This window comes from Lathyrus oleraceus, chromosome 7, assembly GCF_024323335.1.
Source record: "Lathyrus oleraceus cultivar Zhongwan6 chromosome 7, CAAS_Psat_ZW6_1.0, whole genome shotgun sequence".
Classification (NCBI taxonomy): domain Eukaryota; kingdom Viridiplantae; phylum Streptophyta; class Magnoliopsida; order Fabales; family Fabaceae; genus Lathyrus; species Lathyrus oleraceus.
The window spans coordinates 127,718,790-127,862,968 of record NC_066585.1 but is presented as its reverse complement, the minus strand read 5'-3'; the positions used below and the strand labels follow the sequence as shown (position 1 = coordinate 127,862,968).

The window sequence follows — 144,179 nt, the reverse complement described above, 5'->3', positions numbered from 1 at the left end:
GTTCAGTACCAGATTCCTACTGAACCAATTCATAATGGATCTTTCGTATTGTGCTTTTGCATGATTTGCAACCTTTAGATTAAATGATCCGGTAAGGGTCACCTAATTTAATTATCTTAGGTTACTTTGGGGATCATTCACTTATATTCATCGGCTCTCCACGTAGTTTGCTATTAAGATGGTGCTGACTTCTGTATAAACTACTTGGGGTTGCCATAGAACTAAAAGTTCGAGGAATCGGTATGATAGGTACTTATCCTGATCTAACATATTGAGGTTCTCAGAGCGTTGTTATGGTAATGATTTTGTTTTGATTTCACTCAAATTTTATAAAGTAGGCGACCTTTATACTTATTGGGTGTGTTAAAATTTTTGTTATGGCTCAAGAAAGTTGAGGGAAATAGATAATAGAAACTTTTTCACATTCAGGACTTAACTTAAAAAAAAAATTTTGTTTTTATAAGGAAATAACAATGAAAAGGGAGAGTACAAACTTGAAACAAAGATGGGAATGGAAAGAATAATTTCCCCCCATACTTGAACTAAACATAGTCCTCGATGTTTGAAGGGAAAGAAATACAAAATGGACAGGAAAAAGAAAAAATACAACTAAGGCTGCCTTCCACCTCTGGTTCTTGGTCCTGGTGATCTTTGACGTATGTCTAAGCTGTCGAATCTGCTAAACAACTCAGTAAACCGCTGGTCGGTTATGGCATTCCGAGCATCCTGTTGCTGTTGCATTTGACGCATCATCTGCATCATCTCTGTATTCTGTGCCTGCATTCCATCGATAGCATCCATAATGTCATCGTTGGTCGCAGGCCTTCGTCGTCGACGACGTTGGGAGGATGGGCCGGCTGCATTACTGGAAGGGTTGAGCGGGACTGACGGTTGTGTTGGCGGATGATCGCCTTGTTCCATTTCTTCAAACTCATCTGTTTGTTGGTTTGTTTGTGAAGGCTCGGTGGTTTCAGGAGCGCTAAGATCGTAGAGGTGGCGGTTCGGGTTTGTGACATCGGTTAGGGTGGTATTGGGTAGCACAACACTTGGGACTGCTTGGTTGTTCACCATCAGATAATAGCCTCCGCCTACTCTGTTTTTAATCAGGCGGCTGGAGCGACAATAGCCGATATCCATAGACAGGGGTGGAAGGGATTCTAAAGTTTGGAGTTTATCCCCTAGGTTCAGGCCAAGTGCTATGGAGGTTATTAATCCGCCAATTATGAATGGTTGCCGGCCTCTAGCACATAAGGTGCGGATATGATGAAGGAGAAAAGAGGCGGCGTTTACCGTAGTATCCGATTCGAAAACGCACTGGAGGAAAAAGAGTTCTTTTGAGTTGACCTTACTGTTGTTTGGTCTTCCAAAGAGTGTGTTTTGCAGGATACGGAGAAAATAACGGATGGTGGGGTTATGGATGTGGGAGAGAAGGAGTTCTTCCCAGTTGTTGGTATTTATACCGGAAATTTTCTTAAAAAGGTCGAAAACTAGAACTGTGTTCCAGTTTGAGGTTGGGGGAATTCTGGCATGGAGCAGACCTTCTGTGGGAAATTGTAGCATGGCACTCAATTGGCGTTGGGTTAGAGAGTACTCGGTGTTAAACATACGGAAGGTTGCTGTACCGGTTAGGAATTCACCTTCACCGGCGGGAGTGGTGTAGTCGTAAGAGCTTAGGAATTCTAAGGTTAGGGAAGGATAGGTGGGTTGGTTATGGGTGCAAAGGAAGGTTAAATCGGCTCTACGGAGCATCCACTCGATACCGTGGAGTAAGCCCAATTGTTGTAAACAAGTTAAATCGGGGTACCTGGTGGGAGCGACGCCTCGCTGTTGGAAGCGCTCGAATTGCTCTTGCTGATAGTTGTCATCTCCGGATCGGAAGATGATATTTCCGAAGTTTTGACTTCCCGCCATTGTGATGGATTTTTGAATGAGTGATTTGGAAAGGAAAAGAAGTGTATATTTGATATGAGAGAGTTGTTTGTGGTGAAAGAAGGAAGTTTGGAGGGTATTTATAGGTAAAATGTGGGAGGTGAAAAGAAAGAGTGGTTGAAAAGTAATTAATTGTGGTAAATGAAAAATGAATGGGGAATGTAAAAAGGTGGGGGGTGTAACGTTCGTCTCCAACGGCTCCCTAACGTTCACATATCTGAGAGGCGTTACGCTCGTCACAAGGCTGTGACGCTCGTAACAGGCACTAAGTGTGCCGCCCGTCACGGGTGGTGTGACGCTCGTCACACTTCCTTTTGGAAAGGCTTAGTAGCGCTTCACAGAATCACTTGGTAGCGTAATTAAATATTTTATTCTGCTTATGAACGTTTTAGTCTGTAGCTTAATTTAGTATGCATGCTTACTTGCTTTGTATAATAATAATAATTGCTTTGTATAATAATAATAAGTAATAACAGTAGAGCATAATAGGCATTGCAAAATAAATTAACTAAACAGCTTCAATAAAAAGGATCATAATGTATTACAGGAAGGGAAAATAATAAAATGAAATAGAAATAAACATGAATTCAAATAACATTAATGAAAAAATCTAGCCTAAAACTAAATAACTTAGAATGAAGAAATAACTAAATTCCATCTATCTTCGGATCTCTGGCCGGAGGAGTAAAAGAGTTAACATGATGCCGTAACATACGTAACTGACTTGCCGTGCTGCTCATGTGTTCTAGGACTGCAAGTCTCAAGCTGTGGAAATCTTCCCTGAGGGCGTTTTGTTCTGACATCAAGGCTTCAATGACGGTTTTAATATCTGTTCCTGGCATATGATGTCGGAGATCAGGCATGGCTGATTCTTCGGTCAGGACAGGCTGAGGAGGAGGATCAATATCATGGTAGCCGGATGGAGTCTGAGGGTCAGATTCAGCAAGAGAGGTATGGTCAATATAGTGCTCATAGTCATCACAAATCTCATAATCCTGGATGGATTCAGTGGATCCAGCAGGAGTTGGGGTTTCATTCAGGTTATAGAGCCAGTTCCTTTGGTTATGAACACTAGTCCTAGGATCGGGCAGGGTGAATAGGCAGAGAACCTGGTTATCAATAACAAGCTCAAACTCATCAGACCCTATGTTTGCTATAAACATAGTGTTGAAGAGGAAAGGTATACTCATAGTGGTAATGCCACAAAAAGGGTTCAGGTCAAGCATAGGCTGACGTAGTCCAATAGCATTACCTATCATAGTTATCAGGCCGCCTATTCTAATGGGTGCTCTCTCATCCTGGATAAGGTGGTCCAAATTAGCTAACATAAAAGTAGCACCGTTTACTGGACGGTTCTGGGAAGCACAAAATATGATGAAGAGTTCATCACGTGAAACTGAAGTACTATTTGGCTTCTTCCCAAATAAAGTGTGGGTCAGGATCTTATGGAAATAGCGAAAAGCCGGGTTATGTATGTTTCCAGAGAGAAACTCATGTTCTTCGGGCTCATCATTTCCAGTCAGCTTACCCCAAAAGTGTTCAAGCTCTCTATATTCAAGAAGTTCTTCCTGGCTTATAGTGAATGTATCAAAGGAGGTAGGAAAACCCAAAAGGTTGGTGAAGTCTCTAGTATTAAATTGGTACTCCATATTGAACATTCTGAACTGGATAAAACCTCTGGTAATTCCTTTTCCATGGCTAGGTAGATAGATTAATGAACTAAGGAATTCTAGTGTGAGCCTCCGGTAGGTGGTGAAAGGTCTCAGGATAGGGGAGGTCTCCCATCCTATCTGATTCAGCAAAAACAGGACACTCTGTCTCAGTCCAAGGGCAGTCATAGCCCAATCATCAGCATATAAACTAGGTAGCATCTCCCTAGTGGCTAGTTCTTCAAACCTTCGTTTCTGAGCCATTCCTCTGAACTTGATACCCATACGGTCAGAATGTCCCATCTGGTTAGTGTTAACTAGAGAAAAGAAAACATGAGTTTAAGTCAGGATTTGGCCAAATGCCGAAAGAAGAATAGAATTATTATTATAATATATAGATATATTTTTATTTTTTTTTGAATAAATCAATAATGAATACTAAATAGAAATTAAAAGAATAATTAAGAGAAAAAATAGAGAAATGATAATAATAATAAAATAATAAAATAACAGATTAATTTGTGGGTTGTCTCCCACTAAGCGCTTTGTTTAAATGTCGCAAGCTCGACAAAGAAACTGTTAAATATAGTCTATGAGTCCTGGGGGCGTTTCGTCTAAGTGTAGAATTTGCGAATCCTCGTTGGTTTCCGCATAGTGATAATGTTTCAGACGTTGCCCGTTTACGGTGAACGGTTCTGTAGATTGTCCTTTAATTTCTACCGCTCCACTGGGAAAGATTTTAGTGATATGGAAAGGTCCTGACCATCTGGATCGTAGTTTTCCCGGGAATAATTTTAGTCTGGAGTTAAATAAGAGTACTGCGTCGCCTTGCTTGAAGATTTTCCTTGATATACGCTTATCATGCCATTGTTTTGTTCTTTCTTTATAGATTTTGGCATTTTCATAGGCGTCTCTTCTGAGTTCCTCTAGTTCGTTTATGTCAAGGATTCTCTTTTCACCGGCGGTTTTATAATTCAAATTTAAATTTCTAATAGCCCAATAGGCTTTGTGTTCTAATTCTACCGGGAGGTGACAGGATTTTCCATAAATAAGCTTAAATGGGGTCGTCCCTATGGGAGTTTTATAAGCAGTTCGGTATGCCCATAAAGCTTCTGGTAATTTCAATGACCAATCTTTCCTTGAAGTGGCGACCGTTTTTTCTAATATTTGCTTGATTTCTCTGTTAGATACTTCCACTTGTCCACTGGTTTGAGGGTGGTAAGGTGTTGCTATCCTATGTCTCACTCCATATTTAAGTAGTAGTTTTTCGAGTACCTTGGATATAAAGTGCGATCCACCATCACTGACTACTATCCTTGGGATGCCAAATCTCGGAAATATTATATTTTTAAAGAGTCTAGTTACTACTCGGGTGTCATTAGTTGGAGAAGCTATAGCTTCGATCCACTTTGATACGTAGTCAACCGCCACGAGTATGTACTTGTTACCGAAGGAGGATGGAAACGGTCCCATGAAGTCTATTCCCCACACGTCAAAAATCTCTACTTCCAAAATACCTTTTTGTGGCATCTCGTCACGTCTAGATATGTTTCCCGTGCGTTGACATCTGTCACACTCCTTAATAGCCGCATGTACGTCCTTCCATATAGTTGGCCAATAAAAGCCAGCTTGTAGGATTTTAGAACAGGTCTTGGATGTACTTGTGTGTCCACCATAAGGCGCGGAGTGACAGTGTTGGATTATATTTTCTACCTCTTCTTCGGGTACACATCGACGGAAAATACCATCGGGACCTCTTTTGAAAAGTAAGGGATCATCCCAGTAATAGTGTTTTATGTCATGGAAGAATCTTTTCTTCTGCTGGTAAGATAAAGTAGGTGGAACTATTCCGGCAGCTAAATAATTGACTAGATCAGCGTACCATGGTATGGCAGATATAGCTAAGGTGGTTTCTACTTGCATGTCGGAGTTGTTCTCTTCCAAAGTAGCTATGAGTTTGTCATACGAGAAATCATCATTAATGGATGTTCTTTCTGGTTCAAGGTTCTCAAGTCTAGAGAGGTGGTCTGCTACTACGTTCTCAGTTCCTTTCTTGTCCTTGATTTCTAAGTCGAATTCTTGTAGTAACAAGATCCATCTTAGGAGTCTAGGTTTAGCATCCTTTTTTGTTAGAAGGTACCTGATAGCAGCGTGATCAGTGTAAACTATTATTTTGGCTCCTACCAAGTAAGAACGAAATTTATCTAGCGCAAATACTACTGCTAGGAGTTCTTTCTCGGTTGTGGCATAATTCATCTGTGCTTCATCCAGGGTTCTGCTAGCGTAATATATAACATGAAGCTTTTTATCCTTTCTTTGTCCTAAAACAGCACCTACAGCATAATCACTGGCATCGCACATTATTTCGAATGGTTCATTCCAGTCCGGTGTCTGCATAATGGGTGCGGAGATCAATGCTTGTTTAAGAGTTTGAAATGCTTTTAAACAGTTATCGTCGAATATGAATTCAGCATCTTTCATTAATAGCCCGGTTAAAGGTTTAGTTATCTTAGAGAAGTCTTTGATGAATCGTCGGTAGAAACCGGCGTGTCCTAAAAAGCTTCGTACTTCTCTCACGGTTCTTGGGGGTTGAAGATTTTCGATTACCTCTATTTTGGCTTTGTCTACTTCAATTCCTCTGTTCGAGATGATGTGTCCTAAAACAATTCCTTCTTGTACCATAAAGTGGCACTTTTCCCAATTAAGTACTAAGTTTACTTTTACACATCGTTCAAGAACTCTTTCCAGGTTTTCAAGGCATTCTTCGAAACTTTGTCCGTATACAGAAAAGTCATCCATGAATACTTCCATGATGTTTTCGAGAAAGTCGGCGAAAATTGCCATCATGCATCTTTGAAAAGTTGCAGGGGCATTACACAGACCAAACGGCATTCGTCTATAAGCGAAGGTACCAAAAGGGCATGTGAATGTTGTCTTTTCTTGGTCATCAGGGTGAATTGGTATTTGAAAGAAGCCTGAATAACCGTCCAAATAACAGAAATGTGAATGTTTAGCTAGTCGTTCTAACATTTGGTCAATGAATGGTAAAGGGAAATGATCTTTTCGGGTTGCTTTGTTTAGTTTCCTATAATCAATGCACATTCTCCATCCCGATTCGATTCGTTTAGTTATAGTTTCTCCTTTTTCGTTTTCAATAACGGTTATGCCTCCTTTCTTTGGTACAACGTGTACGGGACTGACCCATTTGCTATCAGATATAGGATATATAATACCTGCTTCTAATAACTTGGTTATTTCTTTCTTTACTACCTCACTTAGGATCGGATTTAGTCTTCTCTGGTGTTCCCTAGAGGTTTTACCGTCTTCTTCTAACATGATGCGATGCATACAAATAGAAGGGCTTATTCCTTTAAGATCGGTTATGTGGTATCCTAGTGCGGTTGGATATTTTCTTAAGATATGTAGGAGTTTTTCTGTTTCGAGTCTTCCTAGATCTGCATTGACTATCACAGGTCGTTCAAGTTCTAAGTCTAGGAATTCATATCTCCGATTTTTGGGAAGTGTTTTCAAATCAGGGGTTGGTTTGTTAAGACACTGCGTAGGATCTGGTGTTATTGCTAAGCATTGTTTAGATTTGTCTTCTAAAAGATAGTCTGATGATTTGTCTTCTCCTGACTCTGCTTCTTTTATGCATTCATCGATGATATCCATGAAGTAACATGTATCTTCTATTGCAGGTGCTTTCAAGAATTTGGAAAGAATGAATTCAATTTTCTCTTCACCTACTTCGAAGGTGAGTCTTCCTCGTTTTACGTCTATGATTGCACCGGCAGTTGCTAAGAATGGTCTTCCTAGTATAATAGGTGTAGTATCATCTTCTCTAATATCCATAATTGTGAAGTCAGTGGGAATGTAAAACTGACCTATGCGTACGGGAACGTTCTCAAGGATTCCTACAGGATATTTGATGGAACGATCTGCTAGTTGTACAGACATCTTGGTCGGTCTTAATTCTCCCATTTCCAGTCTCTTACATATGGATAAAGGCATAACGCTAATTCCGGCTCCTAAATCGCATAAGGCTTTGTCGATGACAAATTTTCCTATGTGACAGGGTATAGAGAAGCTACCTGGATCCTTGAGTTTAGGGGGCATGTTTTGGATTATAGCGCTACATTCGGCAGGGAGTGTAACGGTTTCACTATCCTCAAGTTTCCTTTTATTAGAAAGAATTTCTTTTAAGAATTTAGCATATGAGGGCATCTGCGTAATAGCTTCGGTAAATGGAATTGTAACGTTTAATTGCTTAAGGAGATCAACAAATTTTCTAAATTGACCTACATCTTTGGTTTTAACAAGCCTTTGAGGGTAAGGTATAGGTGGTTTGTAAGGTGGTGGAGGTACATAAGGTTCCTTCTTTTCTAGGGTATCCTTATTACTCTCTTCCTTTTCCTTAGGTTCACTTTCCTCAGTAGATTTCTTAGGGCTTTGGTTTTCTATCCTTGGATCAGACGGTCCTTCCACTTCCGTTCCACTTCTTAATATAATTGCATGAGCTTGGCTTCTCGGATTAGGTTGGGGCTGTCCAGGGAATGTACCAGTTGGTGCAGCAGTAGGTGCTTGTTGTTGAGCTACTTGAGATATTTGGGTTTCTAACATTTTGTTATGGGTAGCCAAGGCATCTACTTTGCTTGCTAGTTGTTTAAGTTGTTCGCCAGTGTGTATGTTCTGGTTTAAGAAATCTTTATTGGTTTGTTGTTGGGAAGCTATAAAGTTTTCCATCATGATTTCCAAGTTGGATTTTCTAGGGGTATTATTGTTAGGATTTGGTTTCTGGTACCCCGGAGGTATAGATGGGGTTTGATTCGGAGACTGTCCAGGTGCGTATAAAGCATTATTACTCTTATATGAAAAGTTTGGATGATTCTTCCAATTTGGGTTATAGGTATTCGAATAGGGGCTTCCTTGAGCATAGTTTACTTGCTCTGTTTGGATTCCAGTCAAGAGTTGACATTCCGCAGGAGTGTGGCCTTGGATTCCACAGACCTCGCAATTCTGAGCTATAGCAACCACGGCGGTTGGTGGTGATACATTTAAACTTTCAATCTTCTGGACCAAAGCATCCACTTTTGCATTGACGTGATCAAGGTTACTTATCTCGTACATGCCAGTTTTCGGTTGAGGTTTTTCCACTGTTGTTCGTTCGGTTCCCCACTGATAGTGGTTTTGGGCCATGCTCTCGATAAGCTGGTAAGCATCAGCATAAGGTTTGTTCATTAATGCACCACCTGCAGCGGCGTCTATTGTTAACCTTGTATTGTATAAGAGACCATTATAAAATGTGTGAATTACTAACCAGTCTTCCAAACCATGGTGTGGGCAAAGTCTCATCATGTCTTTGTATCTTTCCCATGCTTCGAAAAGAGACTCGTTGTCTTTCTGTTTAAATCCGTTTATCTGGGCTCTTAACATAGCTGTTTTGCTTGGCGGAAAATATCGGGCAAGGAAAACTTTCTTCAACTCGTTCCATGTGGTGACCGAGTTGGAAGGTAGAGATTGAAGCCATCTTCTAGCGCTATCTCTTAATGAGAAAGGAAAAAGACGAAGTCGAATTGCCTCTGAAGTGACACCATTAGCTTTAACAGTATCAGCATATTGAACAAATACGGATAAATGAAGGTTTGGATCTTCGGTAAGATTTCCAGAGAATTGGTTCTGTTGCACAGCCTGCAGCAGTGAAGGTTTAAGTTCAAAGTTGTTTGCTTCGATTGCGGGCGGAGCAATACTTGAATGCGGTTCATCTTGCGATGGAGCGGCGTAATCTCTAAGAGCACGAGCTGGTTCTGCCATCTCGGTTAAAGAAGGAAAAATGTTTTTGATATCAGGAAGGTTTATAGGAGGGAGATTGTTTTCAGCACGATATTCCCGAATTCGTCGTAAGACTCGGAGATATAGTTCGATATCGTTGATTCGTAAATAGAGCGGTTCGCCTTGAGAGCGAGTGCGTGGCATACAAATCAACGAAAGAAAGAATAGAAGGAAAAAGAAACCTTAGTCTCTACAGCGTAACGGAAGAGTTACGATATCGATTGAATAAAAGTCCCCGGCAACGGCGCCAAAAACTTGATCGCTCGACTGTGCGAGTCGAGAATGGGATACAAACTGCAAGTGCACAGTTCTATCGCGTAGTTTTAAAAGATATCGATCCCACAGGGACTTATGAATCGATGTACCGTTATCTAAGGTTACTACGTAAATCTAAGGTGAAAATGTTTGATTGTTTGGGGAAAAGGGAGCTAAGAGCTAAACTAATATCTAGATTAAATATTAATAAAACGGATATCGGTATGTGGTTCGTCAAAACTAGGGAATCAATTCCTTGTCGGTCTCTCGGTTTTAAAATAAATCGTTTCGACTAACTTTATTGGTTAAAGGTTTTATCTCAAACTCTCGCTCTGTTGAAGAAACCATGATCTTATGTTAATGTTGCTGTCACTTATAATTAAGTCAAAAATCATATTTTGAAAACAATAAAGTTGCAGAAACTCTTTTTAAGAAAATACTGACCGTTTTAAACACCCTTATCTCAAACTTTCGCTCTGTTGACTTAGGTTATACAATTAAATCTAAATGCTTAACTCTCGTCCTCACATTCAATCTTTAAAAATACTTTTTGGAAAAAGGTCAGAATTTAATTAATTCTAAAACTTGCTCTCGCCCTGAGATAGATTTAATGACTAACTTACACTGTCCAGTTAAAACCTCAAACTCTCGCTCTGTTGGTTTCAACTTCTTTATGTCTTTTACCTTTGTAAAAAATCTTATTATTAAACCTGTAAGTTAAGACCGTAAAAAGATTGATTCTAATTTTAAGTTTGAATAGACCGACTTAGTTTTGATCCCTCTTTCTGCTTACTTTACATACCGATACCTAGGCAAATTAGCCAGACATGCTTACTAAATAATAATTAATATCATGCATACACAGACTCATTTCAGGCAGGCAATGCAAATAAACAATAGAATAAAGCATAAAAATTAAATAACAATTAAAGAACCTGAATGCGTAATACAATGGTCTTGAACACTCCACCACAAGCCGGTAGGATTTGTTCTTCGATTCTTCAATTAAACAGTAAATTAAATCAAGGAAATAAAAAAACTCGAATATAACGTAAGGTTAAATCCGGTATAAAGTTGCCCAGTAGTTTCCGGTGTAGAAACTACTACGCGAAAAATATCTAAAAGCTAAGAACGGGGGAAAATAAATTGCAAGGGAAAAAAGAAAACAAAGCTTGCAAAATAAAATAAATAAAATGGACGATGCTGGAAAGGAAGAAAAATAAGCAAAGGCGTGAAAAAATAAATTTGGCAGAGCTTCCGCAAAACTGAGCGTGCAAAAACTGTGTAACTTTTGGTTTGTGAGACGGCTATTTATAATGGCCTTGGTAGCAGCATTCCGTTTCTCTCCTTCTTCAGCGTGGCTATATCCACGGCGTGCATATAGGAGACCAATTCCTTAACGTTATTCTTCAAGTCCTTCTGAGGGCGATACTTGCGCTACAAAGGTAGTGGGGTTGCGTGACGCTCGTCACGCTATGTGTGACGTCCGTCACAAGGCTCCTTCGCGTGACGCTCGTCACGCGTCCTGTGACGTCCGTCACAGGCACAGCATTGGTGACTTGTGCGCTTTGGGCTGGGCTTTGGCCTTTGGTTCCTTTTCTCTCCTTTTTGTTGCTTTTTACACCTCCTTTTCTTCCCTTTTTCACTTTTGCTTCAAAATGGGTACCTGATATAAATAGAAGAGAAATACTGCATAATATCTGATAAAATGGGATAAATTAGTGTAAATGATAAAATAATTTAATTGAATTAAGTCTTAAAAAGCGATATAATTTCGTGTTATCATTTAATAACAAAGTTTTTGTACGAGAGTAAAAGACATAAAGAAGTTAAATTCAATAGAACGAGATAAGTACCCCAAATTCGATATCTTTTAAAACTACGCGATAGAACTGTGCACTTGCAGTTTGTACCCCAAATTCGACTCATAAAGTCGCGATCAAGTTTTTGGCGCCGTTGCCGGGGACTTTTTATTTAGTCGATATCGTAACTCTTCTGTTACGCTGTAGAGACTAAGGCTTATTTTTATTTTTTTTATTTCTTTCGTTGATTTGTATGCCACACACTCGCTCACAAGGCGAGCCGTTCTATTTACGAATCAACGACATCGAACTATATCTCCGAGTCTTACGACGAATTCAGGAATATCGTGCTGCAAACAATCTCCCTCCTATTGAAATTCCTGATCTCAAAAATCTTCTTCCTTCACCGATACCCGAGATGGCAGAACTAGCTCGTGCTCTTCGAGATTACGCCGCTCCATCGCAAGATGAGCCGCATTCGAGTATTGCTCCGCCCGCCATCGAAGCAAACAACTTCGAACTTAAACCTTCAATGTTGGAAGCAGTGCAACAGAACCAATTCTCTGGAAATCCTACCGAGGATCCAAACCTTCATTTATCCGTATTTGTCCAATACGCTGATACTGTTAAAGCTAATGGTGTCACTTCAGAGGCAATTCGACTTCGTCTCTTTCCTTTCTCGTTAAGAGATAGTGCTAGAAGATGGCTTCAGTCTCTTCCTTCCAACTCAGTCACCACATGGAACGAGTTGAAGAAAGTCTTCCTTGCCCGATATTTTCCGCCGAGCAAAACAGCTATGTTGAGAGCCCAGATAAATGGATTTAAACAGAAAGATAATGAGTCTCTTTTCGAAGCATGGGAAAGATACAAAGACATGATGAGACTTTGTCCACACCATGGTTTAGAGGACTGGTTAGTGATTCATACCTTCTATAATGGTCTCTTGTACAACACGAGGTTAACAATAGACGCCGCCGCAGGTGGTGCACTTATGAACAAACCTTACGTTGATGCTTATCAACTTATCGAGAGCATGGCCCAAAACCACTACCAGTGGGGAAGCGAAAGAACAATGGTAGAAAAACCTCAAACGAAAAGTGGCATGTACGAGATAAGTAACCTTGATCATGTTAATGCAAAAGTGGATGCTCTGGTCCAGAAAATTGAAAGTTTAAATGTACCACCTCCAGCCACCGTGGTTGCCATAACTCAGAATTGCGAGGTCTGTGGAATCCAAGGTCACACTCCTGGAGATTGTCAACTCCTAACAGGAATCCAAGCAGAGCAAGTAAATTATGCTCAAGGAAATCCTTACTCGCACACCTATAACTCCAACTGGAAGAATCATCCTAATTTTTCATATAAGAGTAATAATGCTTTATACGCACCAGGACAAGCTCCAAATCAAGCCCCAGCTATACCTCCTGGATACCAAAAGCCGATCCCATCTACACCTAACAATAATGTTCCTAGGAAATCCAACATGGAAATCATGATGGAGAACTTCATAGCTTCTCAACAGCAAACCAATAAAGATTTCTTAAACCAGAATGTACACACTGGCGAACAAATTAAACAACTAGCAAGTAAAGTAGATGCCCTGGCTACCCATAACAAAATGCTGGAAACACAAATATCACAAGTAGCTCAACAACAAGCGCCTACTGCTGCCCCAACTGGTACATTTCTTGGACAGCCCCAACCTAACCCGAGAAGCCACGCTCATGCAATCATACTAAGAAGTGGAACGGAAGTGGAAGGACCGTCTGATCCAAGAACTGAGAACCAAAACTCTAAAAAGTCAACTGAGGAAGAAAATAAACCTAAGGAAAAGGAAGAGCGTAATAAGGAAACCGTAGAAAAGAAAGAACCTTATGTACCTCCACCACCTTATAAACCACCTATCCCTTACCCTCAAAGGCTTATTAAAACCAAAGATGCGGGCCAATTTAAAAAATTTGTTGACCTACTGAAACAATTAAACGTCACAATTCCTTTTACAGAAGTTATTACGTAGATGCCCTCATATGCTAAGTTCTTAAAAGAAATTCTTTCTAATAAAAGGAAACTTGAAGATAGCGAAACTGTTACACTCACTGCTGAATGTAGCGCTATAATCCAGAATATGCCTCCTAAACTTAAAGATCCTGGTAGTTTCTCTATACCCTGTCACATAGGAAAATTTGTCATAGATAAAGCCTTATGCGATTTAGGAGCCGGTATTAGTGTTATGCCTTTATCCATATGCAAGAAACTTGAAATGGGAGAATTAAGACCAACTAAAATGTCTGTGCAACTAGCGGATCGTTCTGTTAAATATCCTGTAGGAATTCTTGAAAACGTTCCCGTGCGCATAGGTCAATTCTACATTCCAACCGATTTTATAATTATGGACATTAGAGAAGATGAAGTTACACCCATTATACTGGGAAGACCGTTCTTAGCAACTTCCGGTGCAATCATAGACGTAAAACGAGGACGACTCACTTTCGAAGTGGGAGAAGAGAAAATTGAGTTCATTCTTTCCCAATTTTTGAAAGCACCTGCAATAGAAGACACATGTTACTTCATGGATATCATTGATGAATGCATAAAAGAAACAGAGTTAGAAAATCACAAATCATCTGACTATCTTGTAGAAGACAAACTTAACCAATGTTTAGCAATAACACCGGATCCTACGCAATGCCTTAAGAAACCAACCCTAGACCTGAAAACACTTCCCAAAAATTTGAGATATGAATTCCTAGACTTAGAACTTGAACGACCAGTGATAGTTAATCCAGACCTAGGAAAACTCGAAACAGAAAAACTCCTGCATATCTTAAGAAAATATCCAACCGCACTAGGATACAACATCACCGACCTTAAAGGAATAAGTCCTTCTATTTGTATGCACCGCATCATGCTAGAAGAAGACTGTAAAACTTCTAGGGAACACCAGAGGAGACTAAACCCGATCCTGAGTGAGGTAGTGAAGAAGGAAATAACCAAGTTATTAGAGGCAGGTATCATATATCCTATATCTGATAGCAAATGGGTTAGTCCTGTACACGTAGTACCAAAGAAAGGAGGTATAACAGTTATTGAAAATGAAAAAGGAGAAACTATAACTAAACGAATCGAATCGGGATGGAGAATGTGCATTGACTATAGGAAATTAAACAAAGCAACCCGAAAAGATCATTTCCCTTTACCATTCATTGACCAGATGTTAGAACGGTTAGCAAAACATTCTCATTTCTGCTATCTAGACGGTTATTCAGGCTTCTTTCAAATACCAATTCATCCTGACGACCAAGAAAAGACAACATTCACGTGTCCTTTTGGTACCTTCGCTTATCGACGAATGCCGTTTGGCTTGTGCAATGCTCCTGCAACCTTCCAAAGGTGCATGATGGCGATATTTGCCGATTTTCTCGAAAACAACATGGAGGTATTTATGGACGATTTCTCTGTATGCGGACAAAGCTTTGAAGAATGTCTTGAAAACCTAGAAAGAGTTCTGGAACGATGTGTAAAAGTAAACCTAGTACTTAATTGGGAAAAATGTCACTTCATGGTACAAGAAGGAATTGTTTTAGGACACATCATCTCAAATAGAGGAATTGAAGTAGACAAGGCCAAAATAGAGGTAATCGAAAACCTTCAACCTCCGAAAACTGTGAGAGAAGTACGAAGCTTCTTAGGACACGCCGGTTTTTACCGACGATTCATTAAAGACTTCTCTAAAATAACTAAACCTTTAACCGGACTATTGATGAAAGATGCTGAATTCATATTCGACAATAAATGTTTAGAAGCATTTCAAACGCTTAAACAAGCATTGATCTCCGCGCCCATAATGCAGACACCAGATTGGAATGAACCATTCGAAATAATGTGTGATGCCAGTGATTACGCTGTGGGTGCTGTTTTAGGACAACGAAAGGATAAAAAGCTTCACGTCATATACTACGCAAGTAGAACTCTAGATGAAGCACAAATGAATTACGCCACAACCGAGAAAGAACTTTTAGCAGTAGTATTTGCGCTAGATAAATTTCGTTCTTACTTGGTCGGAGCCAAAATAGTCATTTACACTGACCACGCTGCTATCAAGTGCCTCTTAACAAAAAAGGATGCTAAACCTAGACTCCTAGGGTGGATCCTGCTGCTACAAGAGTTCGATTTGGAAATCAAAGACAAGAAAGGAACTGAAAACGTAGTAGCAGATCACCTCTCTAGACTCGAAAACCTGGAACCGGAAAGAACATCGATCAATGATGATTTCTCGTACGATAAACTTATAGCTACTCTGGAGGAAAATAAAGCTGATAAACAGGTAGAAACCACCTTAGCTATATCTGTTACACCATGGTACGCTGATCTCGTCAATTATTTAGCTGCCGGAATAGTTCCACCTACTTTATCCTATCAGCAAAAGAAACGATTCTTCTATGACATAAAACAATATTACTGGGATGACCCTTTACTTTTCAAAAGAGGCCCCGACGGTATTTTTCGTCGGTGTATACCCGAAGAAGAGGTAGAAAATATAATCCAACATTGTCACTCCGCTCCTTATGGTGGACATGCAAGTACATCCAAAACATGCTCCAAAATCCTACAAGTCGGTCTTTATTGGCCGAATATATGGAAGGATGTGCATGCGGCTATCAAGAAATGTGATAGATGTCAATGCACAGGAAACATATCTAGACATGACGAGTTGCCACAAAAAGGCATTTTGGAAGTAGAGATTTTCGACGTGTGGGGAATAGACTTCATGGGACCTTTCCCACCTTCTTTCGGTAACAAGTACATACTCGTAGCGGTTGACTACGTATCAAAATGGATTGAAGCTATAGCCTCTCCAACAAACGACACGCGAGTAGTAACTAGACTCTTTAAGAATATAATATTTCCAAGATTTGGGGTCCCGAGAATAGTAGTCAGTGATGGTGGATCGCATTTCATATCTAAGATACTCGAAAAACTACTGTTTAAGTATGGTGTGAGACATAGAGTAGCGACACCTTACCACCCTCAAACCAGTGGGCAAGTGGAAGTGTCTAACAGAGAAATCAAACAAATATTGGAAAAAACAGTCGCCACCTCAAGGAAAGACTGGTCATTGAAATTACCAGAAGCTTTATGGGCATATCGAACCGCTTACAAAACTCCCATAGGGACAACCCCATTTAAGCTTATTTATGGAAAATCTTGCCACCTCCCGGTAGAATTAGAACATAAAGCCTATTGGGCTATTAAAAATCTAAATTTAAACTATAAGGCCGCTGGTGAAAAGCGAATCCTTGATATAAACGAACTAGAGGAACTTCGACAAGACGCTTACGAAAATGCCAGAATCTACAAAGAAAGAACAAAACAATGGCATGACAAGCGCATATCAAGGAAAATCTTCAAACAAGGCGATACAGTCCTGTTATTTAACTCTAGGCTAAAGTTATTCCCGGGAAAACTACGATCTAGATGGTCAGGTCCTTTCCAAATCACCAATGTTCTTCCCAGTGGAGCGGTAGAAATTAAAGGCAAATCTATGGAACCATTTATCGTAAACGGGCAACGTCTAAAACATTATCACTATGCAGAAAACAATGAAGATTCACAAGTCTTGCACTTAGACGTAATGCCTCCAAACTTTATAGATTATATTTGATAGTTTTTATGTCGAGCTTGCGACATTAAACAAAGCGCTTAGTGGGAGACAACACACAAATATTTATATTTTCATTTCTTACTTAATTATTATTTTAAAATTTTATTTAGTATTCATTCTTAATCTATTTTAATTTTTCTTCTTCTATTCTTTCGGCATTTGGCCAAATCCTGACTAAAACTCTTGTTTTTCCTTTCTCTAGCTAACACTAACCTGATGGGACAAATTGATCGTATGGGTATCAAATTCAGAGGGAAAGCTCAGAAACAAAAGTTTGAGGAACTAGCAGAAAGAGAGATGCTACCTAGTTTGTATGCTGATGACTGGGCAATGACTGCCCTTGGACTAAGAGAGACTGTCCTGTATTTGCTGAGTCAGATAGGGTGGGAAACCTCTCCTATCCGTAGACAATTCGTCACCTACCGGAGACTGACACTAGAATTCCTTAGTTCCCTGATCTATCTACCCAGCCATGGAAAAGGAATAAGCAGAGGTTTCATCCAGTTCAGAATGTTCAACATGGAGTATCAATTTAACATTCGAGACTTTACCAACCTTTTAGGTTTCCCTACCTCCCTTGATACATTCACAGTGAGCCAAGAAGACCTTTTTGAATATAGAGAACTTGCACATTTTTGGGGAAGCTTGACCGAAAATGACGATCCCGAGGAACATGAGTTTCTTTCTGGAAACATACATAACCCGTCCTTTCGTTATTTCCATAAGATCCTGGCCCACACCCTTTTCGGGAAGAAGTCAAATAGTACCTCAGTTTCACGTGATGAACTCTTCATCATATTTTGTGCTTCCCAGAACCGTCCAGTAAACGGTGCCACTTTTATGTTGGCAAATTTTGACCACCTTATTCAAGATGAACGAGCACCAATTCAAATAGGCGGTTTAATAACCATGATCGGTAATGCTATCGGATTACGTCAGCCTATGCTTGACTTAAGCCCTTTCTGTGGCATTGCGGCTATGAGTATACCCTTCCTCTTCAACACTATGTTTATAGCAAACCTAGGGTCTGAAGAGTTTGAGATTATAATTAACAACCAAGTTCTGTGCCTATTCACCTTGCCTAGTCCGAGGACTAGTGTTCATAACCGCAGTAACTGGCTCTACAACCTGAACGGAACACCTTCTCCTGCTAGATCTACTGAATCCATCCAGGACTACGAGATTTGTGACGACCAGATTCCTTATGCTGAATCTGACCCTTAGACACCATCTGGTTATTATGATATTGACCCTCCTCCTCAATCTGTCCCGACCGAAGAGTCGGCAATACCTGATCCTAGACATCATATGCCCGAAGATAATTATAACACCATCATCCAAGCCTTGATGTCAGAACAAGACGCCCTCAGAGAAGAGCTAGCTAGCATGGGACAAGAATTTCTGGGATATATGAACAGTATGACAAATCAGTTCCACGAGTTGCTAAACCGTGTTAACTCCTTTGCTCCTCCGGCCAGAGATCCCGCAAGTGGCTAGAAGTTGTTTTTCTTAGTTACTTAGTTTTAGTTTAGGCTATTCATTAGTTTTTTTTACATTATTTTTAATATTAGTATTTGTTTATCTTTCGCATTTTTGTTTTTGTTTTCCAATGTTACATTATGATTATTTTATGAAGCTATTGATCTATTTTACTTTATTATGACTTATGCAATATCTATCAATAATGCTCTCTATTGTTGCTACCTACATGACTTATTAAAAATATATTTATGCAATATTATGGTAGTAGAATAGCATGCAAGGCAATTTAAAAATATCACAATAGCAAAATAAAATAAAACATAGGCATAACAAAATAACAACAATAAAATATAATGGTAAAAACAAAGTACGTTGCCAGAATGACTGTGTGACGAACGTCACACAATCCATGACGGACGTCACACCAAGTGCTTGTGACGCCCGTAACGCCCCTGTCACGAGCGTGACACCGTCTGGCTATGTGAACGTTACCAACCGTTGGAGACACGACCGTTACACCACTTCACCTTTTTACCTTCCCCATTTATTCACATTTACCCATATTTATTTACTTTTCAACCACTCCCTTTCCAACTTCCAAATTTTTCCTATAAAAACCCACCATACCTTTCTTCATACACCACAAATAATTCTATAAACTACATTTCTTCTTATTACCTTTACTTCTTTCAAACCACTTATCGATATGGCGGGCAACCAAGCTTTCGGCAATATCATCTTCCGATCCGAAGATGATAATTATCAAAGGGAGCAATTCGAGCGTTTCCAACAGCGAGGCGTCCAATCCACCAGGTACCCTGATTTAACTTGTTTACAACAATTAGGATTACTTCAAGGAATAGAATGGATGCTCCGCCTTGCTGGTTTAACCTTTCTGTGCACTCACAATCAACCTACCTATCCATCCCTAACCTTAGAATTTTTAAGTTCCTATTCGTACAACACTCCCACCGGTGAAGACGAGTACTTAACCGGTACCGCAACCTTCCGTTTGTTCAACACCGAGTACTCCCTCTCCCAAAGCCAATTGAGTACCATGCTACAGTTCCCCGTAGAAGGTCAAGTCCACCCTAGGATACCTCCGAACTCCCCGTGGCACATACTCGCCTTCGACCTCTTTAGGAAAATATCTGGTGTAGACACCAACAACTGGGATGTGCTCCTTGCTTCCCATATACATAACCCAACCATCCGGTACTTTATCCGCATCCTGCAAAACACAGTTTTTGGAAGACCGAACAACAGCAAAGTAAACGCCAAGGAATTATTCTTCCTCCAATGCGTCTTTGAAAGCGATACTCAGGTAAACGCTGCCTCCTTCCTATTTCATCACATCCGCACCCTATATGCTAGAGGCCGTCAACCTTTTGTAATAGGCGGATTAATAACCACAATAGCACTTGGCTTAAACCTAGGGGACCGACTCCAAAATTTAGAATCTTTACCTCCCCTATCTATGGATATAAGTTACTGTCGGTCCAGCCGTCTAATCAAAAACAGAGTAGGCGGAGGGTATTACCTTATGGTAAACAACCAGGAAGTCCCAAGTGTTGTTCTACCCAACATTGCCCTAACAGATGTCACCAATCCCAACCGCCACATATATGATTTGAATGCTCCCGAAGCCACCGAGCCTACACAAGCAAACCCGCCTTCAGACGAGTTCGCCGATATGGAGCAAGGTGATCAAGTTCCTGCACAACAATCAGTCCCGCTCAACCCTTCCGATAATGCAGCTGGTCCATCCTCACGACGTTGCGACGAAGAAGGCCAGCAACCAACGACGACATCATGGATGCTATCGATGGTATGCAAGCGCAGAATCTCGAAGTGATGCAGATGATGCGCCAGATGCAACAACAACAGGAAGCGAGGAATGCAATCACCGATCAGCGGTTCGCTCAGTTGCTCAGCAGGTTTGATGATTTGGAAGTACGTCAAAGATCACCAGGTCCAAGAACAAGAGGCGGAAAGCAGCATTGACTTTAGTTTCCTTTTCTCTTTTTTTTTTTTGTATTTCTTTTGTTTTCTCCGAAACATTGGGGACAATGTTTCATTTAAGTGTGGGGGGGAAAACCTTGTTCTTTAAACTTTCCCTTTTCAAGTACGTTATCTTTCCTTTCAATGTTATTTCCCTTTCTATTGTTTATTTAAAAAAAATGACTTATTATAATTATTCTAAATTAAGTCCCTAGTGTGAGAAATTTCTATTATCTATTCCCTCAAATTTTCATGAGCCATAACAAAAATTCAACACACTCAGTAAGTATAAAGGTTGCCTATTTCATCAAACTTGAGAAAAATTAAGACAAAAAAATTTATTACCGCCCCAACACTCTAAACAAACCTCAACATGTTAGATCAGAAAGGTACCTGTTATACAAGTCCCTGGACTTTTAACTTTATAGTAACCCCGAGTAGTTTATACAAGAAGTCAACACCATCTTAATAGCAAACTACGTGGAGGGCCGATGAATATAAGTGAATGATTCCCAAAATAAAAATATATATATCAGGAAATGCACTAACTAAGTTAGGTGATCCTTACCAGATCATTTAATCTAAAGGTTGCAGATCATACAAAAACATAATCCGAAAGATCCATGATGAGTTGGTTCAGCAGGTATCTGGTGCTGAACTTGGTAGGGCGGACTACGGTCCGATCCCCCGCAATTTGCAATGGACCAAATAACGAAGTTATCCGACTAATGTACCAGAGCTTCAAGCTAAAAAGGGGATCAGAATCACTAACCGGACACTCCACTATGTGCGCGAAACGATAAAGGGCTTAATGTGATTTTGCTAGAATAATAACGGGTGAAATAAGAGTGAAAGAAATAGGCTAGCTATAAGGGCATGACTCGAACTGGTTTGCATAAGGTGAGGTTACCTGAGGTTGTAACGGTAGTTGTTGATGTCAAGATTAAACTCAAGTTACTCCTAAACAAAATCTACTTGCAGCCTAGTACGAATTGATGTGTGTTTTGAAATTTCATCTGGCTAATTTTTAAACGATTTCTATACTCTATTTTGCTTGAGGACAAGCAAAGGTTTAAGTATGGGGGAGTTTGATAACATGAAATAATATCACATTCTAGGACTCGATTTAATTAAATTATATTATTATTCACTTCAATTTATTTCATTTTATTCGATACTACTTGGTATTTTGCTTTCTATTTATCTCAGGTAGTTTATTTGAAGCACAAGTGAAAAAGGAAGAAAAGGAGGTGCAAAAAGAAATGAAAAGAAGCAAAAGCCACCAAGCCAAGGCCCAGCCCAAAAGCACAGGCGCTGCACCTGTGACGAGCGCCACACAAGGTGTTACGAGCGTCACGCCCTGCTCACTTGTGTTACGAGCGTAACACATCGTGTGACGGACGTCACACCATTCTCCTATATTTTTGGCTTCAGAAGCGCAACAGAGGCACGTTGAAGCCTATTGTTACGCTTGACCATTGGAACGTGAGGATTTTTACACGGAAAGCCTTTGGAAACCGTTACAAAAAGTGAGCAATATAAATAGTGGCTTTTGGCAAACCCTGCAGGCTCTCTCCGCCGTCTCTCTGCTTCGTTCAATTTTTCTCTTCCAGCTGTGCAAACATTCCATTACCTTTTTACGGTTTTTGCTTTATTTGCAATTTTTTATTTTCTTTTCCAGCAATTCCTTTAAGCACTTAATTAATTTTTTACACAATAGTTTCTACACCGGAAACTATTGTGTACCTTTTACTAGATCTAACCTTACGTTAGATCCTAGATTTTTATTCCTTCGCTTTTTATTTTCCTGTCCGATTGAAGAATTCAAGAACAAATCCAACCGGTCTGTGGTGGAGTGTTCGAAGATTGCTATAAATTATTCAGGTTCTTTAATTATTGTTTGAATTTATATATGCCCGGCTATATTGTTTATTTATATTATTTGCCTGAGATGAATTTATTAAAGCATAATGATTGTTTAGATCTATTTAGCATGTCTGGCTAATTTACTTAGGTATCGGTATGTAAAGTAAGCGGAATAAAGGAATCGAAACTAAGTTGGTTTAATTTCATTTAAAAATAAATCACTCTTTTTATGGTCCCAATTTACAGGTTTAATAACAAAGTTTTTGTACGAGAGTAAAAGACATAAAGAAGTTAAATTCAATAGAACGAGAGTTTGAGTTTTTAACTGGACATAGTAAATTGAGCATTAATTCTAAATCAGGGCGAAAGCAATTTTTAGAGTTAATTAAATTCTAATCTTTTTTCAAAAAGTATTTTTTAAAGTTAAATGTGAGGACGAGAGTTAAGCATTTGAATTTAATTATATAATCTAAGTCAACAGAGTGAGAGTTTGAGACGAGGGTATTTAAACGATTAGTGTTTTCTTAAAAAGAGTTTCTATAGATTCTGTTGTTTTCAAAAGGTGATTTTGGACTTAACCAATAAGTGACAGCTGCGTTAATATAAAGTCATAGTCTATTCAACAGAGCGAGAGTTTGAGAAAAGACTTTTAATCAATAGTATTTACTGAAAAGATTTATTTTAAAAAACCAAGAAACCAACGAAGATTTGATTCCCTAATTACGACGAACTACATACCGATATCCGCTTTATTGATATTTAATCTAGATCTTATTTTAGTTTTAACTTTTCCCCCGAACAATCAAAGTATCATCCGCCTTAGCTTTACGAATTAACCTTAGATAACGGTATATCGATTGATAAGTCCTTGTGGGATCGATATCTTTTAAAACTACGCGATAGAACTGTGCACTTGCAGTTTGTACCCCAAATTCGACTCATAAAGTCGCGATCAAAGGCTCAAATTTTGTTTTAACCCACCCCTTCTTCATGATGATCTCCAATCCTACGTTCAGCTAATATAAGACACACATTTTTCAAAAAGGCTTGACAGTGTAAGGAGAAAGATGAAGATTCAAGGCTTTCTTGAAATGGCAGTCACCTTATTTTGTTTTTTGGATGTCGGTGCCCCTTTGATTCTTGATATGGTGGTCACTGAATCTTGTTTTGTTTCGTATAGGGTTTTCGTGACCTCTTTTAATTTTTGTTTTGATCCCTAACTTTTGCCTGGACCGCTTTTGGAAGCTTTTGGTCCACCAGGATTACCCTAATTTTTGCCTAAGTCGCCTTTGGGGGTATCGACTTAGCGGGCTTTTTCTTTGGTGATTTTTTTAGAGGATGTGACTGCCAAGTCATCGGTCCTTGAAGAACGGCCGACATCAATCTTGGGATTTTTCAAGGTTCCTTTGACACTTCAGGAAGTGTGCGAAGAATGGCATGTAGTTGATCCATAGACGGGATATTTCATCTTGTAATTCGAATGTATAGTTAGATTAACTGAACACTACCCTACCCCGGGTTAAACATAAGGGTTTGTAAATCCGAAAGAACTCCTACTTCTAGGCTCAAAGTGGTTGACTAGGGATTAACTCCTTATCTCTCCAGTGTTTGGGGATTTACAACAATGCCTGTACATCATCAGTAGGATTTTATCTGAAAGCATACAGTCAGCAATTATGGGTCTTTTGTTTTCGTCATCCTCCTTTCAGTCTTTTCTAAAAACAATTTGATAAGTGAATGGGAGTAATATCTTTTATATCGATGGAAAAGATGAGTGAATACGAAAGGATTCGTTCAAAACATGCATAATCATTTCATTAATATTACCATTAAAGGAAACCAACAATACTTGAAAGCAGATAAGTACTTAAGATGAAAAGAAAAATACAAATGAAATGCTAGAAATAGCCAAATGATTTCTATTGCAGAGGAAGCTCTCTCGTGTCTGGTTCACTGCTGGGTTAGCCTTCTTCAGATTAGTGGTAGTTCTGCTTGTCGAGGCTGGTATGATAATCATTTTCAGACCTACTCTTGGACATATCTTCCGCTGTTTGGACTGATGGACCTGCATAGCTAGGTGAAGAAGTATTGTTGACTTGCAAGCTTCGAGGCGCAAAGGAGAACATCTTGGAATCAAGCAGGGTTTGTACCTTACTTTTGAACACTTTGCAGTCTTCGATTGAATGCCCTTGTGCCCCAGCATGGAAGTCACATCTAGCATTGGTGTAAAAGCCTGGTGGATATGGAGGACTTACTGGTTTTAGCTCCTTTGGCACTATCAGTCCTCTCTCAATTAAATACGAAAGTATTTGACTGTATGGCATTGAAAGCGGATCAATGTGTCTCTCTAGATTTTTTGGCCTTGGTTGAGCATGTTGACGCTGTCGATTTGGAAAATCCTGCCATTTGTATGGCTGCTGAGGTGGAATCCGTTGTTGATATTGGGGAGATCCTTGAGTTGTAGGATACTGACCATAAGGAGAAGATGGTCCCTGATATGGACCTTGTGGGATTTCCCAGACTGTATTAACTTCAGCCTCTTCTTCCTCCCTCTTTTCTAAATCTATCATAGCTTCAACAAGTTGGTCTATCTGGTTTTTCATCGAGTCTCCTCTTAGTGTGATATGACTTTTCTCCAATGGATCCATGGTCTTCCAAGAGCTACTTCAAGTCTGATATGAATGTTGGAAAATCAACTGCAGGTTATGGACGAAGGATGGATGAGTTTTTTGTATACATTTTGTGTGGAAAATGATCTGAAATGCATGACGATTGCAAGTGCAATGATATGTGTATGAGTGTAATGACATGTTCAGGATCACAAGTTCAAAGTGTTTTCAGATAGATTAGAATAACGGGTAAATGACAGGTATCTCTGATTAATGGAACCCCATAGGTAGGCTCTACAGTTGGTAGGTTCCCAAAGTCATGGATATTTCTTGAGGACGTCACTGCCGTGATGAAGACTCATCGGAAAATAATATCCTTAAGAAGATCCCGTATAGGTGAGGTTTTTGTATTATCCTAACAAGGAAGGATCCATGGGGATTCTACTACAGGACTCTCGAGTCCAGGGTTCTAACAAGGTTCTCAGAGTCATAGGTCGAGGTTGGAAATATTAATGTAAGATAGTAATACGTCCAAGGGATCTCATCTGATTGGGGCTTTCGTATTAACCCAACAAGTCTGAAACTTCGTAGGTTAATACTACATAGCTGCCAGATATAGTGGGTTAAAAGGTCCCTAGAGTCATTAATCCAACTTGAAAATACAATCGTCGTGACGAAGACTCATCGGACAATAATATCTCAAGAGAATCTCCTCTAGGAGGGGTCTTTGTATCATCCCAACAAGGAGGACTCCTTATGGGCGTCCACTACGCAACCACCATCTTAAACTTATGGTTTTTCTCAGACTCGAGTAGAGAGCCTATCTCACAAAGCACCACTAACTAGAGAGCCCCAAATAAGACATAGTCAATAAATCACAATACAATAATTATGACAAAATAATAATAACAGAATAAAAATAACAAATAAACAAGTTTAACACTCAATACATGAATTGAACTAAGTTAGGCTTCACTCTCTCTTGCTTGGAGCTAGTCCCCAGCAGAGTCGCCATCTGTCGCATCTCGGAAAATACGATTCCTCGCGATGGTCGCGGAAAAAATTATATTCGAACAGAGTCGCCACCAAACTTTATTTATCCCAATGAAGGAATAGGAAAATATCGATAAAACCTTTTGAATAATAGAATAATGGTCGTCGCAACCATATTCAGGTTCGGGAGTTAATTATGCAAGGGGAAGGTATTAGCACCCCTCACGTCCGTTGTACTCAACGGGAACCTTTTAGTTCAATTTTGTGATTTGAATGTTAACTTATGTTGTTTGTTTTCTTCGAGTGATAAAGAATGTTAATAGATATGGATGGGAACCTTAGAAAGGGGAAAAGGGAGGTTTTTTATTAGTGTGCTCGCGAAGACATAACAATCTCTTGCCTACATATCCTTATGGTGTGATAAGGAAATCAGAACATTCGTAGTTCGGGGAACTACGATTGGTTGGTGTCTTTTAGTGAACATATGTTTAGGTCGTGTTCTAAAGGCTAAACGTCGGCTTGTCTACTCTTGGCGGAGGCTTAAGCACTACTTTGTTATGCGCGTTAGAAGGGATTTAAACAATGTTCTTTCTAAAAAGAGTCTTAATCACACGAGGGTGACAAGTTGGATTAATATGTTGGATGTTTTGTTTGATTGGTTTCGGTCGCGCGGGGGCGAGGAGAATATATTTGATGTGTTGAGATATTTTTGTTGGATGATTATTACTCGGATAGTCGAGTAAGACAACTCGTATCCTAATAATCGAGGAGGGGAATAGAAGACTCTAGACCGCTTTCTGTTTCATCCTTAATTATAAAAGGGTTTTGATAATAATTAAGGTGTTTTGATTGGATGACGATTACTCGAATAGTCGAGTAAGACAACTCGTATCCTAATAATCGGGAAAGGGAATAGAATACTCTAGACCGCTTTCTGTTTCTCTGAGTATTTACGAAAATAAGGTTGTATATGGTTGATGTATTTTAGAATGGACGACAAGTACTTGAATGGCTTAGTAAGACAACTCATATCCAAGCATCTGAGGAGAGGAATCGAAAACTCAAGACCATCTCCCTTTTCATATAGTTTACTGTGAAAATGATTTGATTAAGTCACAAGTTTGTGGGAAAATGACAATTGTTTGACTAACCGAGTAAGAGAACTCATATTCAATCAATTGAGGAGGGAAGTTGAAGGCTCAAAATCATCTCCCTTTTCATTTCGTTAGTATGAAAATAATTTGATTTAATCTTGGTTTAAGGTTTGTAAAGAAATGACGATTGTCTAACTGACCGAGTAAGAAAACTCATATTCAAACAATCGAGGAGAGGAGTTAAAGACTTAAAACCATCCCTCTTTTCATTTAGTTATCATGAGAATAAATTGATTTAATTGTGTTTAGATGGATAGATGTTACGACTATTTGACTAACCGAGTAAGAGAACCCGTATTCAAATAATCGAGGAGAGGAGTTGAAAACTCAAAACCATCCCCCTTTTCATTTCATTATTATGAAAATAATTTGATTAGGTTAAGTTTGGGGTGAGTTAGAAATGACGACTATTTGACTAACCGAGTAAGAGAACTCGTATTCAAATAATCAAGGAGAGGAATTGAAAATTCAAAGTCATCTCCCTTTTCATTTCCAAATGAAATAGTGTTTGATTGTGATTGGGTATTTCAATTGAGTTTGAAAGAAAATACTCGACATTGGATCGAGGTTTTAAATTTGTGTTCGTGAATAAATTAAATTATAGTTAGTGTATCAATCATCTACTCGATTAATTAATAGTCGAATAGGTCTCATTGTAAGAAAGCCCAAGAGTAAGCTACGCGAGGTTGATGGCGATGCTAAAAGCAATCGACTTACAAAGGTATGGAAAAAGAGGCTCGATTGAATCGAGAATTGTATGATTTTTAATGGTTTAATCATGGTTTTGTATTGATGATGAAATGGAACGGAATCAGGCTTTATATTATACAAAGATGGTAGAACATGAATGGTGAAATTGAAATAAATTGGTCGACTTCTAATTAACAAAATTAATTGATTAAAATTCAATTAAGTCGTCCAATTAAGGTAATTAAAATCAATTATCAAAATTATTCAATTAAGAATTAATATAATCGAACAATTAAGTTAATTAAAATTAGTTAACAAAATCATCTTAATTTAATCAAAACTTTAATTAATTAATTGAAAAAAAAAGAAATAAATGACAATATTAAATGTAAAATAATTGAATCAGAGTGGGTTGACCACTATGTGCTCACAAACTAGTTTGTGCGAGATGACAACATAGGTAATGTCAAACACAAAATCATGACTAGGTGAAAACATTCAATTGATATACTGAAAATTTGGTGACATAACGACATATAAAGGTCGAATCCACGGATTTAATCTGACTTTATACGATGAAATAATCAAAACAGCAACCCAAGCATATTAACACAAACATTATGAATTTTACAATGCTCAAAACATAAAATGAAAATCAGCACGGACATTGTAACTGAACCGAAATATACATTAAATCCAAAAAACAAAAATTACAACTCTACTTAATCAACATATGAAATTTATTTGGGGAAGAACAAAATTTAAAATATTTATCATCTAAGCACAATTAATACTTACCTCAACAAACTACTTCTAAATAATGGTTAAAGCATTGTACTGGTTCTAAATAATAGTTAACATATTCTACTTAGTTAAATCATATTAATAAAAAGATGAGTAACAACTAAAGTAAGTTAGAAAGAATAGAAAAGAAGAAGAAAAAAAATATAAAAGAAAGAAGAAACAGAGTATGGATTCACATATGTTTTAAAATAAAATATTGACATGCATTTCTAGCCATTACTACTCGCACTTGTAAAACAAATGTAACCGGCAACGTTTTCTACGGTAACCAAGAAAAACTCTTTAAAATCCAATTCTTTATTTCAACCTCCTTACTAACTGTAACTTATAAAATAATACATAATACTATAACTTATAAAGTAGTATACTCTGCATTTCAAGCCACAACATAGCACGCACACAAGCTCTAAACGCAACCAAACACACGAAAGTCATTCTGCAATGCGAAATGCAAATGCGAACAAAGCCAAGCTCGATACGGAAAAACCTGCAAAAACTATAACATAACAACGACAACTTCACAACAGAAGAAAGGAGAAAGGGAATCGAACGGGAAGAAAGTAACAGGTCAAAAACAGAAAAAAAGAAACGGAAGCAGAATAAAATCAAAGAGAAAAATAGTTACCGTGAGACCGAAAACATGGCGACGATATTGTCGAAGGTCATGATGTCGGATTTGAAATTGATAATGCCGGAAATGGGGGATAGGTGATGGCGGTGTGAAGGTTGTGTCGAAATGGTTTCAACGGTGTTGATTTGGTTGTGCCGGAGGGTAGGAGATGCACGGCGGAGGTTGACCGGTGAAGATGGCTTCGCGGTGGTGGTGAGTTTGCGCTGTTGTGGTTCGACGGAGGTGTGGTGGGTTGTATCGTGTGACGTCGGTGAAGGTAGTGACGTGTTTGGTTGGCAAAGGGCGGAGACGGCGTGGAGATGTGGTTTGTGTAAGCGTTCTCCGGCGGAAGGCGGATGCGGTGGAAACGGGAGTAGTGGGAGGGGTGACGTGTTTGGGTGGCTATGGCGGTTCCATCGAGGATGAGAGGAAGAAGATGGGTGGACGGCGGTGTGAAGAGGAAGAGGGAATAGTTTCTTTCTCCTTTTTTATTTTTCGTTTTTCTTCTTCCTTTTGGACCAGTGATGTATGTGAGTTAAAGCAAAGAGACGTTCGTGGTCTCCTGGCACTTTTGTCCTTTTTTTTTATATCCGTTGGAGGTAGGGTCCTTGAGTGCTAGCTGGCCTTTTGTCCTTGGAAGACACATTTTTTTTAGCTAATTTATTTAATTTCTAACTTTTGATTGGATGAAATAGGAAAAACATGGATTGCTTAACATGGACCATTGATTAATTCGAATTGATGGTCCATATCGAATCAAAGAAGCACACACTATTTAAATAAATTAAAATGCCTATAATGTTGTCTTTAGATGACTTAATCAATTTCAATCAATTGAATCAAATAACATTCACAACGTTGAAAATAATCATGACAAAATTAAAATGATAACATGGGAAATTCTATTTATTTAATTTGACTATTTTGATGAAAGAACAAAATTAAAACGACTAAAAATGAATAAAAGTCGGGCGAAAATTCGCTCGAAAAACTAAATTGGATACATTAAAATGATAAGTGCGAAATATACTTATTGAAAAAATACAGCTTACTTTTAATTTTGAAATGAATTTTCACCGATTAACAGGCTCAGACGGATTAAAATGCAGTTGAAGAAGTCGTCGAAAAATATAACGAGCATATCTGATTAAACTACGTGAACCGTAGATTAATAATACTGACGTCTGCAAGTTTAATTTCGAAACTTTTTATCCACTGATTTTGCGCGAACTTGAGGAATGATTTAACCAAATTGACTGTATTTTCAAGAATTTATTCCGATTGATATTTTAGATTTTAATAATTAAATGCATGTCATGCTATACATATGATGCAAACTGGAATTAAAAATCGAATTTATAAAAGAAATTAAAATGTCCGGACAAAATTGGGGTATGACACGAACCTGCTACATTTTCCCCATGGGGATGATGTAGCAAGTGAGGTCCCAGATACTGAGGGTTGGCAACGTGCCTTCCAACCATTTTGGAGGGCAAACAATAACCCATAGTTTTGAGGGAAACATAGCCACTTTAATTCAAAACCCGGCTATTCGATATTTCCGCCAAATATTGGCGTGCACCATTTTTGGCCGAGCAAATTCTAACAAGGTGAACGAAAAAGAACTCTTTTATTTGTTCGCCACCTTTTTGCCACAAAGGGTGAATACCGTCCCGTTTATGCCATCTCACATGCAGGCCATTGTCAATGCGAAGCGAGGCTCGATTATTTTTTGAGGTTTAATAACCTCTATAGCCAGAGTCCTAGGACTCGAAGAAAAATTCTCCAGGCTAACCCCGCTCCCGCATCATGCCATTGACATTGACATGGCCAGGAGCATGAAACTAGTAAAACGAAGGAGTGACGATAAATTTAATTTAATAATTGCTAATAATGTGTTACAAGAATTTATCCTCCCAAATCCAAATCGCACAGATGTGCGCAACCCGTATAATTATTGTTATACTAATAACCTGGTGCCTAACCAAGTCCCCGCGCACATTCCTGAGAATGTAGCTGTTGGCGGAGACACCGATGAGTATCACATTCCGGAGAAAATTGCTCCCGCTACTGACCCGCACATCACACACACGTCATTTGAAAATGTTGCAGGTACATCTTCCAGTCAACGACCAAGAAGAAATGTGGCACCAGCCACTCTTAATGAGATCTATGCTGAACTGCTATGGTGTAGAGAATTAGGCGCTCAGCGAGACCTACAGATCCAAACCATGGGAGCTCAGCAAACTGAAATGATGCAAATCCTTCGCTTAATGCAGCATGATCAACACGACTATGCTTTCAGGACCGAACAAAACATGTCTGGCTTGATCGATGAAATGGCAACACTGACAATGCGTGTGGAAGACCTCCAGAACTATACGCCACCTCACCAGCCAGGAAACGGTGGACATCCACGTACACGTGGCATAAGGCGTTAGTAGCTAAATAACCATGTTCTACCTTTCTTTCCTATCTTATGTGGTTGCATTGGGGACAATGCAAGATTTAAGTATGGGGGAGGAAGCTTTACCGCTTTTTATTTACCGATTTCTAGTTAGATTTAAAATATTGTTATTTCCGTTTGTTATTTTATAATTTTTTGGTTATTTTAATTTTTGTTAAAGTGTTAGTCAAGTTAAATATCAATGTGTTGTCGAGTCTTTATGTGTGGTTTCCGTTATTTACTGATTCTCCTATTTACTTAAGCCATACAAAATTTTTACAAAAATCTAGACTTAGAGATACAGTGCATCTTTTGAAAATTCTAACCTATAAATAAAACTGAGGTTGAATTGTGGAGATTTGGAAAAACTTTATAAGATCGGTATCGTTTTAACACCTTAAATCTCCCAAGTATAAGATCGATTTGAGTACTTGTCATGCCATAGCCTAAAATTATATCCTTTAATATTTCCTTCAGTAGTTTATCTAGCAGTCAGCACCATCCTAAGCACACACTATGCAAGAATTCGATGCAAATAAGTGTATGATTTCAGGCTTAAAATAAGAAAAGATTACTAAATGTATGAAAAATGTTGTTCCCTCTAAGTTAGGTGATTCTCACCCGGTCATTTAGCCCAACGGTATAACCATCTTTAACTGTTATTTGAGCCAAAGTGCAAAAAAGAAAGAAAGAAATAATGATGAGATCATAGTCACTAACAGACTATCTTGCTATGAATGTGAAAAGATAACAGGCTTAATGTGATTGTGCAAGAATGAAAAAGGATAAAAAGAAGGTTTAGTAAGGTAGGCTTATGCATGACAACATGATTCAGATTGGTTTGTATAGGGGGAAGACTTATGGTTGCAACATTGCGACTATGTGTTCTAACGATACCCTTAGTGTGGAAGTAAGTACCTGTTAATACAATTTGGAACCAAAGTAAAGTTTATAGACTATAATGAGTATCCGAATGCAACTGTGTTTTCTATGAGTCTTGATAATATATGCTGCAAATATTTTACAAAACTTTTTATGTATGCGGCATTTGCTTGAGGACAAGCAAAGGTTTAAGTATGAGGGAGTTTGATAACGCAAAAAAGTATCGTATTTTTGGCTCCATATGCATTGCTTTTTACTCGATTAACATTTATTATTACACAGTATTTTATGTTTATTACAGGTATTTACCGATTAAAAGGTTTACCACAAGAAAAATGGAAAATAGCAAAAAGGAAAGCAAAATGCAAGAAAAGAGAAGAAAATGAGGTTTCCAAAGGCATAATGGGACACCAAAGCAAATGGGCTTGTGGCGCCCATTATACAAAGAGTGTGGCGCCCGCCACATAGGCCCAAGAGGGAGGTGGCGCCCACCACCAACCCTTGAGAAGTGGAAAACGGTTGCTACAAGAGTGGCGCTCGCCACTCATCATGAAGTTAGGGTTATGGCAACCGCTACAACCTAGTCTTCCTATTGTTCCTCCACTTTTTTAGCCACGATTTCCACTACTTTTGCTACAAACGAGGAATATGGAAAGGATATAAAAAAAAGCTCTCTCAGACTCGCACAAAAGCTCTCTCTTCTTCCAGTTTTCAAGTCTACGCTTAATATTGTTCAACACTGTTTTTCTTTTAGTTTTTTTAGGCAGTTTTTTTACCTTGTAAAAGTGATAGTTTCTCCACATCGGGGACTATTAGAGTTTATTATTTTTACGCATTTGAGATTCAATTGTAAGGGCTATTTATTGCCAAAGCCTGCCAGAATTATTTAATCGGAGATTCAAGATTCAATTCCAGTTCTTAAATTGCAATCCAAGTTTATTATTGATTACTGTTTTATTTATTTATGCCTTACTGTATGTTTAATTCCCCAATTGACATGTCTGTTACCGGATCTATGTCCGGCTAAACCCTTAGGTATCGGTATGTAAAGACCGTCGAAACGACGGGATTCAATAAATAATTGGTGTTAGTTTTTATAAAACTTATTTTTCCGGTTTTAGTTTCTTATTTTAATCAAACTGCTTTTCGTACGAGAGTACAAAACAAACTAAGGTTACGGTCAACAAGAACGAGAGTTTGAGATTTTAACCAGATAGTTGAAACTAGACATTAATCCTAAACACCGCGAGAGCGCTTTAGGATTAATTAGACTTTATCTATATTCAAAAAAATAATTTTAAATTCAAAATGAGACCGCGAGAGTCAAGCATTCTGGTTTAGGAGTATGGTCAGAGTCAATAAAAACGAGAGTGTGAGACTAAGTTCTTTCTATAAATAAATCGAGAGTCAATAAATTTAATTTTATATATTCCATTAAATCGATTTGATTAATATTTGGATCAAGTTAGCTATTACATATTAATGAACTAAACTACAATATGATTTCTCTATTTAGTCTTTAACATATATATTATTGAGATCCATGAAATGCCAAGTCGTTGTTGATTTCATAGTAGATCACCCAATGGCGGAAGTAGCGTAAAATTATGTCCAACAATCAGCATGGAATACTAGACAGAGGATTTCAACTTTTTCTTTAATTCTTGAAAGTGTAGCTTGGTGCACTCTAGTTTTCTATCAATATGATGGTCAATAGCCTTCAACTTCTCCACTTTGGCTTCCAACACTTTATCATCCTTGGCTCGTTCCATGCCAATATTGGCAGCCTCGACAAGCCTTTGATCGACATAGTCCAGGTAAAAAGCCTTCAATTCCTCCCATACAAGCAATGTTTAACTGCTACAAATGTGACCTAAACGTCGATCACTAAAATAAAAAACACAAACATGGTTTTCTACAAGAACTACGTAGCTTTGAATTTCTTATCACACCTGAGGATACATAAAAGCAAGACCCACAACCTTAATAAAAAACTTACTTTCAGTCTTTTTTCTTTTCTATTTCAAACATTTAATAACCAGAAGAAAACAAATAAATGAAAGCTAACTCTCTATTTGCAAAACTAACTAAATGATTCCAATTGAGTACAACGAATATGAAGAGTGTTAATATCTTCTCCTCGCATAATTGACTTCCGAACCCGAATTAGGTTGATACAACCATTTTCTTTTTTTCTTTTTAGGGTTTTATCGATATTTTACCTTTTCTTTTGGAATAAATAAACAACGGATATATATGACTTTGTTAAAAATCTAATATCGAAAGAATTATTATAATAAATCTCTTATAATACATTCTTGTTTCTTCGCAACTTCCTTACATAACTGACTTTCTTTCAGTCTCTCTCATTATGGTTAGTAGACTACTTAAGATTGGCCAGAGATATGGGCTTTCTGTTGTCATATTATGTGAACTTGGCGGAATAAGATGCTTCATGATCCAAATTTTGTGTTGCCTGCTAATCTGATTCATGAAGTGAGTAAGGATGTTTCTTTGTACTGATCCTGCAAAAGATTTGCCTAAAATATTCAACCCTTTAATAGGTCTCTGGCCTTAATTCATTGGTGTCCGCCTTCTTTGGGGTGGGTTTGTCTCAACTCCGACGGGGCAGATTGCAATGGGTTTATTGCCTCGTGTTGGGGCATTTTTCGTGGCAGCGAAGGAGATTGGCTTGGTGGTTTTCATAAACATATAGGTATTTGCAACAGTATTTCGGCTGAATTTTGGTGTGTTCTCACTTGTTTGGGTCTTGCTCGAAAGAGAGGCTTCAAGAAATTTTTGGTCCAAATTGATAATATTTCTGTTATTTATGCGCTGCAAAGAATGTTGTTGTCTCGACAACAAGGTGTGACTTTGGCTAGACATATTTTTTAGAACCTGCATCATTTTGAAGTGCAATTCAATCGTATTTTAAGAGAACCAAACCAATATGCTGACTATTTAGCTAAACAGATAGGTTTGAGGCGTCGTTTTAATTTAGATTGGATCGGGTTATGTGTTAAGCTTGTTGGCTAATTTTTTTTGTTCAGGCCTTTAGCCCTCCCATTCTAAAAAATTATTGAAAAACTTTTTTTTATAATTATAAGCGAGACACTATAGTGTAAACAAGATGATTTAAATTATAATTAAAATAAAATTTTAATTTATTAAATTTCATTAAATTGGTTTGATTAATATTTGGATGAAGTTAGTTATTATTCATGCATAATTTTCGTCACAAATATTAACGATGTTAGTTTTTATTTTAGAAAAAATCAAATCAAATCGTGTTAGTTATTATTGACGACATAATCTAGCACCAAGGATGTTTGTTAAAACAAATAGATTGCCTTTATCAAGTTTTTTCGGATATTACTATTTGACATTATCTTATTAGTTTTAAACCTACTTAAACTCTTTCAACTTTTTGCCTATAAAAGCATTGTATTCCAATCATATTATACTTTTTTTTAATTCTACCTCATACTTGCTCTAAAACTTTGATCAATCATTCATGGATTCCTCCTTCAACTTAAGAGAGTCTCATGTTCTTGAACCAATCGAATCAAACACTCTTTCATTGAATGATTCCTTCACCGTCAATGTTCATTACACTCACTTAACTATTTCTTCTACACCCAATGACCCAAAAAACCTTATCTTTAAATTAATAACACCCATCTTCAACAACTTTGAGATTCCTCTTCATATCTTATGCCACAATAATGATATCAACAACCAATGTTTGTACGAAATCTTTAAAGCCATACCTAACCACGAAACAGACTCAATTATACATGATTTGAGAGATGGTGCTAGAAGAATGGTTCTATGTGGAAAATTGGAGGTGATGAGTGTGTTGCTTCGAAGGGTTACTTCGCACATTGGAGAAGAAGATCAATTTGATCAAAATCATCCTTATAATAATGATCAACAAATTGTGGGCTTATCATCAAACTTGGAAGTTGATATTACTTCAGACTCTAAGGATCAATGTTCAATTTGTTTTGAGGAGTTTTGCAATGGATCACAAACAGAACTCTTTTATACAAAATGCTCACATATTTTCCATAAGGAATGTATCGCTAAATGGATATTACAATGTGTCTATCATGAACGCGAATATACTTGTCCATTGTGTAGATGTGAGATAGTATGAAGTGAGAAAGTAAAAACAAGCATGTATTAATTCTTTTAATTCTTTTACATAATAATAGTTGTTTAATGGTTTTCGCTTAATTAGCATTGTCATTTCTTTATTTTATTTTATAAGATTCGTGATATTGAATTATGAGCTGTTTTTTTTCTTATGTACAATATTGAACTAAGTTTACTTGGTTTTTCAAGTAGCTAAAATTTTCCACTCAATACAATAATAACATTGAAATTTTAGTCCAAATATCATTAAGTGATTTTAAATTCAGATGATATAATGAATTATTTATTGTTTAATTATATGCTCAATAATAATGTAAAATTAACCGATTAATATAACAAATATTAATTCAATTCGATGTTGGTTGGATTTGAGGTTTTTTTACCGAGATAACCTACTTTTTCGAAAAAATTCCCAAAATATCCCACTTTTTAGGAAAATTCCCAAAATACCCCACTTTTAGGAGGAGGCGCCAATTGGATTGGCGACCCCTCTTAAAAATTGCAAGGATGCGCCAATTGGATTGGCTAGGGCACCTGCCCTAGCCAATCCAATTGGCGCCTATGTGTAATTTTTAAGAGGAGACGCCAATCCAATTGGCGACTCCCTTAAAAAAGCCTCAAATGAAAACACTTCTAACATGAAAGTTGTAGATATTTTCAAGACAATGAATTTGGATATAAATTTTGCATCACTTGGATTTTTTATGAGAAAGTTATGGGCAGTTGAAGTTGGACTTCTGAGTTTTTCAACTGTAATCTGACCTATAATGTCTTGCATTATTTCATGTGTTTCTTTTAGAGTTATGAAATTTTGTCCAACATAACAACTTAAGTAGACATCTTAAATTTTCCAATGCACTTGGTCCCACCTCAAAATAATTAAAAATGAGTGAGTTAGGTCCCTGCGAAGTTGACCCAAAATTAGGGTTTCTGTCAAAATGACCTATAATGTTTTGAAATGAATGATGAGCTTCCAAGTTTCAAATGGATTTTTGATGAACATGAAAGTTGTTCATATGACGACTGTTGTTAAAACTTGAATGGAGGCGCCAATTGGATTGGCTAGGGCAGGTGCCTTAGCCAATCCAATTGGCGCCTTTGTGTAGGTTTTAAAAGGAGGCGCCAACTCAATTGGCGAGTCCCTCATAAAATGCCTTTTTTGTCTTATAAATAGATGCGTTGTGTGACCTATTGTTCCACAACTCATATAATCATTTGGCTATCATGTTTGGTGTTCGTCGCCGATACGGTAAGGTGATTTATGCGAGAGACAAACCTCAATTGCTGATGCTGTTTTGGAACATCACCACGTATGAAACTCGTTGTAACAAGAACTTAATGATATATAATGATTGATTGTTACAGAAATACAATGTTACAAAAAGCTTAAGATCTAGATAAAATGTTACAAAAAGCTTAAGATCTAGATAAAATGTTACAAAAATCTTAAGATCTAGATGATGCTCCTTGATTGGGACAGTTGTTTTTGTTGTATCCTGGTTGACGATAGATACTACATAATCTTATCATTTTATCTGTGGAATCCATCTCTGTTCTGATACGTGTGCTGTTTGGCCTTCCTTTCTTCTTTCTACACATCTCTTTATTGTGCCAAACAATATCTCCTTCATATGGAGGCCAGTAATCCTCCATTGTTAGTACTGAAAAGCTTTGACTATATACATTCATGATGGTGCTGGCCTTGTACACATCAGATAAATGGGTGTAAGCGTCTTGACGAGTATAAGCGCATGCTGCAATGACATGGGAGCAAGGTATGCGGAAGGCCTGAAATTTTCCACAATCGCACCAACTTCTGTGTAGTCTAACAGCGTAGGCTAAATTTGGTCTCCCCTCGTTGTTGCCCATTGTTTCCTGGACGCTGAAATTTTGTCTATGACGGTCAAACACTGTTATAGCGTGTGTCGTAGCTTTGATGCTCTCCTCTTTCATGACCTTCATGCAACACTCACTGAATACTTGTCCGGACATTAACACTGCACTCCATCTTTAACCTCTGGTTGCGAACATAGAAGCCAACCTATAATAGGTTGATCTTACCAAGGCGGTTATCGGCAGATTTCGAATCCCTTTGAAAACCCCGTTCATGCATTCCACAATGTTTGTTGTTATGTGGCCCCATCGACAACCACCGTCAAATGCTCTTGTCCACTGCTCTACTGGGATGTTATTTATCTATCTCCCCGCGTCTTCATTAGACAGTCGAATCTCATCACGATAATATTGAAATGACGGTTGAGTTAAAGCATACCCAGCATTCACCACCTTCTTGCGAAGATTCTTATCTTTTATAGCACGCATGAAGTTTTGTGCAATGTGTCTGATACAGTAGACATGTGTAGAAGGAGGATCATGCCATCCGTTGTCATGGTTGTTGTAGGCACTTTCAATGGCAGCATGTCTATCTGAAATCAAACATAGATTGGCTTGTGGAGCGACATGCATTCTGAGATGTCGAAGAAAGAAACCTCATCCATCCAGCCGTTTCACCTTTAACAAGAGCAAAGGCAATGGGAAATACATTGTTGTTACCGTCTTGTGCAACTGCCATGAGAAAAGTACCCTTGTATTTTCCGTATAACCAGGTGCCTTCAATTTGCAGGAGAGGTTTGTAGAAAGCGAAACCTTTGATGCACGGGTCAAATGCCCAAAAGAGACGGTGAAATATTCTATTACCTGTAGCACATGTTCCGTCTGGTATCATTGCTGGATCTGTCTCCAGAATTGCCACAGTTCCTGGGACATAAGTTTTTAGTGCCCATAAAAACCGTGGTAATTCCTTGAATGAATCCTCCCAGTTGCCGAAAACCTGTTCAACAGCCTTTGTCCTTGCAATCCATGCTTTCTTGTAAGATGGAGTATAATTATATGTTGTTCGGATATGGGATATAATTATACTCACCTTCACTGATGGGTCTTTATTTACCAATGGCAGAATGTCTTGACATATCAAAGTTGTGCTCAGTTTACGGTGATCTTGTTCAACGTTAGTTGCAACGCAACTGTGTGGTGGGTCTATTGAAGCGATCTCCCAAGAGTCATTTTTCTTCTTGTAAGATGCAGCCAAACGAAACTTACAAAGCATGTTATGACATTCGATAACATACCTTCTAGAATCAGTGCGTTTCACTGTAAAGTCAGCAAAGTTGTTCATGTGGAATTTTTTGATTGCCAAGACACATTCTTCTTTGGTACGAAACATGTCTCCCACCTTTAATTCGCCTACTGGTCTCGGATACGGATTATAGAAGACACTGTCGGACGTTTCATCGTCGTGAAGATCCATATTTGTCATATGTTAAGGAGGATTGTAGGCATGACTAGGAGGTATTGGTGGTGGTTGAGCCTCATCTTCATCGTCGTTGTTGAGGATGTGATCAACCTGTATCTCAATCTCCTCTTCTTCATCATCAACAATGTCGACTTCTACTTCTGCTTCTGGGTTGAGTTCATCTGACCATTGTGCATCATCTGCAACATCTTCACCAGCTGCATCCTGATCGGTTAGTTGAGACTGTTGAGACGGTATACATGGTTGTAGAGTAATGTACAACTCGATACAACCCATGCCTGAATGTTCATGACTAAGAAACATGTTTTCAACATCTTCATCGTCTCGTATCTTAAGGGGGAAAAACTTGCATTGACCATTCTAAAAAAATATAGGATTTTGATATGTCATCTTTGACACAATACCTGATCCTATAAAGGATTGTATTCTTTTTTTCAAATGCAAAAAGGTTGCATTTCTCTTCAACGTGACTCTAATGGTATCAGTGTTTCTAAAACAAAAACCATGAAGCTCGGACTCAAAAGTTTCACCGTTGCAGTGAACGTTGACACTGTATAATGATGAAGATGACATTTTGGAGATGAAAACTATTTTGCAAGTGCAGATGAATGTGAGTGAAGTGTCTTGGATGTTGATAGTAAGACACTTAAATAGATGGTATCAGTGTCTCACATGCTATCTAGTTCTGAGATGATGTGTCGGACATTGAAGCTACTCTGAGATAATGTGTCAAGCATGCAAGTCAGTTCTGAGATGAGGTGTCTGTCATGCAATGCAGTATGAGATGATGTGTCAAGCATGCTAGCTAGTCATGAGTTGATGTGTCTGTCATGCAAGACTGTGTGAGTTGATGTGTCAAGCATGCTAGCTAGTCAAGACAGAAGTGACTCTTCAGCATGCAGGATACTAGAGAGCCACGTGTTTGAGATGATGTGTCAATCCTGCAAGACAGTGTGAGTTGATGTGTCAACCAGGCAAGCTATCAAGAAGCGACTCTTCAGTATGCAGGAGACAAGATAGCCATGTGTCGGACATGTAAGACAGTTCTGAGATGATGTGTCAGTCAGGCAAGACAGTGTGAGTTGATGTGTCAGACAGGCAACCTATCAAGAAGTGAGTCTTCAGCATGCAGGATACTAGAGAGCCACGTGTCTGAGATGAAGTGTCAATCCTGCAAGACAGTGTGAGTTGATGTGTCAACCAGGCAAGCTATCAAGAAGTTAGTCATCAGCATGCAGGAGACAAGACAACCACGTGTCGGACACCTAAGATGGTCAGACATGATGTGTCATCCATGCAAGCTATCAAGAAGCTAGTCATCAGCACGCAGGAGACAAGACAACCACGTGTCGGACACCTAAGATGGTCAGAGATGATGTGTCAATCATGCAAGCCATCCATAAGTGAGTTGTTCAGCATGCAGGAGACAACAAAGCCACGTGTCAGACATGCAGATGGTGGCGCCAATTGGTTTGGCGCCTACACTTAAGGCTTGTACATGGTCGCCAATTTGAATGGCGCCCCCATGGAGTCAATCCTCGAAACCAAGCATTCAGAACTAGCCTTTCATAATTCTAAAATAAACACATATGATAATACAAAACATTATAGGTCAGATAACAATTGAAATGTCAAAGAGTCCAAGTTCAGGTGCCCATACCTTTCTCATAAAAAATGCAAATGATGCAAAAACAATTATCCAAATTCATTATCTTGAAAAGAACTAAAACTTTTATGTTGAAGGTTTTGTCATTTGAGGCTTTTATCATTCAAACAGAAGGGCTTGAATTGGGTCCCTTTTGGCAAAATTCACATACACATGTTTTGACAGAAACCCTAATTTTGGGTCAAGTTTGCAAGGACCTAACTCACTCATTTTTAATTATTTTGAGGTGGGACCAAGTGAATTGCAAAATTTAAGATGTCTACTTCAAATGTTATGTTGGACAAAAATTCATATTCCTAAAAGAAACACATGAAATAATGCAAGACATTATAGGTCAGATAACAGTTGAAAAACTCAGAAGTCCAACTTCAACTGCCCATAACTTTCTCATAAAAAATCCAAATGATGAAACATTTATATCCAAATTCATTGTATTGAAAAGATCTACAACTTTCATGTTGGAGGTTTTTTCATTTGATGCTTTTTTAAGGGAGTAGCCAATTGGATTGGCGCCTCCTCTTAAAAATTACACATAGGCGCCAATTGGATTGGCTAGGGCAGGTGCCCTAGCCAATCCAATTGGTGCCTCCTTGCAATTTTTAAGAGGGGTCGCCAATCCAATTGGCGCCTCCTCCTAAAAGTGGGGTATTTTGGGAATTTTCCTGAAAAGTGGGGTATTTTGGGAATTTTTTCGAAAAAGTGGGTTATCTCGGTAAAAAAACCTGGATTTGAGATTTAAAAAAAAAAGAACATTTGGAATTAGTTATGTTTCACTATATTAGTTTGGTTTGAATTTTGTTTCACCTTTCTTAAATAAAATTCATTCGTTTAATAGCCTAATATCATGTTAGTTTTATTTTTAACAATGTATTTAGTTGATCTAGATTATCAACTCAAATTTAAAAATAAATTATTAAGTTTTAAATAAAAAAGCTAATACTCCTGTGTTATCTTCCTTTTTACAATAGATTATTTCGGAGATGTATCTTCGTATTCACACCAGACAGAATCAGAAGATGCATCTCCGTGACCAGACCAGAAAGTAAATTTCAAGTTTGTTTTAGTGATGCTCAGATGAAATTGATGATATAGTAAATGTATACTATGATGAATTAGACCATACAATCGCTATACAGAAAATAACACATATATAAAGTAATAAGTCCATAGTACATAATAAGGTCGAAATAAGTCAATAACATACAGCAGAAAATAAATTCGTAGTACAAATACTATAAACTACTACGTATGACAGACTTAGACTCAGGACCCCCCGTTCCTATCCTGCCTCATGTATTGCAGTCCCTCTCGTGCCTCCGTCATCATGGCATCCACAACGTCCTTGGCCTTAGAGTCATTCGAAAAGATTCCTTTGTCAATACCCGCCTACCTAATCTCCATGATACAACGACATCTAGGAAACACATCAATAACATAATCTGCCCTAGTCTGCTCCTCCTCTAGTATCTCCTGATGAGCTGGCCTCATTGGATCTCCTAGTGCATCATGTATCATATAATAATATGACACCCTAAATAATCACTGAACGTAATTGTCTACGTAGCTCTAGTCACTCTCAACTATGGAACTATGTGTCTTCTCCGATACCATATGATTAAGACAGTCATCAAATATAACATTCCTAACTCTACGTGTCATAGCAGGGGAAACAAATACAGAAGGGTCTCTGGGAATATACTGCATGTAACTGAACTTCTGCATGACACACTCAGGAAGATGAGGACACTTCAGACGTGAACCGCAAGCCAACCATCTCGAGTATAGGACTATATCGTCAAATGGACGCGTGTCACAATGATCGACATATGTATGGAAGCGTAAATCCTCTGATACCAAGCAGTCAAGATACACTTTGAATGGATTTGTCACGTGGTTCCCTCTGAGTGGGGTGAATATAGAAGCACATGACATATCCTTAGTATATGTTGGTACCCATGACCAACCGTAGATGCATGGGAAGTGTAGGAGGATCCAAGCCTGTAAAATGTTGGAACACATGAATCACTAGTAACGGCGTTGCAAAAGTGTTATGAAAATGACAAACAAACATTAAAAGACCAATAAATATTACCTTCAATCGTGTGATGATATGTGTCACATGTTTCGTCTTCCACATACAACCTTTAGATAACTTGGAGTACAAGTAGATCAAACAAGAGATCCCCAAATTATACTCATGGATATGCTCAAAGTCATCGAAGTATCACAGGTAAATGACATCCATATAAGTTGCACTTCTGGCCACAAAAATGAAAGTTCCAATCAACTACATCAAGAATGTTCTTATAGTGTATGTTATATGCTACGCAACCTGCTTATTATCATACCCTCAAATCTACCCTACCTCCACATCACCTTCCATAACCCTAATTCATGAGCATACATCCCTTATATGTCATCTCATATGCATATACACCTATAATGATCTACAAACTCAAGGCATGGAAGTTTATCTATAAAAGCTTCAAGACCCTTTGATATTATTGAGGTGTGTCCGAGCCACCTTAAACCTAATATTCATCCTCAATTTCCTTGAACATTGGAGGAGCATTCAAGACAACTCCCTCACTTCCAAAACCCAAATTGGATGGTGAGCCCTCATTGAAGATATGTGAAGATTCATCTGGTCACCCAAGGACCTCAACCCTAGTTATTGATCCTTAATAGCTTGTACAAGTCATGATTCACTTTGTGCATTGACCATACCATTGAGTACCCCTAATATCCAACAGTGTTCATGCCATAACCCTTTGAATCAACTTAATGCACCTCTTGCACCTCAAAACCCTAATTTGTCTAGCTATGGATCTCGATGAAACTCGTGGACCAAGACACCTTAGTTTGTGCATCCCTTGAGTTTTATGCCTTGCCTCATTTGATCATCCCATCATTCAACACTTTATTAACCTTCCCTTCAAGTCATTTTTAACCATATCTCATCAAGCAAACATTCATTTCATCAATGGTACAAGTCTTTGGTTTCATCATGATCTTTTCACTTTTAATGCCTTGATTTCACCAAGGACTTGACATAAAATCACCCCCACAAAGCTCCAAGCCTCATTTTCCTACAATACATGATCATATGAACTTCGAACCTCCATCATCGTTCCTTAAAAATCAAGAAAATCACTAAATGGCATTTCTAGGTCATATTGGTTGGTCACATTTTGGCAAGACTGGCCTACTATTTGGTCCAAAGCCCATAACTTTTCCATCTTTCAATTTTTTCAAGATCTTCTCTGAGAAAACTGTCCTAATTGAATCCCTCTTCAACTTTGTTTCAAGGTCCAAGATCTAACTCATTGAGAAAGGACCTCAATTTTAGGATTGTCCAAGTTGGTCAAGATGCCTAGCCAGACCTAGAATCATGCCCAAGACCCCCACTTTACCACATTGCCATTTCCAAACCATAACTCCTTTTGACCTGATTCTTCCTGCATTTGATCAAGGACATGACAAAGATTATTTGGCATAAGTTTCATGCAAAATGCACGATCCAATTTCATTTGGCCCAAGTTCAAAGTTGTTGACTTGCCATGTTGCACAAACCAGACCACACATGACTAGATTTTGCATTTTGATGCACCAAGCCCCTAATCCACATTGTTCTTATTCCTTTTGAGCCCTAAAACATTACATAACATTATGTGACATGTTTAGAAGTCAACTTGGTTGCAACAAGATCTCATGTGATCAAACTCAAAGCCATGTGCAAAAGTCATAATTTTCCCCAAAATGGATAAAAGACAAAGCCATAGTAGTTCAGATCAAAGCCCTTTGTTGCACCTATCTGATGCTAAGGAGCAAAACCAATTGGGTTGGAGTGCAAACAAAGTCAGAAACATCCAACTCTTGTCCCAAAAGTTCCACCTTCAAGCATGCTTCGAGCTTCACCACTTTTCTGAACAAAACCCCCTCTTTCTCTCACCAAACACTTCCATCACCTTCCCTATAAATAGGGGAAGGTATTCCATCAGTTTCTAATTCTTTTTAATCCAAATACACTCTGCCTCGAAACCAAGTTTTCACCTTCAAAACAAAGTTGCACTTTTTGAGTTCTGAACCATTTAAATCCAAACCAAGCACCCAAAATCCTTCCCTTAACATCACTGAAGCTTTCTGAAACACTAACACACCTAGAAAACACCTCCCTTGAGTTGTCAATAGTCATTTAGTCCCTCTTCGGAACTGATTTCAACTAGGTATTTCCACTCATCTTCTTCACTCATTCAAGTTACCCTCTTACTCGAAATCACTCAATGATGCTTAACCCCATGGTCTGAACCTTAATTGCTTCAAATCTACCATTTAATTTAATTTGTAGGCTAAACTATTTTTTGTGTTCTTGAGAAATTTTCCACACACAGAGCTAATCAGTGGCTCATGAGTGTGGAGATGATAATGATAAAGTGTGGGGAGGTTTAATCCATGTTTGATTCCCTCCAAAAATACGAGTTTTAGAAGTTAATTTTTAGTGTTCTGAGGTTGAAGACGATGAAACGTTCGTTGCCTCGTGCGTTTTTTTTTTAATTTGAATGTGATTCGTGTCATGTTCTAGTTGGCTCATTTGCGCGCATGTCCCATTTAGTGTTAAGCCTTAATATTTTATTATTTGGATGCACTGACAAACACCAAAGGATGCTTGGCCTAATGGATAAGGGTTGACCCCATGACCCCAAAGCTCAGGGGTTCAACCCCTAGCAGCCCCACCTCATTTTATTTTCCTTTTTCTCATTTTTCATTTTATTATGTTTTTAACCATTTTCTTTCATTTTGGTTTTAATTTTTTCACCACCCATTTTAATTCTGATAAAAATATTTTCAATATACAATTGACTTATTTTCCTCCCTTTTATTTTATTCCACCTTTGGTTTATTTTATTTGGACTTATTTTGTTGACTTTTCATGTCTTGAATGATGATGGCTAGCGAAATCTATTAGGTCATGACCATGATTGTTTAGGGTTGATAAAACCTTTAATGCTTCAAATCTATCAATGAATGATTAATGGATCAATCATGATACTTTGAGGCATTAATAGTTTGCCTCTATTTCAACCAAACTTGAGTCATTTGATATATAGATGAGGCCATGTTTGTGTATACTAACTTGCTAATCCATGTCTTTGTCTTTATTCCATTTATTACTAACCCTCTTATACTTATGTTTCATTGTTTAAACTTGTATATAACTTGTACATAAATCAATACCTAACTTATACATAAATTAATCTATAACTTAATCATTAATCAACCATTAATTTGTAAATATTGAGTGATACAATCTTTCCATTTGTCAAATCATTGATAGATGGACTTGGGGTTGTATAACTTTAATTATTTCAAATATATTATTAGATGATAAAAGATCATCTTCAATACTTTGCATCAATGATAAGTTATCCCCTGATGCGCCATATTTTGAGTCATTTGACCTATGTATAGAAAATCCTCAAATGTTTACCTTTTTACATTGAACTAACCACTATCTTTGTTCATCAATAACTTTGTTCATCACTAACTTTGTTCACTATTAACCATTTTTATTGTGATCTTGCTATTATTACCTTTTGATTTACTTTTATGTCATTGCATTGTAATTTACATTCAAGCACTCATTATCATCATCATTGTATATACTTATCATACATGTTTATTATTGTTATTTTCTTATTGTTATCATACAATTAAAAACAACAAAAACATGATAAGATTATAAGACCAAAAAATGAATTCACTTGTAATCAACCATTGGACTTAGAGGATTTCACTTAGGACCATTGCTTGGAGACCTTGTCCCTTATATTTTGACACTTTTCCCTCAACTTTGGATTTCATCTGTAACTTGCATACCCATTGTAAGAATGGCATCATGGCACTTCCCTAGGGAGACATGACTGTAAGACCATCATCCTTTTTTTAGCTTAGGACACTTTTTCACACACAAGGCTTCCTCTTGGGCTACCTTACAATGAGACCCTTTACTTTTCTTGCTTGGTTCCTTTGTATATTCATGTACGTCACCAATTTCATAATCAAATAAATAAACCTTTAATCCAATATCAAGTGGAATTTTCATAATCAAAACTCAAATAAACAATAAAACTACGATTAGTATTGTGCACCACAAGCCTTAAGTGGTGGGGAATGAGTAAGGATGAAGCTCTCCTGCCCTTACTTTGATTATTTTGGACACAAGACACTTGACTTGCTTGTCTAGAATATTCACCTTCGCCCATAGACTTTAGTGTAATCTAATCACAAATAATCTTTTTCATAAACTCTTCCTCAAGGTAAAATCAACACAACTCATCAAACTCATTTTTTACGCCTTAGGGCATCACTCTGAAAACCCTTTTCTCAAAGGTAAAATCAACCAACCCACAAACATTTTCTACTCCGAACTATAGAGCTCTGATTCTTCATCACTCAATGAATGATACGTAGGCACAAGGGCCCCAATCCTTGGCGAGCACAATAATAAGAAATCCAAACCTCAGTTATTTCACAATCTTTTTGAAAATAAAGCAGATAAATAAGATAAATACCCATGCACGCAGACAACTTAAATGGTTCCCATGAAATACCATGGACGTAAGGGGTGCTAATACCTTCCCCTTGTGTAAGCAACTTCCGAACCCAATCTCGGTTGCGAGACCGATTCTTTATTTGTATGTTTTCACTTCTTGTGTGCATCTTCTTTTCTCTTGAGGGTTTTATCGAATATTTCCCCTCTCATCTCTCTTTAAGAGGAAACCCAATAAAATTCGATGGCGAATCTTCTGTTTCTTCTTTTCAGAGACAGTTCATGTCCCTAATTCGTCATCTGAAACCTCGGTGGTGACACTTATCATCACCACTAGCCTGCTCTGCTATAAGTAGATCATCTGTATACATATTCTCCAAGAATCGAAACCTAAAATGGGCCCCTCGGATGGCTTTAAACTCCTTCATGTCAACCTCTAGGTCAACTCCTATATAGTATACCATCAACTCTAATGCATCATCTTTGTTTATCTTCCCATGATCTAAAAGTTTCCCCCTAATCAGAAGATGCAGCGAACACGAGATATTGTCCAGTGTGATAGATATCTCACCATGTGGTAGATGAAATAATGAGTTCTCTGAGTGATATCTCTCTACAAACATATTAAGCATAATATGGTTAACTAAAACATAACCGGTCTTGCATAAGTCTCACATCCCAAATAGTTGCAAAACATCATGAAACCAATGCTCATTAGGCTGCTACATGCTAGTAATCTTTCGCATATGGTTGATGAATTTTAGTAGACCATGGTCCTGCAGAAAAATAAATCATTGTCATAAACTTTTAATATTATAAAAAAAATAATTTAAAAATAATGAATCCAACTAAATTTTACCTCTTTGTCCAGCACATGTCTGGCAGTATGGTTCGGATAAAGAGGAAGTTGTGACAAGTCTGACGGGCCACCTCCAAACTCTTGTGGCGTTTGCAATGCCTGAGGTGCATTCGCTATCTCTTGGGTCTGGGGTGCCTCGGGTACCTCTGTTGCCTCATATTCCTGGGGTGCCTCAGGTACCTCTAGTGCTCGAGGTACCTCTGGTGACCCAAATACCTATTTTTTCTTGAATGCCTGAATAGGTGAAACCTGTCGCCTACATGAAGATGGAGGCATGGATGTATGAGTAAGTGACACTCGTCTCCTACGGGAAGAAAAAGGAAGAGATACATGATCTCCAAAAGCTAAAGTATCCACGTCAACCAGGCTAGAGGTAATAGGAGCATATGATGGTTGACTCTTTTCCATCTGAACAGATGCATGTTATACAATCCTTTTGTGCCTCAATCGGTCTTGCCAATCTGCCATAATTCTCGTAAGTAAACTATACAAGTGTTACACAATGAGTACAAGCATAAATTGCCAAACAAATCCACTTAAAAACTCCAAAGATGCATCTCCGATTTCTGGGAATCAAATCGTTGGAAACTTCCGGAGATGTATCACCGGAATTTTCAATAACTCTGATCAATGTCAATGGAAAACAGACCCCCAAATCAACAAAAATATTGCATTGGTCAATAAAAATATCTGTCAAACATGTTTCTCATTATGTATAAACTATCAAACATGTATAAATGATCTATTTCATAACCTAATCATCAATTTCTAAAAATTTATAAAAAAAACTAAAAAAAAGGTTTAGAAAAATAAAGAACTTATAAATTGTGAGTTTACTTCAGTGTTGAATGAGCTCTTTGATGGACTTGATATTGGTGGAAGAATCTTTGAAGTTGGTTGATTGTTTTGATAGAATGGGGTTTGAGAGAGTTTGAGAAACTTGAATGGTTTAGAGTTGTTTTTTTAGAAGTGAGGAAGGAGAAAAGGGTTCTGGCACAATTTAAACTAACAACGTCCAAAGATGCATCTCTATAATGTACACGAAGATGCATTTCGGTAATTTTTTCCTATTGACTTAGGGCCTAATTAATACATTTATTGAGTTGGAGTGCGTTCAGAGATGCATCTCCGGAATCTAGGGGTATTATTATATTTTCATGAGGTGTGCTAGTGATTCATAGGGTGTATTAAGAAATGCCCAAATATATTTATTGAAATTTTGTTGCCCTATAGGTATTTGGGCTTTTGCATCAAATTCACATTTGTCTAATTTTATTTGGGCTTTAGCAATGACCTGATAAGTCTTCCAACTAAACCCTAGACTCATTGTGTTACACCATTTTTATTGTGATGTGTGCTACTTTGTTTCCTTATCTTTTTGTGTGAGAACTATTGTTTTTGAACCTTTTTCTCTCTTCCCCTTCCTTTCTACAAATTATCCCTCATTTGGATCTAGGTAAGCCATTACCATTCAGGGTTTCAACAATATTTTTGTTATCAAAACCAAACTCCATATTCCGAAAACAACAATATAAGGCTATTTACATGGATTTTTAAATCGAGAAAGCTTTCTCCATTAAGACGTCTTTGTTTACCTTTATGCTATGAGAGATAATCGCGAGAGCTTCACCTTTTCTATAAGAGCTAATCGCGAGAGCTTCCCCTCAAAGTTCCCGTTAACCTTTGCATGCTAAGCTAGCATCCGAGATGCATTTTATCCAACCATTTCCAGGAAGTTTCCAATGAAATCGATGTTTATTTTCATCATCTAGTTTTCTATTGTTATCATAGTACTTGTCGTCCATATTCTTGTTCTGATTCTTCCTAATATTCGCCTATTTTTATTTTTTCATGTTGTTCTTTCAATGCTTATCTTCACTTTGCCTTTGCTTTCTGATTTCTCCATCTTCCTCCTTATTTATCCTGAGGTTAGTGTCATGCTTCTTAATAATAACCTTGCATTTCAAGTGGTTTTCCATTGAGGTTTTGCTAATGTTTGTATCTTCGGTGCAAGTTTTATGATTATCTTTGTTGAGCTTAGTTGTTTCCTTAAGACGACTGTTTATTCCTTCGAACTCTTTCGTGTTGATTCTATGGTGAGTGTTAGATTCTTGATACTTGATAATTTTATTATTTATGATCTGATGTTTGATATTTTTTAGGCTATACCTTGGTGTATCAGTGTTATCATGATGTTTGTGGCTCTCTGTGTTAGTGTTACACGTCTTATCCTTGGCTTTTCTGGGTGAAGCATTGTGTTGATCATTATTGATGTAAGTATTTGTACTAAAGACCCTATTGATTTTATCCTTCTCTGATTTTCTATTGACTTCTTGGTTTGTTGTTTGAGCCTATTTGGTTTTGCTTTTTTTAGGGGGAGCAATCCTCATATTATTTTGATAGTGATACCTATTTTGGCAAATGTGGCGGTCATTATCCTTGTTCTGATGTTGAGGTAAGTTCATATGAATTCTCTTATTGATGTAAGTTTTGTTAAAATGAGGGTTTAAGCCTTTGTTATTGTCCTTTTCAGTGTTGAGATTATTCTTGGCTGGCTTGTGTAAAAGGTAGCGGTCCTTGAACTTTTGGATAACTTGTTCTATGACATCATTAACATTGATGATAGTGTTTTCAAAAACCAGGTGATTTTTTAGCCATCCAAATGAGGTTTATAATGGTAAAAATTAAATTTGTGTTATAGTCATCCATGATAGGTTTATAATGGTATCTTAGCTGCCTAAAGCCTAATACACCTTTGTGCTTGTGGTTGCATAGATCTGTCCACTTCCTCTAATGAAGTTTCTTATTGTTATTATTGTCACCCCACAAAAAATTCTTTGTCATATTCTTAATATTTGTGCAAATAGACTTTAGGGATGATGAAAGATCTCATTATATAGGTAGGTATAGCTTGGACTACAACTTTAATGAGAGAAGCATGTCCTGCCTAAGATAAATAATTAGTATTCCAACCCATAAATTTTTTCCTAACTCTATTTATGAGAAATTGAAAAGTTTGTTTTTGATGGATTTATATAGGCAGGGAGTCCCAAATAGTTATGCGTTTGGTCTTTGAAGGGAATTATTATCCATTTAATAAAAGTTTCATTATTGCTATAAACAACAGCTTAAAAACCATTGCGTTATCAAGATCCTAAAATTTTGTTAAAAACCGTCCCATATTCACTTTAAGCTACACTTTGATGTGAATCTATATGTAAACAAAGATACAATGTGAGTCTACTTTATGTGAACTATACTTAAACAAATATACGATGTGAATCTATATTTAAACAAATAATCAAGTTCTTTGATGGCAATTGAACATTATTAACTATTGAGCATTAGAATTATTTTATTTACAATTTAGATATAGTTTATAGGGTTAATGCATATTCCCCCTGCCATATTGATGCGAATCGTGACTATATATAAAATATAGTCTATCGGGTACTTGACTGCAAGTGCACAGTCCAGTCGTTTTAGTTTTAAAAGATATCGAACCCACAGGGACCTATGGTCAAACTAGTGTTACTAACGTCACTATGTTTAGCTAAGGGAATGATTTATAGAAGTTCGGGTGCAGAATATTAAATCTAAGAGAAATTTAGTTTTAAGAAAGAATTGATGGAAGGAATCAGTATGCAACACATTAATCGTCAGGGATTCGATAAGTCACCGGTGAATAGTTTAAATACCAAATATATTTCAGTAGAAAATATTTATTTAAAAGGCTTTATCTCACACTCTCGTGATTGTTGATTCGGCCCATAGCTTTAAGTCAGAATGTACGCTCTCGCTGTCCCATTTGAAGTTAAAAATACTTTTTGAAAATAAATAAGTTCTAATTGCTTTTAAAGTGCTCTTGCTATATTTAAAATCAATGCCTAGTTTTTACTATCCAGCTCAAGCCTCACGCTCTCGCGATTGTTGGTTCTCACCTTAGTTAATTTCTGACTCTCGTGGCAAAATCCTATTAAATAGCTTCTCACTTTTGTGACAAAGTTAATTAAATTTAAATTAAAAACCTCAGCCTAAAAGATTGTTTGAGAAAAAGAGTTTTCACCGATTATTATTAAATCCCATCCAATTAAATTGTTACATACCAATACCGGTAGTTTAGCCGGACATGTTAAATAGCGCAAACATAGAGCATAAACAGATTAACAGTGAAACAAACATAATTATAACAATAACAAAACAATGATAATAATAATTGAATAAAAACCTGGCAATTGGATTAACAAAGTACGACCAATCTTGGAGTACTTGAGCAGTCCTCCACAAGTCGGTAGGATTCTGCTTCTTCAATACAATTTCTTACTAAATTAAATAAAGTGTAGTAGTTCCCCAGTGTAGGAAACTACTACTATGGCTAACTGGAAAACGGGAAGGAAAAGAGAAAACGGGAATTCTAAAACGGAATGGTAACTGAATTACGGTAAGGGAAAGAAAGTTGTTGAAGGAAAATAATGCTCAAAAGTTAAAATGCTGTAGAAAAATAAATTGCAGAGAGAATGTGTAAAACCATCCCCAGTTTTTTTCCAACTTCTGTCCTTTATATATTCCTTTGGTGGGTCTTGGCAGTTGAGAAAATTAAGGAAGACTGGTTGAGAGAGGAATCCACGAGGGAGTCATTCTGTTGGAGAGAATTTAGGCACGTTTGGTTGCCTCTGATGACTGCTTCAAAGCGTAAAATCTGGCCGTGTGACGCTCGTCATGAGCCTGTGACGGTCGTCATGGGTCTGTGACGGTCGTCACAGGCTGGGCCGTGCCGGTCGTCATGCACCGAGTGACGGTCGTCACATCAGCAAATTCTGTCTTCTGGTTTTTCTGTGCTTTCTCATCTGTTTCTTCTTCTTTTTCTTCCTTTTCTACATTTTGCTCATTAATGCTTGGAGATTTAAATACCTGCAAAAATAACTCGAATACTTGTGGAATAATCGGGATATTAACTAAAGTGGTATGATCTTTGAGTGTAAATCAAGGCAAATATCTGATGCATTTTCGCGTTATCAAACTCCCCTAAACTTGAGTCTTTGCTTCTCCTCAAGCAAATGAAATTTGAAAACAAAGTTAAACGCGAATACATTACCCATTTGTACGTGGTTGTCAGGTGGATTGTTAAGATGGCCGATATTCAAGTAAAACACTAAAGATACAGTGACGACACAAGCATTAAGCATTAGCATAGATCTCTCCTTTGCACAAGCCAGTTTGAATCATGCTATTATAGCTCAACCTAGTGTCTCTCGTTCCTATTTCACCCGGTTTGATTCTAGCGCAATCACATTAAACCCTTTGCCTCCGAACGCACTTAGTGATGTAGCCGGTTAGTGACTTTGATCCTTTTCTTAGCACAGGGTCTGGTACACTAGTGTGGTACCCCTTTATACATCCCTTTTTTGAAGGTTGTGGGGGATCGAACCGTAGTTCGCCCTACCGAGTCCAGTACCAGGTACCTCTGAACCAACCTGCCGGGGTTTCTGTTCCTTCTTTTTGTATATCTTTGCAACCTTTTGTATGGTTCTTTTGTAAATCTCATGATACCAAAAGGTATGAAGGATTCTCTTTAATTCGTAGGCATCAAACACTTATATTCATTGGCTCTTCACATGGGTTGTGCTTGAGACAATGCTGACTGCTAGCATAAACTACTAGGGGTTAATTTAGAACGGAGGCTTAAGGTATCGGTATAATGGTTATTCAAACTGATCTCGTAGAAGTGAGGGATCTAAGGTGTCAGGATGATATCAATCTTGTTAGATCTTTCTCAGTTTCCTAACAGAACCTCTGTAAGACAACTTATATACTCGTAGGGAATGCATTAAATCTTAAGGAAAAAAATTTTGTTATGCCAAATTATGTATAAATGATTGATAAGGACAAACAAAAATTGTTGTATTGGTTGAAAATACTAACAATAGAAACAAGTAGAGGAGTGATAAGGATTTCCTCCCACATTTAATCAATGCATTGTCCTCAATGCGACAATATACAGAATAAAAAGAAAGAAACATGAAGGTCACTACTCGTCGTTACGCTGTTGGCTTCTGCGTGCTCTTGCTCGTGCGCGCTCACCTTTTCCTCGCGGGGTAGGATCCAATCCTACATGCTGAGTGTACTCCTGGATGGCATCTACGCGATATGTCAGGGCACTCATCTGGTCTGAAAGCTCCGCCATCCCCTGGTCATGCCAGTTTGCATAGTCGTGTTGATCCCGCTGTATTTGCTAGATCGCTTGCATCATTTCCATCTGGCGTTCTTCCATCCTCTGGTTGTGTCGCAGCATCTCAGCGTAGATGTTTTCCATGGTGGCGGGTCTTCGCTCGCTTCTTCTCTGCCCTCGGGAAGATGTCTCTGCAGCGTACTCCTGAGGTGGTTGTGGCACGCCTCGGTTAAGCTCCTCCTCGACTTCATCTGTTTCATTATCAGGATCTCTTTCATTTACCTTAGGGGCATCCAAATCAAAAATCCAATTCGCCATATTTTACAAATCTGTTCGATTCCTGTTGGGCATGATGATGCTTCGAACTATCTTGTTTCTGACAACAGGATGATACTTCCCGTCGTCTATGGCTTTGATCAGGTGTGAAGCACGGCAGTCGTCAATGTCGAGGAACTCGGCTGGCAAGGCTGGCAAGTTGGCTAGCCTATCTCCCAGATTCAAGCCTAGTGCTATAGAGTTGATGATTCCCCCAAAACAAAACGCCTGGCTGTCTCTCATGCACGCATCATGGACGTTGGCTAACAAGAAAGGAGTAGCATTGAACGCAATTGGGGTAAACACACAGTGAAGAAGGAAAAGTTCCATGGAGTTTACTTTATGATTGCTGACTCTTCCAAAAACTATGTGCCCCATATGTTGCGTTAAGCGTATCCCAGCTCATGGCGTTCATGTTGGTGAGGCTATGCCATACTTGAAATGCTACCTCTGACCATCCGTCAGGGATACAACAATGAACTCCTTCTCCATGTCGGAAGCTAAGCATTCGCGCTATCTGAGTTTGGTTTAGGGAATACTCGATGCCGAACATTCTAAATATGGCGACTCCGGTGAGAAAATGAGTTGCGCTAGGGGGTGTAATATAGGAGAAGGAACTCAGGAATTCCAGGGTCAGCGCTTCGTAGGTTGGTTGCGGTATGGTACACAGTTGCGTCAAGATGGAGTTGGTCAGCATCCACCCTACGCCATCCAAAAGCCCCAGCTCCGTCAGGCATTCATTATCAACATACCTTGTAGCTTGGACTGAGCGTTGGTAGAACTTGAGGTAGTTGTCTCTTTGGCGTTTGCCGGCTTCTCCATTTCTGAATACGACGGTTGAGAGGTCGGGAGTAGCTCTTTCTTGACGGGCCATTGGTGTGATTTATGGAACTTTTGGTGTTGGTGGGTGAGATGGATATGGTGAGTTACACGCTTCTCGCTTAAGAGGATGTAAAGAATTGAATAATACAGAGAAGAGTGGTGTGAGTAGGATGCTTGATGAGGAAGAAGAGAGGAAGTACGTCTGTATTTATAGGCGCTTCCTCTGGTTTCATGACGATCGTCACAGGGGTGTGACTGTCGTCACGCGCAACGGGTACGTAACGGTCGTCTGCAACGGTCAGATGTTCGTAACGGTCATTTGCATGCCGTGTGACGATCGTGGGGATCCGTGACGGTCGTCACATCTGTGAGATGGGCGTCACATTATATGTGACGGTTGTCACACGCTTGTTTGCAATTTTTTTTCATTTTTTCATTAAATGTTGCAGCAGTTTAATACAGTATAATATGATAACTGAGCAATTGAATTTAAAAGCATAAATAAATAAATGTAGAAGCATAAATAGATAAATAAATATAGAAGCATAAATAAATGAATATCAATGTTATTGAATTAATAGATTAAAATGTAATATAAGAAAAAATTTAATAACGATAAAAGAGAAATAAACAAAAGTAATAAAATAAATGTGCTCCCTCCCCACACAAAACATAACAGTGTCCTCGTTGCTTAGTGCGAGTAGGAGAGATCAGTGGTTAGTAATATTAGCCACGGTTCTGTCCCAATGCAGCTACAGCCTGGTTTAGGTGATGAAACTACTCGACGGCTATATCCATCAGACCTAAGATATCAAAGTGCATGATCTTTATCTCTTCTTTCACAGTTGTGATGTCAGCATGGAAATCATTTAGACAGGTAAGAAGCATGGCAGGATTATCAGCATATGATGGAGGTTCCGGTTCATCAATGTTATAGTAGTTGGGAGGTGTTTTAGGGTCAGATTACTCAACATGGATAGGGTCATTGAAATACTTGTATGTAGGCGGTGTCTCAGGGGGTGAAGGTGGATCAATTGGGTGTTCATCTAAGTCATAAAGCCAGTTATTGCGGTTGTGAACACTCGTTCTCTCATGGTTAGGCAAGGTAAATAGTCTGACCACTTCGTTATTGATTAGGTAATCAAAAGTATCTGACCCAAGGTTACCTATGATTCTACGGTTAAGGCAAAATTCAATATCCATGGGTCGGATGTTTCCAAATGGTACATGGTCGTAAAGTGGGTGTCTAAGTCCGATGGCATCTGCTATCATGGTTACTAGGCCACCTATTATTATTGGGGTGTGATTGTTCTTAGCAAGGTGAACGAATCTCTCCATCATGAATGTCACGACATTGACATGTCGACCTTGATCGACACATAGAAAGATGAAAAGTTCGTCGTGGGACACTATGGTGTTGTTCTCTTCCTTACCAGACAGGGTGTGGGCTAGTATTTTATGGAAGTAGAGGATAACAAGGTTGTGGATCATTTTGGAGTGCATCTCGTTTGGGTTAGGGTTGTAGTCTCCAATTAAGCTACCCCAAAAGTGATCTAGGTCGATGTCATCGATTAGTTCCTCCTGGCGGGTAGTAAAAACGAATGGGCCACTAGGAAATCCTAGGAAGTCAGCAAGGTCTATAAGGTTATAGGTAAAGTCCATGCTAAACAGCCTAAAGAATATCAACCCTTTGTTAAGTCCGTAACCATGCTCGGGGTTGTAAACTAGGGAGCTAAGGAATTCTAGGGTTAGTTCATGGTAAGTGACAAACCTTCTCCTAATAGCAGCATTCTCCCACCCTAGCTGGTTAAACATAAATAGGATGCTATCTCGGATACCTAACATATCCATGGTAGGTCCATCATAATATATGGATAAAGCCATATCCTTCCGAGCTAGATAATCATACCGCCTTCTCTGAACTCTGCCTCTAAAAACTGTATCTACTGGTTGCATGATGAAAGTTAGTAACTAACTAGTTACTAATTCGCCTGTTGATCATTATTTAATGTTACTAAGTTAGTAACTAGAAGCAACGAGTATCACTGCATAGAATCAAGGAAAGGGGAGCAAAAATAGAGAATAAAATCAAAGAAGGAAAATACTATGTAATAAAGATAACTAATAAAAAAAAAAGTCGGGTTGTCTCCCACTAAGCACTTTGTTTATTGTCAAAAGTTCGACAGTAACATTGCGATGTACTAGTTTTGTGGTTGGGCGGGCAGCTCTATAAGTCTTAGACTATTTGAATAGTCTCTATTTTCAATATTATGATAATATTTTAAACGCTGCCCGTTTACCATAAATGGTTCACTATTTCGACCTTTGATTTCTATCCCACCGCTTTTGAGGACTTTAGTGATTTCGAAAGGGCCTGACCACCTAGATTTAAGTTTTCCCGGAAAAAGTTTAAGTCTCGAATTGAATAGTAGTACTATGTCGCCGACATTAAACTCTTTCCTAGATATACATTTGTCGTGCCATCTTTTGGTTCGCTCTTTGTATATCCTGGCATTCTCATAGGCATCTAGTCAAAGTTCTTCCAATTCGTGAATGTCCAGAATTCGTTTCTCACATGCGGAAGTATAGTTTATATTTAGGGTCTTAATTGCCCTGTAAGCTTTGTGTTCTAATTCCACAGGGAGATGACATGATTTACCATAGACTAGTTTAAAGGGTGCGGTCCCTATTGGGGTTTTGTAAGCTGTCCTATAGGCCCACAGAGCTTCGTTTAGTTTAGATGACCAGTCTTTTCTGGATGTTCCTACAGTCTTTTCTAGAATTTTTTTGATCTCTCGATTCGAGACTTCGACTTGCCCACTAGTTTGTGGGTGATAAGGTGTTGCTACACGGTGTCGAACTCCATACTTCAGAAGAAGTTTTCCAAAAATGTTTGATATGAAATGGGAGCCACCGTCACTAACTACTAGTTTTGGTACACCGAATCTAGGAAAGATGATGTTCTTGAATAACTTAATCACTACTCGTGTGTCATTTGTCGGAGAAGCTACAACCTCGATCCATTTTGAAACATAGTCGACAGCAACGAGTATGTACTTATTACCAAAAGAAGATGGGAATGGTCCCATGAAGTCAATCCCCCATACATAGAAGACTTCTACTTCTAAGATTCCTGTTTGTGGCATTTCATCGCGTCTTGAGATGTTACCAGTGCGTTGGCACCGGTCGCATTTCATGAACGCATTATGGACATCTTTCAATAGAGTAAGACAAAAGAGGCCCGATTGTAGGATCTTAGTACAGGTCTTTGAGGTACTTGCGTGCCCACCATAGGGAGTGGAATGACAATGGGAGATTATGTCATCTATTTCATCCTCAGGAACACATCGACGGAAAATACCGTCAGTACCTCTTTTGAAAAGCAGAGGTTCATCCCAGTAGTATTGTTTTAGGTCATGGAAGAATTTCTTCTTTTGTTGGTAAGATAGGTCCGGTGGAAGTACTCCAACAGCTAGGTAGTTGACAAAATCAGCATACCATGGCAGAGTTACATTCGCATGAATTTCTTCCACGGATTCTTCTATTTCGGTGTCATTTATTGTTAATTCAGACATGTCGCTTTCCATTTGGGCTATGAGTCGTTCGTAAGGGAAATCGTCATTAATTGGAATTTGTTTAGGCTTATTCCCTTCGATTCATGATAAGTGATCCGCTACTACGTTTTCAGTACCTTTCTTATCTTTTATCTCTAAGTCAAATTCTTGTAAGAGTAGGATCCATCTTAAAAGTCTTGGTTTGCCATCCTTCTTACTTAACAGATATCTAATAGCGGCGTGGTCAGTATAGATAATAATTTTCGCCCCTACTAGGTAGGAACGGAACTTGTCGAAGGCGAACACGACGGCTAAAAGTTCCTTTTCAGTGGTAGCATATTTCATTTGGGTTGTATCTAGTGTTCTACTTGCATAGTAAATAGCATGAAGTTTCTTATCCTTTCTTTGTCCTAGTACTGCGCCTACTGCGTAATCACTCGCATCACACATGATTTCGAAAGGTAATCTCCAGTCACGTGGTTGCATTATGGGTGCGGTGATTAAAGATGGTTTTAGTTGATTGAACGTTGTTAAACATTTTTCATCAAAGATAAAATCAACGTCTTTCATTAATAAACCCGTAAGTGGCTTGGTAATTTTTTAGAAATCTTTGATAAAATGTCGGCAGAAATCGGCGCGTCCTAAAAAGCTTCGTATTTCTCGTGCGGTTTTCGGAGGTTGAAGGTTCTCTATGATTTCGATCTTAGCTTTGTCTACTTCAATTCCTCTATCAGATACCACGTGACCTAACACGATTCCTTGTTGGACCATGAAATGTCATTTCTCCCAGTTCAAAACGAGATTTACCTTTATGCATCTTTCGAGTACCATTTCAAGGTTTGATAGACATCCTTCGAAACTCTGCCCACAAACAGAAAAGTCATCCATAAAAACTTCCATAATGTCGTCTATAAAATCAGTGAAGATCGACATCATGCATCTTTGGAATGTTGCGGGAGCGTTGCATAATCCAAATGGCATTCGTCGGTAAGCGAATGTACCATAAGGGCATGTGAAGGTCGTCTTTTCTTGGTCGTCAGGATGGATTGGGATTCGAAAGAATCCTGAATAACCGTCTAGATAGCAGAAGTGGGAATGCTTAGCCAATCGTTCAAGAATTTGATCAATGAAGGGTAGAGGAAAATGATCTTTCCGAGTGGCTTTGTTTAGTTTTCTTTAGTTGATGCACATTCTACTTCCGGTTGCAACTCTTTGTGTTATAGATTTTCCCTTATCATTCTTAACAACTGTAACACCCCCTTTCTTGGGTACTACATGAACGGGGCTAACCCATTGACTATCAGAGATCGGGTATATGATTCCAACATCTAGTATCTTCTTTACTTCATCCTTGACTACCGTACTTAGGATTGGGTTGATCCTTCTCTGGTGTTCTCTAGAGGTTTTACAATCTTCCTCCAGCATAATGTGATGCATACAGATAGAAGGACTTATTCCTTTTAGATCTGTCCCAAGTCAGCATTAACTATTACTGGTCTTTTCAGTTCAGTGTCTAGGAATTTGTATCTTAGGTTCTTTGGTAGTGCTTTTAATTCCAAGTCAGGTTTCTTTGGGCATCGCATGTGGTTGGGCGTAAGTGCTAAGCATTCGCTTAGACTTTCGTTTTGGTATGGTTCATGCCAATTATCGTCTTCAAATATTGGAGGGATTTGGATTTTCATTATATCAGAGTATGTGGTTTCTTGCATCTCCATCTCTCTTACTTGCATAGTAAGAATGGCCTTCCTAATATAATAGGTGTACTGGAATCTTCTTTGATGTCCATGATTATGAAGTCTGTAGGAATGTAGAATTGTCTTACACGTACGGGGACATTCTCTAGTATACCAACAAGATATTTGATTGAGCGGTCAGCTAATTGAACAGACGTCTTGGTCGGTCTTAATTCTCCCATACTGAGCCTTTTGTAGATGGTTAAGGGCATTACACTGATGCTGGCTCCTAGATCGCATAAAGCTTTGTCTATGACGAATTTTCCAATGACGCAGGGTATGGAAAAACTACCTGGGTCTTTTAGTTTGGGAGGCATGTTATTTTGGATTATTGCGCTACACTCGGCAGTAAGTGTAACTGTTTCGTTATCCTCAATCTTTTTCCTATTAGATAGGATTTCCTTAAGGAATTTGGCATATGAGGGCATTTGTGTGATGGCTTCTGTAAAGGGTATTGTAATGTTCAGTTGTTTCAGAAGTTAAAAAAATGTCCTAAATTGACTCGCAGTTTTAGAACTTGTGAGTCTTTGAGGATACGGAATGGGTGGTTTATAAGGAGGTGGAGGCACATAAGGTTTTTCTTTCTCTTCGGCCTCTTGGGTAGTATCTTCTATTTCCTTTGGTTCACTCACCTTCTCAGTTGATGTTTTGTCTGGTTTTTGGTACATGGTAGGGTTTTGGAGTCTTGGATCCAAGGGTCCGTCTATTTCTTTTCGACTCCTCAGTATAACGGCATTTGCATGTCCTTTTGGATTAGGTTGCGGCTGTCCAGGAAATGTTCCAGCTGGAGCGGTTGTAGATGCTTGATGTTGAGCCACTTGTGAAATCTGTGTTTCAAGCATTTTATTGTGGGTGGCTAAGGCGTCTACTTTGCTCTCTAGTTGTTTAAGTTGCTCGGTAGTATGTATGTTTTGGTTCAAGAAGTCTTTGTTTGTCTGGGCTTGGGTAGCTATGAAGCTTTCCATCATTAATTCGAGATTTGACTTCCTAGGCATGTTATGAGCATTATTAGTTGGCTTTTGATATCCAGGCGGAACAGCTGGTGCTTGGCCAGGTGCATACAGGGCGTTGTTATTCTTATACAAAAAATTAGGATGGTTTTTCCAGCCTGGGTTGTAGGTATTCGAATAAGGATTTCCTTGTGCGTAATTCACTTGATCGGTTGGGACTCCTGCTAATATCTGACATTCTTGTGCAGTGTGTCCAGGGTTTCCACATAACTCACAGTTTAGAGTTACAGCAGCCACGGTGGCTGCGGGTGGTATGGTCAAGTTGTCTAATTTTTGAACAAGGGCATCTACCTTGGCATGAACATGGTCAAGGCTACTGATTTCGTACATTCCACTCTTTGTTTGGGACTTTTCTACTGGAGTTCTTTCACCTCCCCATTGGCAATGGTTTTGGGCCATGTTTTCAATGAGTTGATAGGCTTCGTTGTATGGCTTATCCATAAGTGCACCGCCCGCGGCAACGTCTACTATCAGTCTTGTGTTATACAAAAGCCCATTGTAAAATGTGTGAATGATCACCCAGTCTTCGAGACTGTGATGTGGACATATCCTCATCATGTCTTTGTATCTCTCCCACGCTTCGTAGAGAGATTCTACATTCTTTTGTCGAAATCCGTTGATTTGAGCTCTCAGCATAGCAGTTTTGCTCGGCGGAAAATATCGGGATAAGAAAACGTTCTTCAGTCCTTTCCATGTCGTAACGGAGTTGGAGGACAAGGATTGCAACCAAGCCCAAGCTCTGTCTCTTAGTGAGAAAGGAAAGAGGCGCATTCTTATCGCATCTTGAGATACACCATTCGCCTTTAAAGTGTCTGCGTACTGCACAAACTTGGTCAGGTGTTCATTAGGGTTGTCCGTAGGATTTCCAACAAATTGGTGTTGTTGGGCGGCTAATAATAATGAGGGTTTCAGCTCAAAATCGTTTTGATTGATAGCGGGGGCAGCAATGTTGTTGTGAGGTTCTTGTTGGGACGGGGTAGCATAGAATTTAAGAGGACGATTCTGTGGGACTTCGTCAGCCATGGTTGGCTTATCGTTTTGTTTAGTAGGAAAGAAGATATCAGGAATATCATACCTTTGTTGGTACTCTAGTATTCAGCGTCTTATATATAAGAAACGCTCTAGTTCTTGGATTGGTGGTGCTAAGTTATCGCCTTGTGAGCGAGTACTTGGCATACAATCAGGGGAAGTAAGGGAAAGAAGATTAGTTTTTATTTTTACCTTAGTCTATACCGTGCAACGAAAGAATCACACTATTCGACTAAAACAGGTCCCCCGCAACGGCGCCAAAAACTTGATGCGAATTGTGACTATATATAAAATATAGTCTATCAGGTACTTGACTGCAAATGCACAGTCCAGTCGTTTTAGTTTTAAAAGATATCGAACCCACAAGGACCTATGGTCAAACTAGTGTTAGTAACGTCACTATGTTTAGCTAAGGGGATGATTTATAGAAGTTCGGGTGCAGAACATTAAATCTAAGAGAAATTTAGTTTTAAGAAAGAATTGATGGAAGGAATCAGTATGCAACGTATTAATCGTTAGGGATTCGATAAGTCACCGGTGAATAGTTTAAATACCAAATATCTTTCAGTAGAAAATATTTATTTAAAAGGCTTTATCTCACACTCTTGTGATTGTTGATTCGGCCCATAGCTTTAAGTCAGAATGTACACTCTCGCTGTCCCATTTGAAGTTAAAAATACTTTTTGAAAATAAATAAGTTCTAATTGCTTTTAAAGTGCTCTCGTTGTTTTTAAAATCAATGCCTAGTTTTTACTATCCAGCTCGAGCCTCACGCTCTCGCGATTGTTGGTTCTCACCTTAGCTAATTTCCCACTCTCGTGGCAAACTCCTATTAAATAGCTTCTCACTTTTGTGACAAAGTTAATTAAATTTAAATTAAAAACCTCAGCCTAAAGATTGTTTGAGAAAAAGAGTTTTCACCGATTATTATTAAATCCCATCCAATTAAATTGTTACATACCGATACCGGTAGTTTAGCCGGACATGTTAAATAGCGCAAACACAGAGCATAAACAGATTAACACTGCAGCAAACATAATTATAACAATAACAAAACAATGATAATAATAATTGAATAAAAACCTGGCAATTGGATTAACAGAGTACGACAAATCTTGGAGTACTTGAGTAGTCCTCCACAAGTCGATAGGATTCTGCTTCTTCAATATAATTTCTTACTAAATTAAATAAAGTGTAGTAGTTCCCTAGTGTAGGAAACTACTACTATGGCTAACTGGAAAACAGGAAGGAAAAGAGAAAAGGGGAATTCTAAAACGGAATGGTAACTGAATTACGGTAAGGAAAGAAAGTTGCTGAAGGAAAATAATGCTCAAAAGTTAAAATGCTATAGAAAAATAAATTGCAGAGAGAATGTGTAAAACCGTCCCAGTTTTTTTCCAACTTTTGTCCTTTATATATTCCTTTGGTGGGTCTTGGCAGTTGAGAAAATTAAGGAAGACTGGTTGAGTGAGGAATCCACGAGGAAGTCATTCTGTTGGAGAGAATTTATGCACGTTTGGTTACCTCTGATGACTGCTTCAAAGCGTAAAACCTGGCCGTGTGACGCTCGTCATGGGCCTGTGACGGTCGTCACAGGCTGGGCCGTGCCGGTCGTCATGCACCTTGTGACGGTCGTCACATAATTAAATTTTGTCTTCTGGTTTTTCTGCTTTTTCTGTGCTTTCTCATCTGTTTCTTCTTCTTTTTCTTCCTTTTCTACATTTTTCTCATTAATGCTTGGAGATTTAAATACTTGCAAAAATAACTCGAATACTTGCGGAATAATCAGGATATTAACTAAAGTGGTATGATCTTTGAGTGTAAATTAAGGCAAATATCTGATGCATTTTCGCGTTATCACATATGGGTCATTTTCAAAAAATCCCCTGTAAAATATTTTTTATGAATTCCCCCAACATTTGAAGATTCTCTCACTTTTGACCTTCGTCGGGCCAACTCATCAAAAAAGCTGATGTGGCGCTATTTTTATTTATTTTTCATTTAATCTAATTTCCACATGTGTATTATGGTTTTAAGATGACACAAATGTTCCCAATGTTAAAACAAAATATTTAGAGAGTTGAGAGTGTGTGATTCCCCAGTTAAGGAAAAAACCCTAACATTCCATCCCTTCTCTTTCGTGTTCATTATTCATCCTTGTCCACCATTGAAACACATTGAAGCATTAAACGATCAACATACTTCATATCTTTCATGTCCTATCTGTTTGTAGGGGTCATGTAGTGCAACAAAAAATTATGATTGTAATAAGTTAATCGAATTTGCAGTGGTTCCAATTCATGTTGCAGTAACTTTTACTATTTAAAATTTAGGTTTCCAATGTGTGGGTAAATCGTTGTTGTTTCCTTAAACTATGAATGTTAAACTTATTAATCATATTTTAACTTCGGGGTATATTTGTAATTGTAGAAATTGGGTTATTTAGTGTGATATTTCCCCATGGGGGAAACTTTGTTCACGACATGCACGTGTAATACAAAGGAGGAGTGAAACCAATGTAGAAGGGCAAGAATATGATAAGTGGAGTTTTTTCGAGGAAGTTAGCTTAGTTAAAGACCGGGTTTATGATGGATTTAGACTTTGGAAAAAGATATTAGGACTTCATGAAGGGTTTGTTCACTTCATTGATGATGTACAAGCTGAAAAAATTCTAATCATAGCCTTGGTAGTAATGTTGATGGGCATATATGGGTAGAACATGGTGTTGAAGACATGATAAGCAATGTGTTAAAGCCTGATATTAAACAATTTAGTTAATGTAATGATGATTATATCACTGATGACGATGATAGGGGAATAAGGTTTGATGATACCAAACTATGGTGTAAAAATTCCTTTAGTTTTTACCTAAGTGTGAAGTGTTGATGAACAACCTTAGTGAGTCATTTAATAATAAAATTCTACAAGCTAGAGATAAACCAACTTTGACAATGTGTGAGTGGATTAGGAACTATATAATAAATAGGGTTGCTAACAGTTTGGTTAAGCTTGACAAATGGAAAAACAATGTCATGCTCATACCTAGGAAAAAATTAGATAAGGAAATTTTGTTGAGTGGTCAATGGCTGCCAACATGGAGTAAGGGTGAGTTATGGCAAGTTCATCATACATATAATGGACTTCAGTTTGTAGTTAATCTTGGGGAAAAATTGTACGTGTTGTTTTTGGGACCTAGTGGGGATACCTTGTATACATGTTGTGTCTGCTATGTAGTATCAAAATTTGAACCATGAATCATATGTTGACCCATGTTACACGAGGGAGGCTTATAAAACCTACTATGAAAACAATGTCAGTCCAATCAATGGTATGGACACATGGCCAAATATGGACATTGAGGACATGCTGCCACCTCAGTATAAGAAGGGTCCAGGTAAGCCTAAGAAATTGAGGTTTATAGAGCATGATGAATCTGGGTCTAGGATGAGCAGGCATGGTGTAGCATATAGATGCACAAAGTGTGACAAATTTGGCCATAATTCAAGGAAATGTCATAGCAAAGAACGTGATCTTAATGCATTGAAAAGAAAGGTATTGAATTATGCTTCTTAAGTATTATTCTAATTTTGACAATGTGTAAAATGTTGATGTTTGACATAACTGTTTGCAATATCAATGTGTGTAGAGGAAAACACCAAGGACCAAGGCCTTTGCAAATGATGTTGAAATTGAAGGGGTGTCTAAGATAAATGCTCCTGAAAGTGTGCATGGAATAAATGATCCAAATTTAGATGCACAGCTTAAAGAGATGATGACATATTTTGAACACACAACTGATGTTGCACAAATAGAGAAGGCATAATCTCAAGTGTGCAATACCACCCATGAATGTACACTAACTGAGCATACACAAGAAGAAGAAGTTGTCTAAGCAGTTCCTCAAGAAGTTGTCCAAGAAGTTTCTCAAGAAGTTGACAAAATAGTTGAGAAGAAGAAAAAAGTTGCCAAAGTAGCTGAGAAGAAGAAACAAGTTACTAAAGTAGTTGAGAAGAAGAAACAAGTTTTCGAGGAAGTTAAGAAGAATAAATAAGTTACCAAGGAATTTGAGAAGAAAAAAAAATTGATGTGAATAATACACAGGCATCTAAGAGAAGTAGTGATAGATTGGAATCTGTTTGGAGGTCTAAACATAATGTTGGGCCTGGTTCAACTTCAGTTGCATCATTTGTAGTTGATGAGGAACCTTCTATGAAGAAAATGAGGCCATGGGAGGAAATTTCAGGGAGAATGACTCAGTAATGCTTATTCTTAGGTAGTTTGTAACTTATTAGGAGAATGACTCAATAATGCTTATCTAAGAAACATCTATTTTGTAACTTATATTTTATATACAATATCTTATACTTTTGGGAACATCTTTGTAATACAAACTAGATGCACATGGGAGGAAATTTCAAGGAGAATGACTCAGTAATGCTTATTATTAGGTAGTTTGTAACTCATTAGGAGAATGACTCAATAATGCTTATCTAAGAAACATCTATTTTGTAACTTCTATTTTATATACAATATCTTCTACTTTTGGGAACATCTTTTTAACTTATATGTTATGCACAACATGTTCTACTGTTATATGATTTGGTGCACATTTGTGTTCATCAACTGTTATTCTATTTTGTGCTCATTTGTGTTGAAAAATAAGTTCCAATTTTAAGCATAATTGTGTTGAAAAACATATTACAATTTTGTACACAACTGTGTTGAAAAACATGTTTCAATTTTATGTCATAACAGATTTGCCCAAGGATGCACCAATTACTCAATTATCCTAAATGTTCCAATTATGCACTAATGTCTTAACAGAAATGAACCATTTATACAACACCAATTATGCCAACATATGGTAGCATTTCATTCATTCAAAACAAGTTACAAATAATACATTAGTAAATAATTACATCAAAATAGATTACATATAATATCTCACTACAAAGTTACATAAAATTCTTAACACTTAATTTATTTCTCAAATTCAATTTAAAAATCAAATAAACATATTTAAATAAAATAAAATAGTTTAAGAAAAAATAATAATAAAATTAAAATACCTTTAATATTTATTAAATTAAATTCTCTTTCTACTAAAATGTAAAGTTAGAGAAAATTATCAAGAGATACATTAAATAAAATATAAATTATTTTAATTCAAAATAAACAATTAAATATATAAGTTTTTTTTACTAGTTAATAAAATAAAAATAATAAGAAAAACATTCTCTCCATTTTTAATATATATATATATATATATATATATATATATATATATATATATATATATAATATATATATATATATATATATATATATATATATATATATATATATATATATATATATATATATATATATATATATATATATATATATATCCTATGAGAATGATATTTTTATGTGAGAATATGAGAATGAATCTTAACCATTAGATTAAAATAAATAAGTGAGATTAAAACATCAATTAAGTGAGTCATGTGTCCAAGAATATGCATCCATCCTGACAATAACCTTGCGGGAAGTGGGATCCCACATGTGATACCCCTTGACACCATCAGCATAGTCCAAGAATATGCATTTCCTAGATTTTGGATCTAACTTAGTTCCTTCTTGGGAGTTGTACATCACGTACGCAGGACGCCAACCAGATGTTGAGTAGAATACTCACCTAGCTTTCCTTTCCACATCTTCATCATTGTCTTTAAACCAATGGCAGTTGATGGCGATCGATTTATCACATAAAAGACAGTTTTCACGACTTCTGCCCCAAACGACTTAGCTAATTCTGTAGTTCTCAACATACCTCTAGTCCTTTCTAGAAGACTTCCATTCATCCGCCCTTCTACACCGTTCTACTGAGGTGTATGAGCAATTGTAAATTGTCTCATTATACCTTATTCGTTGTAGAATACAAGAAACTCGTCGTCTATATATTCTCCTCCATTGTCTGTCCTTAAGTACTTAATCTTCTTTGCAGTTTCAAGATCCACTAGTGCTTTGAATTTGTTAAATATTAAAAACATATATGACTTCTTCTTGATTGGGTATACCCACAATCTCCTAGAATAATCATCAATGGTCGATACAAAATATTTTTCTCCTCCTAGGGACATTTGCAGTGACTTCCACTAGGGCCACGCTCCATTGATCTAACGCGAAAACCTATCATATTTTTGGCTCCATATGCATTGCTTTTTACTCGATTAACACTTATTATTACACAGTATTTTATGTTTATTGCAGGTATTTATCGATTAAAAGGTTTACCACAAGAAAAATGGAAAATAGCAAAAAGGAAAGCAAAAGGCAAGAAAAGAGAAGAAAACGAGGTTTCCAAAGGGATAATGGGCCACCAAAGCAAATGGGCTTGTGGCGCCCATTACCCAAAGAGTGTGGCGCCCGCCACATAGGCCCAAGAGGGAGGTGGCGCCCACCACTAACCCTTGAGAAGTGGAAAACCGTTGCTACAAGATTGGCGCTCGCCACTCATCATGAAGTTAGGGTTGTGGCAACCACTACAACCTAGTCTTCCTATTTTTCCTCCACTTTTTTAGCCACGATTTCCACTACTTTTGATACAAATGAGGAATATGGAAAGGATATATAAAAAGCTCTCTCAGACTCGCACAAAAGCTCTCTCTTCTTCCAGTTTTAAGTCTACGCTTAATATTGTTCAACACTATTTTTCTTTTATTTTTTTAGGCAGTTTTCTTACCTTGTAAAAGTGATAGGTTCTCCACATCGGGGACTATTACAGTTTATTATTTTTACGCATTCGGGATTCAATTGTAAGGGTTATTCATTGCCAAAGCCTGCTGGAATTATTTAATAGAAGATTCAAGATTCAATTCCAGTTCTTAAATTGTAATCCAGGTTTATTATTGATTATTGTTTTATTTATTTATGCCTTACTGTATGTTTAATTCCCCAATTTCCATGTCTGTTACCGGATCTATGTTCGGCTAAACCCTTAGGTATCGGTATGTAAAGATTGTCGAAACGACGGGATTCAATAAATAATTGGTGTAAGTTTTTATAAAACTTATTTTTCCGGTTTTAGTTTCTTATTTTAATCAAACTGTTTTTCGTACGAGAGTACAGAACAAACTAAGGTTACGGTCAACAAGAACGAGAGTTTGAGATTTTAACCAGATAACTAAAACTAGGCATTAACCCTAAACACAGCGAGAGCACTTTAGGATTAATTAGACTTTATCTATATTCAAAAAAATACTCTTAAATTCAAAATGAGACCGCTAGAGCCAAGCATTCTGGTTTAGGAGTATGGTTAGAGTCAATAAAAACGAGAGTGTGAGACTAAGTCATTTCTATAAATAATTTCTACTGAAGAATATTTTAAACAATAATATTACACCAACTATCTATCAAATCCCCGAAGTTTGATGTATTACATACCGATATCCCCTATATCTTATATCTTCATCTTTATTCTATTTACATTATAGTTAATTCTCTTTATCCCTTCAATCTTAAGAATAATCATCAGCCTTAGATTTACATAGTAACATTAGACCATGATACGTTCGATTATTAGTCCTTGTGGGTTCCATAATCTTTAAAACTACGCGATAGGACTGTGCACTTGCAGTCACAATTCACATAGACTTACCAAAGTCGCGATCAAGTTTTTGGCGCCGTTGTCGGGGACTAAATTAGTCGATATCGTAACTCTAGCGTTATCCAGTATAGACTAAGGCAACAATTCTTTTTCCCTTTCTACAATTGTCGAGTGTATGCCAAGTACTTGCTCTCAAGGCGAGAAATTAAAGCTACAATTCGATGAACCCGAGTGTTATCTTAGATTAGAACGCCGTATACGAGACTTGATATAGGAACATTGTATCAAGCTAAATCTTCCTGACCTTAACATTCCTACTTCTGAATCAATTATTCAACCAGAGATGGCCGAACAAGTGCAAAACCGTCCTCTTAAGTGCTATGCAATCCCTTTGCAGGATGAACCACATAGCAACATCGCTGCCCCTGCGATCGAATCCAATAATTTTGAGTTAAAACCCTCACTGTTGTCAGCCGTACAACAAAAACAATTTTCAGGTAGTCCCACGGAGGACCCGAACCTACACTTGTCAGTATTTTTGCAATACGTAGACACGGTGAAAGCGAATGGTGTTAGCCCAGAAGCTATAAGACTCTGTCTTTTCCCATTTTCATTAAGAGATAGAGCTAGAGCTTGGCTCCAGTTTCTACCATCCAACTCTGTCACTACGTGGAACGAGTTGAAGAAAGTCTTCTTAGCCTGGTATTTCCCACCTAGTAAGACGGCTATGCTAAGAGCCCAAATAAACGGGTTTAAACAAAAGGATAATGAATCACTTTTTGAAGCTTGGGAGAGATACAAAGACATGATGAGGCTATTCCCACATCACGGTCTAGAAGAATGGATGATAATCCACACCTTTTATAACGGTCTCTTGTACAATACAAGATTGATAATAGACGCCGCCGCAGGTGGCGCATTGATGGATAAACCATATAACAAGGCCTATCAACTCATCGAAAGTATGGCTCAGAATCATTACCAATGGGGAAGTGAAAGAACCTTTGTAGAGAAGCCTCAACCAAAGGGCGACATGTACGAATTAAGCAGTCTTGACCATGTCAACGCCAAGGTAGATGCCATGACTCATAAGATAGACAACTTGACCATAACACCAGCAGCCACCGTGGCTGTCGTAGCACCAAACTTCGAGATATGCGGAGTTCAAGGGCATACTGCCCCAGAATGTCAACTCTTGACAGGAACCTCCACAAACTAGGTGAACTATGCTCAAGGAAACCCCTACTCAAATACCTATAACCCAGGTTGGAAGAACCATCCTAACTTCTCATACAAAAATAATAATGCATTGTATGCACCTAATCAAACACCTGTTGTACCACCATGGTATCAAAAAGCTGCCATAAATACTCAAAATGCTCCTAGGAAACCAAACTTAAATATAATGATGGAAAACTATATAGCTACCCAAGCCCAAACAAATAAAGATTTCTTAAATCAAAACATACACACTAGTGAGCAAATTAAGCCGTTAGCAAACAAGGTAGACGCATTAGCCACCCACAACAAAATGTTGGAAACACAAATCTCACAAGTGGCTCAACAACAAGCACCTACTGCTGCTCCTGTAGGCACATTTCCTGGACAGCCGCAACAAACCCGAAAGGTCATGCAAATGCTATTATATTACTAAGTAGGACAGAACTAGACGGACGGACCGAACCTAGAACTCAAAACCCATCCATGCATCAAGACCCAGGTAAGGTAACTGAGAAGGAAGACAAACAAGAGGAAGATAAAAACGAAGAGGCCGTAGAGAAAGAAGAACCTTATGTGCCTCCTGAAGGAGAATGGCGATCCAAAACGCAACGGAATTTAAAATTTCTCCTTTAATGATCCTTACGAATGGGCATGATCAGTGATAGAATCGTTACCTCTTGTGGCGATCACGAACGTTAAACGATGACAACGCCTCTACTCAGTCCACACGAACGGATTCCTTCAATCCCAGTGCTAGCTGCTATGAATGAAGGCTTTGAGTGAGAGAGAGAAAGAAACGAAATTGCAAGAAGTGACAATGCTTCTACCCAAGGGTTCTATTTATAGAACCACTTGTGTGGGTTGCAAGCTAAAAAGCCCACTCAAGTGTATATGGCCCATATCTTATAATATGCCAAAATCACTTAAGCTCGTGGTACCTTATCATGTTTCATATTCTACTTAAGTACACCGTACCTTATGATGTTCTATAATTCACTTAAGGGCACCGTACATTACGGTATTCCTTAATTACTCTATCTCTCATCAATCCGTCCTTTGTGTGTGACCCTATAGGTTTTTGATAACATGAAATAATATCACATTCTAGGACTCGATTTAATTAAATTATATTATTATTTACTTCAATTTGCTTCATTTTATTCGATATTACTCGGTATTTTCTTTCTATTTGTCTCAGGTAGCTTATTTGAAGCACAAGTGAAAAAGGAAGAAAAGGAGGTGCAAAAAGAAATGAAAAGAAGAAAATTCCACCAAGCCAAAGCCCAGCCCAAAAGCACAGGCGTTTCGCCTGTGACGAGCGTCACACAAGCTGTGACGAGCGTCACACCATGTCTACTTGTGTTACGAGCGTAACACATGGTGTGACGGACGTCACACCATTCCCCTGTATTTTTGGCTTCAGAAGCGCAACAAAGACGTTGAGGCCTATTGTTACGCTTGACCATTTGCAACGTGAAGACTCTTTACACGGAAGACCTTTGGAAACAGTTACAACAAGTGACCAATATAAATAGTAGTTTTTTTGGCAAACCCTACGTCTCTCTTTTTCGCCGTTTCTCTTTTTCGCGCTTTTTCTCTTCCAGCAGTGCAAGCATATTTTACAACATTATTTTTACAGTCTTTATATTTTTTTCCTTGGCAATTTCTATTTTTTTTCCAGCAATTAATTAATTTTTCGCACAATAATTTCTACACCGGAAACTATTGTGCACCTTTCACTAGATCTAACCTTACGTTAGACCCTAGATTTTTATTCCTTCACTTTTATTTTTCTGTCTGATTGAAGAATTCAAGAACAAATCCAACCGGTCTGTGGTGGATGTTCAAGACTGCTATTAATTACTCAGGTTCTTTAATTATTGTTTGAATTTATATATGCCCTGCTTTATTGTTGATTTATATTATTTGCCTGAGATGAATTTGTTTATGCATGATAATTATTTAGATCTGTTTAGCATGTCTGGCTAATTTATTTAGGTATCGGTATGTAGAGTAAGCGGAATGAAGGAATCAAAACTAAGTTGGTTTAATTAAGTTTAAAATTAAAATCACTCTTTTCACGGTCTCAATTTACAGGTTTAATAACAAGGTTTTTGTATGAAAGTAAAAGACATAAAGAAGTTAAAATCAATAGAACGAGAGTTTGAGTTTTTGACTGGACATTAATTCTAGATCAGGGCGAGAGCAATTTTTAGAGTTAATTAAATTCTAATCTTTTTCAAAAAGTATTTTTAAAGGTTGAATGTGAGGACGAGAGTTAAGCATTTGAATTTAATTATATAACCTAAGTCAACAGAGCGAGAGTTTGAGACAAGGGTGTTTAAACGATTAGTGTTTTCTTAAAAAGAGTTTCTACGGATTCTATTGTTTTCAAAAAGTGGTTTTTGACTTAACTAATAAGTGACAGCTACGTTAATATAAAATCATAGTTTATTCAACAGAGCGAGAGTTTGAGATAAGACTTTTAATCAATAGTGTCAACTGAAAAGATTTATTTTAAAACCAAGAAACCAACGAAGAATTGATTCCCTAATTACGACGAACTGCATACCGATATCCGTTTAGTTGATATTTAATTTAGATCCTATTTTTAGTTTTAACTTTTCCCCAAACAATCAAAGTATTACCCGCCTTAGCTTTACGAAGTAACCTTAGAAAACGGTATATCGATTCATAAGTCCCTGTGGGATCGATATCTTTTAAAACTATGCGATAGAACTGTGCACTTGCAGTTTGTACCCCAAATTCAACTCATAAAGTCGCGATCAAGTTTTTGGCGCCGTTGCCGGGGACTTTTATTTAGTCGATATCGTAACTCTTCTGTTACGCTGTAGAGACTAAGGCTTATTTTTCTTTTCTTTTCTTTTCTTTCTTTCGTTGATTTTATGCCACATACTCGCTCACAAGGCGAGCCATTCTATTTACAAATCAACGATATCGAACTATATCTCTGAGTCTTACGACGAATTCGGGAATATCGTGCTGCAAACAATCTCCCTCCTGTCGAACTTCCTGATCTCAAAAATCTTCTTCCTTCGCCGATACCCGAGATGGCAGAACCAGCTCGTGCTCTTCAAGATTACGCCTCTCCATCGCAAGATGAACCGCATTCGAGTATTACTCCACCCGCAATCGAAGAAAACAACTTCGAACTTAAACCTTCACTGTTGCAGGCAGTGCAACAAAACCAATTCTCTGGAAATCCTACCGAGGATCCAAACCTTCATTTATCTGTATTTGTCCAATACGCTGATACTATTAAAGCTAACGGTGTCACTTCAGAGGCAATTCGACTTCGTCTTTTTCCTTTCTCGTTAAGAGATAGCGCTAGAAGATGGCTCCAGTCTCTTCCTTCCAACTCAGTCACCACATGGAACGAGTTAAAGAAAGTCTTTCTTGCCCGATATTTTCCGCCGAGCAAAACAGCTATGTTAAGAGCCCAGATAAATGGATTTAAACAGAAAGATAACGAGTCTCTTTTCGAAGCATGGGAAAGATACAAAAACATGATGAGACTTTGTCCACACCATGGTTTAGAGGACTGGTTAGTAATTCATACCTTCTATAATGGTCTCTTGTACAACACGAGGTTAACAATAGACGCCGCCGCAGGTGGTGCACTAATGAACAAACCTTATGCTGATGCTTACCAACTTATCGAAAGCATGGCTCAAAACCACTATCAGTGGGGAAGCGAACGAACAATGGTAGAAAAACCTCAAACGAAAACTGGCATGTACGAGATAAGTAACCTTGATCATGTTAACGCAAAAGTGGATGCTCTGGTCCAGAAAATTGAAAGTTTAAATGTATCACCTCCAGCCACCGTGGTTGCCATAACTCAGAATTGCGAAGTCTGTGGAATCCAAGGTCACACTTCTGCAGATTGTCAACTCCTAACAGGAATCCAAGCGGAGCAAGTAAACTATGCTCAAGGAAGCCCCTACTCGCATACCTATAACTCAAATTGGAAGAATCATCCAAATTTTTCATATAAGAGTAATAATGCTTTATACGCACCTGGACAATCTCCGAATCAAGCCCCAGCTATACCTCCGGGATATCAAAAGCCAATCCCATCTACACCTAACAATAACGCCCCTAGGAAATCCAACTTGGAAATCATGATGGAAAACTTTATAGCTTCTCAACAGCAAACCAATAAAGATTTCTTAAACCAGAATGTACACACTGGCGAACAAATTAAACAACTAGCAAGTAAAGTAGATGCCCTGGCTACCTATAACAAAATGCTGGAAACGCAAATATCACAAGTAGCTCAACAACAAGCGCCTACTGCTGCCCCAACTGGTACATTTCCTGGACAGCCCCAACCTAACCCAAGAAGCCACGCTCACGCAATCATACTAAGAAGTGGAACGGAAGTGGAAGGACCGTCTGACCTAAGGATAGAAAACCAAAACTCTAAAAAGTCAACTGAGGAAGAAAATAAACCTAAGGAAAAGGAAGAGAGTAATAAGGAAACCGTAGAAAAGAAGAAACCTTATGTACCTCCACCACCTTATAAATCACCTATCCCTTACCCTCAAAGGCTTATTAAAACCAAAGATGCGGGCCAATTTAAAAATTTTGTTGACCTACTAAAACAATTAAACGTCACAATTCCGTTTATAGAAGCTATTACGCAGATGCCCTCATATGCCAAGTTCTTAAAAGAAATTCTTTCTAATAAAAGGAAACTTGAAGATAGCGAAACCGTTACACTCACTGCTGAATGTAGCGCTATAATCCAGAATATGCCTCCTAAACTCAAAGACCCGGGTAGTTTCTCTATACCCTGTCACATAGGAAAATTTGTCATCGACAAAGCCTTATGCGATTTAGGAGCCGGTATTAGTGTTATGCCTTTATCCATATGTAAGAAACTCGAAATGGGAGAATTAAGACCAACCAAAATGTATGTGCAACTAGCAGATCGTTCCGTTAGATATCCTGTAGGAATTCTTGAAAACGTTCCCGTGCGCATAGGTCAATTCTACATTCCAACTGATTTTATAATTATGGACATTAGAGAAGATGAAGTTACACCCATTATACTGGGAAGACCGTTCTTAGCAACTGCCGGTGCGATCATAGACGTAAAACGAGGACGACTCACTTTCGAAGTAGGAGAAGAGAAAATTGAGTTCATTCTTTCCCAATTTTTGAAAGCACCTGCAATAGAAGATACATGTTACTTCATGGATATCATCGATGAATGCATAAAAGAAACAGAGTTAGAAAAAGACAAATCATCTGACTATCTTGTAGAAGACAAACTTAACCAATGTTTAGCAATAACACCGGACCCTACGCAATGCCTTAAGAAACCAACCCTAGACCTGAAAACACTTCCCAAAAATCTGAGATATGAATTCCTAGACTTAGAACTTGAACGACCAGTGATAGTTAATGCAGACTTAGGAAGACTCGAAACAGAAAAACTCCTGCATATCTTAAGAAAGTATCCAACCGCACTAGGATACAACATCACCGATCTTAAAGGAATAAGTCCTTCTATTTGTATGCACCGCATCATGCTAGAAGAAGACTGTAAAACTTCTAGGGAACACCAGAGGAGACTAAACCCGATCCTGAGTGAGGTAGTGAAGAAGGAAATAACCAAGTTATTAGAGGCAGGTATCATATATCCTATATCTGATAGCAAATGGGTTAGTCCTGTACACGTAGTACCAAAGAAAGGAGGTATAACAGTTATTGAAAATGAAAAAGGAGAAACTATAACCAAACGAATCGAATCGGGATGGAGAATGTGCATTGACTATAGGAAACTAAACAAAGCAACCCGAAAAGATCATTTCCCTTTACCATTCATTGACTAGATGTTAGAACGATTAGCAAAACATTCTCATTTCTGCTATCTAGACGGTTACTCAGGCTTCTTTCAAATACCAATTCATCCTGATGACCAAGAAAAGACAACGTTCACGTGTCCTTTTGGTACCTTCGCTTATAGACGAATGCCGTTTGGCTTGTGTAATGCTCCTGCAACCTTCCAAAGGTGCATGATGGCAATATTCGTCGATTTTCTCGAAAACATCATGGAAGTATTTATGGATGACTTTTCCGTATGCGGACAAAGCTTTGAAGAATGCCTTGAAAACCTAGAAAGAGTTCTAGAGCGATGTGTAAAAGTAAACCTAGTACTTAATTGGGAAAAATGCCACTTCATGGTACAAGAAGGAATTGTTTTAGGACACATCATCTCGAACAGAGGAATTGAAGTAGACAAAGCCAAAATAGAGGTAATCGAAAACCTTCAACCCCTAAAAACTGTGAGAGAAGTACGAAGCTTCTTAGGACATGCCGGTTTTTACCGACGATTCATTAAAGACTTCTCTAAAATAACTAAACCTTTAACTGGGCTATTGATGAAGGATGCTGAATTCATATTCGACAATAAATGTTTAGAAGCATTTCAAACGCTTAAACAAGCATTGATCTCCGCACCCATAATGCAGGCACCAGATTGGAATGAACCATTCGAAATAATGTGTGATGCCAGTGATTACGCTGTAGGTGCTGTTTTAGGACAACGAAAGGATAAAAAGCTTCACGTTATATATTACGCAAGTAGAACTCTAGATGAAGCACAAATGAATTATGCCACGACCGAGAAGGAACTCCTAGCAGTAGTATTTGCGCTAGATAAATTTCGTTCTTACTTGGTCGGAGCCAAAATAATCATTTACACTGACCACGCTGCTATCAAATACCTCTTAACAAAAAAGGATGCTAAACCTAGACTCCTAAGGTGGATCCTGTTGCTACAAGAGTTCGATTTGGAAATCAAAGACAAGAAAGGAACTGAAAACGTAGTAGCAGATCACCTCTCTAGACTTGAGAATCTTGAACCGGAAAGAACATCAATTAACGATGATTTCTCGTACGATAAACTTATAGCTACTTTGGGAGAAAATAATGTTGATAAACAGGTAGAAACCACCTTAGCTATATCTGTTACACCATGGTACGCTGATCTCGTCAATTATTTAGCTGCCGGAATAGTTCCACCTACTTTATCCTACCAGCAGAAGAAACGATTCTTCTATGACATAAAACACTATTACTGGGATGACCCCTTACTCTTTAAAAGAGGCCCCGATGGTATTTTCCTTCGGTGTATACCCGAAGAAGAGGTAGAAAATATCATCCAACACTGTCACTCCGCTCCTTATGGTGGACATGCAAGTACATCCAAGACCTGCTCTAAAATCCTACAAGCCGGTTTTTATTGGCCAAATATATGGAAGGATATGCATGCGGCTATTAAGAAATGTGATAGACGTCAACGCACAGGAAACATATCTAGACGTGATGAGATGCCACAAAAGGGCGTTTTGGAAGTAGAGATTTTCGAGGTGTGGGGGATAGACTTCATGGGACCTTTTCAACCCTCTTTCGGTAACAAATACATACTCGTGGCAGTTGACTACGTATCAAAATGGATTGAAGCTATAGCTTCTCCAACAAACGACACACGAGTAGTAACTAGACTCTTTAAGAATATAATATTTCCAAGATTTGGTGTCCCAAGAATAGTAGTTAGTGATGGTGGATCGCATTTCATATCCAAGGTACTCGAAAAACTACTGTTTAAGTATGGCGTAAGGCATAGAGTTGCGACACCTTACCACCCCCAAACCAGTGGGCAAGTGGAAGTGTCTAACAGAGAGATTAAACAAATATTAGAAAAAACAGTCGCCACCTCAAGGAAAGACTGGTCATTGAAATTACCAGAAGCTTTATGGGCTTACCGAACTGCTTACAAAACTCCCATAGGGACAACCCCATTTAAGCTCATTTATGGAAAATCCTGCCACCTCCCGGTAGAATTAGAACATAAAGCCTATTGGGCTATTAAAAATCTAAATTTAAACTATAAGGCCGTCGGCGAAAAGAGAATCCTTGATACAAGCGAATTAGAGGAACTCAGAAGAGACGCTTACGAAAATGCCAGAATCTACAAAGAAAGAACAAAACAATGGCATGACAAGCGCATATCAAGGAAAATCTTCAAACAAGGCGATACAGTCCTTTTATTTAACTCTAGGCTAAAGTTGTTTCCGGGAAAACTACGATCTAGATGGTCAGGTCCTTTTCATATCACCAATGTCTTTCCCAGTGGAGCAGTAGAATTTAAAGGCAAATCTACGGAACCATTTACCGTAAACGGGCAACGTCTAAAACATTATCACTATGCAGAAAACAATGAAGATTCGCAAGTCTTGCACTTAGACGAAATGCCTCTAGAATTTATAGAGTATAATTGATAGTTTTTATGTCGAGCTTGCGACATTAAACAAAGCGCTTAGTGACTGAAAACCCACAAATATTTATATTTTTTTTATTTCTTCCTTAATTATTCTTTTAAATTTTATTTAGTATTCATTCTTAATTTATTTTAATTTATTAAAAACTTTCCTCTTCTTCTTTCGGCATTTGGCCAAATCCTGACTAAAACTCTTGTTTTTCTTTTCTCTAGCTAACACTAACCTGATGGGACAAATTGATCGTATGGGTATCAAATTCAGAGGGAAAGCTCATAAACAAAAGTTTGAGGAACTAGCCACGAGAGAGATGCTACCTAGTCTGTATGCTGATGACTGGGCAATGACTACCCTTGGACTAAGAGAAAGTGTCCTGTATTTGCTGAGTCAGATAGGGTGGGAAACCTCTCCTATCCGTAGACATTTCGTCACTTACCGAAGACTAACACTAGAATTCCTTAGCTCCCTGATCTACCTACCCAGCCATGGAAAAGGAATAAGCAGAGGTTTCATCCAGTTCAGAATGTTCAACATGGAGTACCAATTTAATATTTAAGACTTTACCAACCTTTTAGGTTTCCCTACCTCCCTTGATACATTCACAGTGAGCCAAGAAGAACTTTTTGAATATAGAGAACTTGAACACTTTTGGGGAAGCTTGACTGGAAATGACGATCCCTAGGAACATGAGTTTCTCTCTGGAAACATACATAACCCGACCATCCGTTATTTCCATAAGATCATGACCCACACCTTATTTGGGAAGAAGCCAAACAGTACCTCAGTTTCACGTGATGAACTCTTCATCATATTTTGTGCTTCCTAGAACCGTCCAGTAAACGGTGCCACTTTTATGTTGGCAAATTTTGACCACCTTATCCAAGATGAACGAGCAACAATTCGAATAGGCGGTTTGATAACCATGATTGGAAATGCTATCGGATTACGTCAGCCTATGCTTGACTTAAGCCCTTTTTATGGCATTACGATTATGAGTATACCCTTCCTCTTCAACACTATATTTATAGCAAACCTAGGATCTGAAGAGTTTGAGCTTATAATTAATAACCAAGTTCTTTGCCTTTTCACCTTGCCTAGTCTTAGGACTAGTGTTCATAACCGCAATAACTGGCTCTACAATCTGAACGCAACACCCTCTCCAGCTAGATCTACTGAATCCATACAGGACTATGAGATTTGTGATGACCAGATCCCTTATGCTGAATCTGACCCTCAAACACCATCTGGTTATTATGATATTGATCCTCCTCCTCAACCTGCCCCGACCGAAGAATCGGCGATACCTGATCTTAGACATCATATGCCTGGAGCTGATTATAACACCACCATTCAAGCTTTGATGTTAGAACAAGACGCCCTCAGAGAAGAGTTAGCTAACAAGGGACAAGAATTTCTGGGATACATGAACAGTATGACAAATCAGTTTCACGAATTGCTATACCGTGTTAACTCCTTTGCTCCTCCGGCCAGAGATCGTGCAGATGGATAGAAGTTGTTTTTCTTAGTTATTTAGTTTTATTATTTAATGTTATTTCAAATTATGTTCGTATTTGTTTCTCTTTCGCATTGTTTTTGTTGTTTTCTCCTCCAATGTTACATTATGATTATTTTATGAAGTTATTGATTTATTTTACTTTACTATGAATTATGCAATATCTAGCAATAATGCTCTCTACTGTATGCTACCTACATAACTTATTAAAGATATTTATATTATGGAAAGTAGAATAGCATGCAAGGCAATTTAAAGTATCACAATAGCCAAATAAAATAAACTGAAGCAAAACAAAATAATAAAAATAAATTACTATAATTATTATAAAGAACGCAAGCAGTAACGTGCCAGAAAGATTGTGTGACGAGAGTCACACGATCTATCACGGACGTCACGCCAAGTGCCTGTGATGCCCGTAACGCCCCTGTCACGAGCGTGACACCGTCTGACCTTGTTAACGTTACTAACCGTTGGGAGACGACCGTTACACCACTTCACCTTTTTACCTTCCCCATTTATTCACATTTACCCACATTTATTTACTTTTCAACCACTTCCTTTCCAACTTCCAAATTTTTATCCTATAAATACCCACCATACCTTTCTTCATACACCACAAACCATTCTCTAAAATCAATTTCATTTCCCTTCTCCCCTAATTACCTCTTTCAAACCACTTATCGATATGGCGGGCAACCAAGCTTTCGGAAATATCATCTTCCGATCCGAAGATGATAATTATCAAAGGGAGCAGTTCGAGCGTTTCCAACAACGAGGTGTCACCTCTACCAGGTATCCTGATTTAACTTGTTTACAAGAATTAGGATTACTTCAAGGTATAGAATGGATGCTCCGTCTTGCTGATTTAACCTTTCTATGCACGCATAATCAACCTACCTACCCATCCCTAACCTTAGAATTCTTAAGCTCATATTCGTACAACACCCCCACCGGTGAAGACGAGTACTTAATCGGTACCGAAACCTTCCGTATGTTCAACACCGAATAATCCCTATCCCAAAATCAATTGAGTACCATGCTACAGTTCCCCATAGAAGGTCAAGTCTACCCCAGAATCCCTCCAAACTCAAACTGGAACACAGTTTCCATCTTCGACCTCTTTAGGAAAATATCTGGTGTAGATGCCAACAACTGGGAAAAGCTCCTTGTTTCCCATATACATAACCCAACTATCCGGTACTTTATCCGCATCCTGCAAAACACAGTTTTTGGAAGACCGAACAACAGCAAAGTCAACGCAAAGGAATTATTCTTCCTCGAATGCGTCTTCGAACCGGATACTAAGGTAAACGCCGCCTCCTTCCTATTTCATCATATCCTCACCTTATATGCTAGAGGCCGTCAACCTTTTGTAGATGGTGGATTAATCACCACCATAGCACTTGGCTTAAACCTAGGGGACCGACTCCAAACTTTAGAATCTTTACCTCCCCTATTCATGGATATAAGCTACTGTCGGTCCAGCCGCCTAATTAAGAACAGAGTAGGCGGAAAAAATTACCTTATGGTGAATAACCAGGCAGTCCCAAGCGTTGTTCTACCCAACATTGCCCTAACAGATGTCACCAACCCCAACCGCCACCTCTATGATCTGAATGCTCCCGAAGCTACCGAGACTTCACATGCAAACCCGTCTAAAGACGAGTTCGAAGAAATGGAGCAAGGTGATCATGCTCCTGCACAACAATCAGTCCCGCTCAACCCTTCCGATAATGCAGCTGGCCCATCCTCACGATGTCGTCGACGAAGAAGACCTGCAACCAACGACGACATCATGGATGCTATTGATGGTATGCAAGCGCAGAATCTCGAAATGCTGCAAATGATGCGCCAAATGCAACAACAACAGGAAGCGAGGAATGCCATAACCGACCAGCGGTTCACGGATTTGCTTAGCAGGTTTGACAACTTAGAAGTACATCAACGATCACCAGGTCCAAGAACAAGAGGCGGCAGGCAGCATTAACTTTAGTTTCTTTTTCTTTTTTTTATTTATCTTTTGTTTTCTTTAAAACATTGGGGACAATGTTTCATTTAAGTATGGGGGGGGAAACCGTGTTCTTTCTATTTTTCCTTTTTCAAGTATGTACCTTTCCTTTCATTGTTATTTCCCTTGAAATTATAAATATATATATATATATATATATATATATATATATATATATATATATATATATATATATATATATATATATATATATATATATATATATATATATATATATATATATATATATATATATATATATATATATATATTTTATTATAATATAGATTTATTTTAAGTTAAGTCCCAAGTGTGAAAATTTTCTATTATCTATTCCCTCAAAATTTTCATGAGCCATAACAAAAATTCAACACACTCAGTAAGTATAAAGGTTGCTCATTTTATCGAACTTGAGACAAATTAAGACAAAAACTATTACCGCCAAACACTCTAAACAAACCTCAACTTGTTAGATCAGAAAGGCAACTGTTATACAAGTCCCTGGATTTTTAACTTTATAGTAACCCCGAGTAGTTTATACAAGAAGTCAGCACCATCTTAATAGCAAACTACGTGGAGGGCCGATGAATATAAGTGAATGATTCCCAAAAAAAATATATATATATATATATATCAGGAAATGCACTAATTAAGTTAGGTGATCCTTACCAGATCATTTAATCCAAAAGTTGCAGATCATACAAAAACATAATACGAAAGACCCATTATGAGTTGGTTCAGCAGGTATCTGGTACTGAACTTGGTAGGGAGGACTACGGTCCGATCCCCCGCAATTCGCAATGGGCTAAGTAACGAAGTTATCCGACTCATGTACCAGAGCTTCAAGCTAAAAAGGGGATCAAAATCACTAACCGGTCACTCCACTATGTGCGCGAAACGATAAAGGGCTTAATGTGATTTCGCTAGAATGAAAACGGGTGAAATAAGAGTAAAAGAACCAGGCTAGCTATAATAGCATGACTCGAACTGGTTTGCATGAGGTAAGATTATCAGATGTGGTAACGGTAGTTCTTGGTGTCGAGATTAAATTCAAGTTGCTTCTAAACAAAATCTACTTGCAACCTAGTACGAATTGATGTGTGTTTTGAAATTTCATCTGGCTAAATTTTTAAAACGAGTTCTATACTGTATTTTGCTTGAGGACAAGTAAAGGTCTACGTATGGGGGAGTTTGATAACATGAAATAATATCACATTCTAGGACTTGATTTAATTAAATTATATTATTATTTACTTCAATTTGCTTCATTTTATTCGATATTACTCGGTATTTTCTTTCTATTTATCTCAGGTAGCTTATTTGAAGCACAAGTGAAAAAGGAAGAAAAGGAGGTGCAAAAAGAAATGAAAAGAAGCAAATTCCACCAAGCCAAAGCCCAGCCCAAAAGCACAGGCGTTGCGCCTGTGACGAGCGTCACACAAGCTGTGACGAGCGTCACGCCATGTCTACTTGTGTTACGAGCGTAACACATGGTATGACGGACGTCACACCATTCCCCTATATTTTTGGCTTCAGAAGCGCAACAAAGACGTTGAGGCTTATTGTTACGCTTGACCATTTGCAACGTGAAGACTCTTTACACGGAAGACCTTTGGAAACAGTTACAACAAGTGACCAATATAAATAGTAGTTTTTTTGGCAAACCCTACGTCTCTCTTTTTCGCCGTTTCTCTTTTTCGCGCTTTTTCTCTTCCAGCAGTGCAAGCATATTTTATAGCTTTTTTTTTACAGTGTTTATATTTTTTTCCTTGGCAATTTCTATTTTCTTTTCCAACAATTAATTAATTTTTCGCACAATAATTTCTACACCGGAAACTATTGTGCACCTTTCACTAGATATAACCTTACGTTAGACCCTAGATTTTTATTCCTTCACTTTTATTTTTCTGTCTGATTGAAGAATTCAAGAACAAATCCAACCGGTCTGTGGTGGATGTTCAAGACTGCTATTAATTACTCAGGTTCTTTAATTATTGTTTGAATTTATATATGCCCTGCTTTATTGTTGATTTATATTATTTGCCTGAGATGAATTTGTTTATGCATGATAATTATTTAGATCTGTTTAGCATGTCTGGCTAATTTATTTAGGTATCGGTATGTAGAGTAAGCGGAATGAAGGAATCAAAACTAAGTTGGTTTAATTAAGTTTAAAATTAAAATCACTCTTTTCACGGTCTCAATTTACAGGTTTAATAACAAGGTTTTTGTACGAAAGTAAAAGACATAAAGAAGTTAAAATCAATAGAACGAGAGTTTGAGTTTTTGACTGGACAGTGTAAATTGAACATTAATTCTAGATCAGGGCGAGAGCAATTTTTAGAGTTAATTAAATTCTAATCTTTTTCAAAAATTATTTTTAAAGGTTGAATGTGAGGACGACAGTTAAGCATTTGAATTTAATTATATAACCTAAGTCAACAAAGCGAGAGTTTGAGACAAGGGTGTTTAAACGATTAGTGTTTTCTTAAAAAGAGTTTCTACGGATTCTATTGTTTTCAAAAAGTGGTTTTTGACTTAACTAATAAGTGACAGCTACGTTAATATAAAATCATAGTTTATTCAATAGAGCGAGAGTTTGAGATAAGACTTTTAATCAATAGTGTCAACTGAAAAGATTTATTTTAAAACCAAGAAACCAACGAAGAATTGATTCCCTAATTACGCCGAACTGCATACCGATATCCGTTTAGTTGATATTTAATTTAGATCCTATTTTTTGTTTTAACTTTTCCCCAAACAATCAAAATATTACCCGCCTTAGCTTTACGAAGTAACCTTAGAAAATGGTATATCGATTCATAAGTCCCTGTGGGATCGATATCTTTTAAAACTACGCGATAGATCTGTGCACTTGCAGTTTGTACCCCAAATTCGACTCATAAAGTCGCGATCAGTTTTCGCGGCATTGGTAATTATATTAAATCACGTATTTAACATGATAAAGAGTGAGCGGTATCTAGCAACACATCACTGCTACCCAAGACACGAAAATGTCATGTGATCTGACAAATCCTTTTGTGATAATAATTATGTGTATAATTTCCCTTTTGCTCTAATGTCTATATTGAACACAAGGCATAGACTGTGTCATCCTTGTCCAATTCAATATTGGGCCCATAGACATTTATCCTGTTACGCAGGATGGGCAAATTCCATCTAGGTCACTCATGTCCCTTAGTATGCGTCGTGGAGTACCCATCAACTGTCTTTATGGTTATCCAGTTACGGACAATGTTTGATCAGCAATAAAGCACTCGACTCTACATCTAGGGTCCATAGTGGTTTCAGGTCGAAGAGTGGTATACACCATTATCACCATGAGAACAACTTATGACACTTTACATAACTTTCTATATAGTATTCTCATAGCGGGTCAATCCGGTATAAATATTACTCTTAATATTCATACCTATGTTTGAGACTTGATAACTCCTTATCCATGATCCATGAGATGTGATCATCAGTCTATAAACATAATAGTCTTCATGCTTTAATGTTATCCCACTTCACAATAAAGCTCGACTACGGATACTTTAAGAATAGTGTCCTTATGTTTAATGTGATCTCATGATTAAGTCACACTTGATACATTAAACGGACTAGCTATTCTATGGACTTTATTAAACAAACATAATAAAGAAAAAGCCTTTTATTATTAATAAATAATTCGATACAAGTACCAAAAGTATTGGCCTCTAGGGCTTACAGCAACACCTCCACCACCATATAAACCCCTTATCCCTTATCCGTAAAAATTCGTAGAGCTTCTAAAACAATTGAATATCACAATACCCTTTACAGAAGACATAACTTAAATGCCCTCATATGCTAATTTTCTCAAAGAAATCTTATCTTACAAGAAGAAGATAAAGGATAACGAAACTGTTACACTTACTACTGAGTGTAGCGCCATAATACAAAACAATATGCCTCATAAGCTGAAAGACCCAGGTAGTTTCTCCATACCCTATGTAATCGGAAAGTCTGTCATCGACAAAGCTTTATGCGAATTAGGAGCCAATATTATTTTAATGCCCTTGTCCATATGCGAAAGGCTAAAAATGGGAGAACTAAGACCTACGAGGATGTCCGTACAACTTGCAGATCGTTCTGTTAAATTTCCCGTTGGTATGCTAGAAAACATTCTGGTGCGCATAGGACAATTATATATTCCTGCTGATTTTATAATCATGGATATAAAATAGGATTCCAACATCCCTATCATATTAGGAAGAACATTCCTAGCCACAGCCGGAGCTATCATAGATGTTAAGAAAGGCAAGCTAACCTTCGAAGTTGGTGAGGAAAAAGTTGAGTTCATTTTGACGCAATTCCTAAAGGCACCAGCTAAAGATGACACTTGTTGTCTACTAGATGTCATCGACAAATGCATAAGAGAAATGGAGAATGAACAAACATCATACTCCGAAATACTGAAAATTCCAAGGCCTCCTACTTTTGAAGATGAAAATTTAAGTAAGGAATACCAAGATAACAGCCTAAGCGAATGCCTAGCACTAATGCCCGATCATTTGCCTTGACCAAAGAAACCGACCCTAGAACTTAAGACGTTACCCAAAAATCTAAGGTACGAATTCCTAGACACTGAACTTGAGCGACCTGTAATCGTAAATGCAGACTTAGGCCAGATAGAAACCGAAAAGCTTTTACACGTTTTGAGAAAATACCCAACTGCTTTAGGCTATAATATCACATATCTAACATGAATAAGCCCTTCCATATGCATGCATCACATAATGCTAGAGGAAAACAATAAGACCTCTAAAGAACATCAAAGAAGGATAAATCCCATTTTGACTAGTGTAGTAAAGAAAGAAGTGCAAAAGCTGTTAGAAACAGGTATTATCTACCTGATATCTGATAGTCAATGGGTCAGCCCAGTACATGTCGTACCAAAGAAGGGACGCGTCACAGTTGTGAATAATGTAAAAGGAGAATCTATAACACAAAGAGTGGTTACTGGAAGTAGAATGTTTATTGATTATAGAAAATTAAACAAAGCCACTCGGAAGGATCATTTTCCTTTGCCGTTTATGGATCAAATGCTTAAAAGATTTGCTAACCATTCTCACTTATGCTACCTAGACGGTTCCTCGGGATTTTTCCAAATTCCTATTTATCCCGACGACCAAGAGAAAACGACCTTCACATGCCCCTATGGTACATTCGCCTACAGACGAATGCCATTCGGACTGTGTAACGCTCCTGCAACATTCCAAAGATGCATGATGGAAATTTTTGTTGATTTCATAGATGACATCATGGAAGTTTTCATGGACGATTACTCCGTATGCGGACAGAGCTTTGAAGGTTGCTTATCGAATCTTGAAATGGTACTAAAAAGATGCGTAAAAGTGAACCTAGTGCTAAATTGGGGAAAATGCCATTTCATGGTCCGACAAGGAATCGTGCTCGGACACATAGTATCCAACAAGGGGATTGAAGTCGACAAGGCCAAAATAGAAGTTATAGAAAACCTCCAGCCTCCGAAAACCGTAAGAGAAATATGAAGCTTCTTAGGACACACCGGTTTTTATCGGCGATTCATTGAAGATTTCTCAAAAATCACCAAACCACTGACTGGCTTATTGATGAAAGACGCTGAATTCATCTTTGACGACAAATGCCTAGCGGCGTTTGAACAACTGAAAATAGCTCTTATCACCGCACCTATCATGCAACCACCCGATTGGAGATTACCTTTTGAAATCATGTGTGACGCTAGTGACTATGTTGTAGGTGCAGTCTTAGGACAAGGGACAAGAAACTTCATGCAATATACTATGCAAGTAGAACCCTAGACCCTGCACAGATGAACTATGCCACCACAGAAAAGGAACTTTTAGCCGTAGTGTTCACTCTGGATAAATTTCGTTCCTACCTAGTAGGAGCAAAGATAATTATCTATACCGATCATGCTGCAATTAGATACCTGTTAAACAAAAAAGACACCAAACCAAGACTCCTAAGGTGGATCTTACTATTACAAGAGTTTGACCTAGAAATCAAGAATAAAAGAGGCACAGAAAACATCGTGGCCGATCACTTGTCAAGAATGGAAGGTATTGAACCTGAACGAGTGCCTATAAACGATGATTTTCCGTACGAAAGACTCATAGCCCAATTGGAAAGAAATACAGCTAAAGATACGTTAACCCATAAGGATACTAAAACAAACGAAATAGTGGAAGTAATTTACACCAAAACCACATTACCATGGTACGCTGACTTCGTCAACTACTTAGCAGCTAGGGTGCTTCCGCCAGACTTGACCTACCAACAAAAGAAAAAATTCTTCCACGATCTTAAACACTATTATTAGGATGAGCCTCTACTTTTAAATAGAGGCTCCGCCTGTATTTTCCGTCGATGTGTCCCAGAAGATGAGGTAAAAAATGTAATTTCCCACTGTCATTCTACTCCATATGGAGGACATACAAGCACCTTGAAGACTTGCGCTAAGATCTTGCAAGCCGGCCTCTTTTGGACTACTCTGTGGAAAGATGTCCACATCGCAATCACAAATTGCGACCGGTGTCAACGCACTGGCAACATGTCTAGACGCGAAAAAATGCCGCTTAAAGGCATTTTGGAAGTAGAAGTCTTCAATGTTTGGGGAGTCGATTTTATGGGACCTTTCCCATCCTCTTTTGGTAACAAGTATATCCTTGTTGCGGTCGATTACGTATCAAAATGGATTGAGGCCATAGCCTCTCCAAATAGTGACACACGAGTGGGAATTAGACTCTTTAAGAGAATAATCTTCCCTAGATTCGGAGTACTGAGACTTGCCATCAGTGCTGGTGGCTCCAATTTTATTTCAAGGATTTTTGAAAAGCTATTACTGAAATATGGAGTCCGGCACCGCGTAGCAACACCCTACCACCCACATACGAGTGGGGAAGTAGAAGTCTCGAACCGAGAAATTAAACAAATCTTAGAAAAGACAGTTGCCACCTCTAGGAAAGATTGGTCCTCAAAATTACCAGAAGCCCTGTGGGCATATAGGACAGCTTATAAGACCCCAATAGGAACCACACCTCTTAAGCTAGTTAATGGAAAATCATGTCATCTGCCGATAGAATTAGAACATAAAGCATATTGGGCCACTAAGACCCTTAATCTCAATTATACTGCCGCAGGCGAAAAAAGAATATTAGATATCCACGAACTAGAAGAACTTAGGCTAGATGAGTATGAGAATGCCCGAATCTATAAAGAAAGAACAAAAAAATGGCACGACAATCGAATATTAAGGAAAGAGTTTAACCAAGGCCACAAAGTACTTATGTTTAACTCCCGCCTCAGACTCTTTCCCCGGAAAACTTCATTCTAGATGGTCTGGTCCCTTTGAAATTACCAATATCTTTCCGAATGGAGCAATAAAGATAAAAGGAAAAACGAGCGAACCATTCATAGTAAATGGCCAACGTTTGAAACATTACCACAACATTGATAACAATGATTTCATTGCAAATCTTAAGCTTGCAGAGCCTCACGCACATTCGAAAGAATAGCACCTATCCTATTCATGTCGAGATTACGACAATAAACAAAGCACTTGGTGGGAGACAACCCACACTTTGTCTTTAACTATTTAATTTCATCACAAATTTATAATTATTACTATTGCTTAATTTTCATTTCTTTGTTTTCTTCTTTATTTATTTCTCATAAAGTTAATCGATACATTTCTGTATTATTGGCCATTACTAACTTAATGTTATTATCTACATGATTTTATCTAGCTACTGACTATCACAATGCAACAAGTAGATTACATGGATATAGTCTTCAAAGGCAAAGCTCAAATGAGACGTTTTAAGGCTCTAACTCAGAGAGAAATGACAATAACCTTATTGTAAGAACAAAAATTGTTCTACAACAGATTCCATGATTTTGATGATAACAAAGGATGAAACCAAAAATGGCACCCTAACGAAAAGTTTCTAAGTGTGCAGGGTTCTATAGAAAGAAGAAATAAATCTGATGATGTCATCAGATGCAAAACAAGATCAGATGCAAAATCTCAAGTATCAGAAGCATCTAAAGAGGAATCTCATTCAAGAAGCTCTGACTCTGGACAAAACTACAAAGTATCAGAAGCATCTGAACATGAAGTAAAGTCTAGAAGCTCTGACTCTGAACTAATGCCCTCTGTAAACTCTGGAAGTTATCAGCGCCATCTGAACTTTCAAGAAATAACATCAGAAGCAAGATTCTCCAGATACACGAAGACTCTAATCAGAATTGTTAATCATGATGAAGTAACGTTTAAGCCAAGTTAAAGTTCTGCAAATGGATTTCCTCAATTAGAAAGAGACGTTAATCTCCACTTCCAAGAGAGAAGATACTAATTGTGGTAAGTAGTCACTTCTAAGAGAAAAAGTCTACTGCAGAAGCTATTAATGGAATGGCGTAACTACATCTCAATATCCAACAGATTCAACGCTACTTCAACTCTACTTCAACTCCTATAAATAGAGAAGAAATCTCATTCAGTAAGCAAGAAATCACTAGCCAAAACTATACTGAAATCATATCACGCTCAAGAAAAACATCCTTGTTCTTCAAAGATTTTCACTAAGCTTTTGCTTATCAAGTGAAAAATTTGTTCTTAAGTTTGTAATATTTGCTTTCTTAGAAGCACTCTAGATTACACATCTTGTATCTAATTTTTATTTGATTTCCTCAAGTGACTCTTTGCAGTCTGTAGACTTGAGAGGACTAAGAGATTTTCTTCTCTCTTAGGGGTTGTTTGTAATCTTTCAAGATTAGTGGATTAAGTCCTTGTTGAAGGCGAAATCACCTTGGCCGGGTGGACTGGAGTAGCTTTGTGTTATAAGCGAACCAGTATAAAATCATTGTGTGATTTCATTTTGCAAAAAGCGCTTATTTTTCAAACAATTCAAACCCCCCCTTTCTTGTTTTTCTCACCTTCAATTGGTATCAGAGCTCCGGCTCTGTTATTGATTTTCAAATCAAACACTTAACCGTGTAGAGAGATCCAGTGCGAGAAAAACAAATGGCCCACTCAAATGAGAAAGATTCTTACAATGCCAAGCCTCCTGTTTTTGATGGAGAAAAGTTTGATTACTGGAAAGATAGAATCGAAAGTTTCTTTCTGGGTTATGATGCTGACCTCTGGGACATTGTCACAGATGGATACAAACCTCCAGTCTTAAATGGAGCTGAAGTTCCCAGAAGCAAAATGTCAGAAGATCAGAAACGTGTTTTCAAAAATCACCACAAGGCCAGAACAATACTTCTAAATGCTATATCATACAACGAATACGAAAAGATCACCAACAGAGAGACGGCTAAAGATATACTTGACTCTCTGAGGATGACCCATGAAGGAAACTCCCAAGTCAAGGAGACGAAGGCTCTGGCGTTGATCCAGAAATATGAAGCCTTCAAGATGGAAGATGACGAAGCTATAGAAGCTATGTTTTCCAGATTCCAAACTCTTATTGCAGGTCTTAAAGTGCTAGACAAGGGATACACGACTGCAGATCATGTTAAGAAGATTGTCAGAAGTCTGCCAAAGAAATGGAGACCAATGGTTACTGCTCTGAAGTTATCAAAGGATCTGAACAACATCAGCCTTGAAGAACTTGTTAGTTCTCTCAGAAGCCATGAGATAGAACTGGAGGAGGATGAGCCTCAGAAAAGGAACAAGTCAGTGGCGCTGAAGTCCAGACCTGAAAGACGGAAGTCAGACAGAACCAAGGCTCTTCAAGCAGAAACGGCAGACACTGATGACTCTGAACCTGAAGACTCTGATGATGAAGAAGAGCTGTCCCTACTAACCAGAAGAGTTAAGCAACTCTGGAGAAAGAGGAACAACAACAACTTCAGAAGATCAAGACCAAGAGGGGATCGATCAGAGTCAACTTCAAAAGGTAAACCTAACAAAGATATTACCTGTTTTGAATGTAAAGAAACAGGTCATTACAGAAATGAATGCCCCAAGCTGAAGAAAGACAACTCTAAGAAAGAAAGCTTCAAGAAAAATACCTTCAGAACAAAGAAGGGATTAATGGCCACCTGGGACGATAGTGAATCCGAATCATCAGAATCTGACTCTGATGAACAGGCCAACGTAGCTCTTATGGCTACCACATCCAGCAGCTCAGATGAAGAATCTGAAGAGGTATTTTCTGAACTTTCTAGATCTGACTTAGAATCATGTTTATCAGAAACTCTTACCTCTCTTCAGAAATTAAAACAAAAAGTTAAAAACATCAAAGGCCTTCTTAAAGCAAAATCTGAAGAGTGTAGTAAACTTGAGACAACAATTCTAGCAAGAGATGATACAATCATATCTTTAACGTTAGAAAGAGATGAAGCTAAAACGAAAAGCTTAGAATTAGAAGAAATGTTGTCTCAAGCACCACAAACTTCAAATGAAATTATTTATAAATATGAAGAAGCCTTTCAGAAGTTTCTGAAGAGTGGAATAGATAGGAGTATTATGGCATCCATGATTTATGGAGTAAGTCAGAATAATAAAAGGGGAATTGGGTATGATTCTGATTCTGATAAAACTTCTACCAGTAACCAGCTTAAATCTCCTTTTTCATATCATTACACACACACACAAGAACAAAAATTTAAGAATGCTAGAAGACCCAAAGTTATAAAAAACTCTGGGAAGACTAATCTAAAAGGACCCAAGAGATTCTGGGTACCGAAAGATAAGATTATCTATGTTGCAGATATCCTATGCAGCAAAGTTCAGACACCAGTCATGGTACCTGGACTCTGGATGCTCGCGACATATGACGGGAAGAAAGTCTATGTTCCAAAGCCTGGAACTTAAAGACGCTGGCTTCGTAGGCTTTGGAGGAGATCAGAAAGGAAGGATCAGAGGCTCCGGAACTATTGGTAACGGTACTCTTCCCTCTATATCTGATGTTCTTTATGTAGAAGGATTAATGCATAACTTGTTATCCATAAGTCAATTAAGTGATAACGGTTATGATGTAATCTTTAATCAAAAAACGTGTAAAGCCATTAGTCAGAACGATGGCTCTGTCCTTTTCACAGGCAAGAGGAAAAACAACATTTATAAAATAAATCTTTCTGATTTAAAAGATCAAAATGTTAAATGTTTAATGTCAGTTCACGAAGAGCAATGGGTATGGCATAGACGCTTAGGCCACATTAGCATGAGAAAACTTTCTCAGCTAACTAAACTTGAGTTAGTCAGAGGCTTACCTAAACTGAAGTTTTCTTCAGATGCTCTGTGTGAAGCTTGCCAGAAAGGAAAGTTTTCAAAAACATCTTTTAAAAAGAAAAATGTTGTTTCTACCTCTAAGCCTCTGGAGCTTCTTCACATTGACTTATTTGGTCCTGTGAAAACAGCATCAGTCAATGGAAAGAAGTATGGACTAGTAATCGTTGATGATTACAGCCGCTGGACATGGGTAAAATTCCTAAAGCACAAGAGTGAGTCTCACTCTGTATTCACCAGTTTCTGTTCTAAAGTGCAAAAAGAATTTGACTCTAAAATTGTTAGAGTCAGAAGTGATCATGGTGGAGAATTTGAAAATAAAGATTTTGAAGAATTATTTGATTCTAATGGAATATCCCATGATTTCTCCTGCCCTAGAACTCCACAACAAAATGGAGTTGTAGAGAGGAAGAATAGGACACTCCAAGAAATGGCCAGAACCATGATCAATGAAACAAATGTAGCAAAGCACTTTTGGGCAGAAGCTGTAAATACAGCGTGTTATATTCAGAATAGAATCTCTATTAGACCTATTCTGGAAAAGACTCCCTATGAACTGTGTAAGGGAAGAAAACCCAACATTTCTTATTTTCATCCTTTTGGATGCATTTGCTTTATATTAAATACTAAAGAACATCTAAACAAGTTTGATTCCAAAGCACAGAAAGGTATTATGTTAGGCTACTCAGAACGCTCTAAAGGCTATAGAGTATACAACACAGAAACCAAAATTGTGGAGGAATCAATTCATGTTAGATTTGATGATAAGCTTGACCCTGAAAAGTCAAAGCTAGTTGAAAAGTTTGCAGATTTAGAGATCACTCTGGTAGAATCTGAGAAAACTCCAGAAGCAACTGTCACTCTAGACTCTGAAGAAATTAAATCTCCAGAAATTCCAAGGAAAGTCAAGAGTCGTAGCAACGTATCTGAAGATTTGATTTTGGGAAACAAAGATGAACCTGTTAGAACCAGATCTACCTTCAGAACTTCTGAAGATATTCCTCTGGGACTAGTGTCTCTGATTGAGCCTACGTCCTGTGATGAAGCTCTTCAAGATAACGATTGGGTGGCAGCTATGCAAGAAGAGTTAGATCAATTCTCCAAGAATGATGTCTGGGATCTCGTTCCTAAACCCAGAGGCACTCATGTCATTGGAACTAGATGGGTTTTCAGAAACAAGCTGAACGAGAAAGGAGAAGTTGTCAGAAACAAAGCACGACTGGTAGCTCAAGGTTATAGTCAACAAGAAGGTATTGATTATAATGAAACTTTTGCTCCAGTCGCGAGGTTAGAATCTATTCGTCTTCTTGTATCTTTTGCTATTAATCATTCTATCAAATTATACCAAATGGATGTCAAGAGTGCATTTCTAAATGGTTATATTTCAGAAGAAGTGTATGTCAACCAACCTCCAGGCTTTGAAAACTCAAACTTTCCAGAACATATTTTCAAACTTAAGAAATCTTTATATGGACTTAAACAAGCTCCCAGAGCTTGGTATGAACGTCTGAGCAATTTTCTTCTGGAACAAAATTTTATCAGAGGGAAAGTTGATTCTACACTCTTCTGTAAAAATCATGAAAATGATCTCATGATATGCCAAATTTATGTTGATGATATTATTTTTGGTTCTGCTAATATCTCTGTTTGCCAAGAATTTTCTAAGTTAATGCAGGCAGAATTTGAAATGAGTTTAATGCAAGAACTAAAGTTCTTTCTGGGAATTCAAATCAATCAAACTCCAGAAGTCACGTACATTCATCAAAGCAAGTACATTAAAGACGTTCTGAAGAAGTTTGACATGACTGAATGCAAGTCTGCAAAGACTCCCATGCATCCAACTTGCATTCTGGAGAAGGAAGAGGTAAGCAACAAGGTTTGTCAGAAGCTCTATCGAGGTATGATAGGCTCTCTTCTCTATCTGACTGCTACTCGTCCTGATATTCTCTTCAGCGTCTGTCTTTGTGCCAGATTCCAATCAGATCCTAGAGAATCTCATTTAACAGCTGTTAAGAGAATTCTTAAGTATCTGAAAGGAACTCCTAACCTGGGCCTGATGTATGAGAAAACATCAGAGTATAGGCTTTCTGGTTATTGTGATGCAGATTATGCAGGAGATAGAATAGAACGAAAAAGTACTTCTGGAAATTGCCAGCTTCTGGGAAACAACTTAATCTCCTGGGCTAGCAAAAGACAGTCAACAATTGCTCTATCAACTGCAGAAGCAGAATACATCTCAGCATCACTGTGCACAACTCAGATGCTCTGGATGAAGCATCAGCTAGAAGATCTTCAGATATTTGAGAGTAACATTCCTATCTTTTGTGATAATACTGCTGCTATTTGTTTAAGTAAGAATCCCATTCTACATTCCAGAGCCAAACACATAGAAATAAAACATCATTTTATTAGAGACTATGTTCAGAAAGGGATAGTAACGCTGAAGTTCATTGATACAGAACATCAATGGGCAGATATCTTTACTAAGCCTCTAGCTGAAGATAGATTTCTTTTTATCTTAGAAAATCTGAACATTAAAAATTGCCCTGAGTAAAATTTGGCTCTGAACATGTAAAATGAGACTCTGATAAAAACAAATACACTTCTGCCTCTGACTCTGATACTTCTACCAAGTTAAGAAGATATCTGAGTTAGAAATCTTCAGAAATCCTTTGGTATTCCTGAAGATCAGATACATCAACACGTGGGGAACATGCGTCTAACCCTAGAACTTCTAGACAGCTGTCAAAAGAAATCAAAGGTCAGAACGCTTGAAATCTCCTCGAGCAGTGTGCTTACTGTTGGGATTAGACATTCATTAATAAGCTGTAATCATTTTTCCCCCAAACGTGCTATTTTGGTTTTTGTGCTAACGCTGGTATGTGTGTCGTTTTGCATGTGTTTTTACCCTTAGTATATAAACACTTTCTCTCACTTTTCACACTTATCACTCTCACTCACTCTAAAACCCTAAACCCTTCTCTGAAAGTTCTCTGCAACTCCTTCAGTTCTTCATCTTCTTCATCAATTTTCTTCATGAATCCTCAAGAGCAAGAAGTTTTTAACTTCTCCCAACAAATGGAAGCCAGTTCTAATCCCCAAACCTCAAACACTCAAACACCCACGGTTATAAGCGTCACCACAACCCCAGTTTACAAAGAACCTCACATTCTTGACCGTGAACAACACATTCATCTTTCAACTCCCTTTGAAGGTTTGGATGTACTGTGTGAATCGCTGGTAGATTTTGAGAACTTGAGAAGAAACGGTGTTGATCTTACTGAAGATCTTCGCAAGCAAGGTTGGGAAAACTACTTCGACAGGCTTTATGGTCCAATCTACCCTCTTCTGGTGAAGGAGTTCTGGAGATGTGCAGATGCTGATGACCAGTTCATTGTTTCTTTTGTTCTGGGAGTGAAGATAGTGATCACAGAAGGATCCATTGCCTCTCTGTTGAATATGGAAAGTAGTGGAGGTAAAAGGATTTACAACATTCCTCCAAGGTCAAAGCGCATCACTGAAGTCATCAACCCTACAATCTTCAAACCTAATGTTGAAGGAAACCCCTCTAAGAACAAGGAGCTTCATCAGAACCTCCGAGTTTGGCTGAAGATCATTCTGGGAACAATCCATCATCGTCCAGCCTCCAACTCTTCAGATTACATAAATGCAGATCAGAAATGCATTTTGTACTGCATCCAGAAAGGTATCAAGATCAACCTCCCTGTTCTCCTCTTCAGATATCTGAGAGATTCAGTCAGAGAAACGAGGAATAATTTGAAGCCCAGATCCTACATTCCTCTGGGAAGATTGCTCTCTGATGTCTTCATTGAGCATGGCTTGGTAGATGATCTGGAGAAGACCAGATGTATGGATGATCTGGCAATTGATGTGGGAAAGCCTCTGAATGCCAAAAACCTGAAGAGCATGGGAATCATCAAAGACATTAGAGTCAAGCCCACTATGGATGTGTCCTGGGAATGTCTAAAAGATCAGAGGAAGATGCCTCATGGCCTGGTCAGATTCTTCAAGGATGAGCCCAGAGACGCTGTTGCCCTCTATCTTCATCGTATGCTGGAAGAAGGTGTTGATGTTTCTGATTTCCGCCTTGAAGACTGTCTGGACTCTGTAGAAGATCTTGTCAGATACAAGAGAGGTGTCTCTGAGAAACAGATAGCTGCTGAGGCAAGGAGAGCAAAGAAAGCCAGACTTGGAGAAACTTCTGGCAGCAAAACTTCAGCACCTCTGAATGTCTCTTCTGGTAAGTCTATTCCTCCTGTCTCCTCTGCATCTATAATGGCTTCCTCTAACCCTCTCTCTTCACAACCAATATATACCACCTCTGAAATACCACCCTCAATCACCAGAACCTCCCAACCAACACCAGTTCTAAACATTGCTAGAACCTTCATTCCTCCCTCTCAACCTATACAAACCCACCAAAGCACTTCTTCTTCCTCATCTTCTGAATATGAATCACCTCCTTACCTTTCCCCTTCTTCTGACCAAGAGTTTTCTGAACAAGAGTCCTCTGACCAAGAACACTCTGACCCAAACTCCCCAACAATAGCTGAAATTTATGCTAAAAATTTCGCTCCACAACCCTCAAGACAATCTGAAGTAACCTCACCCCTCCAAACTTCACTTCCACCACAACAAACAACAACCTTACCCTCTGAAACTCAACCATCTGATCCCTTCACCTCTAATATCACTCCACCATTTATTCCCGCTGTACCTGGACCAGACTCTGACCCTTTAGACCTAAATCCACTATATGCTTCATCCCCTAGTCTTCAACCAGATGCAGATTCTGAACTTCAAGCAGAATCTGAACCTCAACAAACTGAACCTCAACCTCTAAATCTCAGCCCTCAAAACTCTCCACCTCATTCACCTGAACCTGAACCTGAACTTACCATACCTACCCTTGAGGAGGCCATTTTACAGGTTGCAGAAGCTTCAGTCCAGAAGATCAAGTCTCTGGCTAAAAACTCTGAAGTTAGTGATGATCCTAAATCTGTTAGGACACACTGGAACAGAGTCATTAGTTGGATGACCTCTGAGTCTTATAGGCTGAAGGGTATCTCTGAACAAGTCAGAAATGGCTACATCAGAGATGCTGAGGAACGGCTCCAAGAGAGATTGGCCAGAGAAGCTGAGGCCAGAAGATTAGAGGAGGAAAGATTGGCTAGGGAAGCTGAAGAAGAAGCAAAGAGGTTAGAAGAAGAACGACTGGCAAAGGAAGCAGAACTTCTAAGGATTAAGGAAGCTGAAGCCAAGGCTCAGGCAGATGCAGAAGCCCAAGCTGCTGCTGAAGCTGAAGCTCAGCAGGCTCTGACTCAGGGGGAGTCCTCTTCTGCGATCCCGTTGATTCTTAACACTCTGAAAGAGATCAAGCAAGATCAGAAAGAGATCAAGCAAGATCAGAATGAGCTTCGTGCCAGGATGGACAAGCAAGATGCCTTGAATGAAAACATCCAGAACATGTTTGCCATGTTGCTTCAGAGACTTCCTCAACCTCCGAACCCTTAGGCACTTAGGATTTATTTTGTTTGCTTGCCTAGTGTTTTTGCTTCTGTCTTCTTTTTAGCTCTGATATTTTCTTGGATCTGATGTTTTGCATGCTTTTGTGCCTTTGTGCTTCTGTTTAATGAAATGTTTTTCTCTTTATTATTCTTTTTATTTTTTATGCCTTTTTGATTATGCCAAAAAGGGGGAGAAATTATTAAAGAGCTCTGATGAAAATTATGTCTAAAACCTTAAGCATTCTGCAACAATTATAGAAATAGTTCTGATAAAAATAGCTCTGATTAATTAATAGCTCTGATTAAATAACTCTAACATTAAATTTAAGAATTTGCAGAAAGTTTCAGAAATCTCATTACTTGAAAAGCTCTGGTAAGAACTTCTGAACTCCCTAGTACTAACTCAGGGGGAGCTTTTGTCTATCTGATCTAATATTTTTCATGTTTCATCTGATAATTTTATTTGTTTTGTCATCATCAAAAAGGGGGAGATTGTAAGAACAAAAATTGTTCTACAACAGATTCCATGATTTTGATGATAACAAAGGATGAAACCAAAAATGGCACCCTAACGAAAAGTTTCTAAGTGTGCAGGGTTCTATAGAAAGAAGAAATAAATCTGATGATGTCATCAGATGCAAAACAAGATCAGATGCAAAATCTCAAGTATCAGAAGCATCTAAAGAGGAATCTCATTCAAGAAGCTCTGACTCTGGACAAAACTACAAAGTATCAAAAGCATCTGAACATGAAGTAAAGTCTAGAAGCTCTGACTCTGAACTAATGCCCTCTGTAAACTCTGGAAGTTATCAGCGCCATCTGAACTTTCAAGAAATAACATCAGAAGCAAGATTCTCCAGATACACGAAGACTCTAATCAGAATTGTTAATCATGATGAAGTAACGTTTAAGCCAAGTTAAAGTTCTGCAAATGGATTTCCTCAATTAGAAAGAGACGTTAATCTCCACTTCCAAGAGAGAAGATACTAATTGTGGTAAGTAGTCACTTCTAAGAGAAAAAGTCTACTGCAGAAGCTATTAATGGAATGGCGTAACTACATCTCAATATCCAACAGATTCAACGCTACTTCAACTCTACTTCAACTCCTATAAATAGAGAAGAAATCTCATTCAGTAAGCAAGAAATCACTAGCCAAAACTATACTGAAATCATATCACGCTCAAGAAAAACATCCTTGTTCTTCAAAGATTTTCACTAAGCTTTTGCTTATCAAGTGAAAAATTTGTTCTTAAGTTTGTAATATTTGCTTTCTTAGAAGCACTCTAGATTACACATCTTGTATCTAATTTTTATTTGATTTCCTCAAGTGACTCTTTGCAGTCTGTAGACTTGAGAGGACTAAGAGATTTTCTTCTCTCTTAGGGGTTGTTTGTAATCTTTCAAGATTAGTGGATTAAGTCCTTGTTGAAGGCGAAATCACCTTGGCCGGGTGGACTGGAGTAGCTTTGTGTTATAAGCGAACCAGTATAAAATCATTGTGTGATTTCATTTTGCAAAAAGCGCTTATTTTTCAAACAATTCAAACCCCCCCTTTCTTGTTTTTCTCACCTTCACTTATACCCAAATGAACACACCATGACCAAATTAGGTATAAGAGACAGTGTTATGTTCCTAATTAACCAACTAGGATGGGACACCTTTGCTATCAAGAGAAAATTTAGTTCCATCACTAGGTTGACTCTAGAATTCCTAAGCTCCCTAGTGTACCTGCCAAACCATGGTATGGGATTTAACAAAGGCCTAATCACCTTTAGGTTGTTTGACAAAGACTACCGCTACACCTACAGAGAAATGGCTGAACTCCTAGGATGTCCTAATGGACCTGATACCTTTACCATTACCCAGGAAGACATACTTGTGGACAATAAATTAGACCTCTTTTGGTGTAGCATCACTGGAAACAACCATCTCGAGCATGACCTTATGCAATCAGAGAACATCCATAACCCTGCCATTCGTTACTTTCATAAGATCCTAGCTCACACCCTATTTGGAAAGGAAAAGAACATAACCGTTGTGTCCAGAGACGAACTATTTATAATGTACTGCGTATCACAGACTCGACCTGTTATTGCTGCTACATTCATGATAGATAATCTATACCGTATAACACAGGAAGACTATCGACCAATCTCAGTTGGAGGCTTAGTGACCATGATAACGCATGCAATGGGACTACATTACCCAGTCATCATGGTTATACGACCTATGAACATACGATTTTGTGTCAGCACCGGTATCATTAGGAACCTGGGCCCGGATGTGTTTGAATTCCTCATTAACCGCCAACCAGTACACCTGTTTACCCTGCCAGACCCTAGGACGAGTGTACATGATAGGAATAACTGGCTGTATGATTTGGATGGACCACCACCCCAAATCCATGATCATCATGACAATTATCTCTCTGATGCTGAATCACATCCCCCAGTTATACCTGTTGCACCTCTCACCGATCGTGTTGCTACCATCGAAGCTATTCATACAGATGTCTCCAATCTGAGAGGTGAGCTGAGCACCCTCCGCGTGGAATTCTACGACTTTATGGATGTAGTGACAGAGAACCTGTATCACATTTACCAGCACTTCTACTCGTTCGCTCCTCCTACCAGCAGTCGCCGTAATTTCTTATTTATTATAGTATTACCGATTTACTGACTTTTATTTTATTTTACTTTCTTGTTGGAATTTTATTGTTATTTACTTTTACACATTGGAATTTATTTAATTACTTTATTACCTTTTATTCCAGTAGACAGATTATTTCATTTTTTCCCGTCTACTCGATTCTTTTATTCATCAATTTTGAGATTAAATTCCATTCCACTATATCATGTTTTTTTATCCTCATACATTATATTATTGGTAAATTAAAATGGCATGGTCAAAGCAAAATAAAAGCACACACATGGGAAACCACACTGCATATTGCGCCCGTCACACACAGTTGTGGCGCCCATGTGAGGGTTGTGGCGCCCGCCACATGGCCCATAGTGGTGCCCGCCACCAGCACCAAAAGTGGCGTAAGCCACTACACAAGCTTGCACGCGCAGGCTGTGTATTTTGGACCATTAAGATCACCTTTATCGTGATGTTCCTTGCATGCAGACAATGCCTTAATGCCATTCAACCACTTTCAAAACTCTTGGACCAAGGCATTGAATATGGTAAATGCTATTTATTTACCAATTAATTTTCCAACCACCTTCACCTCTATATAAACCACTAACATTACCTAAACAAACCACACCTCTCATCTACATATTTCTCTCCTCTCTTGCTCTATTCTCACTATATTACACAAGGAGTGTGAAATCCATTATGGCACAAATCAGGGAATACGAAATAGTGTTCAGAAATGGTGAGCCAGGCGAGTTACAAGAGGAGACGTACACGTCTCTAAGCGCCAGAAAGGAATTCAAGATAGTGTTAACTATATGATAGATATTTTAAATTTGAATTATTTTCTATCTCTCAAAGACCCTGTCTACGCTCAACTAACATTAGAATTCCTAAGCTCATTAAAAAAAAAAAATTAGTCCCACACCCAACACAAATAGCTCTAGTGGGACTGTCCAGTTTTATTTATTTAACGTCGAATACGCCCTTACATTTTCCCAATTAGCAAACTGTCGCATCTCGAAAATACGATTCCTCGCGATGGTCGCGGAAAAAATTATGTTCGAACAGAGTCGCCACCGAACTTTATTTATCCCAATGACGCAATAGGAAAATACCGATAAAACCTTTTGAATAATAGAATAATGGTCATCGCAACCATATTCGGGTTCGAGAGTTGATTACGCAAGGGGAAGGTATTAGCACCCCTCACGTCCGTTGTACTCAACGGGAACCTTTTAGTTCAATTTTGTGATTTGAATGTTAACTTATGTTGTTTGTTTTCTTCGAGTGATAAAGATTGTTAATAGAGATGGATGGGAACCTCAGAAAGGGGAAAAGGGAGGTTTTTTATTAGTGTGCTCGCGAAGATATAGCAATCTCCTGCCTACGTATCCTTATGGTGTACTAAGGAAATCAGAGCATTCGTAGTTCGGGGAACTACGATTGGTTGGTGTCTTTTAGTGAACATATATTTAGGTCATGTTCTAAAGGCTAAACGTCGGCTTGTCTACTCTCGGCGGAGGCTTAAGCACTAGTTTGTTATGCCCGTTATAAGGGATTTAAACAATGTTCTTTCTAAAAAGAGTCTTAATCACACGAGGGTGACAAGTTGGATTAATATGCTGGATGTTTTGTTTGATTGGTTTCGGTCACGCGGGGGCGAGGAGAATATATTTGATGTGTTGAGATATTTTTGTTGGATGACGATTACTCGGATAGTCGAGTAAGACAACTCGTATCCTAATAATCGAGGAGAGGAATAGAAGACTCTAGACCGCTTTTTGTTTCATCCTTAATTATAAAAGGGTTTTGATAATAATTAAGGTGTTTTGATTGGATGACGATTACTCGGATAGTCGAGTAAGACAACTCGTATCCTAATAATCGGGAAAGGGAATAGAAGACTCTAGACCGTTTTCTGTTTCATCTGAGTATTTACGAAAATAAGGTTGTATATGGTTGATGTATTTTAGAATGGACGACAAGTACTTGAATGGCTTAGTAAGACAACTCATATCCAAGCATCTGAGGAGGGGAATCGAAAACTCAAGACCATCTCCCTTTTCATATAGTTTACTGTGAAAATGATTTGATTAAGTCACAAGTTTGTGGGAAAATGACAATTGTTTGACTAACTGAGTAAGAGAACTCATATTCAATCAATTGAGGAGGGAAGTTGAAGGCTCAAAATCATCTCCCTTTTTATTTTGTTAGTATGAAAATAATTTGATGTAATCTTGGTTTAAGGTTTGTAAAGAAATGACGATTGTCTAACTGACCGAGTAAGAAAACTCATATTCAAACAATCGAGGAGAGGAGTTAAAGACTTAAAACCATCCCTCTTTTCATTTCGTTATCATGAGAATAAATTGATTTAATTGTTTTTTTGGATGGATAGACGTGACGACTATTTGACTAACCGAATAAGAGAACTCGTATTCAAATAATCGAGAAGAGGAGTTGAAAACTCAAAACCATCCCCCTTTTGATTTCATTATTATGAAAATAATTTGATTAGGTTAAGTTTGGGGTGAGTTAGTAATGGCGACTATTTGACTAACCGAGTAAGAGAACTCGTATTCAAATAATCGAGGAGAGGAATTGAAAATTCAAAGCCATCCCCCTTTTCATTTCCAAATGAAATAGTGTTTGATTGTGATTGGGTATTTCAATTGAGTTTGAAAGAAAATACTCGACATTGGATCGAGGTTTTAAATTTGTGTTCGTGAATAAATTAAATTATAATTAGTGTATCAATCATCTACTCGATTAATTAATAGTCGAATAGGCCTCGTTGTAAGAAAGCCCAAGAGTAAGCTACGTGAGGTTGATAGCGATGCTAAAAGCAATCAACTTACAAAGGTATGGAAAAAGAGGCTCGATTGAATCGAGAATTGTGTGATTTTTAATGGTTTAATCATGGTTTTGTATTGATGATGAAATGGAACGGAATCAGGCTTTATATTATAAAAAGATGGTAGAACATGAATGGTGAAATTGAAATAAATTGGTCGACTTCTAATTAACAAAATTAATTGATTAAAATTCAATTAAGTCGTCCAATTAAGGTAATTAAAATCAATTATCAAAATTATTCGATTAAGAATTAATATAATTGAATAATTAAGTTAATTAAAATTAGTTAACAAAATCATCTTAATTTAATCAAAACTTTAATTAATTAATTTTAAAATAAATAAATAAATGACAATATTAAATCTAAAATAATTGAAGCGGAGTGGGTTGGCCACTATGTGCTCACAAACCAGTTTGTGCGAGATGACAACATAGGTAATGTCAAACACAAAATCATGACTCGGTGAAAACATTCAATTGATATACTGAAAATTGGGTGACATAACGACATATAAAGGTCGAATACACGGATTTAATCTGACTTTATACGATGAAATAATCAAAACAGCAAACCAAGCATATTAACACAATTATTATGAATTTTACAATGCTCAAAACATGAAATAAAAATCAGCACAGACATTGTAACTGAACCGAAATATACATTAAATCCAAAAAACAAAAATTACAGCTCTACTTAATGAACATATGAAATTTATCTGGGGAAGAACAAAAATTAAAATATTTATCATCTAAGCACAATTAATACTTACCTCAACAAACTACTTCTAAATAATGGTTAAAGCATTCTATTGGTTCTAAATAATAGTTAACATATTCTACTTGGTTAAATCATATTAATAAAAAGATGAGTAACAACTAAAGTAAGTTAGAAAGAAGAAAAAAGAAGAAGAAAAAAATAATATAAAAGAAAGAAGAAACAGAGTATGGATTCACATATGTTTTAAAATAAAATATTGACATGCATTTCTAGCCATTACTACTGGCACTTGTAAAACAAATGTAACCGACAACGTTTTCTACGGTAACCAAGAAAAACTCTTTAAAATTCAATTCTTTATTTCAACCTCCTTACTAACTGTAACTTATAAAATAATATATAATACTATAACTTATAAAGTAGTATACTCTGCATTTCAAGCCACAACATAGCACGCACACAAGCTCCAAACGCAACCAAACACACGAACGTCATTCTGCAATGTGAAATGCAAACGCGAACAAAGCCAAGCTCGAAACGGAAAAACCTGCAAAAACTATAACATAACAGCGACAACTCCACAACAGAAGAAAGGAGAAGCAGAATCAAACGGGAAGAAAGTAACAGGTCGAAAACAGAAAAGAAGAAACGGAAGCAGAATAGAATCAAAGAGAAAAATAGGTACCGCGAGACCGAAAACATGGCGACGATATTGTCGGAGGTCACAATGCCGAATTTGAAATTGATGGTGCCGGAAATGGGGGATAGGTGATGGCGGTGTGAAGGTTAGGTCGAAATGGTTTCGATGGTGTTGATTTGGTTGTGCCAGAGGGTAGGAGATACACGGCGGAGGTTGACCGGTGAAGATGGCGTAGTGGCGGTGGTGAGTGCGCGCTGTTGTGGTTCGACGGAGGTGCGGTGGGTTGTATCGTGTGACGCTGGTGAAGGTAGTGACGTGTTCGGTTGGCGAAGGGCGGAGACGGCGTGGAGATGTGGTTTGTGTAAGAGGTCTCCGGCGGAAGGCGGAGGAAGTGGAAACGGGAGTGGTGGAAAGGGTATGTGTTTGGGTGGCTATGGCGGTTCCGGCGAGGATGAGAGGAAGAAGATGGGTGGACGACGGTGTGAAGTGGAGGAGGGAATAGTTTCTTTCTCCTTTTTTTTTTTCATTTTTCTTCTTCCTTTTGGACCAGTGGTGTATGTGAGTTGAAGCAGAGAGACATTCGTGGTCTCCTATCACTTTTGTCCTTTATTTTATTTTTTGTATATCCGTTGGAGGTAGGGTCCTTGAGTGCTAGCTGGCCTTTTGTCCTTGGAAGACGCATTTTTTAGCTAATTTATTTAATTTCTAACTTTTGATTGGATGAAATAGGAAAAATATGGATTGCTTAACATGGACCATTGATTAATTCGAATTGATGGTCCGGATCGAATAAAAGAAGCACACCAAGAAGCACACACTATTTAAATAAATTAAAATGCCTATAATGTTGTCTTTAGATGACTTAATCAATTTCAATCAATTGAATCAAATAAAATTCACAACTTTGAAAATAATCATGATAAAATTAAAATGATAACATGGGAAATTCTATTTATTTAATCTGACTATTTTGACGAAAGAACAAAATTAAAACAACTAAAAATGAATAAAAGTCGGGCGAAAATTTGCTCAAAAAAATAAATTCGATACATTAAAATGATCAGTGCGAAATATACTTATTGAAAAAATACAGCGTTTTTTTTAATTTTGAAATGAATTTTCACCGGTTAACAGGCTCAGACGGATTAAAATGCAGTTGAAGAAGTCGTCGAAAAATATAACGAGCATATCTGATTAAACTACGTGAACCGTAGATTAATAATACTGACGTCTGCAAGTTTAATTTCGAAACTTTTTATCCGTTGATTTTGCGCGTACTTGAGGAATGATTTAACCAAATTGACTGTATTTTCAAGAATTTATTCCGACTGATATTTTAGATTTTAATAATGAAATGCATGTCATGCTATACATATGATGCAAACTGGAATTAAAAATCGAATTTATAAAAGAAATTAAAATGCCTGGACAAAATTGGGGTATGACAGCTGCCCCTATTTTATTACCTTGAACTAGAAAGTAAGAATGACAACAGTCTTCGTACATTCGTAGTGGAAGATATTTAAATATGAAAAGACCCAAATTTTGTCCTCTGAAATGCAAGGAAGAAATGCAGAAAGAAAATGCAGTGAGAAATACAGTAAGAAAAGTTATCAAAAGGTAAAATGAAACAGTCAAGACTCTCTGGGAATCGTCAGAATAGTATCTTGAGTTGAGCACAAGGGATTTTCTGAGTATCAATGAAGCAGTATCCCATATGACATAGTCGAGATATTTCAACAAGGGAGTGATACCTCAACTGTATCTAAGATTCTCCAAGGATACTTAGAGAAATACCTCCAAAAATTGAATGAGACTCTTCAGATTGATAAAGCGGCAATCTAAAATAGCAAAATGAGATTCTCTGTATCAAATCGAAGCAGCATCTTATATGATAGAATTAAGATATTCCGAACAAGGGAATGATACCTTAATTGGATCTAAGACTTTTCAAGGATACTAGAGCAGTATCTCTAAAAATTGAAATGAGACTCTTCATATTGATGAATCAGCATCTCAAACAGCAAAAATGAGATTCTCTGTATCGAGTCGAAGCAACATCTTATATGATAGGATTAAGATGTTCCAACAAGGGGAATATACCTTAATTGAATCTAAGACTCTCCGAGGATATTATAGAAGTATCTCTAAAAGAAATTGAAATGAGACTCTTCATATTGATGAAGTAGTATCTCAAATAGTAAAAATGAGATTCTCTGTATCGAGTCGAAGCAGCATCTTATATGATAGAATTAAGATGTTCCAGCAAGGGAAAGATACCTTAATTGAATATAAGACTCTCCGAGGATACTTAGAGCAGTATCTCTAAAAAAATATGAAAATGAGACTCTTCATATTGATGAAGCAGCATCTCAAACAACAAAAATGAGATTCTCTGTATCGAGTCGAAGCAACATCTTATATGATAGAATTAAGATGTTCCAGCAAGGGAAAGATACCTTAATTTAATCTAAGACTCTCCGAGGATACTTAGAGCAGTATCTCTAAAAAAATCTGAACATGAGACTCTTCATATTGATGAAGCAACATCTCAAACAGCAAAAATGAGATTCTCTGTATCGAGTCGAAGCAGCATCTTATATGATAGAATTAAGATGTTCTAGCAAGGGAAAGATACCTTAATTGAATCTAAGACTCTCCGAGGATATTAGAGCAATATCTCTAAAAAAATATGAAATGAGACTCTTCCTATTGATGAAGCAGTATCTCAAACGGTAAAAATGAGATTCTCTGTATCGAGTCAAAGCAGCATCTTATATGATAGAATTAAGATGTTCCAGCAAGGGAAAGATACCTTAATTGAATCTAAGACTCTCCGAGGATACTTAGAGCAGTATCTCTAAAAAAACTGAAAATCAGACTCTTCATATTGATGAAGCAGCATCTCAAACAGCAAAAATGAGATTCTTCAGATAAATGGAGCAGTATCTCAAATAAATAAATGAGATTCTTCAGATAAATGAAGCAGTATCTCAAATGTTTGTCTATTGGGGGAAATATTTTAGAAAAGATTCCCTTTGGAGGAAATTTGCTGAAAAGGCTCTGTAAGGGGGAAGCTCATAAGAGACTTTTATGGTAACCTCTGCTTGTGGAGCAATGATAGCAAAGATGTTGGGGAATATCGTTATTAATCATAAAAATTGAAGAATGACTTACTGGAAAAATGATTCCACAAGCACATGCAGGGTAATGACTTTATTTTAGCAATAAGGAATGTCCAAGACATACATGAATGGCTCTGGATCCTGATATTTTATGTTTGATTTCTGTATGATGTTCCACTTTGGGTGGAAATACCATGCATGGGATGATGCATGAGATGCATGTATGTATGCAATTGCTGGGGATATTTGGTTGTGCATGTAGGAATGCGAATGATTTTTATTTTTGTTGAAATTCCTATTTTGTGGGAGTGTTATGCATGCGTATGCTGATGATTGATATGAATGTGTTTTTTGAATTTTCTGTTTGGTAGGAAAACCGTTTATGAATGGTTCATATGATGCATGTGGGAATGCAAATGGGTAATTGGATATTTTTATTAGGATTTTGAGATTATTAGGGAATATCATAATCAAAGAGTTGATGGAAGGTAGTGAGTGTCGACATCAAAGGGTTGATGGATAGGTAAATGTCATCATCAAAGGGTTGACAGAAAAGATTGTCATCATCAGAGGGCTGATGGAAAAGAAATTCATTATGGAGTTCCATCGTCAAAGGGTTGACGGAAAGGTAAAGGATGTCGTCACCAAAGGGTTGGTGGAAAAGGAAATATATAATATCATCGTCAAAGGGTTGACATAAAAGATTGTCATCATCAGAGGGCTGATGGAAAAGAATTTGTCATCGTCAAAGGGTTGACGGAAAGAAAATTTACTAGGGAGTGGCATCATCAAAGGGTTCATGGAAAAGATCTATCATCGTCAAAGGTTTGGCGGAACAGAAACTTCACTAGGGAGTGGCATCACCAAAGGGTTGGTGGAAAAGGAATTTTGTAAGATATCATCATCAGAGGGCTGATGGAAAGGAGTTGGTCATCGTCAAAGGGTTGACGGAAAAGAAAAATCCAGGTTATGTCCTCATCAAAGGGTTGACGGGAAGGATTTATTATGTTATGTATGCATATGATGCATGTTAATGAGAATTTCTCATTTTTGTGAGAGAGATTTTTGATATGCAACTTCCTTATTTGGAAGGAAATTCATGTGTGTTTATTGTATGCAGTGCATGTGGTAATGCAAGATGAATGTTGATTGTCTTCGGATCGATCTCCCTTTTTGAAGGCGAGACTTTCTGGGTACCAATGTTGATTGGACTTGAGTTTATGAAGATGCCAACAAAGTGGACTTTTTATTTTTGGTAGTTGCCAATATGGATTGGACTTTTGGTTGGAGATGCCAATAGAGATTGGACTTTGGTTTTGGAGATGCCAATAGGGATTGGACTTTGGTTTTGGAGATGCCAATAAGGATTGGACTTTGGTTGGAGAGAGGTTTTGACTTCCTGACACTCAATCGTTTGACGATGTAATGATTGCAGGATAAATATGGACGCTCTTGATGCCCCAAGTTTGATCTTTTGTTGATAGACAATGTGTTTGTTCTTGAGAGAGCCTCAACTTCTTTGCCTGATGTACCATGATGGTCTGCAAATGATTTAATGAGCGTAGTGACATAATCAATGCATGGTGATTATGCTTTTGCTCTGCCCTAAGGCTCTTTGCAACTTGTCTGCCCCAGCCTGTAGGGTCCTTGAAGGAATTTCTCCCTTTTGAAAGGAAACCCTGGGAACATTTATACCATGGCTTAAACCTAAATTTGCCCCAGTGTATGAATCTTTCTGTAGTTTTCCCCTGATTGGTATTTTGAAAGGCTTTCCCCATACGGACTGAATCTTTTGAAATTATTTGCCTCCTTGATCCACTGATGCTTGGGGATTTTTTGACTGACCAATTCATAATCATTGGATACCATGCTCTTAATCCATATGGTTAGGAAGTAGTCTTGATTTGGGTCAGCATCGACGAATGATCAAGTTCTTCTGATTGTTCCTTATTGTGGGAATTTCTTTGATGTAAAGTACTTACTTACAGTTTAAAATTGTTTATTTAATCAATGGTAATTTTAATGCGATGTTTATGTAGGTTTGAAAAATCATTTATTGAAGTGATGTGATTGTGTGTGACAAATGAACCATTAGTTCAAACGCATTGCTGATTTAGCTAGTGTGTGAAAGATATAGTGGGAATATGATGCCAATACAGGTGATTAGAAAATATTTAGGAGTCAGTTTACGCAACCTTGTTGTAGTATGCTTTCAGAATAAACCCTACTTCAATTAGGTCTTTTGAGGGTTGTAACGTGGCATGGTTCACGGTTTTTTGAACAAAAGGATATAAGGCTGATAACATGAAATAATATCACATTCTAGGACTCGATTTAATTAAATTATATTATTATTCACTTCAATTTATTTCATTTTATTCGATACTACTTGGTATTTTTCTTTCTATTTATCTCAGGTAATTTATTTGATGCACAAGTGAAAAAGGAAGAAAAGGAGGTGCAAAAAGAAATGAAAAGAAGCAAAAGCCACCAAGCCAAGGCCCAGCCCAAAAGCACAGGCGATGCACCTGTGACGAGCGCCACACAAGGTGTGACGAGCGTCACGCCCTGCCCACTTGTGTTACGAGCGTAACACATGGTGTGACGGACGTCACACCATTCTCCTATATTTTTGGCTTCAGAAGCGCAACAGAGGCACGTTGAAGCCTATTGTTACGCTTGACCATTGGAACGTGAGGATTTTTACACGAAAAGCCTTTGGAAACCGTTACAAAAAGTGAGCAATATAAATAGTGGCTTTTGGCAAACCCTGCAGGCTCTCTCCGCCGTCTCTCTGCTTCGTTCAATTTTTCTCTTCCAGCTGTGCAAACATACCATTACCTTTTTACAGTTTTTGCATTATTTGCAATTTTTTATTTTCTTTTCCAGCAATTCCTTTAAGCACTTAACTAATTTTTCACACAATAGTTTCTACACCGGAAACTATTGTGTACCTTTTACTAGATCTAACCTTACGTTAGATCCTAGATTTTTATTCCTTCGCTTTTTATTTTCCTGTCCGATTGAAGAATTCAAGAACAAATCCAACCGGTCTGTGGTGGAGTGTTCGAAGATTGCTATAAATTATTCAGGTTCTTTAATTATTGTTTGAATTTATATATGCCCTGCTATATTGTTTATTTATATTATTTGCCTGAGATAAGCATAATGATTGTTTAGATCTATTTAGCATGTCTGGCTAATTTACTTAGGTATCAGTATGTAAAGTAAGCGGAATAAAGGAATCGAAACTAAGTTGGTTTAATTTCATTTAAAAATAAATCACTCTTTTTATGGTCCCAATTTACAGGTTTAATAACAAAGTTTTTGTACGAGAGTAAAAGACATAAAGAAGTTAAATTCAATAGAACGAGAGTTTGAGTTTTTAACTGGACATAGTAAATTGAGCATTAATTCTAAATCAGGGCCTAATCTTTTTCAAAAAGTATTTTTTAAAGTTAAATGTGAGGACGAGAGTTAAGCATTTGAATTTAATTATATAATCTAAGTCAACAGAGCGAGAGTTTGAGACGAGGGTATTTAAACGATTAGTGTTTTCTTAAAAAGAGTTTCTATAGATTCTGTTGTTTTCAAAAGGTGATTTTGGACTTAACCAATAAGTGACAACTGCGTTAATATAAAGTCATAGTCTATTCAACAGAGCGAGAGTTTGAGAAAAGACTTTTAATCAATAGTATTTACTGAAAAGATTTATTTTAAAAAACCAAGAAACCAACGAAGATTTGATTCCCTAATTACGACGGACTACATACCGATATCCGCTTTATTGATATTTAATCTAGATCTTATTTTAGTTTTAACTTTTCCCCCGAACAATCAAAGTATCATCCGCCTTAGCTTTACGAAGTAACCTTAGATAACGGTATATCGATTCATAAGTCCCTGTGGGATCGATATCTTTTAAAACTACGCGATAGAAATGTGCACTTGCAGTTTGTACCCCAAATTCGACTCATAAGTTCACGATCAAGTTTTTGGCGCCGTTGCCGGGGACTTTTTATTTAGTCGATATCGTAACTCTTCTGTTACGCTGTAGAGACTAAGGCTTTTTTTTATTTTTTTTATTTCGTTCGTTGATTTGTATGCCACACACTCGCTCACAAGGCGAGCCGTTCTATTTACGAATCAACGACATCGAACTATATCTTCGAGTCTTACGACGAATTCGGGAATATCGTGCTGCAAACAATCTCCCTCCTATTGAAATTCCTGATCTCAAAAATCTTCTTCCTTCACCGATACCCGAGATGGCAGAACCAGCTCGTGCTCTTCGAGATTACGCCGCTCCATCGCAAGATGAGCCGCATTCGAGTATTGCTCCGCCCGCCATCGAAGCAAACAACTTCGAACTTAAACCTTCACTGTTGCAAGCCGTGCAACAGAACCAATTCTCTGGAAATCCTACCGAGGATCCAAACCTTCATTTATCCGTATTTGTCCAATACGCTGATACTGTTAAAGCTAATGGTGTCACTTCAGAGGCAATTCGACTTCGTCTCTTTCCTTTCTCATTAAGAGATAGTGCTAGAAGATGGCTTCAGTCTCTTCCTTCCAACTCAGTCACCACATGGAACGAGTTGAAGAAAGTCTTCCTTGCCCGATATTTTCCGCCGAGCAAAACAGCTATGTTGAGAGCCCAGATAAATGGATTTAAACAGAAAGATAATGAGTCTCTTTTCGAAGCATCGGAAAGATACAAAGACATGATGAGACTTTGTCCACACCATGGTTTAGAGGACTGGTTAGTGATTCATACCTTCTATAATGGTCTCTTGTACAACACGAGGTTAACAATAGATGTCGCCGCAGGTGGTGCACTTATGAACAAACCTTACGCTGATGCTTATCAACTTATTGAGAGCATGGCCCAAAACCACTATCAGTGGGGAAGCGAAAGAACAATGGTAGAAAAACCTCAAACGAAAAGTGGCATGTACGAGATAAGTAACCTTGATCATGTTAATGCAAAAGTGGATGCTCTGGTCCAGAAAATTGAAAGTTTAAATGTATCACCTCCAGCCACCGTGGTTGCCATAACTCAGAATTGCGAGGTCTATGGAATCCAAGGTCACACTCCTGCAGATTGTCAACTCCTAACAGGAATCCAAGCAGAGCAAGTAAATTATGCTCAAGGAAATCCCTACTCGCACACCTATAACTCCAACTGGAAGAATCATCCTAATTTTTCATATAAGAGTAATAATGCTTTATACGCACCAGGACAAGCTCCAAATCAAGCCCCAGCTATACCTCCTGGATACCAAAAGCCGATCCTATCTACACCTAACAATAATGTTCCTAGGAAATCCAACTTGGAAATCATGATGGAGAACTTCATAGCTTCTCAACAGCAAACCAATAAAGATTTCTTAAACCAGAATGTACACACTGGCGAACAAATTAAACAACTAGCAAGTAAAGTAGATGCCCTGGCTACCCATAACAAAATGCTGGAAACACAAATATCACAAGTAGCTCAACAACAAGCGCCTATTGCTGCCCCAACTGGTACATTTCCTGGACAGCCCCAACCTAACCCGAGAAGCCACGCTCATGCAATCATACTAAGAAATGGAACGGAAGTGGAAGGACCGTCTGATCCAAGAACTGAGAACCAAAACTCTAAAAAGTCAACTGAGGAAGAAAATAAACCTAAGGAAAAGGAAGAGCGTAATAAGGAAACCGTAGAAAAGAAAGAACCTTATGTACCTCCACCACCTTATAAACCACCTATCCCTTACCCTCAAAGGCTTATTAAAACCAAAGATGCGGGCCAATTTAAAAAATTTGTTGACCTACTGAAACAATTAAACGTCACAATTCCTTTTACAGAAGCTATTACGCAGATGCCCTCATATGCTAATTTCTTAAAAGAAATTCTTTCTAATAAAAGGAAACTTGAAGATAGCGAAACTGTTACACTCACTGCTGAATGTAGCGCTATAATCCAGAATATGCCTCCTAAACTTAAAGATCCAGGTAGTTTCTCTATACCCTGTCACATAGGAAAATTTGTCATAGATAAAGCCTTATGCGATTTAGGAGCAGGTATTAGTGTTATGCCTTTATCCATATGCAAGAAACTTGAAATGGGAGAATTAAGACCAACTAAAATGTTTGTGCAACTAGCGGATCGTTCTGTTAAATATCCTGTAGGAATTCTTGAAAACGTTTATGTGCGCATAGGTCAATTCTACATTCCAACCGATTTTATAATTATGGACATTAGAGAAGATGAAGTTACACCCATTATACTGGGAAGACCGTTCTTAGCAACTGCCGGTGCAATCATAGACGTAAAACGAGGACGACTCACTTTCGAAGTGGGAGAAGAGAAAATTGAGTTCATTCTTTCCCAATTTTTGAAAGCACCTGCAATAGAAGACACATGTTACTTCATGGATATCATTGATGAATGCATAAAAGAAACAGAGTTAGAAAATCACAAATCATCTGACTATCTTGTAGAAGACAAACTTAACCAATGTTTAGCAATAACACCGGATCCTACGCAATGCCTTAAGAAACCAACCCTAGACCTGAAAACACTTCCCAAAAATTTGAGATATGAATTCCTAGACTTAGAACTTGAACGACCAGTGATAGTTAATGCAGACCTAGGAAAACTCGAAACAGAAAAACTCCTGCATATCTTAAGAAAATATCCAACCGCACTAGGATACAACATCACCGACCTTTAAGGAATAAGTCCTTCTATTTGTATGCACCGCATCATGCTAGAAGAAGACTGTAAAACTTCTAGGGAACACCAGAGGAGACTAAACCCGATCCTGAGTGAGGTAGTGAAGAAGGAAATAACCAAGTTATTAGAGGCAGGTATCATATATCCTATATCTGATAGCAAATGGGTTAGTCCTGTACACGTAGTACCAAAGAAAGGAGGTATAACAGTTATTGAAAATGAAAAAGGAGAAACTATAACTAAACGAATCGAATCGGGATGGAGAATGTGCATTGACTATAGGAAATTAAACAAAGCAACCCGAAAAGATCATTTCCCTTTACCATTCATTGACCAGATGTTAGAACGATTAGCAAAACATTCTCATTTCTGCTATCTAGACGGTTATTCAGGCTTCTTTCAAATACCAATTCATCCTGACGACCAAGAAAAGACAACATTCACGTGTCCTTTTGGTACCTTCGCTTATCGACGAATGCCGTTTGGCTTGTGCAATGCTCCTGCAACCTTCCAAAGGTGCATGATGGCGATATTTGCCGATTTTCTCGAAAACATCATGGAGGTATTTATGGACGATTTCTCTGTATGCGGACAAAGCTTTGAAGAATGTCTTGAAAACCTAGAAAGAGTTCTGGAACGATGTGTAAAAGTAAACCTAGTACTTAATTGGGAAAAATGTCACTTCATGGTACAAGAAGGAATTGTTTTTGGACACATCATCTCAAATAGAGGAATTGAAGTAGACAAGGCCAAAATAGAGGTAATCGAAAACCTTCAACCTCCGAAAACTGTGAGAGAAGTACGAAGCTTCTTAGGACACGCCGGTTTTTATCGACGATTCATTAAAGACTTCTCTAAAATAACTAAACCTTTAACTGGACTATTGATGAAAGATGCTGAATTCATATTCGACAATAAATGTTTAGAAGCATTTCAAACGCTTAAACAAGCATTGATCTCCGCGCCCATAATGCAGACACCAGATTGGAATGAACCATTTGAAATAATGTGTGATGCCAGTGATTACGCTGTGGGTGCTGTTTTAGGACAACGAAAGGATAAAAAGCTTCACGTCATATACTACGCAAGTAGAACTCTAGATGAAGCACAAATGAATTACGCCACAACCGAGAAAGAACTTTTAGCAGTAGTATTTGCGCTAGATAAATTTCGTTCTTACTTGGTTGGAGCCAAAATAATCATTTACACTGACCACGCTGCTATCAAGTGCCTCTTAACAAAAAAGGATGCTAATCCTAGACTCCTAGGGTGGATCCTGCTGCTACAAGAGTTCGATTTGGAAATCAAAGACAAGAAAGGAACTGAAAACGTAATAGCAGATCACCTCTCTAGACTCGAAAACCTGGAACCGGAAAGAACATCGATCAATGATGATTTCTCGTACGATAAACTTATAGCTACTCTGGAGGAAAATAAAGCTGATAAATAGGTAGAAACAACCTTAGCTATATCTGTTACACCATGGTACGCTGATCTCATCAATTATTTAGCTGCCAGAATAGTTCCACCTACTTTATCCTATCAGCAAAAGAAACGATTCTTCTATGACATAAAACAATATTACTGGGATGACCCTTTACTTTTCAAAAGAGGCCCCGACGGTATTTTCCGTCGGTGTATACCCGAATAAGAGGTAGAAAATATAATCCAACATTGTCACTCCGCTCCTTATGGTGGACATGCAAGTACATCCAAAACATGCTCCAAAATCCTACAAGCCGGTCTTTATTGGCCGAATATATGGAAGGATGTGCATGCGGCTATCAAGAAATGTGATAGATGTCAACGCACAGGAAACATATCTAGACGTGACGAGATGCCACAAAAAGGCATTTTGGAAGTAGAGATTTTTGACGTGTGGGGAATAGACTTCATGGGACCTTTCCCACCTTCTTTCGGTAACAAGTACATACTCGTAGCGGTTGACTACGTATCAAAATGGATTGAAGCTATAGCCTCTCCAACAAACGACACGCGAGTAGTAACTAGACTCTTTAAGAATATAATATTTCCAAGATTTGGGGTCCCGAGAATAGTAGTCAGTGATGGTGGATCGCATTTCATATCTAAGATACTCGAAAAACTACTGTTTAAGTATGGTATGAGACATAGAGTAGCGACACCTTACCACCCTCAAACCAGTGGGCAAGTGGAAGTGTCTAACAGAGAAATCAAACAAATATTGGAAAAAATAGTCGCCACCTCAAGGAAAGACTGGTCATTGAAATTACCAAAAGCTTTATGGGCATATCGAACCGCTTACAAAACTCCCATAGGGACAACCCCATTTAAGCTTATTTATGGAAAATCTTGCCACCTCCCGGTAGAATTAGAACATAAAGCCTACTGGGCTATTAAAAATCTAAATTTAAACTATAAGGCCGCTGGTGAAAAGCGAATCCTTGATATAAACGAACTAGAGGAACTTCGACAAGACGCTTACGAAAATGCCAGAATCTACAAAGAAAGAACAAAACAATAGCATGACAAGTGCATATCAAGGAAAATCTTCAAACAAGGCGATACAGTCCTGTTATTTAACTCTAGGCTAAAGTTATTCCCGAGAAAACTACGATCTAGATGGTCAGGTCCTTTCCAAATCACCAATGTTCTTCCCAGTGGAGCGGTAGAAATTAAAGGCAAATCTATGGAACCATTTATCGTAAACGGGCAACGTCTAAAACATTATCACTATGCAGAAAACAATGAAGATTCACAAGTCTTGCACTTAGACGTAATGCCTCCAAACTTTATAGATTATATTTGATAGTTTTTATGTCGAGCTTGCAACATTAAACAAAGCGCTTAGTGGGAGACAACCCACAAATATTTATATTTTCATTTCTTACTTAATTATTCTTTTAAAATTTTATTTAGTATTCATTCTTAATCTATTTTAATTTTTCTTCTTCTATTCTTTCGGCATTTGGCCAAATCCTGACTAAAACTCTTGTTTTTCCTTTCTCTAGCTAACACTAACCTGATGGGACAAATTGATCGTATGGGTATCAAGTTTAGAGGGAAAGCTCAGAAACAAAAGTTTGAGGAACTAGCAGAAAGAGAGATGCTACCTAGTTTGTATGCTGATGATTGGGCAATGACTGCCCTTGGACTAATAGAGAGTGTCCTGTATTTGCTGAGTCAGATAGGGTGGGAAACCTCTCCTATCCGTAGACAATTCGTCACCTACCGGAGACTGACACTAGAATTCCTTAGTTCCCTGATCTATCTACCCAGCCATGGAAAAGGAATAAGCAGAGGTTTCATCCAGTTCAGAATGTTCAACATGGAGTATCAATTTAACATTCGAGACTTTACCAACCTTTTAGGTTTCCCTACCTCCCTTGATACATTCACAGTGAGCCAAGAAGACCTTTTTGAATATAGAGAACTTGAACATTTTTGGGGAAGCTTGACCGAAAATGACGATCCCGAGGAACATGAGTTTCTTTCTGGAAACATACATAACCCGGCCTTTCGTTATTTCCATAAGATCCTGGGCCACACCCTTTTCGGGAAGAAGTCAAATAGTACCTCAGTTTCACGTGATGAACTCTTCATCATATTTTGTGCTTCCCAGAACCGTCCAGTAAACGGTGCCACTTTTATGTTGGCAAATTTTGACCACCTTATTCAAGATGAACGAGCACCAATTCAAATAGGCGGTTTAATAACCATGATCGGTAATGCTATCGGATTACGTCAGCCTATGCTTGACTTAAGCCCTTTCTGTGGCATTGCGGCTATGAGTATACCCTTCCTCTTCAACACTATGTTTATAGCAAACCTAGGGTCTGAAGAGTTTGAGCTTATAATTAACAACCAAGTTCTGTGCCTATTCACCTTGCCTAGTCCGAGGACTAGTGTTCATAACCGCAGTAACTGGCTCTACAACCTGAACGGAACACCTTCTCCTGCTAGATCTACTGAATCCATCCAGGACTACGAGATTTGTGATGACCAGATTCCTTATGCTGAATCTGACCCTCAGACACCATCTGGTTATTATGATATTGACCCTCCTCCTCAACCTGTCCCGACCGAAGAGTCGGCAATACCTGATCCTAGACATCATATGCCCGAAGATAATTATAACACCATCATCCAAGCCTTGATGTCAGAACAGAACGCCCTCAGAGAAGAGCTAGCTAGCATGGGACAAGAATTTTTGGGATATATGAACAGTATGACAAATCAGTTCCACGAGTTGCTAAACCGTGTTAACTCCTTTGCTCCACCGGCCAGAGATCCCGCAAGTGGCTAGAAGTTGTTTTTCTTAGTTACTTAGTTTTAGTTTAGGCTATTCATTAGTTTTTTTTACATTATTTTTAATATTAGTATTTGTTTATCTTTCGCATTTTTGTTTTTGTTTTCCAATGTTACATTATGATTATTTTATGAAGCTATTGATCTATTTTACTTTATTATGACTTATGCAATATCTATCAATAATGCTCTCTACTGTTGCTACCTACATGACTTATTAAAAATATATTTATGCAATATTATGGTAGTAGAATAGCATGCAAGGCAATTTAAAAATATCACAATAGCAAAATAAAATAAAACATAGGCATAACAAAATAACAACAATAAAATATAATGGTAAAAACAAAGTACGTTGCCAGAATGACTGTGTGACGAACGTTACACAATCCATGACGGACGTCACACCAAGTGCTTGTGACGCCCGTAACGCCCCTGTCACGAGCGTGACACCGTCTGGCTATGTGAACGTTACCAACCGTTGGAGACACGACCGTTACACCACTTCACCTTTTTACCTTCCCCATTTATTCACATTTACCCACATTTATTTACTTTTCAACCACTCCCTTTCCAACTTCCAAATTTTTCCTATAAAAACCCACCATACCTTTCTTCATACACCACAAATCATTCTATAAACTACATTTCTTCTTATTACCTTTACTTCTTTCAAACCACTTATCGATATGGCGGGCAACCAAGCTTTCGGCAATATCATCTTCCGATCCGAAGATGATAATTATCAAAGGGAGCAATTCGAGCGTTTCCAACAGCGAGGCATCCAATCCACCAGGTACCCTGATTTAACTTGTTTACAATAATTAGGATTACTTCAAGGAATAGAATGGATGCTCCGCCTTGCTGGTTTAACCTTTCTGTGCACTCATAATCAACCTACCTATCCATCCCTAACCTTAGAATTTTTAAGTTCCTATTCGTACAACACTCCCACCGGTGAAGACGAGTACTTAACCGGTACCGCAACCTTCCGTTTGTTCAACACCGAGTACTCCCTCTCCCAAAGCCAATTGAGTACCATGCTACAGTTCCCCGTAGAAGGTCAAGTCCACCCTAGGATACCTCCGAACTCCCCGTGGCACATACTCGCCTTCGACCTCTTTAGGAAAATATCCGGTGTAGACACTAACAACTGGGATGTGCTCCTTGCTTCCCATATACATAACCCAACCATCCGGTACTTTATCCTCATCCTGCAAAACACAGTTTTTGGAAGACCGAACAACAGCAAAGTAAACGCCAAGGAATTATTCTTCCTCCAATGCGTCTTTGAAAGCGATACTCAGGTAAACGTTGCCTCCTTCCTATTTCATCACATCCGCACCCTATGTGCTAGAGGCCGTCAACCTTTTGTAATAGGCGGATTAATAACCACAATAGCACTTGGCTTAAACCTAGGGGACCGACTCCAAAATTTAGAATTTTTACCTCCCCTATCCATGGATATAAGTTACTGTCGGTCCAGCCGTCTAATCAAAAACAGAGTAGGCGGAGGGTATTACCTTATGGTAAACAACCAGGAAGTCCCAAGTGTTGTTCTACCCAACATTGCCCTAACAGATGTCACCAATCCCAACCGCCACATCTATGATCTGAATGCTCCCGAAGCCACCGAGCCTACACAAGCAAACCCGCCTTCAGACGAGTTCGCCGAAATGGAGCAAGGTGATCAAGTTCCTGCACAACAATCAGTCCCGCTCAACCCTTCCGATAATGCAGCTGGTCCATCCTCACGACGTCGTCGACGAAGAAGGCCAGCAACCAACGACGACATCATGGATGCTATCGATGGTATGCAAGCGCAGAATCTCGAAGTGATGCAGATGATGCGCCAGATGCAACAACAACAGGAAGCGAGGAATGCAATCACCGATCAGCGGTTCGCTCAGTTGCTCAGCAGGTTTGATGATTTGGAAGTACGTCAAAGATCACCAGGTCCAAGAACAAGAGGCGGAAAGCAGCATTGACTTTAGTTTCCTTTTCTTTTTTTTTTTGTATTTCTTTTGTTTTCTCCGAAACATTGGGGACAATGTTTCATTTAAGTGTGGGGGGGGGGGGGGGGGGGGAAACCTTGTTCTTTAAACTTTCCCTTTTCAAGTACGTTATCTTTCCTTTCAATGTTATTTCCCTTTCTATTGTTTATTTAAAAAAAAAAGACTTATTATAATTATTCTAAATTAAGTCCCTAGTGTGAGAAATTTCTATTATCTATTCCCTCAAATTTTCATGAGCCATAACAAAAATTCAACACACTCAGTAAGTATAAAGGTTGCCTATTAAATCAAACTTGAGAAAAATTAAGACAAAAAAAATTATTACCGCCCCAACACTCTAAACAAAACTCAACATGTTAGATTAGAAAGGTACCTGTTATACAAGTCCCTGGACTTTTAACTTTATAGTAACCCCGAGTAGTTTATACAAGAAGTCATCACCATCTTAATAGCAAACTATGTGGAGGGCCGATGAATATAAGTGAATGATTCCCAAAATAAAAATATATATATCAGGAAATGCACTAACTAAGTTAGGTGATCCTTACCAGATCATTTAATCTAAAGGTTGCAGATCGTACAAAAACATAATCCGAAAGATCCATGATGAGTTGGTTCAGCAGGTATCTGGTGCTGAACTTGGTAGGGCGAACTACGGTCCGATCCCCCGCAATTTGCAATGGACCAAATAACGAAGTTATCCGACTAATGTACCAGAGCTTCAAGCTAAAAAGGGGATCAGAATCACTAACCGGTCACTCCACTATGTGCGCGAAATGATAAAGGGCTTAATGTGATTTCGCTAGAATGAAAACGGGTGAAATAAGAGTGAAAGAACTAGGCTAGCTATAAGGGCATGACTCGAACTGGTTTGCATAAGGTGAGTTTACCTGAGGTTGTAACGGTAGTTGTTGATGTCAAGATTAAACTCAAGTTACTCCTAAACAAAATCTACTTGCAGCCTAGTACGAATTGATGTGTGTTTTGAAATTTCATCTGGCTAATTTTTAAACAATTTCTATACTGTATTTTGCTTGAGGACAAGCAAAGGTTTAAGTATGGGGGAGTTTGATAACATGAAATAATATCACATTCTAGGACTCGATTTAATTAAATTATATTATTATTCACTTCAATTTATTTCATTTTATTCGATACTACTTGGTATTTTGCTTTCTATTTATCTCAGGTAGTTTATTTGAAGCACAAGTGAAAAAGGAAGAAAAGGAGGTGCAAAAAGAAATGAAAAGAAGCAAAAGCCACCAAGCCAAGGCCCAGCCCAAAAGCACAGGCGCTGCACCTGTGACGAGCGCCACACAAGGTGTGACGAGCGTCACGCCCTGCCCACTTGTGTTATGAGCGTAACACATGGTGTGACGGACGTCACACCATTCTCCTATATTTTTGGCTTCAGAAGCGCAACAGAGGCACGTTGAAGCCTATTGTTACGCTTGACCATTGGAACGTGAGGATTTTTACACGAAAAGCCTTTGGAAACCGTTACAAAAAGTGAGCAATATAAATAGTGGCTTTTGGCAAACCCTGCAGGCTCTCTCCGCCGTCTCTCTGCTTCGTTCAATTTTTCTCTTCCAGCTGTGCAAACATACCATTACCTTTTTACAGTTTTTGCTTTATTTGCAATTTTTTATTTTCTTTTCCAGCAATTCCTTTAAGCACTTAATTAATTTTTCACACAATAGTTTCTACAACGGAAACTATTGTGTACCTTTTACTAGATCTAACCTTACGTTAGATCCTAGATTTTTATTCCTTCGCTTTTTATTTTCCTGTCCGATTGAAGAATTCAAGAACAAATCCAACCGGTCTGTGGTGGAGTGTTCGAAGATTGCTATAAATTATTCAGGTTCTTTAATTATTGTTTGAATTTATATATGCCCTGCTATATTGTTTATTTATATTATTTGCCTGAGATAAGCATAATGATTGTTTAGATCTATTTAGCATGTCTGGCTAATTTACTTAGGTATCAGTATGTAAAGTAAGCGGAATAAAGGAATCGAAACTAAGTTGGTTTAATTTCATTTAAAAATAAATCACTCTTTTTATGGTCCCAAGTTACAGGTTTAATAACAAAGTTTTTGTACGAGAGTAAAAGACATAAAGAAGTTAAATTCAATAGAACGAGAGTTTGAGTTTTTAACTGGACATAGTAAATTGAGCATTAATTCTAAATCAGGGCGAAAGCAATTTTTAGAGTTAATTAAATTCTAATCTTTTTCAAAAAGTATTTTTTAAAGTTAAATGTGAGGACGAGAGTTAAGCATTTGAATTTAATTATATAATCTAAGTCAACAGAGCGAGAGTTTGAGACGAGGGTATTTAAACGATTAGTGTTTTCTTAAAAAGAGTTTCTATAGATTCTGTTGTTTTCAAAAGGTGATTTTGGATTTAACCAATAAGTGACAGCTGCGTTAATATAAAGTCATAGTCTATTCAACAGAGCGAGAGTTTGAGAAAAGACTTTTAATCAATAGTATTTACTGAAAAGATTTATTTTAAAAAACCAAGAAACCAACGAAGATTTGATTCCCTAATTACGACGAACTACATACCGATATCCGCTTTATTGATATTTAATCTAGATCTTATTTTTGTTTTAACTTTTCCCCCGAACAATCAAAGTATCATCCGCCTTAGCTTTACGAAGTAACCTTAGATAACGGTATATCGATTCATAAGTCCCTGTGGGATCGATATCTTTTAAAACTACGCGATAGAACTGTGCACTTGCAGTTTGTACCCCAAATTTGACTCATAAAGTCGCGATCAAAGGCTCAAATTTTGTTTTAACCCACCCCTTCTTCATGATGATCTCCAATCCTACGTTCAGCTAATATAAGACACACATTTGTCAAAAAGGCTTGACAGTGTAAGGAGAAAGATGAAGATTCAAGGCTTTCTTGAAATGGCAGTCACCTTATTTTGTTTTTTGGATGTCGGTGCCCCTTTGATTCTTGATATGGTGGTCACTGAATCTTGTTTTGTTTCGTATAGGGTTTTCCTGACCTCTTTTAATTTTTGTTTTGATCCCTAACTTTTGCCTGGACCGCTTTTGGAAGCTTTTGGTCCACCAGGATTACCCTAATTTTTGCCTAAGTCGCCTTTGGGGGTATCGACTTAGCGGGCTTTTTCTTTGGTGATTTTTTTAGAGGATGTGACTGCCAAGTCATCGATCCTTGAAGAATGACCGACATCAATCTTGGGATTTTTCAAGGTTCCTTTGACACTTCAGGAAGTGTGCGAAGAATGACATGTAGTTGATCCACAGACGGGATATTTCATCTTGTAATTCGAATGTATAGTTAGATTAACTGAACACTACCCTACCCCGGGTTAAACATAAGGGTTTGTAAATCCGAAAGAACTCCTACTTCTAGGCTCAAAGTGGTTGACTAGGGATTAACTCCTTATCTCTCCAGTGTTTGGGGATTTACAACAATGCCTGTACATCATCAGTAGGATTTTATCTGAAAGCATACAGTCAGCAATTATGGGTCTTTTGTTTTCGTCATCCTCCTTTCAGTCTTTGCTAAAAACAATTTGATAAGTGAATGGGAGTAATATCTTTTATATCGATGGAAAAGATGAGTGAATACGAAAGGATTCGTTCAAAACATGCATAATCGTTTCATTAATATTACCATTAAAGGAAACCAACAATACTTGAAAGCAGATAAGTACTTAAGATGAAAAGAAAAATACAAATGAAATGCTAGAAATAGCCAAATGATTTCTATTGCAGAGGAAGCTCTCTCGTGTCTGGTTCACTGCTGGGTTAGCCTTCTTCAGATTAGTGGTAGTTCTGCTTGTCGAGGCTGGTATGATAATCATCTTCAGACCTACTCTTTGGCATATCTTCCGCTGTTTGGACTGATGGACTTGCATAGCTAGGTGAAGAAGTATTGTTGACTTGCAAGCTTCGAGGCGCAAAGGAGAACATCATGGAATCAAGCAGGGTTTGTACCTTACTTTTGAACACTTTGCAGTCTTCGATTGAATGCCCTTGTGCCCCAGCATGGAAGTCACATCTAGCATTGGTGTAAAAGCCTGGTGGATATGGAGGACTTACTAGTTTTAGCTCCTTTGGCACTATCAATCCTCTTTCAATTAAATACGAAAGTATTTGACTGTATGGCATTGGAAGCGGATCAATGTGTCTCTCTGGATTTTTTGGCCTTGGTTGAGCATGTTGACGCTGTCGATTTGGAAAATCCTGCCATTTGTATGGCTGCTGAGGTGGAATCCATTGTTGATATTGGGGAGATCCTTGAGTTGTAGGATACTGACCATAAGGAGAAGATGGTCCCTGATATGGACCTTGTGGGATTTCCCAGACTGTATTAACTTCAGCCTCTTCTTCCTTTTGGGAACTGGCAACAGATTCACTCTCAATGCTCTGACGATTTAAGGCGCATTGGATTCTTCCACTTTTAAGGCCATGCTCGATGCGTTCTCCAATTGACACCAAATGAGTGTAATTTGATGTTGCACTACTAATTATCCTTTCGAAGTAAGGACTTTGCAAGGTATCCCTGAATAATTCCATCACTTCTTTGTGTAAGAGTGTTGGTTCAACGCAAGCCTCTAACTCTCTCCACCTTTGGGCATACCCTCTGAAGGATTCATTGCTTTCCTTATATAAGGCCCTCTGCTGCATGCGATTGGAAGCCCTGTCTAAATTATATTTGTATTCCTTCAAGAAGGCGTTAGCTAGGTCCAACCATGATTGAATACGACTCCTTTCTAACTTCATGTACCAACTCAATGATGCCCCAGTCAAACTATCCTGAAAACAGTGAATCATTAGCTTATCATCATGGGCATGAGAGGTCATTTTTCGGAAAAACATCACCAAATGGTGCTTTGGGCAGCTATCCCCTTTGTACTTCTCAAATTCTAGTACTTTGAATTTTGTGGGTATAACCAGGTCAGGTACCTAACACATGTCTAAAGCATTCAGTTCAGGAGTATCTTGTCCTTCCATGGCCTTGAGTCTTTTCTCTAGCACGCGGCATCTTTTAGCAATCTCGTCATCTCGTGGTTGTTCAGTATTAACCACAAGACTTGTCCCATGGGAATCTGGCACAGAGAATGCAAAGCCATGATACTCCGCAGTATCATGATATGGGAAACCCCCATCTCGAACAATATGACGTTCCTGTACATCAGAGTTATCAACTGGGGTTCGCACAAGCTGAGGTTGGGTAGGATCATTTACTGGAGCTAGCACAACATTCTCAACCACTGCAGTTTGTTAAATGTTGTCCTCCCTCTTTTCTAAATCTATCATAGCTTCAACAAGTTGGTCTATCTGGTTTTTTATCGAGTCTCCTCTTAGTGTGATATGACTTTTCTCCAATGGATCCATGGTCTTCCAAGAGCTACTTCAAGTCTGATATGAATGTTGGAAAATCAACTGCAGGTTATGGACGAAGGATGGATGAGTTTTTTGTATACATTTTGTGTGGAAAATGATATGAAATGCATGACGATTGCAAGTGCAATGATATGTGTATGAGTGTAATGACATGTTCAGGATCACAGGTTCAAAGTGTTTTCAGATAGATTAGAATAACGGGTAAATGACAGGTATCTCTGATTAATGGAACCCCATAGGTAGGCTCTACAGTTGGTAGGTTCCCAAAGTCATGGATATTTCTTGAGGACGTCACTGCCGTGATAAAGACTCATCGGACAATAATATCCTTAAGAAGATCCCATCTAGGTGAGGTTTTTGTATTATCCTAACAAGGAAGGATCCATGGGGATTCTACTACAGGACTCTCGAGACCAGGGTTCTAACAAGGTTCTCAGAGTCATAGGTCGAGGTTGGAAATATTAATGTAAGATAGTAATACGTCCAAGGGATCTCATCTGATTGGGGCTTTCGTATTAACCCAACAAGTCTGAAACTTCGTAGGTTAATACTACATAGCTGCCAGATATAGTGGGTTAAAAGGTCCCTAGAGTCATTGATCCAACTTGAAAATACAATCGTCGTGACGAAGACTCATCGGACAATAATATCTCAAGAGAATCTCCTCTAGGATGGGTCTTTGTATCATCCCAACAAGGAGGACTCCTTATGGGCGTCCACTACGCAACCACCATCTTAAACTTATGGTTTTTCTCAGACTCGAGTAGAGAGCCTATCTCACAAAGCACCACTAACTAGAGAGCCCCAAATAAGACATAGTCAATAAATCACAATACAATAATTATGACAAAATAATAATAAAAGAATAAAAATAACAAATAAACAAGTTTAACACTCAATACATGAATTGAACTAAGTTAGGCTTCACTCTCTCTTGCTTGGAGCTAGTCCCCAGCAAAGTCGCCATCTGTCGCATCTCGAAAAATACGATTCCTCGCGATGGTCGCGGAAAAAATTATATTCGAACAGAGTCGCCACCAAACTTTATTTATCCCAATGAAGGAATAGGAAAATATCGATAAAACCTTTTGAATAATAGAATAATGGTCGTCGCAACCATATTCAGGTTCGGGAGTTAATTATGCAAGGGGAAGGTATTAGCACCCCTCACGTCCGTTGTACTCAACGGGAACCTTTTAGTTCAATTTTGTGATTTGAATGTTAACTTATGTTGTTTGTTTTCTTCGAGTGATAAAGAATGTTAATAGAGATGGATGGGAACTTTAGAAAGGGGAAAAGGGAGGTTTTTTATTAGTGTGCTCGCGAAGACATAACAATCTCCTGCCTACATATCCTTATGGTGTAATAAGGAAATCAGAACATTCGTAGTTCGGGGAACTACGATTGGTTGGTGTCTTTTAGTGAACATATGTTTAGGTCGTGTTCTAAAGGCTAAACGTCGGCTTGTCTACTCTTGGCGGAGGCTTAAGCACTACTTTGTTATGCGCGTTAGAAGGGATTTAAACAATGTTCTTTCTGAAAAGAGTCTTAATCACACGAGGGTGACAAGTTGGATTAATATGTTGGATGTTTTGTTTGATTGGTTTCGGTCGCGCGGGGGCGAGGAGAATATATTTGATGTGTTGAGATATTTTTGTTGGATGACGATTACTCGGATAGTCGAGTAAGACAACTCGTATCCTAATAATCGAGGAGGGGAATAGAAGACTCTAGACCGCTTTCTGTTTCATCCTTAATTATAAAAGGGTTTTGATAATAATTAAGGTGTTTTGATTGGATGACGATTACTCGAATAGTCGAGTAAGACAACTCGTATCCTAATAATCGAGAAAGGGAATAGAATACTCTAGACCGCTTTCTGTTTCATCTGAGTATTTACGAAAATAAGGTTGTATATGGTTGATGTATTTTAGAATGGACGACAAGTACTTGAATGGCTTAGTAAGACAACTCATATCCAAGCATCTGAGGAGAGGAATCAAAAACTCAAGACCATCTCCCTTTTCATATAGTTTACTGTGAAAATGATTTGATTAAGTCACAAGTTTGTGGGAAAATGACAATTGTTTGACTAACCGAGTAAGAGAACTCATATTCAATCAATTGAGGAGGGAAGTTGAAGGCTCAAAATCATCTCCCTTTTCATTTCGTTAGTATGAAAATAATTTGATTTAATCTTGGTTTAAGGTTTGTAAAGAAATGACGATTGTCTAACTGACCGAGTAAGAAAACTCGTATTCAAACAATCGAGGAGAGGAGTTAAAGACTTAAAACCATCCCTCTTTTCATTTAGTTATCATGAGAATAAATTGATTTAATTGTGTTTATATGGATAGATGTTACGACTATTTGACTAACAGAGTAAGAGAACTCGTATTCAAATAATCGAGGAGAGGAGTTGAAAACTCAAAACCATCCCCCTTTTCATTTCATTATTATGAAAATAATTTGATTAGGTTAAGTTTGGGGTGAGTTAGAAATGACGACTATTTGACTAACCGAGTAAGAGAACTCGTATTCAAATAATCAAGGAGAGGAATTGAAAATTCAAAGTCATCCCCCTTTTCATTTCCAAATGAAATAGTGTTTGATTGTGATTGGGTATTTCAATTGAGTTTGAAAGAAAATACTCGACATTGGATCGAGGTTTTCAATTTGTGTTCGTGAATAAATTAAATTATAGTTAGTGTATCAATCATCTACTCGATTAACTAATAGTCGAATAGGTCTCATTCTAAGAAAGCCCAAGAGTAAGCTACGCGAGGTTGATGGCGATGCTAAAAGCAATCGACTTACAAAGGTATGGAAAAAGAGGCTCGATTGAATCGAGAATTGTATGATTTTTAATGGTTTAATCATGGTTTTGTATTGATGCTGAATGGAACAGAATCAGGCTTTATATTATACAAAGATGGTAGAACATGAATGGTGAAATTGAAATAAATTGGTCGACTTCTAATTAACAAAATTAATTGATTAAAATTCAATTAAGTCGTCCAATTAAGGTAATTAAAATCAATTATCAAAATTATTCAATTAAGAATTAATATAATCGAACAATTAAGTTAATTAAAATTAGTTAACAAAATCATCTTAATTTAATCAAAACTTTAATTAATTAATTGAAAAAAAAAGAAATAAATGACAATATTAAATGTAAAATAATTGAATCAGAGTGGGTTGACCACTATGTGCTCACAAACTAGTTTGTGCGAGATGACAACATAGGTAATGTCAAACACAAAATCATGACTAGGTGAAAACATTCAATTGATATACTGAAAATTTGGTGACATAACGACATATAAAGGTCGAATCCACGGATTTAATCTGACTTTATACGATGAAATAATCAAAACAGCGACCCAAGCATATTAACACAAACATTGTGAATTTTACAATGCTCAAAACATAAAATGAAAATCAGCACGGACATTGTAACTGAACCGAAATATACATTAAATCCAAAAAACAAAAATTACAGCTCTACTTAATCAACATATGAAATTTATCTGGGGAAGAACAAAATTTAAAATATTTATCATCTAAGCACAATTAATACTTACCTCAACAAACTACTTCTAAATAATGGTTAAAGCATTCTACTGGTTCTAAATAATAGTTAACATATTCTACTTAGTTAAATCATATTAATAAAAAGATGAGTAACAACTAAAGTAAGTTAGAAAGAATAGAAAAGAAGAAGAAAAAAAAATATAAAAGAAAGAAGAAACAGAGTATGGATTCACATATGTTATAAAATAAAATATTGACATGCATTTCTAGCCATTACTACTCGCACTTGTAAAACAAATGTAACCGACAACATTTTCTACGGTAACCAAGAAAAACTCTTTAAAATCCAATTCTTTATTTCAACCTCCTTACTAACTGTAACTTATAAAATAATACATAATACTATAACTTATAAAGTAGTATACTCTGCATTTCAAGCCATAACATAGCACGCACACAAGCTCTAAACGCAACCAAACACACGAAAGTCATTCTGCAATGCGAAATGCAAATGCGAACAAAGCCAAGCTCGATACGGAAAAACCTGCAAAAACTATAACATAACAACGACAACTTCACAACAGAAGAAAGGAGAAAGGGAATCGAACGGGAAGAAAGTAACAGGTCGAAAACAGAAAAAAAGAAACGGAAGCAGAATAAAATCAAAGAGAAAAATAGTTACCGTGAGACCGAAAACATGGCGACGATATTGTCGAAGGTCATGATGCCGGATTTGAAATTGATAATGCCGGAAATGGGGGATAGGTGATGGCAGTGTGAAGGTTGTGTCGAAATGGTTTCAACGGTGTTGATTTGGTTGTGCCGGAGGGTAGGAGATGCACGACGTAGGTTGACCGGTGAAGATGGCGTCGCGGCGGTGGTGAGTTTGCGCTGTTGTGGTTCGACGGAGGTGTGGTGGGTTGTATCGTGTGACGTCGGTGAAGGTAGTGACGTGTTTGGTTGGCAAAGGGCGGAGACGGCGTGGAGATGTGGTTTGTGTAAGCGGTCTCCGGCGGAAGGCGGGTGCGGTGGAAACGGGAGTAGTGGAAGGGGTGACGTGTTTGGGTGGCTATGGCGGTTCCATCGAGGATGAGAGGAAGAACATGGGTGGACGGCGGTGTGAAGAGGAAGAGGGAATAGTTTCTTTCTCCTTTTTTGTTTTTCGTTTTTCTTCTTCCTTTTGGACCAGTGATGTATGTGAGTTAAAGCAAAGAGACGTTCGTGGTCTCCTGGCACTTTTGTCCTTTTTTTTTATATCCGTTGGAGGTAGGGTCCTTGAGTGCTAGCTGGCCTTTTGTCCTTGGAAGACACATTTTTTTAGCTAATTTATTTAATTTCTAACTTTTGATTGGATGAAATAGGAAAAACATGGATTGCTTAACATGGACCATTGATTAATTCGAATTGATGGTCCATATCGAATCAAAGAAGCACACCAAGAAGCACACACTATTTAAATAAATTAAAATGCCTATAATGTTGTCTTTAGATGACTTAATCAATTTCAATCAATTGAATCAAATAACATTCACAACGTTGAAAATAATCATGACAAAATTAAAATGATAACATGGGAAATTCTATTTATTTAATTTGACTATTTTGATGAAAGAACAAAATTAAAACGACTAAAAATGAATAAAAGTCGGGCGAAAATTTGCTCGAAAAACTAAATTGGATACATTAAAATGATAAGTGCGAAATATACTTATTGAAAAAATACAGCGTTTCTTTTAATTTTGAAATGAATTTTCACCGATTAACAGGCTCAAACGGATTAAAATGCAGTTGAAGAAGTCGTCGAAAAATATAACGAGCATATCTGATTAAACTACGTGAACCGTAGATTAATAATACTGACGTCTGCAAGTTTAATTTCGAAACTTTTTATCCACTGATTTTGCGCGAACTTGAGGAATGATTTAACCAAATTGACTGTATTTTCAAGAATTTATTCCGACTGATATTTTAGATTTTAATAATTAAATGCATGTCATGCTATACATATGATGCAAACTGGAATTAAAAATCGAATTTATAAAAGAAATTAAAATGTCCGGACAAAATTGGGGTATGACACGAACCTGCTACATTTTCCCCATAGGGATGGTGTAGCAAGTGAGGTCCCAGATATTGAGGGTTGGCAACGTGCCTTCCAACCATTTTGGAGGGCAAACAGTAACCCATAGTTTTGAGGGAAACATAGCCACTTTAATTCAAAACCCGGCTATTCGATATTTCCGCCAAATATTGGCGTGCACCATTTTTGGCCGAGCAAATTCTAACAAGGTGAACGAAAAAGAACTCTTTTATTTGTTCGCCACCTTTTTGCCACAAAGGGTGAATACCGTCCCGTTTATGCTATCTCACATGCAGGCCATTGTCAATGCGAAGCGAGGCTCGATTATTTTTGAGGTTTAATAACCTCTATAGCCAGAGTCCTAGGACTCGAAGAAAAATTCTCCAGGCTAACCCCGCTCCCACATCATGCCATTGACATTGACATGGCCAGGAGCATGAAACTAGTAAAACGAAGGAGTGACGGTAAATTTAATTTAATAATTGCTAATAATGTGTTACAAGAATTTATCCTCCCAAATCCAAATCGCACAGATGTGCGCAACCCGTATAATTATTGTTATACTAATAACCTGGTGCCTAACCAAGTCCCCGCGCACATTCCTGAGAATGTAGCTGCTGGCGGAGACACCGATGAGTATCACATTCCGGAGAAAATTGCTCCCGCTACTGACCCGCACATCACACACACGTCATTTGAAAATGTTGCAGGTACATCTTCCAGTCAACGACCAAGAAGAAATGTGGCACCAACCACTCTTAATGAGATCTATGCTGAACTGCTATGGTGTAGAGAATTAGGCGCTCAGCGAGACCTACAGATCCAAACCGTGGGAGCTCAGCAAACTGAAATGATGCAAATCCTTCGCTTAATGCAGCATGATCAACACGACTATGCTTTCAGGACCGAACAAAACATGTCTGGCTTGATCGATGAAATGGCAACACTGACAATGCGTGTGGAAGACCTCCAGAACTATACGCCACCTCACCAGCCAGGAAACGGTGGACATCCACGTACACGTGGCATAAGGCGTTAGTAGCAAAATAACCATGTTCTACCTTTCTTTCCTATCTTATGTGGTTGCATTGGGGACAATGCAAGATTTAAGTATGGGGGAGGAAGCTTTACCGCTTTTTATTTACCGATTTCTAGTTAGATTTAAAATATTGTTATTTCCGTTTGTTATTTTATAATTTTTTGGTTATTTTAATTTTTGTTAAAGTGTTAGTCAAGTTAAATATCAATGTGTTGTCGAGTCTTTATGTGTGGTTTCCGTTATTTACTGATTCTCCTATTTACTTAAGCCATACAAAAATTTTACAAAAATCTAGACTTAGAGATACAGTGCATCTTTTGAAAATTCTAACCTATAAATAAAACTGAGGTTGAATTGTGGAGATTTGGAAAAACTTTATAAGATCGGTATCGTTTTAACACCTTAAATCTCCCAAGTATAAGATCGATTTGAGTACTTGTCATGCCATAGCCTAAAATTATATCCTTTAATATTTCCTTAAGTAGTTTATCTAGCAGTCAGCACCATCCTAAGCACACACTATGCAAGAATTCGATGCAAATAAGTGTATGATTTCAGGCTTAAAAGAAGAAAAGATTACTAAATGTATGAAAAATGTTGTTCCCTCTAAGTTAGGTGATTCTCACCCGGTCATTTAGCCCAACGGTATAACCATCTTTAACTGTTATTTGAGCCAAAGTGCAAAAAAGAAAGAAATAAATAATGATGAGATCATAGTCACTAACAGACTATCTTGCTATGAATGTGAAAAGATAACAGGCTTAATGTGATTGTGCAAGAATGAAAAAGGATAAAAAGAAGGTTTAGTAAGGTAGGCTTATGCATGACAACATGATTCAGATTGGTTTGTATAGGGGGAAGACTTATGGTTGCAACATTGCGACTATGTGTTCTAACGATACCCTTAGTGTGGAAGTAAGTACCTGTTAATACAATTTGGAACCAAAGTAAAGTTTATAGACTATAATGAGTATCCGAATGCAACTGTGTTTTCTACGAGTCTTGATAATATATGCTGCAAATATTTTACAAAACTTTTTATGTATGCGGCATTTGCTTGAGGACAAGCAAAGGTTTAAGTATGAGGGAGTTTGATAACGCAAAAAAGTATCGTATTTTTGGCTCCATATGCATTGCTTTTTACTCGATTAACATTTATTATTACACAGTATTTTATGTTTATTGCAGGTATTTACCGATTAAAAGGTTTACCACAAGAAAAATGGAAAATAGCAAAAAGGAAAGCAAAATGCAAGAAAAGAGAAGAAAATGAGGTTTCCAAAGGCATAATGGGACACCAAAGCAAATGGGCTTGTGGCGCCCATTATCCAAAGAGTGTGGCGCCCGCCACATAGGCCCAAGAGGGAGGTGGCGCCCACCACCAACCATTGAGAAGTGGAAAACGGTTGCTACAAGAGTGGACCTCGCCACTCATCATGAAGTTAGGGTTATGGCAACCGTTACAACCTAGGGTTATGCCAGAATTATTTAATCGGAGATTCAAGATTCAATTCCAGTTCTTAAATTGCAATCCAAGTTTATTATTGATTACTGTTTTATTTATTTATGCCTTACTGTATGTTTAATTCCCCAATTGACATGTATGTTACCGGATCTATGTCCGGCTAAACCCTTAAGTATCGGTATGTAAAGACCGTCGAAACGACGAGATTCAATAAATAATTGGTGTTAGTTTTTATAAAACTTATTTTTACGGTTTTAGTTTCTTATTTTAATCAAACTGCTTTCCGTACGAGAGTACAAAACAAACTAAGGTTACGGTCAACAAGAACGAGAGTTTGAGATTTTAACCAGATAGCTGAAACTAGGCATTAATCCTAAACACCGCGAGAGCGCTTTAGAATTAATTAGACTTTATCTATATTCAAAAAAAAAATTTTAAATTCAAAATGAGACCGCGAGAGTCAAGCATTCTGGTTTAGGAGTATGGTCAGAGTCAATAAAAACGAGAGTGTGAGACTAAGTTCTTTCTATAAATAATTTCTACTGAAGAATATTTTAACCAATAAGATTACACCAACTATCTATCGAATCCCCGAAGTTTGATATATTACATACCGATATCCCCTATATCTTATATCTTCATCTTTATTTTATTTACATTATAGTTAATTCTCTTCATCCCTCCAATCTTAAGAATAATCATCAGCCTTAGATTTACATAGTAACATTAGACCACGATATATTATTGTTTAATAGTCGATGACAACTTGATCATATGAATCTGGTAAATTCTGAAGTAGAACCTCTGCACGTTCATTTTCTACTATGTGGAAATTTGATGTTGTAAGCTGAGCAAATATCGTATTTAGAGTGTTTATGTGATCCTTCACAGATGTGGATTCACTCATCCTAAGAATGTATAGTCTCCTCTTTAAGAAGATTTTATTATGACGTGACTTACCTCATACAGTTTGATGAGAACATCCCAAATCTCCTTTATTTTATTTTCTGCAACGCTAGATAAAACCGAATATGCTAATGCTAAGTGAAAATTGGCAACAACGTTGTTATCCATTTAATTCCACTCATTAGATATATCTCTAGTCATATCTTCTATTTCTTCTAAGCAATTTTCCTTCCTCATGATTGCCTTTATCTTCCGTTTCCACAAGGAGAAATTACTCTTTTGCATTGAACTTCTCAATTTTAAATTTTGTTGTCATGATAATTTCAATGTAACCGAATTGCACAATTCCACCGTGAGTAACAAAGTATATAGGGATAGTATTGTATATTTTTACCGTACATTGTTATAAATCTGGTATATATTAATAATCACTGTAAAAGTATACAATAACACATATGAATAGTAATCGTGAATAATACTCGCAGCGGAATAGGGACCAACACTAATAGCTCGGATACTAGTGTTGGATAACAAAGTAGCATGAATAATATTAAGACAGCTAAAATAAGACACAAAAGTGTAGGAATAAGAAGAAATAATGTTAACTCAAACTCTTGGATGATTATAAAACTACAATATGAGTTCTCTCTTTATAAGAGTCTCATGCACTATAAATGGATACATATTTTTTTGAATTCTATGTAATCTTCTCTTCATCTTAGAAACCAATGATTCCTATTGCATTGATCTTTTCTACAAAAGAAATATGGCTTTATGTCCTCACAATCATTTCATTCATTTTTATATATATAAAATTTAATTTTATATATTCCATTAAATCGATTTGATTAATATTTGGATCAAGTTAGCTATTACATATTAATGAACTAAACTACAATATGATTTCTCTATTTAGTCTTTAACATATATATTGTTGAGATCCATGAAAGGCCAAGTCGTTGTTGATTTCATAGTAAATCACCCAATGGCGGAAGTAGCGTAAAATCATGTCCAACAATCAACATGGAATACTAGACAGAGGACTTCAACTTTTTCTTTAATTCTTGAAAGTGTAGCTTGGTGCACTCTAGTTTTCTATCAATATGATGGTCAATAGCCTTGAACTTCTCCACTTTGGCTTCCAACACTTTATCATCCTTGGCTCGTTCCATGCCAATATTGGCAGCCTCGACAAGCCTTTGATCGACAGAGTCCAGGTAAAAAGCCTTCAATTCCTCCCATACAAGCAATGTTTAACTGCTACAATGTGACCTAAACGTCGATCACTAAAATAAAAAACACAAACATGGTTTTCTACAAGAACTACGTAGCTTTGAATTTCTTATCACACCTGAGGATACATAGAAGCAAGACCCACAACCTTAATAAAAAACTTACTTTTAGTCTTTTTTCTTTTCTATTTCAAACATTTAATAACCAGAAGAAAACAAATAAATGAAAGCTAACTCTCTATTTGCAAAACTAACTAAATGGTTCCAATTGAGTACAACGGATATGAAGAGTGTTGATATCTTCTCCTCGCATAATTGACTTCCGAACCCGAATTAGGTTGATACGACCATTTTCTTTTTTTTCTTTTTAGGGTTTTATCGATATTTTACCTTTTCTTTTGGAATAAATAAACAACGGATATATATGACTTTGTTAAAAATCTAATATCGAAAGAATTATTATAATAAATCTCTTATAATACATTCTTGTTTCTTCGCAACTTCCTTACATAACTGACTTTCTTTCAGTCTCTCTCATTCTGGTTAGTAGACTACTTAAGATTGGCCAGAGATATGGGCTTTCTGTTGTCATATTATGTGAACTTGGCGGAATAAGATGCTTCATGACCCAAATTTTGTGTTGCCTGCTAATCTGATTCATGAAGTGAGTAAGGATGTTTCTGTGTACAGATCCTGCAAAAGATTTGCCTAAAATATTCAACCCTTTAATAGGTCTCTGACCTTAATTCATTGGTGTCCGCCTTCTTTGGTGTGTTTGTCTCAACTCCGACGGGGCAGATTGCAATGGGTTTATTGCCTCGTGTTGGGGCATTTTTCGTGGCAGCGAAGGAGATTGGCTTGGTGGTTTTCATAAACATATAGGTATTTGCAACAGTATTTCGGCTGAATTTTGGTGTGTTCTCACTTGTTTGGGTCTTGCTCGAAAGAGAGGCTTCAAGAAATTTTTGGTCCAAATTGATAATATTTCTGTTATTTATGCACTGCAAAGAATGTTGTTGTTTCGACAACAAGGTGTGACTTTGGCTAGACATATTTTTTAGAACCTGCATCATTTTGAAGAAGTGCAATTCAATCGTATTTTAAGAGAACCAAACCAATATGCTGACTATTTAGCTAAACAGATAGGTTTGAGGCGTCGTTTTAATTTAGATTGGATCGGGTTGTGTGTTAAGCTTGTTGGCTAATTTTTTTTGTTCAGGCCTTTAGCCCTCCCATTCTAAAAAATTATTGAAAAACTTTTTTTTATAATTATAAGCGAGACACTATAGTGTAAACAAGATGATTTAAATTATAATTAAAATAAAATTTTAATTTATTAAATTTCATTAAATTGGTTTGATTAATATTTGGATGAAGTTAGTTATTATTCATGCATAATTTTCGTCACAAATATTAACGATGTTAGTTTTTATTTTAGAAAAAATCAAATCAAATCGTGTTAGTTATTATTGACGACATAATCTAGCACCAAGGATGTTTGTTAAAACAAATAGATTGCCTTTATCAAGTTTTTTCGGATATTACTATTTGACATTATCTTATTAGTTTTAAACCTACTTAAACTCTTTCAACTTTTTGCCTATAAAAGCATTGTATTCCAATCATATTATACTTTTTTTTAATTCTACCTCATACTTGCTCTAAAACTTTGATCAATCATTCATGGATTCCTCCTTCAACTTAAGAGAGTCTCATGTTCTTGAACCAATCGAATCAAACACTCTTTCATTGAATGATTCCTTCACCGTCAATGTTCATTACACTCACTTAACTATTTCTTCTACACCCAATGACCCAAAAAACCTTATCTTTAAATTAATAACACCCATCTTCAACAACTTTGAGATTCCTCTTCATATCTTATGCCACAATAATGATATCAACAACCAATGTTTGTACGAAATCTTTAAAGCCATACCTAACCACGAAACAGACTCAATTATACATGATTTGAGAGATGGTGCTAGAAGAATGGTTCTATGTGGAAAATTGGAGGTGATGAGTGTGTTGCTTCGAAGGGTTACTTCGCACATTGGAGAAGAAGATCAATTTGATCAAAATCATCCTTATAATAATGATCAACAAATTGTGGGCTTATCATCAAACTTGGATGTTGATATTACTTCAGACTCTAAGGATCAATGTTCAATTTGTTTTGAGGAGTTTTACAATGGATCACAAACAGAACTCTTTTATACAAAATGCTCACATATTTTCCATAAGGAATGTATCGCTAAATGGATATTACAATGTGTCTATCATGAACGCGAATATACTTGTCCATTGTGTAGATGTGAGATAGTATGAAGTGAGAAAGTAAAAACAAGCATGTATTAATTCTTTTAATTCTTTTACATAATAATAGTTGTTTAATGGTTTTCGCTTAATTAGCATTGTCATTTCTTTATTTTATTTTATAAGATTCGTGATATTGAATTATGAGCTGTTTTTTTTCTTATGTACAATATTGAACTAAGTTTACTTGGTTTTTCAAGTAGCTAAAATTTTCCACTCAATACAGTAACATTGAAATTTTAGTCCAAATATCATTAAGTGATTTTAAATTCATATGATATAATGAATTATTTATTGTTTAATTATATGCTCAATAATAATGTAAAATTAACCGATTAATATAACAAATACTAATTCAATTCGATGTTGGTTGGATTTGAGGTTTTTTTACCGAGATAACCCACTTTTTCGAAAAAATTCCCAAAATATCCCACTTTTCAGGAAAATTCCCAAAATACCCCACTTTTAGGAGGAGGCGCCAATTGGATTGGCGACCCCTCTTAAAAATTGCAAGGAGGCGCCAATTGGATTGGCTAGGGCACCTGCCCTAGCCAATCCAATTGGCGCCTATGTGTAATCTTTAATATAATGAATTATTTATTGTTTAATTATATGCTCAATAATAATGTAAAATTAACCGATTAATATAACTAATACTAATTCAATTCGATGTTGGTTGGATTTGAGATTTAAAAAAAAAGAACATTTGGAATTAGTTATGTTTCACTATATTAGTTTCGTTTGAGTTTTGTTTCAACTTCTTAAATAAAATTCATTCGTTTAATAGCCTAATATCATGTTAGTTTTATTTTTAACAATGTATTTAGTTGATCTAGATTATCAACTCAAATTTAAAAATAAATTATTAAGTTTTAAATAAAAAAGCTAATACTCCTGTGTTATCTTCCTTTTTACAATAGATTGTTTCGGAGATGTATCTTCGTATTCACACCAGACAGAATCAGAAGATGCATCTCCGTAACCAGACCAAAAAATAAATTTCAAGTTTGATTTAGTGATGCTCAGATGAAATTGATGATATAGTAGTCCCTCATGTATTGCAGTCCCTCTCGTGCCTCCGTCATCATGGCATCCACAACGTCTTTGGCCTTAGAGTCATTCGAAAAGATTCCTTTGTCAATACCCGCCTACCTAATCTCCATGATACAACGACATCTAGGAAACACATCAATAACATAATCTGCCCTAGTCTGCTCCTCCTCTAGTATCTCCTGATGAGCTGGCCTCATTGGATCTCCTAGTGCATCATGTATCATATAAGAATATGACACCCTAAATAATCACTGAATGTAATTGTCTACGTAGCTCTAGTCACTCTCAACTATGGAACTATGTGTCTTCTCCGATACCATATGATTAAGATAGTCATCAAATATAACATTCCTAACTCTACGTGTCATAGCAGGGGAAACAAATACAGAAGGGTCTCTGGGAATATACTGCATGTAACTGAACTTCTGCATGACACACTCAGGAAGATGAGGACACTTCAGACGTGAACCGCAAGCCAACCATCTCGAGTATAGGACTATGTCGTCAAAGGGACGCGTGTCACAATGATCGACATATGTATGGAAGCATAAATCCTTTGATACCAAGCAGTCAAGATACACTTTGAATGGATTTGTCACGTGGTTCCCTCTGAGTGGGGTGAATATAGAAGCACATGACATATCCTTAGTATATGTTGGTACCCATGACCAACCGTAGATGCATGGGAAGTGTAGGGGGATTCAAGCCTGTAAAATGTTAGAACACATGAATCACACTAGTAACGGCGTTGCAAAAGTGTTATGAAAATGAAAAACAAACATTAAAAGACCAATAAATATTACCTTCAATAGTGTGATGATATCTGTCACATGTTTCGTC

At 37.7% G+C, this 144,179-nt stretch overlaps 2 protein-coding genes, 1 long non-coding RNA gene, 5 other non-coding genes and 1 pseudogene across 8 annotated transcripts; 3 read left to right on the top strand and 6 right to left on the bottom strand.

Annotated features, from left to right (window-relative positions):
- Positions 1–8,904: 8,904 nt before the first annotated feature.
- Positions 8,905–9,004, top strand: LOC127109084 (uncharacterized; annotated as a pseudogene).
- Positions 9,005–12,260: 3,256 nt separating this feature from the next.
- On the bottom strand, positions 12,261–12,367 carry LOC127109862 (small nucleolar RNA R71). The gene has a single exon (XR_007797110.1). It is a non-coding gene; the product is annotated as a small nucleolar RNA R71 (small nucleolar RNA).
- Positions 12,368–28,869: 16,502 nt separating this feature from the next.
- LOC127102402 (uncharacterized) lies at positions 28,870–123,476 on the bottom strand. Its single transcript, XM_051039772.1, has 4 exons — positions 123,382–123,476; positions 108,208–108,700; positions 108,044–108,069; positions 28,870–29,173 (listed from the first exon to the last, which is right to left on the bottom strand). Exons 1-4 carry the CDS (start codon positions 123,474–123,476, stop codon positions 29,071–29,073), a joined length of 717 nt encoding a protein of 238 aa, XP_050895729.1. The 3' UTR covers positions 28,870–29,070.
- Positions 50,567–68,073, top strand: LOC127107824 (uncharacterized). Its single transcript, XR_007795829.1, has 5 exons — positions 50,567–51,137; positions 51,372–51,482; positions 51,584–51,664; positions 66,272–67,393; positions 67,488–68,073. It is a non-coding gene; the product is annotated as an uncharacterized LOC127107824 (long non-coding RNA).
- LOC127109848 (small nucleolar RNA R71) lies at positions 63,342–63,448 on the top strand. Its single transcript, XR_007797097.1, has one exon. It is a non-coding gene; the product is annotated as a small nucleolar RNA R71 (small nucleolar RNA).
- On the bottom strand, positions 72,160–72,266 carry LOC127108657 (small nucleolar RNA R71). Its single transcript, XR_007796181.1, has one exon. It is a non-coding gene; the product is annotated as a small nucleolar RNA R71 (small nucleolar RNA).
- Positions 76,103–76,209, bottom strand: LOC127109001 (small nucleolar RNA R71). Its single transcript, XR_007796491.1, has one exon. It is a non-coding gene; the product is annotated as a small nucleolar RNA R71 (small nucleolar RNA).
- Positions 115,934–116,040, bottom strand: LOC127108707 (small nucleolar RNA R71). Its single transcript, XR_007796229.1, has one exon. It is a non-coding gene; the product is annotated as a small nucleolar RNA R71 (small nucleolar RNA).
- A 10,110-nt stretch (positions 123,477–133,586) lies between the features above and the next one.
- LOC127102401 (uncharacterized) lies at positions 133,587–135,629 on the bottom strand. The gene is made up of 3 exons (XM_051039770.1): positions 135,619–135,629; positions 133,931–134,425; positions 133,587–133,792 (listed from the first exon to the last, which is right to left on the bottom strand). Exons 1-3 carry the CDS (start codon positions 135,627–135,629, stop codon positions 133,651–133,653), a joined length of 648 nt encoding a protein of 215 aa, XP_050895727.1. The 3' UTR covers positions 133,587–133,650.
- Between the last annotated feature and the right edge of the window lie 8,550 nt (positions 135,630–144,179).

Coding starts and splice junctions, on each gene's coding strand:
- LOC127102402 (XM_051039772.1), bottom strand. CDS start 123,476: ATGGGAAGCAAGGAGCACATCCCAGTTGTTAGTGTCTACACCGGATAT. Junction 108,070..108,207: donor GCCATGTTTTCGGTCTCGCG/GTACCTATTTTT, acceptor TAGTTTTTGCAG/GTTTTTCCGTTTCGAGCTTG. Junction 29,174..108,043: donor CCGTTTCGAGCTTGGCTTTG/TTCGCGTTTGCA, acceptor TCGCATTTGCAT/TTCGCATTGCAGAATGACTT.
- LOC127102401 (XM_051039770.1), bottom strand. Junction 133,793..133,930: donor GCCATGTTTTCGGTCTCACG/GTAACTATTTTT, acceptor TAGTTTTTGCAG/GTTTTTCCGTATCGAGCTTG.